Source organism: Melanerpes formicivorus, unplaced genomic scaffold, assembly GCF_026170545.1.
Source record: "Melanerpes formicivorus ecotype bairdi unplaced genomic scaffold, bMelFor1.0.p_v2 SCAF_1, whole genome shotgun sequence".
NCBI classification, from domain to species: domain Eukaryota; kingdom Metazoa; phylum Chordata; class Aves; order Piciformes; family Picidae; genus Melanerpes; species Melanerpes formicivorus.
The window spans coordinates 61580931-61725109 of NW_027142353.1; the positions used below are offsets into that span (position 1 = coordinate 61580931).

General features: G+C 42.5%; 1 protein-coding gene across 2 annotated transcripts; it reads left to right on the forward strand.

Moving 5' to 3' along the window:
* Nucleotides 1–5890: 5890 nt before the first annotated feature.
* Nucleotides 5891–109113, forward strand: TRPC6 (transient receptor potential cation channel subfamily C member 6). Of its 2 annotated transcripts, XM_068145204.1 has the most exons (12): nt 5891–6068; nt 63075–63849; nt 74649–74834; nt 75901–76065; nt 83017–83230; nt 86614–86841; nt 89030–89294; nt 94397–94592; nt 96189–96392; nt 102014–102097; nt 103914–103989; nt 105845–109113. In XM_068145204.1, exons 1-12 carry the CDS (start codon nt 5926–5928, stop codon nt 105994–105996), a joined length of 2688 nt encoding a protein of 895 aa, XP_068001305.1. In that variant the 5' UTR covers nt 5891–5925; the 3' UTR covers nt 105997–109113. The 2 variants fall into 2 exon arrangements, with proteins under 2 accessions (XP_068001305.1, XP_068001313.1); XM_068145212.1 differs by lacking the exon at nt 74649–74834.
* Nucleotides 109114–144179: the final 35066 nt, after the last annotated feature.

Consider the following 144179-nt stretch of genomic DNA (forward strand, 5'->3'; position numbering starts at 1 on the left):
TACACTCTTTTCAAAAAGTTAATGCTTTTCTACTTCCTTGGAAACTAGCAAGATATTTCCCACTTAATTCTATCTAGTTTTGACTTCAAATATCCTCCTACTCACAATAAAAAAGGAGTATTTTATAATCTCTGATGGGAATAGGGCTTGATGACTACTAGCGTTCATTGTCTTTGAGCAGCACGCCTCAGACTACAGTGTTGGAAACAGTATGTATCCAAAACCCACAAAATCGTGTGTAATGAAACTGCAGTGGATTTAATGACAATATTTCAGTTGCACTGACTTTCACAGTGTAGATACAGTACAGGTAGGTGTTTTAGATTTTTAAGACTAATTGACGTAAGGAATGATACCACATAAACCAAGGCACATGCAGCACAACATTGTGTGAAAGTGCACAGAGCAGAACTGCATGTTTCTGACAGCAAAAAATGGGATAATGGCTGAGTGGGATCCTCTAGGCCATGTGTGCGTAAGTGATGTGTTCATAAGCAGGAGCAGGGAGGTCATTCTGCCCCTGTACTCAGCACTGGTCACGCCACACCTTGAGTACTGTGTCCAGTTCTGGGCTCCTCAGTTTAAGAAATATGTTGAGTTGCTGGAACATGTCCAGAGAAGGGCAACGAGGCTGGTGAGGGGTCTGGAGCACAAGTCCTATGAGGAGAGGCTGAGGGAGCTGGGGTTGCTTAGCCTGGAGAAGAGGAGACTCAGGGGAGACCTTATTGCTCTCTACAACTACCTGAAGGGAGGCTGTAGCCAGGTGGTTGTTGGTCTCTTCTCCCAGGCAACCAGCACCAGAACAAAAAGACACAGTCTCAAGCTGTGCCAGGGGAAGCTTAGGCTTGAGGTGAGGAGAAAATTCTTCACAGAAAGAGCTATTTGCCATTGGAATGTGCTGCCCAGGGAGGTGGTGGAGTCACTGTCCCTGGAGGTGTTAAAAAAGGGACTGGACGTGGCACTTGAAGCCATGGTTTAGTAGTCATGAGGTGTTGGGTGACAGGTTGGACTTGATGATCTCTGAGGTCTTTTCCAACCTTATTGATTCTATGAGTCTATGATAAGTGGTAGTGGCAAGAACTGCAATATGGTGGCAGTCCAGCAATAATAATGCTCCTAGAAATCTCTGTCTCCCACAAACTACAGTTGTGAATATGAACATTCAAGTAGGAAAACTTCTTTAAATTTATTCCTTTTCTCTCCCCTCCCTGCCCCTGCACATCACTGTCTGCTTAGCCAAAACTTTCTGGACAGCTTTTGAAAACTTTTCTACTGTTCTGCTGTGATCCAGACCCGGTGCTCTGATCTGGGTGCCAATATTCATTAGCCATCTGAGCCCATCTCCTCACTGAGCTGTGCTTTACAGGAAAATGACGCAGCTTTACATTCTGACAGTGTTTAAAATTTCCACTTCCAGCATTCTGTAGGAAGAAAGAGTACAGGTATGAGATCCACATGTGAAGGAGTTCCAGCCAGCACTGCTGGCTGGATCATGGCCAGAGAAGACTGTACTACAGAAGATTTTTAGACACAGAGAAGGTTTCCTACAACACGATTCTGCCCACATTGACATTTAGACAAAGGCAGAGACTAATTATGATTAGAAATAGTTGAGAATGGTTATTTCTTTTCCCTCTTTTTCTATCAAAACAGTACTGAGGAGCAAGGGTTCATTTTGCTGGCTTTATGTTTAAAAAATACAGTCTTGAGTCTTGTACTACGCAGTAGGAAGAAATTCCAGCAGTCAGATTGCACATCTTTCACACCTCCAAGAAACCAGTGTTCCCTGGCTCTTCAACATATATCTTTTCCTTCCAAGTGACGCTGAAACTCACAGCACTGACGCTGCTTAGCCAGGGCACAATTACACTGACTTGCTCTTTTCCTGTTTTAAATAAGTGTACCTTGGACACTATTCCTAGTGCAGAACAGAGAGCTAGGAAACTATGACTGTGGAGTGTGCTGGAATACCTTTGTTAGTGGAGTCTAACCAGCTCACATAACAAGACTTTGGTTAGACACAAGCAATTCAACATCATTCTATGAAACCTTGAAAGTTTCTAAGCTGCAAGTACAGGTTGATGTTGCCACTTCCTTTTGTTCTTAAGTGGGTTTAGAGTGAGCAATACAATTGCATATTTTGGTCTATAGAGACAACCTTTATATAAGTTACTCAGCGATGCTGAATCATGGCACTGTCCTATTCTGCATGGCTCAGCTTTCCCATTCAGCTTTCATCGCCATGGTACCCAAGTGACTTCTATGAGTGCATTAAGCAGTGTGCCTGTCACTCCTCAGGTGAGTTCACTCCATCTCTCATCCTTTTTCCTGTATAGGGAATTGGAGCTTTCAGTTTCTGTTTTTCATCTTTCTGAGTAAAATATCTCAGTCACTATACTTTATTGAGTAAATGGTGATAGAACAGTTTGTAACTGTGTAATAAAACCAATTAAGCCAGCTCTGAACTAATGCTTCCATTTCACACTAAATCAATTCTTTTTGTCTGAGAAGACAGATGTGTTTTCAGATTATGCAACCAAAAAAAGTTGCACATAAGGGAAATATTAAGCAGGGAAATACTGCAATTTCGTATCATCAGTCAGGGTTAGGGACCTTCTATTTAGAAATAACAAAAATTTAGTGTGTGTACAAGTCAAATAAAGACTCAGGAAAAATATAGCACTTTTGTCTAGTTCTGTATTCACTCTGATTTAAACTACATATTTGGATGGGAAAGACTGCAGTGAATAACCTTTTCTAGAATATCATTTTTATTGTAATTCAATTTACAATGTAAATGTCTAATGAAACACTGCATAAATACCAATAATGGGCAATGACTTAAAACCCAGCATATGCTGTTTATCTTTGCAGCAGAAACACTGTCAATATCAATGCCAGAATAATACATACCTTTCATTTTGGCATGAGAAAGACCTGCAAGAAGTTGAATGAATAGTTAAAGTAATAGAAAATCTTTCTGACAGGAGTCTCTTTTCTTGTCTCTCACTGATGTAAAGGCCCACTCCTTGCTTCTTCATCCCAACATCTTGCCATGCAAAGCAATTTCTGTAGCCTCACTAGCTTTCAAGCAGCGTTACAGTTTGAAGAGGGAACTTTAGACTAGTCTCTGACTGCAAAGACTGAAAATAAATCACCATTGGATGTAAAAGGAAAATAATGATAAGGTCTATATAATTTATTGGATTGCTAATGGGAATAAGGCATAAACCTTACTTTCTTTTCTTCTTTTGCTTGCAGTTTTCCTCTCTCTCTTGTGGCCTTGCCAGGGTATCTCTGTTTTAACTACTGTGTGAGGTAACAGGAAGGAGGGAGGGAGGAGATGAAAGGGTCCCCTGGATCCATCCAGGGGGGTCTGAGGAGTTTCTGTGTTGTTTATAAATTGTAAAAATGTATATATATAGTACATATATTGTATATTTTGTACATACATTGTATATTTTGTACATATTCATTGCATTTGATATTTCTAGGTTTTAGTTTGCTTGTAAATACAGCTTCAAATTGCTTCCACCCCAAACTGAGCTAGTCTGGCAATTGTATTTGGGGGGTAATTCCCTCAAATTAGTTGGGGTTAATTTCAACCCACCACAGGTAGTTACAGAATAGATCATCATCTGTAGACTGTTACTCAAAGAAGGAAATTTGTGCAAACTCACTCCTTCTACATCCTGAACTGACATAGATGTGTCCAAAGGACTGTAAGTGCAAGAAAACACATCATCTTTAGCCAGGGTTTCCACCACCTTGTGGCTCTTGCAACATTCACTGTCTTCAGGAGACGTGTGTTCATCTAATACTGGGCAGAAGGCAGAAGCATGGCCCACTCCATGGTGCTGCATGTTTTTGCTCTGTAACCAGCCAGCAGAGACTAGAGAGTTGCTATAGTACGTTGAAAGAGACTTTTTACAATGTGTAAGTCAAGTTGTAAACATACAGAATTTCATCTCAGGGTCTTTTGTTATGAACAATGAACATTGTTTTGTTTCTGTGACTTGATTTGCTCAATGTTTGTGAAAAATCACGCAGTTGTATAACTTAAGAAGTCTTACCAGTCTTTGAGGAAGTGAAACAAAACTGCACCCTACTGAGGTGGTTTCCTAAGGGTAATTCATACTTGACAAGCATGTAGGAATGGAAAAGCATAGGCAGTTGGTGTATCACCAAACTGAATACCAAAAAGCCCAATAGGGAATGGAATGGAATGGAATGGAATGGAAGGGAATGGAATAGAATAGAATAGAATAGAATAGAATAGAATAGAATAGAATAGAATAGAATAGAATAGAATAGAATAGAATAGAATAGAATAGAATAGAATAGAATTAACCAGGTTGGAAAAGACCTTTGAGATCATCGAGTCCAACCTGTCATCCAACACTATCTAATCAACTAAACCATAACTAAAAGGTTTTTGGTTTGTTCTGTTTTGTTTCACTGTTCCTAAGTTAAGTTACGTACTTCTTTGAGATGACCAAGACTGGAGGAGTTTACATTGCTGATATGTATCTCAGCTGTCAAATACTCAGAAGGAGCTATTTGTGGTTAACTTTCAGAAAGCAGTGACTAAAAATACTGAGGTAGGCTTCCCTGTTGATGTTGGCTGATATTTTCATGGTAGATGAGTTCTACAGCATGCACAAATGACAACATCATATTGTTTTATTTCACTTTTCATTAGTACCACTGTTGCAATATGATCTGAAAGAAAGTGCTGCAACTTATGAGTGTGGTTACAGGATTTGTGCAAGAGTTGAGCTAGATGAGAAAGTAAGAGTGCCTGAGGTGATATCAAAGTCCAGTAATGAGGGAGAGGTACTGCTTGGGTGCACTCATTTTTAACTGCTCATTTACAACTTCCAGTTATTAATAGTCCATTATGAAATAGTACATCTGTAAGGGAAATAATGTGAAAGGTCATATGTGATATCTTAAATTTTTTTTCTAGAAGTTTGTAATTATTTTTGTTTATTTAAGCTATCACAGTACACATAAGTAAAATATCATTAAACACAGAAGCAGAACTGAGAAATACAAGTGCACTGAATTTTGCCAAAGTATTATTACCACAACACTGTCTTTTTTCTTTCTTTTTCTGCAAAAGGTGATATTTTGCCCCTGTTCTTATTTGAAATTATCAGGTGAGAAAAACAAGTTCTGTCGTGAAACAGGCGAGCTGCGTTTGCAAAAGCACAGCACACGCTGCATTTCCAAGCGAAAACAAAGTAGGAGTTGCTGCTCTTGTTTCCCGAAGCGCGAGTTAACTACTGGCAGTCATGTCGGACTCCCAGGGGACAGTGATTTGGTTCAGGCCACCGCAGGCTATGTTGGACGTGAGCAATGTCCCTGCCGAGGTCGTCTTTAGCGCGTCATCCCTCTTTTTGGGGCTATTCTGAAGCACAGGGTCGCACACCTGTACCCGAGGGGCTGCACTGTGGCAGCGCAGGTGAGACGGTGCGGCCGCGCGAGGGCTCGAGGCGGCCAGCTCCGCTGTGGAACAGCGATCCGGACTCGGCGCCACGAGCGGGGCCAGGAGCGGCTCGGAGCCGGAGGGGGCGGCACGGAGGGGGCACCACGGCCCCGCTGCCCTCCCACCTCCCGCCCTCTCCCGCCGGCCAGGGCAGCAGCGCCAGCTGACGCGCCGCAAACTTTATTGCCCCCGTTCCGAGGACTACACTTGTCTCCGGCGCCGCGTACGGCGGCTCCGAGGGCGGTGGCACCGGTTGATACAGGAGCTCCTCGGCGGGGCGTGGAGCGAGCCGGGTCTCCGCGCTGCCCTCCCTCCGCCGGCAGACGCGGCGCTGTGAAGACAGCTGCAGTGCCCCGCACCGGACCGTTCTGCGCTGCCTCCTTGACGCCCTGAGGGAGCCGTTGCGCGTTCGGGCGCCTGAGCCGCGGGACAGCATGAGCCAGACACAGCCCTACACCCCGCGGAAGAGCAACTCCCCTGCGGCTGGTGCGCGGCGGAACAACAGCCAGGACTACCTGCTGCTCGACGCGGAGCCTTGCGAGGAGAGTGCCCTGCCGCCCTACGCCTTCTACCCCGTGTGAGTCCCGTGGGCTGTGCCCGGGGGTCCCTCCATCCCTGCGCGGGCGCGGAGCGGGCCGAGGTGCGGGGATTTGAGTAAACTCCCCTGGGAGTGAGGAGGAGAGGCGGCGGCTGGACAGGTGTTGGCAGGCTGCTGGTGGGGACTCGGGCATCGTTCCTCGTCTTCCCCCGGGGTAACTGTGCGTGCGAAATGCAGGGAAACAGCGGTGGCACCCCCGCGCCCAGCCGGCAGCAAGGCGCTGACCGGGATACCTGCCCCGCCGCAAGGGAGGCAAAGGAGATACTCAGCTTGCTGTGGAGAGTGGTGCGAGAGATGTCGGTAATACTTAAAACTAACGGTATCTGATGGGTTTAATATAGATAAACCCATTTTAACTCCTGCAGTCGTTTGCTCCCAGAAAGAGTGTCCATTGCAGGCGTGTTCAGAAGCCCGTAATTGTTTCATTACTGCATTTTGCCAAGAACATGAATCCTCCTGTAATTGCATTCTCTAAGTTTTGCTGAATAGCTATCATTTAAAATAAGGTGTAAGAATATATACAATAAAAATTAAACGAACCATAAATTACGAAGGTTCTAGGAACCACAAGTTTTAACATCCAGGTCAGTTACCACTCTGTGCTGGCAGTGTCCCTCTGTTTGTGTTGTCAGCATGACTTCTGTAATTACCATTTGTTAATGCTTCTGAGAAGAAGCTACCCCACAGAGTGGGAAAATGCGTATTAAGCAACGCAAGATGAATCCTAAAATCTCCGGTGATTACCAGAGGATGTGTACTTCTTTTTAGGTACAAACTGTACTTTGCTGCTTACCTGGTGAATTCCAGTTATTAACCTCTCAGTTTTTGCTTTCCTATGTATGAGTGACTTAGCAGCCACTTGCCAGTCATCTAGATATATAAGAAATAAATAGCAGTAAAGAAACTGGTAACAGGCACAGTGTTTGATTATTTAGAAACTCAGTTCAGAGCAACCATAGTTTTCAGAATTCACTGCTATATTGCTATTCCTGAGTGTCTTAATAGACACTATGCCTATGTTGCTGTAGATGCATACATTATTGTACATTGGCCTTAAACTCCATCTCAGAAGTTATGAATATATCTGGCTAACGAATGCTTTCCGAAGAAAAACCTCACAACGGTTAGTTCAGAGAGTGGTTCTGACTAGTGGACTTCAGCTGTGAACTAATATGGAAATTCTGAAGTTCCTTTTCTGTGCACTGCTTCAGATTGGTTATGCAGCTACACCAAGATACGTTTTGCATAGTGATTATAAGCATCTCTTCAAGCAAAATCTGCGAGGCCTGTGGAGTGCTGGTATTTTCAGTTCGGCAGTATAAACCTGTGCTAGCGGCTCTTAGTCCTGCACACAAATGTGAAGCTCACCTCATCATCTCACAGTGGCAACTAAGGAAAGCCTGCATCCTAGTTAAGTTCTTTGCAGAACTATGGTAGCAGGAATTTATCACCCATTACATCAAGGCCTTAGATGGCTGATTCTTGTTACAGGTAGGTCCAGGACTCTGAAGTCCTTTCCTGACCAGAGGTATTTCTGTGTCATTTCTGTCCGTCTTTGAGAGAGTAGACAGAAGGCACCTGATAAGCATGGTGGGTATAAATTTGAGGAAATTTCTCAGAGTTATATAATTGCTACTGAAAAGAGTGCTTTAGTAGGCAGTGCTTGGGTGTTAGATGCACGTTAACTGTGGGGAAGCTGTCATTTGGTGCTTCCCTGGATGTGGAATGGAGCTACGTTACAGGCACCTGTAGACAGTACCTGCACACAAACGCTGCAAAGGCCTCCTTGTTTGGCAGAGGTGAATGCAATGACTATAGGCTCCTCGAGGTTATAGTGGTTACTAAGCATAGGTTTTGAATTTCCCTGCCTAAATTCCACCTACACCAGAATTAGGTATGTTTTGTAGATCTGTCTTTTCAGCCAAAAGCCTTTGGTTTTACTAGTGTCCTTCAAATCACCAAGAATGTTATCAATTGGCCCATATTTAGGACATGTTGTTTGTAATCTTTGTCAACTACATGCAGTAAAAATACTGCAAATTCTTAGATGACAAATATTTCCTGATTTTTATACTAAGAGAATATTACATGAATCTTACAATGTATCTGTAGAGGCAGATGAATTATGCAAAATCAGTATTTCATACTTGGACTCAGTGTGTGTGCTGAACCTGTCCATACACTGACATGATAAAAATAAACAACATAAACACTGTGAGTATTTGTTCTCTAAGAACTTCTCCAGAGATGTGACAGCTCGGGAAGCTGGTCATGTTGCCAGGTGCTATATTTTCCTGTGAAAGTCCTTGGATGGATATTTGATGCCTGTTGGATTATGTGTCTAAACTATGGGGTTTGTGGGTTTGTCCATTTAATTAGAACTACATAGTTCCTTGAGTGGAAATGTTTTGTCTGCACTTAAATGCAAGCACAACAAAATAACCCTGCAGGTTACATCAGCTGACAGTCTCAAGCTGTGCCAGGGGAGGTTTAGGATGGATGTTAGGAAGAAGTTATTCATATAAAGAATGATTTGCCATTGGAATGGGCTGTCCAGGGAGGTAGTGGAGTCTCCATCACTGGAATTGTTTAGGAAGAGACTTGATGGGGTGCTTGGTGCCACGGTTTAGTTGATTAGATGGTGTTGGGTGATAGGTTGGACCTGATGATCTTGAAGGTCTCTTCCAACCTGGTTAATTCTATTCTATTCTATCTTATCTATTCTATTCTATTCTATTCTATTCTATTCTATTCTATTCTATTCTATTCTATTCTATTCTGTTCTGTTCTGTTCTGTTCTGTTCTGTTCTGTTCTGTTCTGTTCCAAAGCTACTTACATTTCACTTAGGGCATTTCTTGGTACATCCGATTGCTAAGGGTATTCTTTTCAATGTAAATGGGAAATTATAGATGTCATTTGCACGTGCAGAAATGCCTGAGAAACTTCTTGTGTGATTGTGATTAATGCAGAACAACAGTGCAGAGTACAGCTAATGTCCAAAACACCCCTGAAGTGTACCTCCTTTCAAACATTACTGAGTGGCTAACATGCTTACTAGTGTAATAGTGTGACTTGCTTGAAAAGCAGTCATAATACCAAGGGTTAGTTTTCCTCTAGTGGTCATTTAGTGCTAGTGTTGATGTTACTATGTATTTGTAGAGCATGTTTTTCTTGTGTTGTTTTGTCTAAGTGGTGTAGTGGCTGGATCCTAAAATAACCACTTAAAAACAACAAAAGCCCTAATCCGTCAAACTACTGCTTCAGTTCAGTGGTGTTACTTCTGAACTTTGTTACATAGTCCCTTTATAACAGCAAATATTTGTCTGTTGAATAAAAGACATTGAGTTTGGTTTTTTTTCCCTCCCAAGATGATTTTTTCAGGTGATTCATTGTCAAAAAGAGTAATTACATGAGAAATCAGAGTTGTCAGTGGTCAACCCAGCTGGTTCAATGTATGGATGAGTTCAGCAGTGCTTATTGAGTTACTCTGTTACATTTAGGGTGAAACAGTACAGCGTGCTTAAATAATAAATCACATGTAAATTGGGAAAATATGTGAAATATTGACCTGTCAGTGTTAAGTGACTCTGTGAGTAACAAGATCTCTGACAGACTTTCTCAAATGTTCGAGGTATTCTTTGAATTTCAGTACTTGTGCTTAGCAAGGTGTGTCATACCAACACGCTGTGAAATCAGTACCTTTCTTTCTGAAGGACAGCTTTTTGTTAACTACGTCTGAGGTAGCTGCTACCTCTGTTGCAAATGAGCCTTCTGCTTGAGCTTATTGGCCATGCTAAGTAGAGTCACCCAGTTTTTCAACAGTAAGTGGAGAGAAGGCTCTTACCGTTATTTGTGGTGTGGTGCAAAATGAAATTCTAGTGGGATTTTGAGATGAAAAGTCTTGGGTTTCATTTGAATTCTGGAGCCTTGCTAGGAAAAACACAATTCAGGCTACAATTCAGGAGCCTTGCTAGGAAGAACACAATTCAGGCCACAATTCAGGAGCTTTGGTAGGAAAAACACAATTCAGGCTACAATTCAGGAGCCTTGCTAGGAAAAACACAATTCAGGCTACAATTCAGGAGCCTTGCTAGGAAAAACACAATTCAGGCTAGAATTCAGGAGCCTTGCTAGGAAAAACACAATTCAGGCTACAATTCAGGAGCTTTGCTAGGAAAAACACAATTCAGGCTACAATTCAGGAGCCTTGCTAGGAAAAACACAATTCAGGCTACAATTCAGAATGCCTTGCTAGGAACAACACAATTCAGGCTACAATTCAGGAGCCTTGCTAGGAAAAACACAATTCAGGCTACAATTCAGGAGCTTTGCTAGGAAAAACACAATTCAGGCTACAATTCAGGAGCCTTGCTAGGAAAACCACAATTCAGTCTACAATTCAGGAGCCTTGCTAGGAAAACCACAATTCAGGCTACAATTCAGGAGCCTTGCTAGGAACAACACAATTCAGGCTACAATTCAGGAACCTTGCTAGGAAAAATACAATTCAGGCTACAGTTCAGGAGCCTTGCTGGGAAAAACACAATTCAGGCTACAATTCAGGAGCCTTGCTGGGAAAAACACAATTCAGGCTACAATTCAGGAGCCTTGCTAGGAAAAACACAATTCAGGCTACAATTCAGGAGCCTTGCTAGGAAAAACACAATTCAGGCTAGAATTCAGGAGCCTTGCTAGAAAAAACACAATTCAGGCTAGAATTCAGGAGCCTTGCTGGGAAAAACACAATTCAGGCAACAATTCAGGAGCCTTGCTAGGAAAAACACAATTCAGGCTATCTGCAGCATTCATAATTAAACAGTTTCCAAAAGATGAGGCTACTGTCAAAGAATTTAATGATTGCATGTGAGAAATAATATGCATGTAAACACTTTCTTCTATCTAGTCAGTTTTTCACCTCTAATATATAAAAAGAAACCATTGTGACATGGATGTTTGTAGGTTACTTCCTGAAATACAAAAAAAATATGGATTTAAACTTTTATTTATATTTTGCCTCATGCACAAGTGTTTTATTGGCAAGGAGCCTGTGTTGTTTTTAGTTTGAAACAGAATGGAAAGTGCATTTTCAGGTCTGAGTCCAAACCTGAGTGCTGACGTGCAGAGGGATTAGAGAGTGATTGTACTTTTATGTAAACTTCCCTGCTGCAGCAATGTTATTGAAGAACAGATTGTCAGCCTACTGAACTAGTGAGAATACACTAATGCAGTCAGACATCTGATTATACTGTTTATTTATACTTTGAAATGTTTTGCCCAGTGAAAAATAGATATGTTTTCTTATACACTTGGGGAAAGATAATTGTGTATTAGAATGTCACTTGTAAAGTAAATGAGGCACACACAATTATCAGCTGAAAACAGAGCGGGAAGGAGTCTGATGTGCACAAGTGTCTTGAGGTGTAGATCATTCTTCAGCATTTGTGGTTTTCAGATCAAGTGTTTCTTGGCACTATCAAGCTCAGTGCATCCTTAAAAACCCTTTCTTAGTTAAATAACATATTTAATAATTTCTTTCCTGCGTGCAGCATATCAGTTTCTTCCATATTTTATCTCCAACCTCAACTATCTTGCTTGAAATGACCTGTAAAATTATCTTCCACACTCTTCATTAGACATAATCTCTTCAGGGAGTACTGTGCAATGTGGCAGCTGTGTTTCAGATTGCTAGTCTCTTTGCTGAGACGCTGCATCCTCTGAAAATACATTGCATTAGTTTTGCTGATAGCAAAACAGTAGAAGTGTTAGTATGGGGGGGATGCTGTTTCCTTTTACAGCCTTGCAGAGGAAGGACTATCCTATGCATCAAGACTAATGGATCTGCGTCCTACTGGGCAGAGAGGGGTAAAAAAAGGCTGGATCTTTCATATGCTAAGTGACTGAATTTAATCCTCAAAGTATTGGGTAAAAGAACATCACCATTATTGCAAAGTCCCAGGAAAATCCATCATTTAGTTCCCTCTGCATTTCTTCTAAGTATCTAGAAGGGAATGCTTCACTTCAAATTAACAATACACTTAATGTTAAGTTCTGGTGGGTTTTTCCCCTAAATATGTGTGGGTTTTGTTAATTGTTGGTGTTCTGTTTGTTTCTTTAAAATATTTTATTTTAAAGCCAAAGGAAATAGATATATTTTGATATTTCAGCCTGACAGGTTAGTTAAAAAAAAGAAGAAGAAAAATCAGTCTTGTGGTCTGGTATTTCCTGCCTCACCAGGAATAAGGGAAAAAGAAACCCTAACCATGATTTCTTAAGTCATTCAATAAAGGTTTCTTTTTAAAAGAGTGGTAAAGCAGACCAAAAAACCTTAGTTCACCTTGGAAAACTGAGGTCTGTTGTTAAATGTTGGTCTGTCAGGAGGGCCAATGGCATCCTGGCCTGCATCAAGAACAGTGTGGCCAACAGGAGCAGGGAGGTCATTCTGCCCCTGTGCACTGTACTGGTTAGGCCACACCTCGAGTACTGTGTCCAGTTCTGGGCCCCTCAGTTTAGGAAGGAGGTTGACTTGCTGGAGCATATCCAGAGAAGGGCAACGAAGTTGGTGAGGGGTTTGGAACACAAGCCCTATGAGGAGAGACTGAGGGAGCTGGGGTTGCTTATCATGGAGAGGAGGAGACTCAGGGGTGACCTTACTACTCTCTACAACTACCTGAAGGGAGGTTGGAGACAGGCAGAGGTTGGTCTCTTCTCCCAAGCAACCAGCACCAGAACAAGAGGACACAGTCTCAGGCTGCACCAGGGGAGGTTTAGGCTGGATGTTAGGAGGAAGTTTTACACAGGGAGAGTGACTGCCTATTGGAATGGGCTGCCTGAGGAGGTGGTGGAATCACCATCACTGGAGGTGTTCAGGAGGAGACTTGCTAGGGTGCTTGGTTGCATGGTTTGGTTGATTAGGTGGTGTTGGATGACAGGTTGGACACGATGATCTTGAAGGTCTCTTCCAACCGGGTCTGGTCTGGTCTGGTCTGGTCTGGTCTGGTCTGGTCTGGTCTATTCTATTCTATTCTATTCTATTCTATTCTATTCTATTCTATTCTATTCTATTCTATTCTATTCTATTCTATTCTATTCTATTCCCAGTGCAGCTCAGTCCAGGTGCTGGTTTAGATGGTCTTCGTCATGTTCCATATCAGCACATTGCTGGAGCAGGCTCAGTAATCTGTAGGTAGAGGGGGTTTTACCTGTTTTTTTTTTTTTTCTTTTGGTGCTCTGAAGCTGTTTGAAAAAAACAACCCAGTGAGTTTATGCAGAAACTGGTACACAGCCTGAAAAATGCTTCTCAAAGTTGAATCCAACCACATATGTTCATTTTTGAGGAAGGCCTGTGGGATTTGTTGAGTTTGCTTGGTAGGCACTTTCCCTGTGTATGCTCACAGAATTAACAGTGAACTTCCATTGGTCAGCTGCATTACCTGAACAGTTTCCTGTGCTAGGAGTTCCTCATTGATTATTTTTTTGTTTGACTCATTGCAGTGCATCTGTAGGTTTATTTATACCCGTTCTTAAGCAAAGGATTTATGCGTGGATCACTCTTACGCAGTTACCAAACGATTAAAAATCACCTCCCTGTGGGACCTCATATCCTAAGCCTGGAAGCCCTCTGTATAAATATAAGTTACTTGTTAAATTTGCATGAAGAAGGTGGAGTAGTGATTAAGAAATGTGTGGGATATATATATGGCATACTGTAAATGTTAGTAGTAAGTGTGTTCTTTGTCAAACACTCTCCCAGCAGCATTTGCCTCCACAGAAACTGAAGATTATAATTGGCTGCTTGAAGAGTTCCTGCCAATTACCTGTATGCCCAAGTAAATGTGACTTGGCATGGTGGGTCTATGTCATCCTGCTGTGTTCAGACCTTCCAGCTCTGCAAATATGAGCAAAAGAGAATTTTGGCAGTTAAACTATTTAATAAAGTTCTTCATAACTTGGTTTAATACCTCAAACTGTGATGCAGTGCAAGGCAATCTGCTCTGGTTAGGCTGCACCTTGAGGACTGTGTCCAGTTCTGGGCCCCTCAGTTTAAGAAGGACATCAAAACACTTGAGCATGTCCAGAGAAGGGCAACAAGGCTGGGGAGAGGCCTTGAACACAAGCCCTATGAGGAGAGGCTGAGGGAGCTGGGATTGTTTAGTCTGGAGAAGAGGAGGCTCAGGGGTGACCTCATTGCCCTCTACAACTACCTGAAGGGTGGTAGTAGCCAGGAAGGGGTTGGTCTCTTCTCCCAGACACCCAGCACCAGAACAAGAGGACACAGTCTCAAGCTGCGCCAGGGGAGGTTTAGACTCGAGGTGAGGAGGAAGTTCTTCACCGAGCGAGTCATTCGTCATTGGAACGGGTTGCCCAGGGAGGTGGTTGAGTCATCGACCCTGGAGGCGTTCAAGGGGAGATTGGACGAGGCACTGGGTGCCATGGTCTAGTCATGGGGTCTGTGTTGATAGGTTGGACTAGATGATCCTCGAGGTCCTTTCCAACCTAAGTGATACTGTGATACACTGTGATACTGTGAATTGCATAAAAGGAGCCTTGCATCCGTGTTTGTGCCCATGCCTGGGAGTGCAGACACTCACCCACAGAGCCTACACAACATGAGGCTTAAAGGATTGATGTCGATAAGCAGTATTTAAATGTGAGTTTTGATAATTAAACGTGGACAAAAAAGGTTAGTGATAATTAAATTACATGCCATTTTCTCTGGAATGGTTTAACATTTTAATCTGACGGGAGAATGGTTGTTATTTGTTTAGCAGTGACAACACAAAGACACGATTAAGTATGCTATTTTTAGTGAAACAGAAGATGCGAACAGAAGATGATGTGAAGATGATGAATTGAAGTCTGAATTTATGTTTTATATCCATTGCTACACATCTACACTTTTGGTGATGAATGGAGTGGTAGTTCATGTCAAGTAGATGGTTTTGATTAAAGCAGAAATTCTAAAACAGAAGTATGGATGGGCAAAATAAGAACTAAGAAGTGAGAGAGGGATGTTTTCTTTTATTATAAAATATCCTTTATTATATTATTTGCCTTTCCTATTATTGTTTATATTTTGTTTGCTTTATTATATTTATGTAGAAGCCTGAATAGTAGAGTGAAATGCTAGGGAAGCTAACAACTACCAGCTTGTGTGAAAAATAGCCTATGTAACAATAATAAGTTGCTCAAGGATGAGAAAGGAGGAGAGTTTACTGCAGAAGATGTGAAAGTGAATACACAAGAAACGGTTGTAAGAACTGGCAAAGCAACCCCAAGAACTCTGCATGTAGCCCGCCGTTGGGAAAGGTACTGATTGTAACAACAGAGCTAAAATAGTTACAACCACAAAGACTCTGCATGCAGCCCACCAGCAGGTGCTGAAAAGAAGATTACACAGAATCACACAGAATCACCACGGTTGGAAGAGACCTCAAAGATCACCAAGTCCAACCTGTCACCACAGACCTCGTGACTAAACCATGGCACCAAGTGCCATGTCCAATCCCCTCTTGAACAATTGCAAGACCACCAGAAGGACAAACTAATTTAAATAAACCCACTTTTTATATGCATATGTATTAGTTACAGAATATTTAAAGAGGAACTAGATTGTGCTTGGTATGCGTGTTGGTGGAGCGCAGACTCCCCGCACACCCAGCGCTGTTTGCTTGTCTCTTATTGCCTTAAACACAAGCCCTATGAGGAGAGACTGAGTGAGCTGGGGTTGCTTAGCCTGGAGAAGAGGAGACTCGGGGGTGACCTTATTGCTCTCTACAACTAACTTAAGGGAGGTTGTAGACAGGCAGAGATTGGTGTCTTCTCCCAGGCAACCAGCACCACAACAAGAGGACACAGTCTCAGGCTGCACCAGGGGAAGTTTAGGCTGGAGGTTAGGAGAAAGTTCTTCACTGGGAGAGTGATTGCCCATTGGAATGGGCTGCCTGAGGAGGTGGTGGAGTCACCATCACTGAAGGTGTTCAGGAGGAGACTTGATAGGGTGCTTGGTTGCATGGGTTAGTTGATTAGGTGGTGTTGGATGATGGGTTGGACACAATGATCTTGAAGGTCTCTTCCAACCTGGTTTATTATATTCTAAATTCTGTTCTAAAATTGCTCTGTTCAAACTAAAATAGTATTTAATTGACTTTAATTGACTTGGTCATTAATAAAACTTTTTCATACTGTTAGTATAGTTGGCAGCACAATTCTCTTCCTCCTCTAAACCTAATATTTGTTTGTCAATATTTAAAATGAAAAGCAAACAAAACAAAAGCAAACAACAAAAAGGAAACAAGAACACCCCCCACCCCAAGTGTTGATGCTAGGAATTAATTGTGTGATTTGGTACAGGAATCTCAAGTAAGTGGAATAACAGAGGAACTGCACGTCAAGAACTGTCATTTCAGATGTCATTTTAAAGTGATGTGGGAAGTGTGGATAGCTTGTTTTCTGCAAGAGTTGCATGTCATTTCCTTATGTTTTAAAGAAAGTTCCTGATTTGAACAAAGTGGTGGTATTGTGGATGCTGATTTGTTGGGTGAAAATTTATTGTGGACAGGCGACTTTCTTTTACTGCAGATAGTAGTGATGAAATAAAAATGAAAGATGGCAATAATAATAACTGTCATCATGAATCTCCAAGAAGTAGATGTGATGCCTGCCTCTTCACTCAAACAGTTATGCCCCTGGTCACAGTATCACAGTATTGCTAAGGTTGGAAGAGACCTCAAGGATCATCGAGTTCAACCTGTCACCACAGACCTCATGACTAGACCACGGCACCAAGTGCCACGTCCAATCTCCACTTGAACACCTCCAGGGATGGTGACTCCACCACCTCCCTGGGCAGCACATTCCAATGACTAACGACTCTCTCAGTGAAGAACTTTCTCCTCACCTCCAGCCTAAACTTCCCCTGGCACAGCTTGAGACTGTGTTCTCTCAGCTTGAGACTGTGTTCTCTCAGCTTGAGACTGTGTCCTCTAGTCGTGTTGCTGTTAATGTTCTCCCTTATATATCATTAATTAACACCAAAACCAACCTTCCCTGCAGCAAGGTCAGAAGAACGTGTCTGGAGTTCTTTTCTTGTCCTTAGAAATTGATTAAATGCTGGCTTTGATGCCAGTATTTACCCTAATGAAGAGATTAAAGAACTGAGGATTTAAAATATTGAATACCTGTGAGGCCTTCCCATGCAGGTAGAAAGAAGGATTGTGAACTGAAAGATCACAATTGATGCAAATTGGATTAAAGAATATCCCAGGAAAGAGAATACAGACCCCAAGGTCTGGTGCTGCAGCACTAGCAATTTTACAGTACAGTCAGATTGAAGAATTTCTGTGAAACTTTTCCTGCTGTCTTACCAAATCTTGAATGAAGCAGTTCCCTCTCAAAAATGGCACCTTGTATTCTTTTGAGGTAGGTCCTGGTCTGTAAGTGGGAGTTTTGCTGGATAGCCTGGGTGCTTAGCAGGTTCGTATTACAACTAGATTCAGTTGTAAATGATCAGCAGCAGCTCCTCCTGACTGCCTGCACAAATAGCCATTCCAGCAGGCTTATGCTTGCCTCGATTGCAGTATGCCAGTAGTTGTGCAGGTTGTATCTCTTAGCTGCATGGTAAATCTCATGTATTTCTAATCAGTTACTGGTTAATTGCTGCTAATAAGGGCAAACTACTGTGGAGCCAGTTGAACTGTTGCTTTGAAAAGAGAGTAGCCTGATTTCCCTGTGATGTGTAGGGACCCTTTGTGTGCAAGCAGGTGGTGTCTAACTCCGAGCTGGACAGTAACCAGCATGAGATTGAGGAGGTGTTGAAAAGACTTGGCAGCCACAGCCATCCTTTCTCCTTCTGAAGTATTCCTTTTATGCAGCCTGATCAGCTTAACTAGCAAATAGATTTGTGACCAGATGATTGGCAAGGCGAACTGTACCACTAGTCTGTTGGTTCCCATCTCTGTCAGCACCGCTGTTAGTTCAAATGAATGCTTGGTTATGCTGATTTTCCTCCTGGATATATGGATTTCTCCTGTCATGCACTTTGACAGAATTTAGGAATGATGACTGATTGCTTAAAAGCTTTTCAAAGGTGAAGATTCCCTTATCTTTGAGGATTGATTTGTTTTCTTTCTCTTCTGTAAGATTTTTTGCTTGCAGTGGATGTTTTAGCTGTTCTAGACATGATTTACGTCTCCCCTCCTTTTGTTTTTTTAGAACAGTTAGGCAGGTCAGAGTGCTAAACTTGGTTAGTCCTACTCTGTGTACACATCTTGGGCCTGCCAAGTGGTAATAATCCAATACTTGGTTCTTTTTGTGAGGCTCTTGAACTGCATTGCAAACAGACGTGTTTCACACAATCCAGCTGTCAGCCTTCCAGCTGCTGGGTGCTTGGCAGCAGACACTAGTCCTTACAGCTCCAGTGTTTTAAGTCATGAATTGTGTCAATTAACCACCTCTATGGCACCTGACACATTGCAGGAGGATCTAGTACCACCAGTGTAAATCCAGGGATTGCTTTTAACTGAGGTGCATCTTCTGGGAGGATGCTTGGGAAACTGGCATTTAGAATAGAATAGAATAGAATAGAATAGAATAGAATAGAATAGAATAGAATAGAATAGAATAGAATAGAATAGAATAGAATAGAATAGACCAGGTTGGAAGAGACCTTCAAGATCATCGCATTCAACCTATCATCCAGCACTACCTAGTCAACTAATCCATGCAACCAAGCACCCTGTCAAGTCTCCTCCTGAACACCTCCAGCGATGGTGACTCCACCACCTCCCTGGGCAGCCCATTCCAAAGGCCAATCACTCTCTCTGTGTAAAACTTCCTCCTGACCTCCAGCCTGAACCTCCCCTGGTGCAGCAGGAGACTGTGTCCTCGTGTTCTGGTGCTGGCTACCTGGGAGAAGAGACCAACCTCTGCCTGTCTACAACCTCCCTTCAGGTAGTTGTAGAGAGCAATAAGGTCACCCCTGAGTCTCCTCTTCTCCAGGCTAAGCAGCCCCAGCTTCCTCAGACTCTCCTCATAGAGCTTGTGTTCCAGGCCTCTCACCAACTTTGTTGCCCTTCTCTGGACACGCTCCAGCAAGTCAACATCCTTCCTAAACTGAGGGGCCCAGAACTGGACACAGTACTCGAGGTGTGGCCTAACCAGTGCAGTGTACAGGGGCAGAATGACCTCCCTGCTCCTGCTGGCCACACTGTTCTTGATGCAGGCTTGGGAAGCTTGGAAGGTCTGTGCCATTCACACTTACACTGTGAATATTATAATTAGCATTTCTCTACTAATTATGGTATGGAAAAGAGCCCTTCCTTCCTTGTGAGCCCATGCATCTGCCAGGTCACACATAGCACACTTACGAGTGCGAGCTTGTGATGGGGGCAGTGTCTGATATGTCTGATCACTTAGTGGTGGGCTTCTGTATCTGTCCCACATGAAACAGTTGAGCTGAAGACAGATGTGTGTTGACTCACAGATTCCACCATGCAGGGAGCTTAGTGCAATGAAAGATCCAAATATGAGTTAAAAGAGTGGACTGTGGGGGGATTTATCTGAGCATTTGTAGTATGTGTCAATGTTTGTGGTCACGTTCTGTGAGTTTCTACACATGTTTATGGCTCATGTGTGATCAGAGCCATTGTATTGATTGATTAATTCATTTTTAATCCTTTCAGAAAACACAGCCTCTTTGAGAATTGTTCCCAACTGACTGTTTTTCATGACTGAAGACTATAAACCATTTTTTTTCCTTCTGTTTTGCAATGCAATGATTAATTTTCTACATTAGAGTAGCTCTGCTCTGCTCACCTTTGTTTTTATGGAGCATTTCCTTACGCTAATTTAAGATTACTTTGAAATTTCTAAGTGTTTAAAAAAAATTATTACTGAAATACCACATGCACTAGAAAGTTCTGGTTTGTTGTCTGCACTTCTTAACTTCATTTCATTTCTACATGAAGATTGTGGTGTGTGTGTCGTGTGTCGTCCCCCCCCCCCCCCCCCCCCCCCCCCCTTTGCAGGATTTATTAATTTATAGCTAATTCCAGTAAAATTATTCCAAATTATTCTGAGCCATTGTTGTTGCCATTGGAGTGGGCTGCCCAGGGAGGTGGTGGAGTCACCATCCCTGGAGGTGTTCAAGAGAGGGTTGGATGTGGCACTTGAAACCATGATTTAGTAGTCATGAGGTCTTGGGTGACAGGTTGGACTTGATGATCTTGGAGGTCTTTTCCAACTTTATTGATTCTATGAAATATGTTAAGTACAGAAGGGTTTTGAAATGGTAATTTAAAGGTTATAGAGCTTTATTTTGAGCATATGTGAGAGAGGAGTCTCTTTAGAAGTTAATATAGATGAGTATAATACTAGTAGCCATTATTCAAAGGGAAATCCTGTGCTCTGAGAATCATAGAATAGAATAGAATAGAATAGAATAGAATAGAATAGACCAGACCAGGTTGGAAGAGACCTTCAAGATCATCACATCCAACCCATCAACCAATCCAGCCTACCTAAACAACTAAACCATGGCACCAAGCACCCCATCAAGTCTCCTCCTGAGCACCTCCAATGATGGTGACTCCACCACCTCCCCGGGCAGCCCATTCCAATGGGCAATCACTCTCTCTGTATAGAACTTCTTCCTAACATCCAACATAAACCTCCCGTGGCGCAGCCTGAGACTGTGAACGACAGAATGGTAGGGGCTGGAAGGGATCTCTAAAAATTATTGAGTCCAACTCCCCTGCAGAGCAGGATCACATAAAGCAGCTCACATAGGAACGTGTCCAGCCAGGTCTTTAAAGTCTCCAGAGACAGAGACTCCACCACCTCTCTGGGCAGCCTGTTTCCAGTGCTCTGCCAACGTCAAATTGAAGAAGTTCCTTCTTGTGTTTAGGTGAAACTTCCTATGTTCAATTATACACCCATTACCTTTTCCTGTCACTGGGTACCGCTGAGAAGAGTGTGGCCCCATCTTCCTGATGATCACTCCTTAGATATTTGTAAGTATTAATTAGATTCCCCACTCAGCCTCCCCTTCTCCAAGCTAAACAGACCCAACTCTCTCAACCTTCCTCATATGATCCGGTCCCATAATCATCTTTGTGGCCCTGTGCTGGACTCTCTCCAGTACTGATACATGGGGTTGTTCTTCCCTAGATGTAGGACTTCACACTTGTTCTTAATGAATTTCATTACATTTCTTCCTGTCCAGCTCTCTATCCGGTCTGGGTCACACTGGATGGCAGCACGGAAGTGAAGCACAAATCTGTATGCTCATAGATCTGTCTGCACCATTTTCACTGTCTTGATTTTGCTTTCCTCGCTCCTATAGGAGCATATGGCCCAGAATTCAGACTCTGTATATGCTCAAGATGCTCCGCTGTGCCAGGGAGGTGAAATTGACTGTGTTGTGGTGAGATACTTGAGGACATTGCAGTAGAACTTGTAAAATTTCCGTTCAGACATTAAAGTTCTGCTCTAAATTATCTTGACAGCTCAGAAGCAAAAAGTAGGCTGGTGGATGGTAGCAATGACTCTTCTCTATTGTAGCTCATCTTTGCCTCTGCCTTTAAAAACATGTTTCATATTAATTTCTCAAGACATTTTGAAGACTGCTGCTCTCTCAACTTTCTCAAATACGTCTTAGAATCCTATTTCTTCCCTTACAATATATGAATCTGTTTTTCTCTCCCTTTAGAAATGTAGAAATCTGAACGAAAAATTGCAGCAACTATTGATAAAAATTGAAGTGCAGTAGTGCTGACAAAAGTTAGTTAATATAACATCATTGTCAGGTGGTGAGGATGGGATGAAATTTTCCAAGGACTCTAGATACTTTGTGTGACCTCTTGTTGGCTTTCTCACTGCAGGGTCTTAAAAACTTAATTCAAATCTCTGGGAAGTTTGGGCTGCAGTCTGTGTTACTACGTGAGTCCCACAGACAACAGTGAGGCTGAGTCTTGCTGGCCAGGAAATGCCAGGGATTTACAGCAACATGACAGATACTGTGGAGGAAGAATACCTGTATCTTGAAGTAACATCTAAGCAACAATTAAAACAAGCAAAAATTGGAGTGGGAATGGAGCATAAGTTTCTGCAGATAAGGTCTATTCTATTTAACACATTTTCTACAGCACTGCTAACAAAAAGAACCTTGGCAATAGCAGTATCTCCAGAAGGTCTGCAGAATGAACGCTGCAGACAAAGTGGAAGTTGTTAATGGGCTTTGCTTCTCTTCAGAGAGGAATTTTAGAGGATTAAGTTGAAAAGATGTTTAATCATTTAACATCTGATGTGAGCACATTGGTAGGTAAACAGCAACTGATGTGATAGCAAAATTTCAGCACTGCTATGTATGATAAAATAATAATGATCTTACCTAACAAGTTGATATATAAAATATACACTGGGATTTCTTACCCCACAGCTACTTCCAGCCTAAAATCAGCAACAGTGTTTAATACATAACTGGAGGGAAAACTTAAAGGCATCTAGGCAGGGATTCACAGCATGGTGACGTGAATGCACCTAGTCTTGCCGAGATGTCTGAGGAGCTTTGACAGTATTACATTTCTGCATTATGCATTTTTACATCAAATCTGGAAAACAGAAATTTCTGTAGTTATCAATAAGAGCATTGATAACACCTTAGAAGGAAACATTTATGAATTGATCAGCTTCAGTTTGTGCAAATTTATGACATACTATGACTACTATGACTACTACCGCATCCCCTGCCCAGAATAAACCACTCAACTTTCTGAGCATGCAAAGTGAATTGAAGAAAAGCAAAGGTAGCAAGAAACTGACCAATTGATGGTGATGGCATAACTTTTATATTTCACTGTATAAATCATAGAATCATAGAATCAATAAGGTTGGAAAAGACCTCTGAGATCAAGTCCAACCTGTTTAAGACCTCATGACTACTAAACCATGGCATCTAGTGCCACATCCAATCCCCTCTTGAACACCTCCAGGGGTGGTGACTCCACCACCTCCCTGGGCAGCCCTTCCAATGACGAATGACTCTCTCAGTGAAGAACTTTCTCCTCACCTTGAGCCTAAACTTCCCCTGGTGCAGTTTGAGACTGTGTCCTTTTGTTCTGGTGCTGGTTGCTTGGGAGAAGAGACCAACCCTCTCCTGGCTACAGCCCCTTTCATGTAGTTGTAGAGAGCAATAAGGTCTTCCCTGAGCCTCCTCTTCTCCAAGCTAAGCAATCCCAGCTCCCTCAGCCTCTCCTCATAGGTTATGACTCAATGCCTCTCACCAGCCCCTAGTACTCTCTCCTGTGCACCTTTGTAATGAAGGAATGCTTGCCCATTAATGTGAAACCCAGCGTTGAGGAGTTTCATTCCCAATTTCAGTGAATAGGATCAGGTTAGTAACCCCTGAACTCAGGACTGAGCTATGAGGTGGGAGAAATCAAGAAAGCTTCTGTTGTGGCTAGAGAATGTAAGAGGCAGTAAATCAGTAAATACCAAATTATGATTCCTAAATGCTTTAGGAGAAAAAGGGCAAGCTGCTGAAAAGGGTGTATCTGGAAAGTTAGAGATGTACAAATTGAGAATTACTCTGTCACTTGTCTCCCATCATAAGTCAACATCTCAAAAATTCAAGTCAGCTGAAGCTGCTGTGTGTTTTCATGCCCTGGAGCTGGACAGCGCAGAATAGGGCAGAGGTACCATGAAACTATTTTCATGATGCTTTCCATATGCAGCACCTAGATATGTTGACTAAAGCAACTCTATATCCCAGACATTATTTCTGCATGAGAGCTGACTTTCCATTTCTCACCGTTCTATACTTACTGATGCTCCAGAGAGCACATAGTATAACACTTACAGGAGGATCACGGGAATGAAACCTCTCCTAAGTAAACAAAAATGATAAGTGTAACTCTGCAAGTGCTTGGTTTTTCTTCCCCTCCCTCCCCTCTCTTGTTTTAGGATGTCACTTTGTAGACTTGGCATAAAAGAACAGTTTCATTTTTCCAGTAGAGAATATGTATGAGCACTGTGTTCCCATTTTCCTGAGTCCTATGCAATAAAATGGAAAGCTGAGTAAGTTTATAATTTCTGTTCACAAGCACTGTTGCTGTATTTGTAACTGTTTTCATGGTCAAAACCCCTGCAATTTCAATTTTGCTTTTTCAAGTAGGTCTTGACAGCTTTCCTGGTTCAGAAATGCTCACCATTTACTTTTGATCCACAGGGTTTCAATTATGTCTAAAACAAGAATGTATAACTTTGGCTTGTTGAAGGCACCCTAAATAATGTGGGAGTCAATTAGATATTAACTGCTTTTGTCTCCACACCCCCTACTCCCCAGGCTGACTGTACAGAGGCCAGTTTCAGCTCTCTACTGAACCTTCCTTCCCAAAGTGCATATGCGGCGTGATTCCCTTGGCAGGCAGCAGTGTTTGGAGTGTATCTGTCTGTTTGTGTTTTGCCCATGGTGTTCTCTGGGGAGAACAGCCCAGGCATGGCAGTTGTGACCAGAACTACAATTGTAATCTCACTTCATTAGGAAAATTGATCTCTGGAGCTGATGCAAAGTGGTACATTCCAGAAGAGTTACAAAGCAAGCATGCAAATGCTTTCTTCTCCTTCTCTTTGTGAAGATTTGGATCCAAATAACACAGTCTCCCCTTCTTCTCTTCATTTCAGTGTATTTGGTTAAAATAGGGTAGGTGAAGATGGACAAGCAAGAAAAATTTCTGTTGAAAGTTTTTGCTTTTCAGAACCTGTATTTGCCACTGGATAAATGAAAAGGTCAATTTGATTCTTTTCCCTCTTGTTTAATTTTATTTCTCCAACAGAAGAGTTTCCTTCCATTCCAAAGAACTGAAGTTGGATGGAGTTAAGAATTGAGTGGAACTGAGTTAATGGATAGTAACTCTGCTAGCATATATATATGTGATTTGCACTAAAATGTGCCTTATAGTGTTGATCTGCTTTGAGTCACTGAATTCTCTGGAGAATAATGTTATGTGATGTAACATTATGTTATATGTTAGCATGATGTTTAGATATGACTGAAAGTTATAATTAAATGATAGCTCTGCTCTAGAGTATGTTGCAAAACCAATGTAATTGGATTCAATATCTTTATTGATGATCTGGACAAGGGGATTGAGTCCACCATTAGTAAGTTTGCAGACAATACCAAGTTGGGAGCAGATGTTGATCTGTTAGAGGGTAGAAGGGCTCTCCAGAGGAACCTGACAGGCTGGACAGATGGGCAGACTCCAACATGATGGCATTCAACAAGTCCAAGCCGGGTGCTGCACTTTGGTCACAACAACCCCATGCAGTGCTACAGGCTGGGGTCAGAGTGGTTGGAGAGCAGCCAGGCAGAAAGGGACCTGAGGGTACTGGTTGACGGCAGCTGACCATGAGCCAGCAATGTGCCCAGGTGGCCAAGAAGGCCAATGGCATCCTGACCTGCATCAGAAATTGGGTGGCCAGCAGGAGCAGGGAAGTCATTGTGCCCCTGTACTCAGCACTGCTTAGGCCACACCTTGAGTCCTGTGTCCAGTTCTGGGCCCCTCAGTTTAAGAAATGTGTTGAGTTGCTGGAACGTGTCCAGAGAAGGGCAATGAGGCTGTCTGTTCCTTGGGTTTCTTTTTGAAGATAAAGGTCTTGAGGTTTTCTTAGTGTCCTTTGAAACTTTATGTTTCCACTGTGAAAGTGAAGCTCTTCATTTCCATTTAGGTGTAGTAACAGTTTTGTCAAGTGGTTGTATAAGTCTCTCCATTGTTATTACCTAACTGGACAGCTACAACAAATACACTAGCTCAGGGATTTCTTCTGTTCTCTGGGATCAAAGGAAACCTGGTGCTCCAGGGATGCCAGGGCTTTTTACTCTCTTTTGCGTGGTGGTGGTGAACAGAAAGTTCAATTGTGGAGTAAATGTTAAAGGTCTCATTTTATGTCTCTGATCTATCAAATCAGGTCTCTTTTTCTACATTGTGCTGTGTATTGTGTATTTTCACATTGTGCTGTGAGCCATTATTACAACTCAGGTCTGAGAAAGGCAAATGATCTTTTCTTGATGGAAATGCATGTGGGACTTGCCACCAATTCTGTCTTCACTAAAAGTGTCCCCAAGGTCAGGATTTAAAGTACTTTATTTGTGCTTCAGAGGGAACAATAAACATCATAATTGTTTCTCTATTTTGATAAAGTAATTGCCTTTCAGTAACAGTAATTGCAGTTATTAGAAGTAAACCAGAGTAATTACTTTTTTTTACATTGTTTTCCCTTTTTTTGTAAGCAGACATTGAAGTACAAAGCACTTCTGTAGTGACTCTTCTTTATCCTGAGATTGCATTGCATTGATTTTTTAGTGATATTTTTGTTGTTGTGTGCAGAATGGCTGTTTCTTTACCCTAATAGTGTTGGGTGATAGGTTGGACTCAATGACCTCGAAGGTTTCTTCCAACCTGGTCTGGTCTGGTCTATTCTATTCTATTCTATTCTATTCTATTCTATTCTATTCTATTCTATTCTATTCTATTCTATGATGGGATGCAGCTTGATTCAAGCAAAGTGTCACTTTATTACGTTTTACAGCAAAGTTGTATAGTCTATCAGAAGGCACTTGTCACATCTTAACAGGTCATTTTCTACTGGTATACATGTAATTAAGGCATACAATAGGTCACAATAACAAAACAATATTTTAACACATCCAATCAGATTCTGCCAAGCTTCTCTCCTTCAGTTACAAGGTGTTTGCATTACTCTCAGAGTCAAAGACAAAACATAGCTCTCTGTAACTCGAGCAAAGGCAAATCTTCCCTATAGTCCTCCAAAGCTATCTGAAAACAACCTCTTTTACGTCTTCCTATAGTCTTCTAGAGCTATACAAAAACCTCTTCCAATACTATTCTATTCTAATTTGCAGTGGATAGTGGGTAGCATCTACAGAATGACTCTGCTCCCTTCTTGTTTTCATGTTTTCTTCTTGTTTTAGGCTGGATGTTAGGAAGAAGTTCTATACAGAGAGCGTGATTGCCCATTGGAATGGGCTGCCCGGGGAGGTGGTGGAGTCACCATCGTTGGAGGTGCTCAGGAGGAGACTTGATGGGGTGCTTGGTGCCATGGTTTAGTTGTTTAGGTGGTGTTGGATTGGTTGATGGGTTGGACGCGATGATCTTGAAGGTCTCTTCCAACCTGGTCTGGTCTATTCTATTCTATTCTATTCTATTCTATTCTATTCTATTCTATTCTGTTCTAGGAATTCAGTTTCATGCTTTTTAACTGTTTCATTTTATTCTGGGTAACACCACTCAGCTGTTCTTTGTTGAATACTGCATTTAATTTTTTTAAAGCAGTTTTAAGGTAAATTGTATCATATAGAATTATTTGTGTGTGATTTGTTTTTATTTTCCCCCGTTTAATTAACAATACATCAGATTTATCTACTGAAAATTACTTAGATGCAGGAAGTCTATAGACACATTTCATTGTTTTCTCACAAGCAGAGGAGTGTGTGTGTGGTGGAAAATCTCCTGTGGAAAACTTTATTTTGTCCAAGAGAAAAAATAATTGGTTAAATTACTGTTTTCTCTGACCTGTTAGAAATTAGAGTTGCTTGTTAGTGACAACATTTCATCATTGGTTGAGTTACAAAAGCAGATTTTCTAGAAAATGTCAGTTTTGTAGAAATCCTTCATTATAGTCACATCTGCAGTAGCTGATGGACACGTTTCATTGCATTAGAGTGAAATGAATGAACTGATGGATAAGTGTATTAAGGTCCTTATTCAAATGTGACGGCTAGACTAATCATACTAATTACCTTTATGGAACAAGGTTTTGATGCTGCATATCTGTTTTATGGGTAACACAATTTAAGTTAATTGCTGTCTGTAGTACAGTTATAACTTCCTCTGCTGTTTTTGTGAAGCACAGACTACTTACTGTCTGTTCTTAGGTGCTGAGCAGAATGTGTACACGCTGCTTCTGCAGGAGGGAGTTTGCTGTTGCCAAATGCTAGTCACTGCTCTAATTCCAGTAGCTTTCCTCTTGCTGTTTTCTTTTCAGATGTTTAAAAGATCTACAGTGCTTTCTCCATACTCTAAGTAGTCTTGAGGTTGTTGGTTGTCACGTTCCTAATGAGTTCTTTACATGGCTTTCATTTCATATCAGTCCCTTTTAATCCACAATTCTATCCACTCATAACTTACCACTTGAGGTATTTTGTATTCAGCATAAAGGGTCCCTGATGTTAAAATCTGGATTTTTCTCCCATCCTTATTTACTGGCAATTTTCTTCAGTTCAGAGCCCTCACCCATGACAGGTCAAGACTGGTGGGAAATATACAAAGGAGGCTATCCAGAAAGTTATTACATTAGAAGAAGAATAATCTGAATAACACTTTAGCATGAAGAACTCTGAATTTAGGGACTATATTTAGAAATTGATGCTATTTAATGACATCCTAGCACTGTAGTTCTCTGAAAAAAAAATCAGGCAGAATTATTATCAATGTTAGTGATGAGTGGGGTAGTTTTATTTCAGCTACAGCTGATGTTAATAGATTTTTCAAGAAATAAATAGACACTGAATAGCTCTCCTGAGGGTGAAAGAATTGTTCTGGTTTTGGTTACAAGCTAGACATGGACAAATGGCTGCGCCGGGGGAGGTTTAGGTTGGATGTCAGGAAGAAGTTCTATACAGAGAGAGTGATTGCCCATTGGAATGGGCTGCCTGGGGAGGTGGTGGAGTCACCATTATTGGAGGTGTTCAGGAGGAGACTTGATGGGGTGCTTGGTGCCATGGTTTAGTTGTTTAGGTGGGTTGGATTGGTTGATGGGTTGGATGCGATGATCTTGAAGGTCTCTTCCAACCTGGTTTATTCTATATTATTCTATATATAAATATGATTAAAGCACAGTTTATTCCCCTGCTATCATTTTAGTTCAGTGCTGACTGGAAGGCATGCTCATCTGCCAACGAGCCCGTTCCAGGCTCACTGGTTTGTGTTGTATACTACAGATTTTATGGCTAGACCATGCAGGTGTATTTCCTCTCATTCAATTAACCATTTTTAAATATTTCTTTTCACTCTCCTCTATCTTTGCTTCCATTGCACGTGGAAATATTGGGGTGATGTTAGTTGCCACATTGTTTCCTGCATAGAATTCCTAGTTTGCAACTGGATAGAGTTTTGTTGCCGATCTGCTGTGGAGGATAAGAATTCTTCTGCTAAGGGTCTTAGTTTTTGTGTGCATCTTTCTTAAAAGATGGCTGGCAGTCTTGGTTTAGAACAAGCAATAAATCATGTGAATAACTAGCTGCACCAGGGGAAGTTTAGGCTCGAGGTGAGGAGAAAGTTCTTCACAGAGAGACTTGTTTGCCGTTGGAATGTGCTGCCCAGGGAAGTGGCGGAGTCACTATCCCTGGAGGTGTTCAAGAGGGGATTGGATGTGGCACTTGGTGCCATGGTTTAGTAGTCATGAGGTGTTGGGTGGCAGGTTGGACTTGATGATCTTGGAAGTCTTTTCCAACCTTATTGATTCTATGATTATAATAAAGGCTTACAAAAATGAAGTGAATGTATAATATTTGGGCATGTTACCTTTTAGCAGCATTTTTCTGACCAAGTAGCAGAGGAACCTGCTAGCTGAAAATCTGTCTTGTTAAGGCATTTTATGTTTACTTTTATCACCCTTTTTCAAACCCTCTCTAGCTTTTATCTTGGAGAGGATTATTGTTTCTGTGACCTTTTTGCTGATACTGTGCCCTGTTTCCTGGAACTACAACTCTGTATAATGAGCTGTGATTCTGTAATGGTGAAAATTGTCTCTGACTCATGCCAGAAGTAATTCTTACCACTAGGAGAACAAGGAGAAGGGGGAAAAAAGGCAACCTTGTGAGTTTGGTATGAATTCTGTGCCAGTGTTTCACCCTGTGCTTGAATCTCTTCATGCAGTTCCTGGATTGCTGTATTACAATTGAATTTAATTACATCCATCATCTGGGTGAGCTCATTAAACTCTACTGTGTTACATGCTTGTTTTCCCTCCTTTTATAAACATACCATAGAATTATACATGTTCCCTTTCCCCACTCCCATCCCCACCCCCTTTTGAAAATTGATGGCATTACATGGAATTAAAGGAAGTTACCCCTTGTTATTAAATGATCAAGGCAGTGAGAGCTCAGCAGAGCTCTTGGCAACATCAGCACAAGCTCTGTTATCCTGTCAACATACTGTTGCGTTCCTTCTCATGTATGGAAGAGTTCTGTGAGTACACAATGGCTGGACCTTACATGGGTATGAAGTGTATGAAGGCAGTAAACAGTTTCTTCTCCCTCCCCATCAACATGACACCCCCCAGGGGGCATTGTGGTTTCTGAGCCAAGGAAATGTAGAGCCCTACTGCCAGGATGCACTTTATCAGGGTTACTGGAAGATGCAGAGAAGGACAAGGAGAAGACAGGGCCAGGTCTCTGTCCTGCAGGTATGTAAAAGGGGTAGCCAAGCTAGCCAGCCTTGTGTGGTGCAGAGTTATTTGGACCTTCACAGTATCACAGTATCACAGTATAACTAAGGTTGGAAGAGACCTCAAGGATCATCAAGTCCAACCTATCAATACAGACCCCATGACTAGACCATGGCACCAAGTGCCACGTCCAATCCCCTCTTGAACACCTCCAGGGACGGTGACTCCACCACCTCCCTGGGCAGCACATTCCAATGACGAATGACTCTCTTGGTGAAGAACTTTCTCCTCACCTCGAGTCTAAACCTCCCCTGGCGCAGCTTGAGACTGTGTCCCCTTGTTCTGGTGCTGGTTGCCTGGGAGAAGAGACCAAGCCCTTCCTGGCTACAACCACCCTTCAGGTAGCTGTAGAGGGCAATGAGGTCACCCCTGAGCCTCCTCTTCTCCAGGCTAAGCAACCTCAGCTCCCTCAGCCTCTCCTCATAGGGCTTGTGTTCAAGGCCTCTCCCCAGCCTTGTTGCCCTTCTCTGGACATGTTCAAGTGTCTTGATATCCTTCTTAAACTGAGGGGCCCAGAACTGGACACAGGACTCAAGATGTGGCCTAACCAATGCAGAGTCCAGGGGCACAATGACTTCCCTGCTCCTGCTGGCCACACGAACAGTTTTACCTGGGTTAGTTTTTTAAATCCTACCCACCATATGCCAATTCTGTCTTTAAATACCAACTGACATCATTTAAAGGCTTGGATAGTTTGAGCATGAATTTGGGGAGAATCAGTGTGTCCTAGTAGCACATTTTAAATACAAGTCTACAGAAGGTCTGAAGCAGAAAGTCTTCTCAGTGCCCAAGCACCCCCTTGTAGTTACAATAATATGGCTAAGTGCTGTGCTTTAGCATTTGGCAAGTGATTGCAAACATAAGCAAAGCAGTTGAGTTGGAGTATGACATTTTCAAACAAGGCCCTACAGAGCTAAAGGCAAATATTTACTGCTTGAGCTTAAATCTGTTGTCTGGAAAAAAAAAAGAAGACTCTTGGGCTTATATATTGACAACTTACAAAGTTGGAAAAGGAAAAGCTAGAGTCCAAGCAAGCATTGTCATAGATGAGTCTTGTTCGAAATCAATTTTACTTCTATTTACTTCTCTTCTATTTACTTCTCTGTTTCAGCCTATACTGCCTAATATTTTCATACTTTGTTGCAGTTGCATGGTTTTATGGCTTATTACATTGAGTCAAAAAACAAGAGTTTCCTGTAGTATTTATTGTTAGTGGTTCATGGAATCATAGAATAGTTTTGTTTGGAAAAGACCTTTAAGATCATTGAGTCCAACCACAAGTTATTCAATTAATTTGATAATAATGACTTGGAAATTTTGCAAAGCATAAAAAATTAAGTTATGATGTTTAACATTACTGAACAATGTTCAGTATGGTATGTTAGAAGGATAGGTAGCCAAAGAAGCATTATATGTGTATTGGACTACTTGTTTCTGTTTGTGGAGTTTATAAGACTTGAAAATACTTGTCAGTTTTGTAGACTTAAAAGGGGATAAAACCATGAGTTAATTTGCATAATTAGAGGTAGATAGACTAGACTAGACTAGACTAGACTAGAATTAACCAGGTTGGAAAAGACTTTCAAGATCATCGAGTCCAACCTATCACCAAACACTCGCTAATCAACTAAACCATGGCACCAACCGCCCTTTATTAGAATAAACCTTTATTAGAATAAACCAAACCAGGTTGGAAGAGACCTTCAAGATCATCGTGTCCAACCCATCAACCAATCCAACCCACCCAAGCAGCTAACCCATGGCACCAAGCACCCCATCAAGTCTCCTCCTGAACACCTTCAATGACGGCGACTCCACCACCTCCCCGGGCAGCCCATTCCATAGCGCAATCACTCTTTCTGTACAGAACTTCTTCCTAACATCCAACCTGAACCTCCCCTGGTGCAGCCTGAGACTGTGTCCTCTTGTTCTGGTACTGGGTGCCTGGGAGAAGAGACCATCATCCGCCTGTCTACAACCTCCCTTCAGGTAGTTGTAGAGAGCAATAAGGTCACCCCTGAGTCTCCTCTTCTCCAGGCTGAGCAACCCCTACTCCCTCAGTCTTTCCTCATAGGGCTTGTGTTCCAAACCCCTCACCAACTTTGTTGCTCTTCTCTGGACTCGTTCCAGCAACTCAACATCCTTCCTAAACTGAGGGGCCCAGAACTGGACACAGTACTCAAGGTGTGGCCTAACCAGTGCAGTGTACAGGGGCACAATGACCTCCCTGCTCCTGCTGGCCACACTGTTCCTGATGCAGGCCAGGATGCCATTGGTCCTCTTGGCTGCCTGGGCACACTGCAGACTCATGTTCAGCCTGCCATCGACCAGTACCCCCAGGTCCCTCTCTGCCTGGCTGCTCTCCAGCCACTCTGACCCCAGCCTGTAGCACTGCATGGGGTTGCTGTGGCCAATGTGCAGAACCTGGCATTTGGATGTGTTAAATCTCATGCCGTTGGATTCTGCCCATCTGTCCAGCCTGTCGAGGTCCCTCTGCAGAGCCTCTCTACCCTCCAGCAGATCAACTCCTGCCCCCAGCTTGGTGTCGTCAGCAAATTTACTGATGATGGACTCAATGCCCTCATCCAGATCATCAATAAAGATGTTTAAAGAGCACAGGGCCCAGCACTGATCCTTGGGGCACACCACTAGTGACTGGCTGCCAGCTGGATGTGGCACCATTCACCACCACTCTCTGGGTTCGGCCATCCAGCCAGTTCCTAACCCATCGCAGTGTGCTCCCATCCAAGCCATGGGCTGAGAGCTTGGCCAGCAGTTTGCTATGGGGGACGGTGTCAAAGGCCTTGCTGAGGTCCAGGTAGACTACATCAACAGGCCTCCCCCCATCCACCAGGCGGGTCACCTGATCATAGAAGGAGATCAGGTTGGTCAGGCAGGACCTGCCCTTCCTAAATCCATCCAGTCTGTTCCTAAACACCTCCTGTGATTTGGCACAGACAAGCAGTAGGACTTTATCTGCTAAGTTTTGTCAACTGTAAGGTATTAGAATTAATTTGATGCTTTGTTTTTGCTACCTGTGAATTTAAACATGTCAGCACTGAGCAGTGGCACTAACTGAGAGTCAGTGGATAAAATCACCATGTTTCATGCCTAGCTGAAGAACAAGAACTTGAAAATGGGGACTGCTGACTACAGGAAAAAAATGACCACCCAGTTGATTTAGATGAGCAAATGAGAGTACTTTAACACTAAACCCCAAACCTAAATATATCTGAGGAAGCATTTAAGAACATAGAGTGTATCTTGGCTCTAACCAAGTTGTTGAAGTATTTACTGCCAGAACTTCAGCCAATCTTAGAAATGACAGACAGTGAGGATGAGAACAACAATCCTCTAGATTTATAGCTTTCCTGAAGTAGCCCTGAAATGCCTGGTTTATGTTGTAGAAAAGGGCCAGCACAATTTAGTAATCTAGCATCTCTTCAGTATATCCACTGTAGGTGAATGTGCTTTGGCTAGGTATTGCTCTACTTATGCAAGACTTTCTTTTCTAGTTATAAAACATGCAATATGTTTTCTGCACTTCTCCAGATATTTGACAGTTGTCTTCTTCTTGTATAGGCTGAAAGTCTGTGTGAATTTCCTTTTACCTGGATGACTTGAATTCTTACTAATTAAAGTGCCTTTTGTATGTGTGTGTTGTGAGGGTTGCTGTGGTTTGATCCAGGAACCTTAATTTGGGGTTGTTTAGTCTGGATGGTGAGGGGAGACCTGTACTGATAAGATGAGAGGCAATGGCTTCAAACTAGACAAGAGTAGATTTGGGTTGGATGTTAGGAAATAGTTCTTTACCGTGAGGGTAGTGGAACACTGGAACAAGTTGCCCAGGGAGGTGGTTGGGGCCCCATCCCTGGAGATACTCAAAGTGAGGCTCAAGAGGGCTCTGGGCAGCCTAATCTAGTTGAGGATGCCCCTGCTGACTGCAGAGTGGGTTGGAATAGATGACCTTTGTAGGTCCTTTCCAATCCAGACCATTCTATGATTCTTACCACTCTCTACGACAACCTGAAAGGAAGTTGTAGTGAGGTGGGGGTTGGCCTCTTTTCCCAAGTAATAAGCAATAGGACAGGAGTAAAGAATCTCAGATTGTTCCAAGTAAAGCTTGGTTTGGACATTAGGAAAATTTTCTTCACCAAAAGGGTTGTTGAGCAGATGGTTCTAATGCTTAGGGGGTTGAGTCACCACCCCTGAGGTATTTAAAAGACATTTGGATTTGGTGCTTAGGACGTGGTTAGTAGCAGATTTGGCGGTGCTAGTGTGGCAGTGAGATTCAACGATCTTACAGGTTTTTTCCAACCCAAATGAGTTTATGATTCTAAACCAGGCATTTATTATATCATAATAAACACTGCCAGATATACTTCACTCTCTTCTATCTTTGCTCATACTGAAGTTATTTGACAACTGTCGTAGATCTGTCAAGTTTCACACACCAAGTGTCACATTCACACATGCCTCGGTCCCACCCAAGGACTACTTCCAGGGCAGGTACTGGCCAGTGAGGTCACTGACCTCAGAAGTCTGTGGGTTCTCTGCTTCTTCCAAAGTCCCTGAAACAACAGTTATATTTCTGATGCTTTTCAAGAAACCCATTTAGAAATACTGTGCCTAACATTTTAACTGAGAAACAAACTTTTTGCCCAAGTACTACCCAGGCATACGCTGGGTCTGGGCCTTTCCAACATAAGTAAAAGGATCCAAATCATCCTTGTGAATGAGTAGGACCTGTTTTAGAATCACAAACTCATTTGGGTTGGAAAAGACCTTTGAAGACTCCCATGATTGATTTTATAACAATTTAGCTCTGATTGAGATGTTCCAAAACAATTCTTAGTGGGACACACATTCAGACTGAAAGTAGCAGAGTTATAGAGACTTAAATGGTAATACAGTGATAATTACCAGAGCTAAATTGTTACCAAGTCAATCATGGGAGTCTTCAAAGATCTGTTCTTTGATCTGAACTTTCACCATTACTGGACATAATTTTTGGCATCGCTTCCCTTCAGAACACCAGCTTGCAGCATGTTGTATGTAGCATACTTGATCATTGATATAATTAGACCAATGGAGTTACCCTAAGGTCCCTCTGTAACCAGAAGAGAGAAATAGTATCTTTAGTTTACATCAACCTGAATCTAAACTCTTAAGACGTTTAAAATATTGCAAAACCTAAGGGTCACTGGCTCTGTCAGTTACAGTGCAAGCATGTGGTCTAGCTCCTGTGCCTCTTGCCAAGGCATACTTAGTGTTTATATATTATTGAGATGATTGTATTGAAATGTAGAGCATAGTATATCTCAGTGGTTGTTTAACACTCAAATGCACACAGTAGTTGTGTTTAAATTGATCTTCCAGACGATTTGAGTGAAATATCTGAACTTCTGTGAATTTATTCCCACCTCACAATAGAAAAGCTGTGCAACACATTTTTGTAGAGGTATGGAAATGTCTAAGCATCATGCAGAACACCCAGCTAGGGAGCCCAGTAAAATTACTTCTTTTGTCTTGAAACAATCTGGAACACCTTAAGTATGTTCAACAAGTGAAAGAAGAAGGCTCAGCTCTGCCACTTTACTCCATTGTGACAGTTAAAATGAGATATAGAGGAATGTCTCTCTCAAACTAAACCATTCATAGCCTTGTTTTAGTTTCTTTTTTTCTTTTCTCTTTATCTTTGCACTTAGAGAGTGAATCTTTGCTGAGAAATGTCATCTTTTCTCTAAGCAAGCATAACTGCTTTGGGATTCTTAGTTACATCCACTGTAACTCTCCTTTGTGGTGGAGTAGTGGACTGAGACTTGTCTGGGTTCCTTGCTTCGTGTGAATGTGTTTTTGGAAGAATAGAATAGAATAGAATAGAATAGAATAGAACAGAATAGAATAGAACAGACCAGGTTGGAAGAGACCTTCAAGATCATCGTGTCCAACCCATCAACCAATTCAACCCACTTAAACAACTAAACCATGGCACCAACCACCCCATCAAGTCTCCTCCTGAACACTTCCAATGATGGTGACTCCACCACCTCCCCAGGCAGCCCATTCCAATGGCCAATCACTCTCTCTATATAGAACTTCTTCCTAACATCCAACCTAAACCTCCTCTGGTGCAGCCTGAGACTGTGTCCCCTTGTTCTGGTACTGGCTGCCTGGGAGAAGAGACCAACATCCACCTGTCTACAACCTCCCTTCAGGTAGTTGTAGAGAGCAATAAGGTCACCCCTGAGTCTCCTCCTCTCCAGGCTAAGCAACCCCAGCTCCCTCAGCCTCTCCTCATAGGGTTTGTGTTCCAAGCCCCTCACCAACTTTGTTGCCCTTCTCTGGACTCGTTCCAGCAAGTCAACATCCTTCCTAAACTGAGGGGCCCAGAGCTGGACACAGGACTCGAGGTGCAGCCTAACCAGTGCTGTTTGAATTTAGTTTTTTCCCCCTCATACTTTATATATTCTCTTTCAGTGTTTGTATTCTTTCTTAGCAAGCTGTCACTTCTGTTTCCAGTACTTTGCCCTCATGTATCCAGAAAGGCCAGTGATTTGGTTATCTCTTGATAAGAGAAGATGTGTATTTGTCCCCATGATATTTGCTTAATATTAAATTATCTCCTAATTCTTGTGAACCCCTTTTCCTTTTAGAAGTTTTTCCAAAGTCTTATTTGTTGTTCCTTGAAATATGTCCTGCTGAAATCCACTATTTTTTCCCCCATTATACTCTATTCATGTATTATAACCATTTCCTTTTCCATTTATTGACAAGGTTCTCATTTTCCCAACTCAGGCAACTTCGTCTGAAATACATCAAATTAATTTCCTGTTGCTCTTCAGCTGTATTGTAAACAAAAAAAAAGGGTAGATGGCTGAAATTAATTTGTGAAATATGATCAAAATATAATAAAAAAGAAGCTATGTTTCAGTCAGGAGAAATATAAGACTCTTAAAATGTAATTTCATGTTGGAAGAGTTGATTCCAAACATGCTATCAAAAGAATAAAGAAAATACTACCATCATTTTTTTTCTCTCCAAGGCTAAAAGAACTTTCATTTTCTAAAGGCAATCTTTCCTTTGCCATTTCAGTTTTTAATAGAGCCTATCAAATGGGGGTGGTATTTCATGCCTGGTGTATGGTAGATGTGCTCACCTTGTCTTAAGAGCAGTACAAAAAACCGGTAGGAAAAGATTTTGAAGGAAAGAATAATTAGACAAAGTAAAATACATTGCATGCTGGTACAAGACTAATTGTATAAGAATAGGAAGGACAATAGAGGTAATTTACCAGAACTCAATAAAGCAGTTGATATAATGTTGTATAGGAAGCTATTTGTTGAATTGGAAAAGATTGTTGTGAATTGGAATAGATTGAAGGAATTGATTTTGTGGAAGGTGAAACCCTTGTGTTCTGGTTTCAAAATGTTTAACTTGTGCAGTTTTTCTCGATAGAACTCCTCGCTCTGTCCAAGACAATAGCTAATAGTCGAAATGAAAACTTCTGGAAAAAGAAATGATCTGAAAACTTTTCTGTGTAGTGGAAATTGAGACTGAGAATGAACAGTCTGGTTCCTTCAAACTTTTTCTCAAGAGCTCTTTTTTTGGCTTCTAATAATTTATTACTGTGTTTGCCAGTGATAGAATAGTATAGAACAGAATTAACCAGGTTGGAAAAAACCTTTGAGATCATCAAGTCCAACCTATCACCCAACATGCTTGTGTTCCCAGTGTCCCCATCCAATCATTTGCAAAAGAAGCTCCTGTTTCCCCATTTCTTACATTTTTGCACTTTCAAAATGTGTGTGTGTATGTATATATATATTTTTTTTTCCCCCAGGTGGAAAGGGAGGCTGCCTTTTTAATGGGAAATGGAACAGCTTCTGAAAGCACTCCTGGGTACTGGGTGCAGTCATCTATACTTATCCACAGAGTCACCTATGAGGAGAGGCTGAGGGAGCTGGGATTGTTTAGCCTGGAGAAGAGGAGGCTCAGGGGTGACCTCATTGCCCTCTATAACTACCTGAGGGGTGGTTGTGGCCGGGAAGGGGTTGGTCTCTTCTCCCAGGCAACCAGCACCACAACAAGGGGACACAGTCTCAAGCTGCACCAGGGGAGGTTTAGACTCGAGGTGAGGAGGAAGTTCTTCACCAAGCAAGTCATTCGTCATTGGAATGGGTTGCCCAGGGAGGTGGTGGAGTCACCATCCCTGGAGGCGTTCAAGAGGAGATTGGATGTGGCACTTGGTGCCATGGTCTAGTCATGGGGTCTGTGTTGATAGGTTGGACTCGATGATCCTCGAGGTCCTTTTCAACCTAAGTTATACTGTGATACTGTGATACTGTAACAGTGTGGGGCTGCAAGGGGCCTTTGTAGGTTGCTTAGACCAAATCTCTGCTCGTGGAAGGTGCAATTAGTTCATGGTTTTCATGTCATCGTTGAGCCAAGTTTGAACAGTTTCGGTTTCCAGCGATGGAGATTCCACAAATTCTTTGTCCAGTCTGTGCACAAGGGAAGAACTTTATACCAGTCTCTGTGTTGCAGCTTCTTGTCCTTTCGCTGCGCACTTCTGAGATTAGGTGGGTTGGATTGGTTGATAGGTTGGACGCGATGATCTTGAAGGTCTCTTCCTACTTGGTTAATTCTATTCTATTCTATTCTATTCTATTCTACTCTACTGTACTGTACTGTACTCTACTCTACTCTACTCTACTCTACTCTACTCTGTTCTGTTCTGTTTTGTTCTGTTCCGTACTGTTCTGTTCTATTCTATCATCCAACACCATCTAATCAACTAAACCATGCAACCAAGCACTCTATCAAGTCTCCTCCTAAACACCTCCAGTGATGGTGACTCCATCACCTCCCTGGGCAGCACATTCCAATGGGCAATCACTCTCTCTGTGAAGAATTTCTTCCTAACATCCAGTCTGAACCTCCCCTGGCGCAGCTTGAGACTGTGTACTCTTGCTCTGGTGCTGGTCGACTGAGAGAAGAGACCAGCCCCTGTCTGTCTACAACCTCCCTTCACGTAGTTGTAGAGGGCAGAAAGGTCTCCCCTGAGCTTCCTCTTCTCCAGGCTAATCAACCGCAGCTCCCTCAGCCTCTCTTCATAGGGCTTGTGTTCCAAACCCCTCACCAACTTTGTTGCCCTTCTGTGGACACATTCCAGCAAGTCAACATCTTTCCTAAACTGAGGGCCCCAGAACTGGGCACAGTACTCAAGGTGTGGCCAAACAATCCTGACATGGCCATTAGCATGAAACTGCTGTCCTTTTTGGGTGACTTTTGCTCACTTTCTTCCATTTTCTAGAAAAAAATAGCATATGGTTAACAATTGTAGTCTTGGAAATATCATTGTTGTCGAATTTTCTTTTCTTTTTCCAGCTGTTTTAACTTTCCATCCTTCAAACTCCCTCCTGTTTACGGAATCTACAAGCCTCACATATATATTAGTGCAGATTCCTCCCTTCTTTTATTGAGTTACAATGTGTTATAGTTGCAAAACAAAACCATTTCCATGAATACATTGCAAACAGCAATGAAAAAAATTATGACTTTATTTGGTTTTAATAGGTGTAAAACTGAATTTATGAAAAGGGAATTAAGGAACACTGGAGAAAAAAGCTGCTGCTGCTTCCTGTAGAAAGTACTTTTTTCATTTCAGGAACTCTATACATTTGTAATAGCTGTGTGATCTCAGGGGTTTTTGTCTCCCTTTTCTTTCAAGCCCATCAATAAATGACTGCACAGCATTACTTTTTCTTGTTTCCTTGCTTATCCTTGGAAATATATGGGGAGGGGTGGAAATAATCTTGTCATTCAGCAAGCCATGTTTCCTGGGATATGCAAGGTTTATTATTTGTTTTGGAAACACAGGAGCTTAGGGTTATTATTAGGGTTGGTTTTGGGTATCTGCCCTCTCCACATTTTTCTTTTAGGACCCAATGTGCCTTTTTCAACTTTTTGGGAGTACTTGGGAGTTTCACAAAACACCTGCAAATGGAATCAGTAGGTATCAGGAATTGAAGTGAATTCTATATTTTCATCTATCTCATCAACCAGTTGATCACAGAGGTACTGTGTATTCTTATGTGTCTGCATGGCACCTCACACAAAGCGTTTCTGCTCAGTGGCTGAAGTCCTTAGGCTGTGTCTTTATTAATAAATGAATAAGTCCCAGGGAATGTTCCTGGGCAGCAGACGTCAGCTGTATGTATGGCTAAACTATTAGTGTGGTCCCTGGTGTGTTTTTGGGCTAAGCCATCTACCACTGCCAAATATTCCCATGCACTCCTCATAGTTAACCCAGGCTATAGAAAATTCCCATGAGGAAGTCTGAATTCTGCCCCACTGGTCTGGTAACTAACAGAGTTTAATAGAAGATCAAGGACTGTTCAGTGCCACTTCTCTTCAGTGGCCCCTGAACACTTCACTGTTTAGCACAGTTACAGCATTGGAGCTTTTCCCAATTCCCAGATGTGTGTACCTCTGATACTCTAACTCTCTGTCAGAACAAGGAGCAAGAACTCATATTATTATTATTATTATTATTATTATTATTATTATTATTATTATTATTATTATTATTATTATTATTATTATTAATTATTATTTTCCACCCACACATTTCCCTCTCATTTTTTGAAGTGTTCCAAAAAGACAACATTTGTCTTTAGGTTAGAAGGCAACTATAGCATGCTCCAGATAGGTGCTCAGTCTGGTCAAGGACATGACCAGGACAGTAGAACACACAGCATAAAGCACCTGCCATTATCTTTCCTTATAGCCTTACATAATGTTGTTCCATTCTGAGCATAAAACAATTACTTCAGTTCTTTTCTTCCTGCATTAAAAGAAGGGAGTCTGTATATTCTTGGGAAGTTACTTGTATTGCAGGCATTTGAAGCTTATTATTCCCTTCAGGACTCAGTGTGCCAGAGGCAGCTAATTAACCTTTCCCGTGATCCAACAACTCACTGCACCTGGCATATGAGGTCAAGAAGCATGAAAGAACAAAACAGTATGGCATGCTGAAAGCAAGAGAGATGAATGTTTTTCATCCTCTCTATCTGGGATCCCACCTGTAAACATTTATATCTTAATTATAGGGTTGAAGCCAAGTGCACACCTCCACCAAAAATCTGTGATGCAAAATCTTTCTAATTTACATAGATTGGCTTATGTTTCACATACTGCACCAAACCAAATTACTTCTGTCTTTGAGTTCTAGTTTTAATCATTACCAAGTCATACTGTGGAACTCCAGCCTCATTAAAGTGAGCAGCAAAACTTCTGCTGTCTTGAATAGAAGAGTTTTGTCCCTGTTGGGGTTTTGTGGGAGGTGTGTGCTTTGGTTGGTTGGTTAGCTTGTTTGAAGCTGGTTGGTTGTTTTATTATTATTATTATTATTATTATTAGTATTATTATTAGTATTATTAAATTGGTTGCTTAGTTGCATGGTTTAGTTCTTGGTTGCATGGTTTAGTTGGTTGGGTGGTCTTGGATGGTAGGTTGGACACGATGATCTTGAAGGTCTCTTCCAACCTGGTCTATTCAATTCAATTCTATTCAATTCTATTCAATTATATTCTATTATTCTATTCTATTCTATTCTATTCTATTCTATTCTATTCTATTCTATTCTATTCTATTTATTTTTAATGTTGATATTCTAATACAGTGTGGAAACTAAAGTAAGATGGCTGCTGATTTTAATAATGATTCATCTCTCCCAAACAGATAGTATTAGTTCCTTTCATCGCAGAACTTTTCAGACACTTTTTGCCCCTTAAAGGTCCAGACCAGTTCCCACAGCAGTCAGTAACACTTGGATCAGATTCAAAAAGATGTTTGGCTCATGCTGACATGGTACAAATGCAACTGCCTGGGGAATTTTCACAGTATTATTTGATCTTTTCAAGAGCTTAGGTTGAATACCAGAAAACCATGTTTTTAAGAGGGCATTAGTTCATATGTAAACCTTTTGGGATCTGTGCTTTAAATCTAATTTTCTCTATAACTTCAAGCATAATTCTCTGTATTCTGCTTTATAGATAGAGGGGCACAGCTTAAAAACTACTATGCTTGAGGTTCCAGAGGCAGTATTGTTATAGTCAGAATGATTGAAGGATGTTGGCAAGATAAGGTTTGAGGACAGAGATTATACCATTTTTTTTTTGACTAATTAATGTAGACCTGAGTCAGAACAAGAAGAAGTCTCAGATCACTTTAGTGAAGTGTGTGTAGATGTCTACATCTCAGCTAGGCATGCTTAGCTAATTCTATAATCAGTGGAGATAAATAGGCACTTGTTATGATTTGAGGCTGGATGCCTTTAAGAAGCATAGAGAAGTCTTCCACAAGGACTAGACAGTCCAAAAGATGCACACTGGAAAGTGTAATCTTTTGTGATTTCATTCCCAGAATGCCTGCATCTCCCCTTTATAAGGGAACATCACAAGCTGTCCAGCCCCTTCTTCTCCCTCTCTCTGCCCCTGTCCCAGCCTGGGCTCCCTTATCTTTGCTATGTAGGGGAATGGGGCCCAGAGTGCTCTGGCTGCAGCCTGGAGCTGGAGAGCTGAATTTCAGCTGCATCACTTGGGTTTGGTATGGTGGGGGTTAGAGAGGCACTGGGGGGGAGGGGGGCCTTTGAGGCCTGGATTTTGGACTGGTTTGGAGGGAGGTAGACTGTGAAGCTTTGGCCTTAGGAGGTTTTTTTTTTCAGGAGGAGACTTGACAGGGTGCTTGGTTGCATGGGTTAGTTGATTAGGTGGTGTTGGATGATAGGTTGGACGCGATGATCTTGAAGGTCTCTTCCAACCTGGTCTGGTCTATTCTATTCTATTCTATTCTATTTTTGGACAACTGTAGCTGAGGTGGTCTAGGAAGCTTTGTGTATTTTATATGCTTTTGTACTGTGGTATGTAGTTATGAATAGTACTTGCATTTAAACTTCTAATTCTTTCTTATGTGGTGTGGAGCGTTGTCTTTACTCCTTTGGGAAGGGGTGAAGAGCATCTGCCTTGCTCCTTAAAATGAAGACAGCACTTCCAATAAGCGATTCAATTCATAGGTTTACTTGGGGTGATGAATCCTGCTGTAGAAAGGCTTATTTCTGTCCATCGCCAGTGTTGGAGGTTTGGGGCACCAAACAGAGTTGCAGATGTCTGCATTGTGTACATCTATATTTAGTCAAATTAATTGCGTCTGATTGTGTCGCACATAATGGACATGATTAGACATTATCTCGTTTTCCAAGGCAGTTCTAGTGTCAACATGAGTATACTTCATTAAAAGCCACCAGATTATTTCCTACTGTGCTGAAATCACTAATGTTTACATTTTTTAGAGGAAAACGACACCATACTGACATACAGTATGCTGCTTACTAGTGGCATTCTTGTGCAGCTTAAGTCAGAAAAATCAATTGTGGTACCATAGGCTGTGCACAACAGGAGGGAGCATGCTTAATGAAGGAGCTCCTTCCAGATCTCGTTAGTGCTAGAAATGTGCATGAATCCATTCCGAGTCCTTTAAGGAAGTGTTGAAAACGCCTGGGACGTCCTGCTCAGGTCTGTTCAAATCTCCTGCGTAACAGTATGAGGACCAAAGGATAATTTGGTCCTTCTTGGCAGAGTTGCTGGCATCCAAACAGTCCTTCAAAAATGTCATTGGAATGGGCTGCCTAGGGAGGTTGTGGAGTTACCATCCCTGCAGGTATTCAAGAGGAGATTGGACGTGGCACTTGGTGCCATGGTCTAATCATGAGATCTGTGGTGACAGGTTAGACTCGATGATCTTTGAAGTCTCTTCCAACCTTAGTGATACTGTGATACTATTTTGCAGCCATTTGAAGGAACACAATTAAAGATTCATTTGCTAAATTCTGTTGAGAACACTTAACAGTTAAAATTGAAAGAAGACATGGTAAGGAACTTGTTGTTCATTGAGGTGTAATTGAAAAATAAAGTACTGATTCAGAAGTAAAACTTACAAAGTATTAGACTTAATCATATCAAGCTCTGCAAAATCTGTGACTTGAATTTGACATATTTAGATATTTCTCCCAAGTTATTGCCCATTGTCTATACTTCAGCTTTGGGAACAATTACAGTGCTGTTTCCCCAGTACTCACACCAGTTTTCACATCCTGATTCCTTCACACCCTGTTAACACACAAATGCCTATGCATCCCTCCCTTGCTCATTTTCCCAATCTAAAAGTGAAAAGGTTCAAATATGTCTGGTAGTTTTAGCAAGGAGTCTGTAAGCCCCTGTAAACAAAAGCTTGACAAGGTATTTGTAAGCTTAAACAGAGAGATACTTGTGGATTACCTGTGGCAGTTGTTTCACACATGAATGTACCTACAGAACCAGTTTTTACTCTCTGAAGTCTGACAATGCTAAGGACACCTGCCAGATAATAGAAGTATGTAATTAAAGGAGTTTTCAGATCCATTAAGAGTATTTTGTCTCCTCTGCTCTGATTGTGCCTGTGGCATTGCAGAGCCTGGGCAAGTGGCCATTGCAGGAGGTCTCGGCGAGGAATCTGTACCAGCAGGAGTGGTCATGAGTAGTGCGAGCAGTTTGAATTTTGTCCCTTTATGAGCTAGTCACAGAATGAGCTGCTTGCTTGAGAAATTGAGACAGTAAAACGTTATCATGAGAACCCAGTGACAGCTGTGCTAGTTGATGACTGCTTTTGATTGCCAGTTTGTCATCGTTGAAAAAATGTTGTTGTGACAGATGGTGCTCGAGATTCTTCTAAGTTCTTCTGAGGCTTCGTGGGGTGTCTGTGGAGCAGCCAACAAAGCAAGATACAGAGGCTTTAGGTGTGACATCAGTAAAGAATCATAAGAGCAAATATTTCTCATGGAATGATTGAAATTTATTTAGTGCTGCATACTATTTTCAGGTAACTTCTGTACCATCACTGAATTTAGGGCGCATGAAATGGGTGTGAGTTTTTAATTTGGCCTGTTGTCAAAAGGGGTTTTAGCATACACGGTCACAACCAGATGTGGATACATAATGCAAAGAGCTGTGTCTGCCCATCACAAAAGCAACTGCAGAAGCTCAGGAAATAGAACAGGAAAAAAGTGATGTTTCACAAAGCAGAGGGTGTTTGTTAGTTCCTTACCAAGACAGCATTTAGGACATAGATCTTTAATCCCGGCAAACCAGGCCATTTGGGAACATAATTTAGCTTCTGACAGCGTTCAGCAAACCACCCTAGACAGAGCAATGCCTGCTGCCACATGGATGCAAAGCAACTGCATTTTACTCCACACTTATTTTGTGATATTTATTATTCATTCTTTAACAGTTTTACTTTTGCAAAGGCTAAAGAAAAACATGCTGTTCCTCAGGGGTCTGGTGACGCAATGATGTTGTTTCCAGTAAGTGGGACCAGACAAGAATTGATTGGTGCATCTCAGAGCTGCTAACACTAAGTATAAGATAGGAACACAGAGCTTAAAAGGAAAAATAAGGCACAAACCTGGCAGCTGGCAACTAGCTTGTGGCCTTGAGGTTTGGGATTAAAATGTGTCCTTTTGATACTGAGCAAAGCACTTAAGGCTTTTGAAAACTTTGTGCAGATAGGTTCAGGTCTTGTTCCATGCCTGCAGTCACTGAAACCTTTAATTTCATCACTAATGAATTTAAGCACAAAAAAAGAAGTTCCCCTAGAAAATAAGAGGCTTCATCCATTAAACTCCTTTGAGCCTATCCCCAATATGTTAATATCAAGGAGATTTTTTTTTGGCTTTGTTATCTATGGGATTTGGATGTGAGGGAAGCAGAAGCAGCTTAAATTGTTACTTTGGGGAAGAAACAGAATCATCTAACAGGTATAAATCCATGATGGTTGTGGATGTCCAAGTCAGTTCCAAGTTCTGGGTAGTAACATCTAGCTTGCAAGTTTTCATTATTGTTGTACAAGTGATAATAGGGGTAAGAAGCCTTTCCTGGGTGCAAGATAACCATCCCTGGAGGTGTTCAAGAGGAGATTGGACGTGGCACTTGGTGCCATGGTCTAGTCATGAGGTCTGTGGTGACAGGTTGGACTCGATGATCCTCAAGGTCTCTTCCAACCTTAGCGATACTGTGATACTGTGATAATATGAATTTTGGCAATCTGAGAACAGCTGTGAGTAGAACTGGTGCTAAAGAGAAGCTGAAAGTTATACCAGGAACTGTATATTCATTCATTTTCCTGCAGTCTGTTTATCCCCAAGGATTCTTACATAACAACCTTGTGCAGCATGGCTGTTGGAGTTGCATTTTAAAGATCTGTGGTAATAGAGCTGTAAATCTTTAACTATTCTGGAGAAGCACATTTAGACCACCTCACTAGTCTCTCTACTTCCAGGCATGGAGAGTACCAAAGATGATTTTATTTTCCTTTTGAACTCTGTAATGTTTGGTAGTCTAGTGTGAGGTTTCCCTGCTCTCAGAATAGAATAGAATAGAATAGAATAGAATAGAATAGAATAGAATAGAATAGAATAGAATAGAATAGAATCCAACACCATCTAATCAATTAAACCATGGTGCCAAGGACCCCATCAAGTCTCCTCCTAAACACCTCCAATGATGGTGACTCCACCACCTCCCTGGGCAGCCCATTCCAATGGGCAACCACTCTCTCTATGAAGAATTTCTTCCTAACATCCAGCCTAAACTTCCTATGGCGCAGTTTGAGACTGTGTCCTCTTGTTCTGGTGCTGGTTGCCTGGGAGAAGAGACCAACCCCTGCCTGTCTACAACCTCCCTTCAGGTAGTTGTAGACAGCAGTAAGGTCTCCCCTGAGCCTCCTCTTCTCCAATAAGCAGATATTTCAGATTTGGACAGGGTACATTCACTGGCATTGAAATCCAAATGTTTTGTAAGGGCACAAAAATTCCTCGAGTAAAACAAGGAACATGGAGTTTCAACAGAGCAGAGCAGCATGTTTTTCTTTCTACTTTTTATTTGTTTTCCCCTTTCTTTGTGGAAAACTACTGATTTAATGGTGCAAAAGCAGAAGGGAGACATGCAGCCGGAAAGGACCTGACGGTGTATTTACCTGAAGTGTGTATGTTCCAAATTCAGGCCACCTCCGACAGCCATAGATTGTAGTTTTCCAGAGAAACAACCAAGATCATATGCTGCTTCAGGAAACTGAGTTTATACTCTTGAGTAATTTCCTGACCTGAGGTCCTGGTTGTTAACTTTTCCTTGAATTTTCTCATGCTCTTCCCTATTTAAAGACCGTTTTTCTTCTTTGGATCAACTGCCTGCCATCTTGTCATTTTTCAAGTGCCTTAAATAATCCAGGTGCCATTATGAGAAGCATGTTTATGAGTCAAATTTCTTACATTTTTTTCCTTCTTGTCAGCACTGCTTCCTGATACAGCTGTGGAATGATAACACAACCCTTCTAGGTCATTCAACCCATTTTTTTTTATGGGCCAGTCCAGCAAGTTCTACTCAGAAGACTCTCTCAGAGTTCATTCAAGTTTTTTCCTCCATGAAAAAAAATCTCCAGCATAGACTGATCCTGTTGATGTTGTTTCAGTGATGGAGTTTGATATTTCATATTTTTTATTTTGATCCTATAGTTCCAATTGTGACTCATTTAAAAATATTTTCCCTTTCTCTGCCTTATTTTAATGCTTGCTTATCTCTTGGTTTTGAGTGAAATGAGTCCAAAACTTGAAAGATTGTGCCTCAGAGGCAGCAGAAGCGAATGGAAATATGTGGTCTCTGCCTTGGGTTTGTTTTTCTCTGTAATCAATTGACATTAAGTTTTGCATCCTTTCAGCAAGTTTGTTATTGTTATTATAAAGCTGTCATGATTGCTCTAGCAATTACAGTAAGCAGTCATTTCCATGGAGGTAGAGTATACAAGGAAAGTTAGGCAAAGGAACTGTGAAGAGTTAGATGATGATAAATGGACTGCTATGTTTGATGACGCAAAGGGAATGTAATGTAGTAAACTTATTATCTCCCTGCTATAGCAATGAAAATACTTTGCTTTTCTTGGGAAAGATGGGGAGACACATCATATAAGCATACTTTTGCTGTTACTGACCTGTCTGAAGACTGGAACAAGCTAAAAAGACATACAACAAATTCATTTAACATCTCTGACCTGTTTTTTGCAAGGTTTTTAAGACTCAGTGTTACAGACCAATGTAGAAACAGATACAGAGAGAACAAGAATAAAGAGTACAACTTGTATATGAAGACTTGAGAACAAGGTCCCTGCATTCTGGGGCACTGTGCTGTTCTCCATAAAAAAATACATTAATCAGGAGAAAGGTAGACTTGAATGCATTTTTCTCATGAACATTGAATAGTCCTCTCTGTCTGTTATTTCCACTATTTGTAGTTTAGTTTATCTCTTCTATTCAGTCTTGAAGTTCTTTTTAATTATTCACAATTCTTTAACTGTTTGTGTAAATTTTCCCATAATGGATAATCAAAACCTGTTCCCTTCTTCATGATTCATAGATTCATAGAATCAATAAGGTTGGAAAAGACCTCAAAAATCATCAAGTCCAACCTGTCACCCAAGACCTCATGACTACTAAACCATGACACCAAGTGCCACGTCCAATGCCCTCTTGAACACCTCCAGGGATGGTGACTCCATCACCTCCCCAAGCAGCCCATTCCAATGGGTAACAACTCTCTCTGTGAAGAGCTTTCTCCTCACCTCAAGCCTAAACCTTTCTTGGCACAGCTTGAGACTGTGTCCTCTTGTTCTGTTGCTGGTTGCCTGGCGGGGAGAGACCATGCCCCTGCTGGCTACAACCTCCCTTCAGGTAGTTGTAGAGAGCAATAAGGTCTCCCCTGAGCCTCCTCTTCTCTAGGCTAAACAATCCCAGCTCCATTAGCATCTCCTCATAGGGTTTGTGCTCGAGGCCTCTCACCATCCTATTCTTCTCTGACACTCTCATAATGCCTATCCTTTTCCCCTACCAATCTTTTCCATTATTGTCTTAGATTTTGATAAACAGAAAACACAATATCCAGAAGTATTCAGACCTCAAAAACAAGGAGCTGAGTTAATCCACCTTATTTTTAACTTCTGTGTCAGGCATTGAACAGCTTTAAGGGGCTACAAAAGGTGCTTCAGTAAGAAACTAAGTTGTTCTGAAACTAAATGTAGTATTAGATGAATCTGTTCAGTGTTTTGGATAGCTGAACTAGTTTCTGTACAGTGAACTTGGCCCAAATGCTTCATTATTACTTATTTATAGGTAAAATTTAAGGTGTTTTTAGGGGGAAAAAAAAAGCTAATTCTTTACTTACAAGAGTTCTTTATTTAGGTCACATTAAAAAAAGAAAAAAAAGGAGGGGAAATTTTTATACAATGTGCATGAAATATGGATAAGGAAATGTAGTTCCAGCTGTGTTTCCAAAGATACCATTCAAGATACAATGAGATTCTTAGCCAGTTAGAGAGAGAGTAACAGTTACGCCAAAAATCACAGAATGTTAGGGCTTGGAAGGGACCTTCTTCTGTTACCTTCTGGTAACAGAATCATAAAATCCACCTCCCTGGACAGCACATTCAAACAGCTAACAACTCTCTCTGTGAAGAACTTTCTCCTCACCTCGAGCCTAAACTTCCCCTGGCACAGCTTGAGACTGTTTCCTCTTGTTCTGGTGCTGGTCAACTGGGAGAAGCCAGCCCTTCTGGCTACAACCACCCTTCAGGTAGTTGCAGAGAGCAATGTGGTCTCCCCTGAGCCTCCTCTTCTCCAGGCTAAACAATCCCAGCTCCCTCAGCCTCTCCTCACAGGGCTGTGCTCAAGGCCTCTCCCCAGCCTTGTTACCCTTCTCTGGACACGTTCAAGAGTCTCAATGTCCTTCTTAAACTGAGGGGCCCAGAACTGGACACAGTACTCAAGGTGTGGCCTAACTAGTGCAGAGTACAGGGCACAATGACTTCCCTGCTCCTGCTGGCCACACTATTCTTGATGCATGCCAGGATGCCACTGGCCCTCTTGGCCACCTAGGCACACTGCTGGCTCATGTTCAGCCAGCTGTCAATCAGTACCCCCAGGTCCCTTTCTGTTTGGTTGCTCTCAACTTTTGTGAAGTCCTCTTTAAGTACCATAAAAATTTTGCATTAGAGAAATGATATTCCTTGGACATAGCATATTTATGTTTTCTAAAATCACTTGACAAGATGCCTTGCTGGAGGTTATGAGCTGTGGCAGAATGGTGTTGAGTGAAAGATGAAATAGGATATTGGCCAGTTCCCAGGAACCAAGGAACAGCCATAGATGGATCTTTTCATAATAGAAAGGAGCTAAGAATAAAGTAATCCAGCAGCCCATTCCTGTCAGAATGGGAACACTGTTAAACTGCTGAGCTTCTGGTAACAGAATCATAGAATCCACTGGGTAGTAAGGGCCCCTTGAACATCATCCAGTGCAACCCCCCTGCAATAAGCAGGGATACCACCAACTAGATCAGGTTGCTCAGAGTCCTAGGATCCCTGTCCAATCTGACCTTGAGTGTGTCCAAGCATGGGGCATCTGCCACCTTTCTGGGCAACCTGTTCCAGTGTACCACCTTCATAGTAAATGTCCTATATACCCTTCTCTAGTTTAAAGGCATTGCCCATCGTCCTATTGCTACATGCCCTTGTAAACAACAGAGGGGAGAAAACTGTGTCCTGCATCTTGAATGAATCATACTGTGTGCTCTCTGAAGGTCAGTGTACTCTCCATACTTAGAATAGAACAAACCAGGTTGGAAGAGACCTTCAAGATCATTGTGTCCAACCCATCATCCAACACCACCTAATCAACTAAACCATGCAACCAAGCACCCTACCAAGTCTCCTCCTAAACACCTCCAATGATGGTGACTCCACCACCTCCCCAGGAGTGGCTCACAGAGCTGAACATACAGGAGAGTGCCACCATCCAATTTCAAAGAATCAGCAATGGACCTCTCTGGTGAAAATGTAATCTGGCTGTGATTTTTCAATTTTAGGGTTAAAACCTCTGTAGTTATTTCTTAAAACTAAGAAGTGAGAGATTTTGAGCCCTGATTACCTGAGTAGTTATCTGTGTAATTCCATGCAGACTTTGTGCAACTGTTCCCTGACATGTATTCCATGAAGAATTTCAAAAATAGAGTCATGGAATCACAAAATGTAAGGAGTTGGAAGGGACTTTCAAAGATCATCAAGTCCAACTGCCCTACCAAAGCAGGATCACCCATGGCATGCTGCACAGGGACACATCCAGGCAGGTTTTGAAAGTCTCCAGAGGAGATTCTGTGACCTCTTTGGGCAGCCCGTTTCAGTGCTCCAATCACCCTCACCATAAAGAAGTGTTTCCTCGTGTTGAGGTGGAACCTCCTGTGTTCTAGCCTGTACCTGTTCCTTGTCACAGAATCACAGAACCAACCAGGTTGGAAGAGACCTCCAACATCATCAAGTCCAACTGATCACCCAACTCTAGCTATCAACTAAACCATGGCACTAAGTGCCTCATCCAGTCTTTTCTTAAACACCTCCAGGGATGCCAACCTCACCAGCTCCCTGGGCAGCCCATTCCAATGGCAATCACTCTTTCTGTGGAGAACTTATTTCTAAGATCAAGCCTAAACTTCCCCCTACACAGCTTGAGACTGTGTCCTCTTGTTCTGCTGCTGGTTGCCTGGGAGAAGAGACCAACCCACACCTGGCTACAACCTCCCTTCAGGTAGTTGTGGAGAGCAATAAGGTCTCCCCTGAGCTTCCTCTTCTCCAGGCTAAACAACCCCAGCTCCCTCAGTGTCTCCTCATAGGGCTTGTGCTCCAAATCCTTCCCCAGCTTAGTTGCCCTTCTCTGGACACATTCCAGCAACTCAACATCTTTCCTAAACTGATGCACATGGAAGCACCATGACCTAATATACTAACCAATTAGCAAAACTGCTGTACCATGTACATGAAGACTGTATAGGAATTAAGATGTTTGGTGGAATAGAAACCAATCTTAATCCTTTTGAAGCTTAAAAGAAAAAAGAAACTATTTGTGCCTCCATCTCTATAAGACCAACATTTCATGTCACCAGATTTGATTTGGAGAGATGAAACACAAACTTGTTTGTAACCTGTAGATTGAGACATATGTTCTCTTTAGGAATCTTAGAGTTTCCAACAGGAAAGTGCCAAGATCAAGCTGCTTGTGTATAACAGAAGTTTACTGTGTTTGTATCTGGTTTTAGCATCAGTACAAGTAGCCATGCTCTATTTCAAGTGCTTTTATTTATAACCAGCGGGATGCAGCACTAAAGTACATACTGCATGGTATCATTAGACTCCAGAGATCTATATGAGAAGTGGATTTTGCTTTATTTGAACTTCTTATCACTTTGTGCCTAAGGAACTCTGAGAAAATAACAAGGGCTGTCTTGTTGACGTCTGCTACTTCATGACTAATGTAATAATCTTCTGTTTATAGAAGCATGTTTGTCAGAGACATCCAGCTGTGTTTGTGTTACAGCTATTATATTGATTGTGATTGCTCTAACTGGACATAGCTCTAACTTCATTTTTAAAAGGAAGGGGAGCTATGGAAATTTCAGTGGTGGATCTAGCATGAGCTAGATAAAGCTTTTCAGTGCACTCATGTGTAGATAAACAAACAGATTCTAAATTGTTATCTCAGGTAAAGTCAGACCTTAGACTTTTCAAATTGCTGACTGCTGAGCTTATTAACAAAGACTCCTCAGTGATAATTAATGAAAGGAAAAGCTTGCTTAAGGCAGCCAGTCACCTAGCAATCGTTATCTACAGTAGTCATTGTGATAGCAGAAGTTACCAATATTCATCTTATAATCAGATGAGTAATGAAAGCTGATAAGTCACCAAAGATAGTGAGCACAGCAGACTGTTCACATAGTGCATATACTGTACAGTGTTAATAGCTTTGTAAAAGATGTGGTTTGAACTGGACAGCAGGCACTTGAATTTCCAGAAAGGGAGGTGTGGTGGGTTTGGAAAGGGTAAGGCCAAGAAGCCTCTTCCCTCCCCCCCGGCGTAGTCGGCAGGATAAGGTAAAAGGGAAAAAAAAATTGAAGGGAAAGAAAAAAAAACTCACAAGCTGAATTAGCAAAGCAGTGGAGCTATATTTACAAAGCAATGTAGGGAATGCAGGGGAATATTTACAAATTTACAATATCTACAATATATACAAAGATATACAACAGAGCAACACAGAAATGAGAGTGACCCCCCTCGGCAGAGGGGTCCCCCACCTCCGCTCTCCCCTCTCTCCCCCCCCTTTCCCCAGAATGGGATAGAAAGAGAAAGAAAAGAGAGGAAAAAAAAGTTAGAAGCAGTTTGTGTTAATTGGAAGGGAGTTAATACAGGCCTTATCAAGTTTGTCAGTTTGAAGGCCGGAGCCTTGGCAGAAAGCCCAGCACACAAAGGTGCTGCACGAAGAGGCGGAAGCAAGACTGACAGAAAAGTCGTGGAAATGTCCAGTTCACTCCCAGTTCCGAAGGTGCTTCCTCCCACTCTCCCAATGAAATTAGTTTAGACTATTCCTTCCGTTTACCAACTTCCGTCCACCATATTCCCTTTCTTAAGGGGGCAACGTCAACCGGCCACAGGAGGTAACAGAAGGAACCTCAAAATGAGCCATCAGCTGCAGTGACAAAGTTAGACACTGCCTGGTAACTGAGCAGCGAACAAGGCACCAAACATTGCAGAACATGCAAGCCCAGTTCCAAAGGCATATAGATACCTCTGGTACTGCAGAATGATTTACTTCATCTCAAAATGGCTACACATAAGACTCTAGGAATAGACTCTAGGGATTTAGTATATTCCTTGGAATATGTTGGAAGTGGGATATGTCTATAAGCACGTGGCCCTGAAGGCTGTGAGATACTTTCTGTGTTCCATATAAAATTCACAAATTAGCAAAGTGGCCACATGTTAAATTTAAGCTAAAATCATACTTCATGTTTTGTTTCTTTCTACCTTTCCTTTTTTTTTCCCTCCCCAATCGTGTAGGAAAACCACTAGCATTAATTTGAATTATTAAGACTTCCTGGTCTTTGTTTTACTGTTGCTGAAACCAGTAAACTTTGGATGGTCTGTGTCCAGAGGGGTAGAGAATTTAACAAAGCAAAAACACCAGTATGGGGGATACTGGTGTTGTCGAGTGCCAAGCCTGGTAAGGAGTTCCCTCTGGTGGGCACACACTGGTATTCTTTGCCACTTGCTGCAAGAAAGTGTCTAGAAAAATACATATATAATACATATATTGTTATATTGGTACTGCATGTATGTGATAAGGAAGAGCAGAAGACTAGAACATCCAAATAACCCTCTTCCCTTTGAAATATTTTCTCACTGTCATGTTTTAGGAACTTCAGAGCTAGTGGTTGCCAGCCCATTGCAGAACTGGATAGAGACAAATTATACTCTTCCTTTTACACCACTGCTTTGAGCTCTATTTTCCTTCCATCTTTTCTAGATTAAACAAAAACTACTTGTACTTTACTTTATGCCTTCCAGATGGCTGATCAGCTTTACAGTCATTCTCTACACTAACTGCATTTGTTCTGTATTGGTTTTGAAGTGCACCACAAGTCTATGTAGCACCAATATTATTTAATACCTTCCCATTCCAAACTAACCTAGGCTATTCCCATCATTTACCATGTGCTTGCTTAGGTACAAAACCTTTTACATCTTGTTTTCAAATTAGCATCTAGTGGACCCCCCCCCAGGGGTCAGGACTGGGGCCAGTGCTATTCAACATATTCATCAAAGACCTGGATGAGGGCACAGAGTGCACTGTCGGCAAGTTTGCTGATGACACCAAACTGGGTGGAGTGGCTGACACACCAGGAGGTTGTGCTGCCATTCAGTGAGACTTAGACAGGCTGGAGAGTTGGGCAGGGAGAAATTTAATGAATTTCAACAAGAGCTAGTGTAGAGTCTTGCACCTGGCAAAGAATAACCCCATGTACCTGTATAGATTGGGGACTGACCTGCTGGAGAGCAGTGAAGGGGAAAAGGACCTGGGGGTCCTGGTGGTTGACCATGAGTCATCAATGTGCTCTTGTGGCCAAGAACGCCAATGCCATTCTGGGGTGTATTGGAAGGGCTGTGATTAGTAGGTCAGCAGAAGTTCTCCTCTTCCTCTACTCAGCCCTGGTGAGGCCACATCTGGAATATTGTGTCCAGTTCAAGGACAGGGAACTGCTTGAGAGGGTCCAGCACAGAGTCACAGAAATTATTGAGAGAGTGAAACATCTGGGGGACCATGGGGCTCTTAAACTTGGAGGAGATTGAAGGGTGACCTCATTAATGTTTATAAATATGCAAAGGATGAGTGCCAAGAGGATGCACTCAGGCTTTTCTCAGTGATGCCCAATGACAGAACAAGGGGCAGTGGGTGGAAATTGAGGCACAGGAAGTTTCATGGAAACATAAGGATATATTTTTTCCCTGTGAGTGTGACAGAACACTTGAACAGTCTGCCCAGGGGGGTTGTGTCTTCTCCTTCTCTGGAGATACTCAAAACCTGCCTGGATGCATTCCTGTGTGATCTGATACAGGTGATCCTGCTCTGGCTTGGGGTTGGACTAGGTGATCTCTCGAGGTCCCTTCCGGCCCCTAACATTCTGTGAGTCTGTGATTTCAGATCATTTCTTGCCAGGCCCAATTAAAGTCCTATTCCTTCTTTCCTCCTGTGTTCAATTCCCACGCAAAAAATGGAGTTTGTGTTCCATCATCCACCAAATTTAATGAATATATTAAATAGTAGTGGATCTGCATCTGATTTTCCTGGGCAGTTTGACTTTACAAATTGGGACTAATAACTGCAGTTTTCCAACCACGTGTGCTTTCTCTTCACAACTTCTTTCAGCCTGTTTCTCTAGTTCGCTTCCTGGATCTCGTAGTTAATTGCTAACTGACAGTTTACCAATGGCACATCAGAAAGACATTTTCATAGTTTCATAGTTTCATAGTTTCATTCAGGGTTGGAAGGGACCACAAGGATCATCTAGTTCCAACCCCCCTGCCATGGGCAGGGACACCCCACACTACATCAGGCTGGCCAGAGCCTCAGCCAGCCTGCTCTTAAACACCTCCAGGGACGGGGCCTCGACCACCTCCCTGGACAACACATTCCAGGGTTTCACCACTCTCATGGTGAAGAACCTCCTCCTCACATCCAGCCTGAATCTCCCCACCTCCAGCTTCATTCCATTCCCCCTAGTCCTATCACTACCTGATATCCTGAGAAGTCCTTCCCCAGCCTTCCTGTAGGCCCCCTTCAGATACTGGAAGGCCACAATTAGGTCACCTGGGAGCCTTCTCTTCTGCAGACTGAACAGCCCCAACTCCTTCAGTCTGTCCTCATAGGAGAGGTGCTCCAGCCCTCTGATCATCCTTGTGGCCCTTCTCTGGACACGTTCCAGCACCTCCACATCCCTCTTGTAATAGGGGCTCCAGAACTGGACACAGTACTCCAGGTGGGGCCTCACCGGAGCTGAGTAGAGGGGGAGGATCACCTCCCTCGACCTGCTGGCCACACTTCTCCTGATGCAGCCCAGGATCTGATTGGCTTTGCAGGCTGCAAGTGCACATTGAGAGCTCATGTTGAGCTTTTTGTCCACCAGCACCCCCAAGTCTCTCTCCTCAGGGCTACTTTCCAGCCAGTCACTGCCCAGCCTGGATTTGTGCCTGGGATTGCCTCGACCCAGATGCAGGACCCTGCACTTGCTCTTATTGAACTTCATGAGGTTGGCTTGTGCCCAACTCTCCAACCTGTCAAGGTCCCTCTGGATGGCCTCCCTTCCCTCCAGCGTGTCTGCTGCACCACACAGCTTGGTGTCATCAGCAAACTTGCTGAGGGTGCACTCAATGCCACTGCCCATGTCACTGACAAAGACGTTGAATAAGACAGGTCCCAGGAATGATCCCTGAGGGACTTTTAAAATCATTGATTTAAAATCATTGATTTTAAAATCATTGATTTGGTTTGCATTGGATTTTGAAAGTTTTCTATTTATCAAAGTTCTGTGGCCTTTTGAGTCTTCTGGACGCTCATCTGCAGAGATGATTCAGAGGTGATCACTTAATGGTTTCAATGTGTTTTTAGCGAGTTACTTGAGTTTCAACACTGGTAAATAGTATTGTCATGTTCATTGATTGGCCAGTTTTCAAAGCTCTTGAATTGCAAGAGATTGAGGAGCTTGTGATTGAGGCAGTGTGGCAATAAAATTCCATTTTTTCTATTTACTTTTCTCTAAGATTATTTATCTCTGTGACTTGAATATTTTCCCTTTGGATATTAGCAGCAGTCTTAGCTCCCTTGTCTCAGCTCCCCTTTTTTTTCTCTCTGTGCTTCCAGCCTGTAGATTTGCTGTCAGTGTACATGTATTTCCTCTTCATGAGAACTACAGGCATTATATCTGGGTTTGCATTTTGTGCAGAAGTAAGAAGTTTCAGTGTGGTGTCTCTAACTAAAGTATGGTTGTGAAGACAGAGCATAATTAGATTTAGTGAGTTTATATGTTGCTGGAGCATGTCCAGAGAAGGGCAACAAAGTTGGTGAGGGGCTTGGAACACAAGCCCTATGAGGAGAGGCTGAGGGAGCTGGGGTTGCTTAGCCTGGAGAAGAGGAGACTCAGGGGTGACCTTCTTGCTCTCTACAACTACCTGTAGGGGGGTTGTAGACAGGCAGAGGTTGGTCTCTTCTCCCAGGTAGCCAGCACCACAACAAGAGGACACAGTCTCAGGCTGCGCCAGGGGAAGTTCAGGCTGGAGGTCAAGAGGAAGTTTTACACAGTGAGAGTGATTGGCCATTGGAATGTGCTGCCCAGGGAGGTGGTGGAGTCACCATCACTGGAGGTGTTCAGGAGGAGACTTGACAGGGTGCTTGGTTGCATGGGTTAGTTGATTAGGTGGTGTTGGATGATAGGTTGGACGTGATGATCTTGAAGGTCTCTTCCAACCTGGTCTCGTCTGGTCTCGTCTGGTCTGGTCTGGTCTATTCTATTCTATTCTATTCTATTCTATTCTATTCTATTCTATTCTATTCTGTATTTCCTAAGAAGTTGTGTAGTCTTCTTTCAGTGGTAATACATTCTGAAAGGTTAGCCAAACCTGAGGTTTAAATGAGTTAGAGTATCCTTACACAGCAAGTTAAGAGTATAATAAACCCTTTTACCTGAATAAAATGAAAAGAGGAGGAGGCTTACTCAGCCACTGTGCCAGCTCCAGCAGCTATTGCAAAGCTTATTCCTTTAGATGATAATGCTGTGGGTGCTTACAATTGTATCCCATGCCCAAACTTTCTGAGTTCCAGAGCTGCTCTTAACACATCTTCAAAGGTAGTTGTGGGTTGAAATCGAATCTCTCAGCAATGTTCTTTTGGTTTGCAAATCAGGGGTTCACTGTCTGACACCTTATTAAGGAAAGTCAGGAAAGTCAGAAAAAGCAGAAGATAGAAGACTTATCTTTGGCTGACCAAGTAATCCATAATGCCTAAATGATTTTTTTTGATGTAAATGCACCAGAGAGATAACCAGGGATGTACATTTTGACACAGAATATTTACTAATCACTTTGCTGCAAACTCTGACACATGGGATTACTGCTTAGTTTCAGAAGGTTGACTCGAGTGGATTTTTAACTGAATGGACATAGCAGCAAATGAGATGACTTTGATTTAGCTCAGCAAAATGAAGGTAGAGAGGGAATATGGTTGCTGTGTGTTCCTGTGTTGCAGGTGTCCATTGTTAGGGGAAAGTTTACTTCATTTGAAATGCAGGTTTGGTTCCTGAACAAAACCAAATAGATATAAATTGGCCTTTATTAAATTTAAGCTGAAAATTAGATTAACGTTTCTGACTGCTTGAACAATCAAATTCTGGACTAGTCTTTCAGTGGGATTAACAAGAGAAAATAGAATTCCAGCAAGACAGCAATTTCCTTTAAAATAGAGTCTGATTTTTTAATGGTAATTGTTTGAGATGGTATCTGAAGTAGTAAGGAGCTTAACTCCATCATTCTTCTGTTTATTTTCCTACTAAATTATGTAAATCAAAGGAGGCCTTAATCTCACCTATCAGATAGGATTGTTTTGGGTTTTTTTAAAGAAAAAACTAAGTGTTCCAAATGTCTTAAAATAAATATCAAAGGTAGGCAGGAGAATTGTTTCTCCTTTATGTACAGAGTAGATAAAAATATACAAGAATCCTAATGTTCCTAAGGTAGAAGTGGGACAAGCTGAATACCACCCTGTATAATTCACAAAATCAGCCTCATTATATTGAGTGGAGAATGGAATGGAATGGAATGGAATGGAATGGAATGGAATGGAATGGAATGGAATAGAATAGAATAGAATAGAATAGAATAGAATAGAATAGAATAGAATAGAATAGAATAGACCAGACCAGACCAGGTTGGAAGTGACCTTCAAGATCATTGTGTCCAACCCACCTAAACAACTAAACCATGGCACCAAGCACCCCATCAAGTTTCCTCCTAGACATCTCCAATGATGGTGACTCCACCACCTCCTTGGGCAGCCCATTCCAATGGGCAATCACTTTCTCTGTATAGAACTTCTTCCTAACATCCAGCCTAGACCTCCTCTGGTGCAGCCTGAGATTGTGTCCTCTTGTTCTGGTACTGGCTGCCTGGGAGAAGAGACCAACCTCCACCTGTCTGCAACCTCCCTTCAGGTAGTTATAGAGAGCAATAAGGTCACCCCTGAGTCTCCTCTTCTCCAGGCTAAGCAGCCCCAGCTCCCTCAGCCTCTCCTCATAGGGTTTGTGTTAGAAGCCCCTCACCAACTTTGTTGCCCTTCTCTGGACACGCTCCAGCAAGTCAACATCCTTCCTAAACTGAGGGGCCCAGAGCTGGACACAGTACTCAAGTTGTGGCCTAACCAGCTCTGCATCAGAAATATGCTACAGTCCAGCAAACACTGAAAAAAAAATCTTCAATTTCATGCTGTAATAACTTCTACTCCAGAAGATGAACTACTGTCTAGGGAATGTATGCCCTTAGTCTCCCATTTAAGCAATGATTTTCTTCTAAATGCAGGCAAGGAAAGAGGAAATACTACTGGCCAAACAAGCTAGTTCTAATTCTTTTTCACTAGCAAAGATTTCTCTTTATTTGGATAAATTTTGCTGAATGTGTTGCTGGAATAGGAATATAATCAGTTTCTATTATTTGATAAATGAAAGTTTTTTTAATGCATTGCAGTTTTGGGCTGGTTAACTAAAGCTGGTAACATCTCAGGACAAAATAATGGCTGTGATCCTGTTGAAGGGTTTGTTTCCCTGTATAGACGGTGTTGGATAGTGTTGGATGATAGGTTGGACTCAATGATCTCAAAGGTCTTTTCCAACCTAGTCTGGTCTAGTCTAGTCTAGTCTAGTCTAGTCTTTTTTAGTCTATTCTAGTCTATTCTATTCTAGTCTAGTCTAGTCTATTTTATCCTATCCTATCCTATCCTATCCTATCCTATCCTATCCTATCCTATCCTATCCTATCCTATCCTATCCTATCCTATCCTATCCTATCATATCCTGGAATGTGCTGCCCGGGGAGGTGGTGGAGTTACTATCATTGGAGGTGTTTAGAAGGAGACTTGATAGGGTGCTTGATTGCATAGTTTAGTTGATTAGGTGATGTTGGATGATGGGTTGGACACGATGACCTTGGAGGTCTATTCCAACCTGGTCTGCTCTATTCTATTCTATTCTATTCTATTCTATTCTATTCTATTCTATTCTATTCTATTCTACTCTACTCTACTCTACTCTACTCTACTCTACTCTACTCTACTCTACTCTACTCTACTCTACTCTATTCTACACTATTCATCAAATCCTAGGAAAATTCTTTTATACTGGAATTGTTTTGCAGGGTACATAAAGATGCTTATTTTAAATCAATGATATTGTTACTGTCACTTTGTTTAAATAAGATCTGCATCTAGAATGAATGCATCTGGGTTTGTTTTGGGTATTTTTAAGGAGTTAAAAAAATTATTATGTTTTTTTGTGGGCTGAATTTATTTTCTGTTCAAATAATTTCAGTATAAATTATTCCAATGACGTTTGCCAGTAAACGATTGCTTCACAGATCATGAAGAAAGGGGATCTCAAGACAAAGACTTTATCATCATGCTGCTCAGTAGGATGGTTTCTGCATTTCAGGTTATTGTGCTGCTGCAGTTGGATGCTTAGGTTATTCAAAAATTGAGAAGACAATGAGGGGGGGGGGGACTGCAAAAGTTGGAAAATCTGTTTCCTATTAGTAAAAATCCTCCCAGTCACTATGCACTTTAAAAGGTGGCATCTACCAGCTCTCTCTAGCCTTGGTGTAGCCTTGTTTCAGGACTGTGTATTTGGTTGGCCCAGGTCAGTCTTCCTTAAATGTAAATCAAGCTTCACTGTGCTGGGTGCCTTTGAGGTCTGAGGACAGATCTCACTGGTGAATACTGAGGCAAAGCAAGCGTTGAGTACCTCAGACTCACTGGAATCCTTGGTCACAGGGTCCACCAGTCTGTATTACAGTGTGACTCCATGGATTTCCTTAGTCTTCTTTTTGCTTCTAGTATACTTTCAGAAGATGTTCTTTGCCGGTCTTCATATTCTTTGCTACTTTTAACTTGGGCAATTTGAAGCATTTCCAGCACTGCAGAGGACTGCATCTCTGGAACAGAAAAGGCAAGAGGCACAGAAAGAAATTTATACTTGAAGCTAAATGTAAACAATGTAGAAGGAAAAAAAAATCTTGTAATGTTACCTTTTGAGAAGACATTTTGAGTGAAAAAATACTGATTTTGTTTCTTTCTTTGTAATTTAAATATTTAAATTCAGATTCATTAGTAAGCATTTAATGAACAGAATATTACTCATGGTTACAATTTTGTGGGAAATACTGAAAATAGTGATGTATTTGAGCATATGAATGTAATGAATCACAGAATCACCAAGGTTGGAAGAGACCTCAAAATCATCAAGTCCAACCTGTCACCACAGACCTCATGACTACTAAACCATGGCACCAAGTGCCACGTCCAATCCCCTCTTGAGCACCTCCAGGGATGGTGACTCCACCACCTCCCTGGGCAGCACATTCCAATGGCCAATTACTCTTTCTGTGAAGAACTTTCTCCTCGCCTTGAGCCTAAACCTACCCTGATGCAGCTTGAGACTGTGTCCTCTTGTGGTGCTGGTTGTCTGGGAGAAGAGACCAACCTCTGCCTGGCTACAACCTCCCTTCAGGTAGTTGTAGAGAGCAATAAGGTCTCCCCTGAACCTCCTCTTCCCCAGGCTAAGCAACCCCAGCTCCAAATATACAGCATATAAACGATAGACATATTTGTGTTAATTATTATTTGAACTGAATCTGTCCTTGCCTAAACCAGAACTAATAACCTCTCTCTCTCCACACAGCCGAGGCAATGAGAACAGACTAGCGCTACGACGCCAGACCATTCTCCGGGAGAAGGGGAGGAGGCAGGCCAGTCGGGGGCCAGCCTATATGTTTAATGACCACTCAACAAGCCTTTCTCTCGAGGAGGAGCGCTTTCTGGATGCAGCAGAGTATGGAAATATTCCAGTGATCCGCAAAATGCTGGAAGAATGTCCCTCACTCAATGTGAACTGTGTGGACTATATGGGGCAGAACGCCTTGCAGCTGGCAGTTGCCAACGAGCACCTGGAGATCACAGAACTTCTGCTGAAGAAGGAGAACCTGTCTCGGGTTGGGGATGCCTTGCTTTTGGCTATTAGCAAAGGCTATGTTCGGATAGTGGAAGCCATCCTGAACCATCCAGCATTTGCTGAAGGCAAGAGGCTTGCACTGAGTCCTAGCCAGTCGGAGCTCCAGCACGATGACTTCTATGCATACGATGAAGATGGCACACGATTTTCCCATGATGTTACGCCCATCATTCTGGCTGCTCATTGCCATGAGTATGAGATTGTCCACACCCTCCTGAGAAAAGGAGCTCGGATTGATAGGCCACATGACTATTTCTGCAAGTGCAGTGAATGCAATCAGAAACAAAAGCATGACTCTTTCAGCCATTCTAGATCCAGAATCAATGCCTACAAAGGTCTGGCCAGTCCTGCTTATCTATCTTTGTCCAGTGAAGACCCTGTAATGACTGCCTTAGAGCTCAGCAATGAGCTGGCCGTGCTTGCCAATATTGAAAAAGAATTTAAGGTGAGTAGAGGGATACTGATTCTGGCAGACACAAACTCAGTCAAAGGGCTTTTTCACATTCCTTGAGCAGTAAGAGATGAATATCATCTTCATAAATCAGCAGGATAGCATGGGAAAATATGTAACTGTTTAATTAATAAAAGATTTCAATCTATGGGAGTGTCTTATTGCTCTGAGCAGATGTAATTCACACTGCTGATGTGGAACGTGCCAGTGAACTTATTTTTCACTTCCTATCAGGCAGGACAGCAAAGGAGGCCCTTCAAACCCGTGGGTGAAGCTGGCTTAGGACAAAGGAAAGAGGGGAATAAAGTGGTACCTTGGCAATTTTAATTTTTAATCTATCACAAGTACATGATTTTGAAATGAAATAGTTGAGAGCTAGAGATTTGAGGCACCTTAGATCCTTGAAGAATGAGTGTTCTTTGGGAGATTGCTGTTATGTAGATACAATGGTTCTTCACAGCCTACAAAAATATGTGTCACAGTTTATTTGTGTTAAGAGAGTAACAGGGATGTAAACATTTTTGCTCTCAGTAAATTTCAAGTCAGACACTGTGCAAACATTGGCAGTGTTAGTTATGACTTAGATTACCTAAAATCCCTTGGACTGGGTTTATCTAATGGGACTGTCGAAAGCAGATGTCAGTATATGAGACTACTGTGACAGAGCAAGATACATAGACTTCCCTAGTAGGAAATCAACCCCCCCCCAAAGCAGTAATTTTCACCACTGTAGTGGGAAGAGTCTGAAATTGCCATTATCAATATTTAATATTAATCTTCTTAGTGGTGGCACAGTTCTCAAGCCTGTGGGCACACCCCTGCTCGGTGAACCTGAACTGAGATGCTGCCATTCAGAGTTAATTACCCCTGAGTTGTAGGTGTATCTTTGTGGCACCAGTCTGTTGTAGGAACCTGAACTATTTCTTGGAGAGGCAAAAGAAGGAGGAGGAATGTGCAAGGGGATCTTAGAAACAGCAGCTAACCAGCTGGGATAGGAGTAGAGGAGAATTTTTGTTTTATATCAATAAGATGAAGTGCTGGGAGGAGCATTTCAGCTTAATGCAGAGGATGAATGTCTTCCTCATGAAGTTCCTGGCAGAAATGTTTAGGACTTCAGTGTACAGAGATTTCATCCACTGCTTTCTTGTACAGTTCAGAGAAGAGTATTTAAACCACATACTCTGCTTCTTTCTCTTTAGCAGCTGCTGAATATGTGAACAAAAGGACTTGATTAACTTAAAGGGAGGTAAATTTAGAACAGAAAAGACAAACATTTTTCGTGCACCATAAATGCAGCCTGTTGCGTTCACAGCTATGTTGAGATAAATAGCATGTCTGATTTGTAGGGACTGTAAAGCTCTGTTTACCACAGTTGGAGTGACACAAGATAAGATTATTATAAAGATAAATAACATCATCAGCTGGAACAGTCAGCAAGAAGTGTCCTTCAAATGTATGCTGCAGTACACAACCTCTGAGATGAACTGGGAGTACAATATTTGTCCCTGGTGCCACAAGGACAGAGAATGTAGCGCACCAGAAAGAGTGGGCTAGTTCAGAGGGAAAGCTTCTTCAGCCTGCCCTGCAGTACTATGAAATCGTCCTCCTTGGTGTGAACTGGCTCATGCCCAAGTGACTTTTGGTTGTTAAGTTCCCCTTTTGTCTCACTTGCCTTCTCTAAAACTAGAGCTTCACTTTTAGTGTAATGTTGTATTAAGGATTGCAACAGAGGTTTTGAGGTATTGATGAGGTCCCTCATCAAAAACAGGAGGCTAGGCAAGAGCTCAGTATTGCAGGATGTTAGTCAGCCAAACTCTGCTGGGGATATCCATACTCTTTAGAGTGAGGGAGAACAGGAACAACGAGGGGCAGGCCCACAGGGCAACACAGCAATTTAAGTCTCCTTGAATTCAAGGTTTCACCAGGAGCAGGTGGCTAGTGACATAAGGTCTTTGGAGAATGGTTTGTTGGAGACTAAAAACATGTGGGGGTTCTGGACAAATATTAAAATCCATGGAGTACGTTTGTACCTATGTCAACACGAGGTAACATTTACACTATTGATAACTGATTACATTTACAATATCTGGACAGGCTGGGGGCTTGACTGAGAATACCCAAGCTAGGTTCAGAGCCAGCAGTACAAAGGTTATGTGTACCAGTGGCAGGAAATGGACACTTGTTTTCACTGAGTCGGGGCTTGTTTGTGCTCCTGCAAGCTCATACTCCTGCTTGCAGCAGTTTGTCTAGAAAAGTTACCTTTTATTTCAAGAGTCTCCTACAATTACCTTGATAATGTAGTCCCTGCATAAAAATGCTGCTGTTACATGTAAGTGTAATCAGAACAAAATTACATGTTAAGTGCAGAGATTAGCTGGACATGGCAAATCTTTAGCTCAACCTGTGGTTTGCCCGAGCCATTTAAAGTAATTCAAACTTTACCTGAATGAAATTTCAATTTGATGGTAATACACTGCTCTAAAAAGCACCTTTTTTCATTTTTTAAAAGTTTTTTTATTGCTGGTGGGGTGTTGTTGAATAGGATACTCCTAGCGGGTGCCTCCAGCAACCAGTGGCACAGATACTTCCCAGATCTTCAGCAAGAGGCAATGGGAAGGGTTAATGTTTAGCTGTAATGCTCATTGTTTCACAACTAACTTACAAATGACTTCTCTCTCCTGTCTTACACTGTCAGTTAATGTTGGAGAGAGCACTGATCATGAAACTGTGACTTGTGGGAAACAGGAAATGCCGTGGTCAGTACAAACCACTGTTCTCTGGAATTAACTCTTATTTGCTTCAAACCTCCCTAGCAGTGTCACGTAGTGTTACATGCCTGTTATGTTTTACTGCCAGTATTGTTTTCACAAGTGTTTTGAAGGATCATTCTTTATTAGCAGTAAAACCTGAAAAAAAGTAGCATGTGGCTTCTGAAGGGAGACTAACTGAGCAGATGTGTCAGTCACAGTACAGGAATGTTTCGGTACCAAGCAAATGGCTAATTCAGGCTTCCTGAGCGATTCTGAGATCGTCAGGCTTTCTGAACACACTTTTTTTGTGACAGGGCTAAGTGTGCAGCTTTACCTTGTTTGATATTATATAACATATTTAGTTTGGGGGAATTATGCTCATATTTTCTGCCATCTAAATTGTTTGTCCACCCCAGAGCATATCTCTGCTATGTCCATAAGGACAAAGTTGGCATCTGACAAATGCTGTCCTGCAGAGGTGTGGCCTGGAGTTTTGAGAGGGACAGCTGTGGCCCAGTACTGTTCAAAATGGGTAAGACTTGCATTGAGTGCAAAGTCCACTGAAGCAGTAATGGCAACAGGCTGTTTTATTGTTTAGTGGGATGGAGTGGAAAGTGTATTTTTAAATCAAACATAGATATGTTACTGTTTGCTGTAAATTAATATCCCTAATAAGGTCATCTGAGTTTGCTTTTCCAATGAGAAGCAAAAAATCAATTTCTCATCTTAAGGTCTAGCTTTCCTTTGCTTTTCATTTATACAACTCCCATTACAGAAATCAGATCCCAGTCTTCACCAAGGGTGTTGTCAGTACCCTTAGAGTAAAGGTAACATCACCTTGTGGAGAAGAACTGAGGAAGTGAAGGAGTAAGACCCCTCTTTATCAGGGGGATAATGTCTTTACCTACTAAGATACCTAAATCTAACATTTAACGCATCCAAGTGCCGGGTTCTGCACATTGGCCACAACAACCCCATGCAGTGCTACAGGCTGGGGTCAGAGTGGCTGGAGAGCAGCCAGGCAGAGAGGGACCTGGGGGTGCTGGTTGATGGTAGGATGAACATGAGCCTGCAGTGTGCCCAGGCAGCCAAGAGGGCCAATGGCATCCTGGCCTGCATTAAGAACAGTGTGGCCAGCAGGAGCAGGGAGGTCATTCTGCCCCTGTACACTGCACTGGTTAGGCCACACCTCGAGTACTGTGTCCAGTTCTGGGCCCCTCAGTTTAGGAAGGATGTTGACTTGCTGGAGCGAGTCCAGAGAAGGGCAACGAAGTTAGTGAGGGGCTTGGAACACAAGCCCTATGAGGAGAGACTGAGGGAGCTGGGGCTGCTTAGCCTGGAGAGGAGGAGACTCAGGGGTGACCTTATTGCTCTCTACAACTACCTGAAGGGAGGTTGTAAACAGGCAGAGGTTGGTCTCTTCTCCCAGGCAGCCAGCACCAGAACAAGAGGACACAGTCTCAGGCTGCGCCAGGGGAAGTTCAGGCTGGAGGTCAGGAGGAAGTTTTACACGGAGAGAGTGATTGCCCATTGGAATGGGCTGCCTGGGGAAGTGGTGGAGTCGCCGTCACTGGAGGTGTTCAGGAGGAGACTTGACAGGGTGCTTGGTTACATGGGTTAGTTGATTGGGTGGTGTTGGGTGATAGGTTGGACGCGATGATCTTGAAGGTCTCTTCCAACCTGGTTTATTCTATTCTATTCTATTCTATTTATGTTCCATTTAATTCACAAGGCTCTTGGCAATCCAGAATTGTCATATAGAAGTACCAATGTTTCTGGCCTTGTCTTTTATGGTCCATTAAGATAGGCCAGGATGTGGTCTGGAGAGCTGCTCCATCTCATCTGTGGGGTTCATTCTCAGCCTGCATCCTGAGAGCATTTTCATCCTGGGCTCAGTCTGAAGGAGAGCAGGAGCCTGTGACTGGTCACAGGAGCCTGCATGAAGAAGGTCCCTTTCTTCTGGGAGAAGTGGCTGTGGTGATGCTTTTTTGTCTGTGCTCTCCTGCTTACATGGTCAGAGGTAAGGCAAATCACAGTCAGATGAGGTTTACAGTGACCATGTTCCCTTACCCAGGACCTCAAGGCAATATGTGGCTGCTCCTACCACAAAGGGGAGGTGACCCCTCCTAGCAGCAGCCACTCTCGCACTCATGCCTCCTGTCATTCCTCTGCCACCAGCACCTTGTTTCTGTGATTCCTGATTCCCCACAGTGCTCAGCCCAAATCATCACCATCCCTGTGCAGAGTGGGAGTAGCCAGTGCTTCCCCCTCATCCTTGGCATAGCAAAGTGGTTTTCTCCCTCCAAGGGGAAATTACCAAGGAGCCCTGCACCAACATCATCACTTGTGTAAAATAAAGCTCACACATACTTTATTGCAGAACTAAGGGCTGATTCTTTGTAGAATTTCCAACTGTAATTTAATTGCTAACTTCCTTCCTAAGTCTCCCAGGACTACTTTCCAAATTCATTAAGTTTGCAATTTGTGTTAAAGGAGAACCCTTGGAATTACCCACGTGCCTTTGGCCATTTTTCAGAAATCAATAAAGACAAATTGTCAATTTCCCCTGGCTCATGTTAATGGCAAGAGACATGTGAGACTCTGGGGGAGTGGGAGCTTTCTGTGCATGCGTGACAGAGAGACACTGAGACAGCAAGAAGAGCAGATGAATTATTTGTGCTGTCACTACACATTTAACTGGACCAAGGAGACAAGGGGCAGGAGACAACCCATGTGGTATTCTCTGCAAGTTACCACACTTGAATTCTTAGAAACAAACAGGCCTACAGGGAAGATGGGGAGGCACACTTTATCAGGGAGCATAGAGATAGGGTGAGAGGTAACACTTTCAAACTGAAAGAGGGTAGACTAGATGTAAAGAAGAAACCCTTTACTGCAAGAGTGGTGAGACTGGAACAGGTTGCCTAGAGAAGTTGTGAATGCCCCCTCCCTAGAAGTGTTCAAGGTCAGGTTGAGCAGCCTGGTCTAGTGGAAGGTGCCCCTGCTTATGGCAGGGGGTTTGGGAAGAGATGATCTTTAAGATCTCTTCCCATCCAAACCATTCTGTGATTCAGAGTTGCCAGGCAAGAGTTGCATGCCCATGCTTCCTGTAGCAATTTAAGGCACTATCATCCCATCTGTCCTCCATAACCTTCTGTCATGGTTTTAGTATTCAGTATTCAGTATTCCTAAGGCTGGAAGGGACCTCAAAGATCATCGAGTCCAACCTGTAACCACAGACCTCATGACCAGAGTAGGGAGGACACTACTGCCCACTGCAGGTTTGAACTCACGACCTTCCCATTAAGGGTCTGATGTGCTACCAACTGAGCCACATTTTAGAGAGGACAGAAGCTCTTTTACCCCTCCCCAAAGGAATAAAAGAAAAACACTCCACACAGGATTGGAAGGAATGGAAATTTAAATGGAGACACTATTCACAACTATATGCAACAGTACAAAACCATACAAAATACACAAATCCATATTCAGCCTCATCCCAGTTCTCCATCCTGGGCTTACTAAAACCTCACTAGGCCAACATCATCCAAAAACCTCCCTCCCCATCCAGACCTCAATCCTCCCCACACCCCTCCACACAGTAAAAATTAGCCAAGCCACTCAAGGCCAAAAGCCTCAATGCCCCCAAAATACTAAGAAGGAGACAGCAGTCCATTGCTGGGAGCAGGAGAGAAGGAAAAGGGAGAACACTTCTTTCCAGGGTCTACTTCCTGGGCTATCTAGTCTTTTTGGAGGACTGAGGAGGACTGGAGGACTGACTGACTTTAGGCTCGAGGTGAGGAGAAAGTTCTTCACAGAAAGTTATTTGCCATTGGAATGTGCTGCCCAGGGAGGTGGTGGAGTCACCGTCCCTGGAGGTGTTCAAAAAGGGATTGGACGTGGCACTTGAAGCAGTGGTTTAGTCAGTCTTGAGGTGTTGGGTGATAGGTTGGACTTGATGATCTCTGAGGTCTTTTCCAACCTTATTGATTCTATGATTCTGACTGTACTCTCTGGTTAAGACATCCAGCCTTAAACCCACAACACCTTCCCCTGTTCTTCATAAGGGACTATGTCTCAAGACAAAGTGAGCTAGAGCAGGGATTTGCACTGCTTTCGGCTGACCGTTGTGTTACAAACTGCCCTATGCTGTGGCTGGGGTGGAGGTGGTGATGCTGGGCACCATCTGGTTCCACAAAGTTCATTTGCTGTAACCTGACCACGGAGGACATTTCAGCTGAGCTAGCACCACTGATCACATCTGTGGCAGTGTGTCGCTGGAAGGGAAGCTATTTTATTGCATTTGCAAATGAGAAAATAAGCTGATGGAGATTATGGATAAATGTATTGGATGCTGATCTGTACTGTGATACCTGGAGCAAACCTAACTTTACAAGGGCTATTTCTGCAAAGTGTGACTGGGAACATATGGCTATTTTTCAAAGTGCCCATTGAGTATTCATTTTGGTAATTAGGATTACACTCAGAGAAAGAGAATATTCTTCATTAAAGTAATTTGCCATAAGTGATTCTTGTTTCAAGACTTCCCAAAGGTGCTGGACTACACCATGGAGTAAGTGACTCCTCACATACTGTTCTGAAAATCCATGCCATGTCTTAGTGACCAGAGCTGGAAAGTAGTGATGAGAAGTGTGAATGTGCATGTATATATGTATCTCCTACCAAAAATATGCATGTCCCAATATGCTACAAATACACTACAGTTTATGTAGTGGTCATTTATGGAGGGCAAATTATTTTGTTCCTAGATCTATTGAAAAACATTCCTTTTTTTCACTTCATGTTCAAGGGTCAGGGATCAGCTTGGAAGAGAGCACAGTACCTAAGTGTACAAAGGTGCTTAGGTTCATAGAATCATAGAATGTGAGGGGTTGGAAGGGACCTCCAGAGCTCATTGAGTCCAATACCCCTGCAAAGCAGGACTACTTAGGACAGGTGACACAGGAGCGCATCCAGGTGGCTTTTGAAGATCTCTGGGGAAGGAGACTCCACAAGATCTCTGGGCAGCCTGTTCCAGTGGTCCATCACCCTCACAGTAAAACATTTTTTTTCTCATGATAAGATGGAATTTCTTGTGATTGAGTTTATGTCCATTGCTCCTCATCCTGTCACTGGTTGTCACTGAAAAGAGACTGGCTCCATCCTCCTGACAGCCACCCTTCAGATGTTTGTAGACATTGGTAAGGTCCCCTCTCAGACTTTTCTTCTCCAGACTAAACAGCCCCAGATCTCTCAGTCTTTCCTCATAAGAGAGATGCTCCAGTCCCTTTCCCTCACAGCTATCCTTTGAACTCTCTCCAGTCATTTTCTGTCCCTCATGAACTGGAGAGCCCAGAAGTGGACACAATATTCCTGATATGGTCTAACTAGGGCAGATTAGAGGGAGAGGAGAACCTCCCTCAGTCTGCTGGGGTCACTCTTCTTTATGCACCTGAGTATACTATTGGTCATCTTGGCCAGCAGGGCACATTGCTGTCCCATGGCTAATTAACCATGAACCAGTAGTACCAGGTCCTTCTCTGCAGCTGGTCATCCCCTGACCTGTGCTGGTGCATGGTGTTATTCCTCTCCAGGTACACGACTCTACACTTGCTGTTGTTTGATTTCATTAGGTTCATCTTTGCCCAGCTGTCTAGTCTGTCCAGGTCTCGCTGAATGGGGAATGAAGTTGACTATGTTTTCCTTTACCCATGAATCTCAAATGGCTAATTTTCTTTCCTTTTGAAAAGGACATTTATGCATTAAAATGATTGAGTACTGAATCATAGAATAGCTCCTGCAACAAAAATGAAAGCCAAACAGAAGGTAATATATTACCCTCAAAAAATTTCTTTCTGCAGTGCCAAGTACATCAAGATTTTGCTTAATCTCTCTTGTTATTTTGCAGAACAGAGGGAAAATAAAGACTACAATAATAAAATATACAGCATGTCATGAAATGGTTAGTTTTAGTTTTAACTTCTGTTGTCATTGCAGGGAAATTGAAATTCTTTTCTCTTTTATGACAGATCTGAGGTATCTTGCTTGCATTAATTAAAAAAAATAAATCACAAACACTTTTGCACAGACATATGATAGTGTCTGTAACTATTTGTCTGTGACTGTTTGCATCCCTCTAAGTGAAGTGAAATGTAAAACTTGGATGCAATCCTTTCATATATCCAGGTAATAAACTGGTATTGCGGTGTTGTGGGTAATAAAGCACAAACATGCACCAAGTACACCCTTGGCAAATAAATTAGGGTAATCTGTGTGCTCAAAGTAATGGTTTCTCTTCCAGGGTGTGCTTTGGATTGCAATTATTATGAAGGAGGTAATTAAATAAACAAAGAGTAGGAGAAGGGGGGAAGCTGTGAGGAGCAGGCCAGAGGGGGCAATGTGTTGTAGCGTTCATAGCAAATTACTTTGAACGTGAACCAGAGAATACATGAGCAGTCCTGTATGGCATGGTGTGGTTGAAGTTCTTTTCACTCTTTCATTTGGGAAAAATTCTACAGCAATTTCATCTTTGTAAGACATGAAAATTATCAGAAGCCATTGACACATGTACCAGTAAGTCTAGGTCAGGGTTAGTATATCTGTACTCATTTTAGAACGTTAAATATTCACTGGTATATCTGTGTAGATCCATGTCTAGCTAAATCCATCTTTTATGACCCAAACAGCTGCAAGTAAAGAGTGGTTAAGGAGTGCAATGATAAAAATATCCTTTTCTGGTTTGACTTAGGCATTTGGGGAAATAGAATAGAATAGAATAGAGTAGAGTAGAATAGAATAGAATAGAATAGAATAGAATAGAATAGAATAGAATAGAATAGAATAGAATAGACCAGGTTGGAAGAGACCTTCAAGATCATCACATCCAACCTATCATCCAACAAATAGTGACTGAGAAGAGTATTTGGTAATTAAAGCAATAACCTACTGAACCTGCAGTTGATGAGCAACGTTTTGGCTTTTGTGGCAAAGTCTGTCGTGAGCTACAGACTGTTGTGTTGGAGACGTGGCATCACCTTGCTGTCTGTAGCACTGGTGTTTGCAACCTCAAAGAGATTTTGGGAAATGGGAAAGATAAGATTTACAAGAATAAGTCAAGGCCTAAAATAATTCAGTATATTTATGTAATTCTTGAGAAGGTTGGGAAGTTGTTTAGCTGTGTTCTCTGTAGGATGCTCATCCAACTGAGATCACTTTCTACATCTGAACTGGTTGTTTAGACTTTTGTGACAGTCAGTGAATAGAAAAATTTCTCCTGTGCTGTTCATCTCAACTTGAGATAGCCATTGAAATGTGTCATGCAATATATCTGGGAGTGTTTGGATTTTTGTGGTTTGGTTTGGTTTTTACTTTCCATGGGTTCTAAAGCACCTCTAGAGAAGTAACTCTGGTGTACAAATTGATGATACAGGTAGCCAAGGTGAGATAAATCCTAATCTTTGAACATTCAGGAGAACAAAGTGCTGTTAATAGAATAGAATAGAATAGAATAGAATAGAATAGAATAGAATAGAATAGAATAGAGTAGAATAGAATAGAATAGAGTAGAATAGAATAGAATAGAGTAGAACAGAACAGAACAGGATAGGATAGGATAGGATAGGATAGGATAGGATAGGATAGGATAGGATAGAATAGAATAGGAATAGAGTAGAGTAGAGTAGAGTAGAGTAGAGTAGAATAGAATAGGATAGGACAGGATAGGATAGGATAGGATAAGATAGGATAGGACAGAATAGGAATAGAGTAGAGTAGAGTAGCGTAGCGTAGCATGGCGTAGCGTAGAGTAGAGTAGGGTAGAGTAGAATAGAGTAGAATAGACTAGACCAGACCAGGTTGGAAAAGACCTTCAAGATCATCAAGTCCAACCTATCACCTAACCTACCAGAAAAAAAGAATAATAATCAAACAAAACCCAAAGAGATACAAACCATTGATGCTCACATATGTAGCTGGGATGTAGAACTATTTATCTTGTATTAAGTCTCAACAGCAAGTTGTGGTCTTTCTTCTTTTCTCTTTTAGAACGACTATAAGAAATTGTCTATGCAATGCAAGGACTTTGTAGTTGGACTCCTTGATTTGTGCAGAAATACAGAAGAAGTGGAAGCTATTTTGAATGGTGATGTAGAGATGAACCATAGTAATGGAGAACATGGTCGCCCCAGCCTTAGCCGCTTAAAACTCGCTATCAAGTACGAAGTTAAAAAAGTAAGCAATTACACTGATCAAACAGAGGTCTCAGGATAGTGATATTAAACTGTGCTACCGTTAAATGTTTATATTTTGATACCCTATGACACTTCAATGAACATTTGGGCCCTTCTGCACAGTGTGCTTTATAAACAAAAGAAACATTGCCCCAGATAACTTGCAGAATAGAATAGAATAGAATAGAATAGAATAGAATAGAATAGAGTAGAATAGAATAGAATTAATAAGCTTGGAAAAGACATGTGAGATCATCAAGTCCAAAATATCATCCAACACTATCTAATCAACTAAACCATGGTGCCAAGCGCCTCATTCAGATAAACACCTCCAGTGATGGTGACTCCACCACTTCCCTGGGCAGCACATTCCAATGGCAAATCACTCTTTCTGGGAAGAAATTCTTCCTAAACCTCCCCTGGTGCAGCTTGAGACTGTGTCCTCTTTTTCTGGTGCTGGTTGTCTGGGGGAACAGACCAACTCCCACCTGGCTACAACCTCCCTTCTGGTAGTTGTAGAAAGCAATAAGGTCTCTCCTGAGCCTCCTCTTCTCCAGGCTAAGCAACCCCAGCTCTCTCCCCTCCATCACTGGAGGTGTTTAGGAGGAGACTTGGTGGGGTGCTTGGTGCCATGGTTTAGTTGATTAGATAGTGTTGGATGATAGGTTGGACTCGATCTCAAAGTTCTTTTCCAACCTGGTTAATTCTATGCTATGCTATGCTATGCTATGCTATGCTATGCTATGCTATGCTATGCTATGCTATTCCATTCCATTCCATTCCATTCCATTCCATTCCATTCCATTCCATAAGCTGAGTAGTTGCTGTTCCAGCAGTGTTAATATGCTTCATATAACTGTTATAGATTCATAGCATTATTTTGTTTGGAAGAGGCCTCTAAGATCATCAAGTCCAACCATTGACCCAACACTGCCAGATAACCACTAAACCATGTCTCTCAGTACCACATCTACAGGTCTTTCAAAGACCTCATGTGTTTCATATAGCTGTTACTTTAATAAAATGATGTTATTTTAATAAAATGCTGTTCCTTTTCTTTGTTACAGTTTGTAGCACACCCAAACTGCCAGCAACAACTTCTCTCTATCTGGTATGAGAACTTGTCAGGTTTACGGCAGCAGACGATGGCCGTGAAGTTTCTGGTTGTCCTTGCTGTTGCTGTGGGACTGCCTTTCCTTTCAATGGCTTACTGGATTGCTCCTTGCAGTAAGGTCAGTCTGTGAAATCTTGACTTCTTAATTTCTGTGTCATCTTTCTGGCAAAGATGAAGCATGACTATAAATTACTGACGTGCAGTAAAAAAATACTACAGAAATGTTTCAAAGATGACTCAGAATTGACTGGCTGCAAGATTGCATGTTCTGACAATTGTAATTAAGACAGGTAAATGTACTGTGTTAAATGCAATGCATATTAAATTACAATGGTTGAACAAGAGTTGCCTTGTAGAAATTGTACTTTATCAACAGTCAGTCAAACTATTCTTAGTTTACTTGTTACCTTAATAGACAGATGCAGAGTATCCTTGTTCCCCATGGATTTAGAAACAGACTGAGTTCAAGGGTTGATTCCAGTTACCCCAAAAGCAGTTTTATTCTTGATGACTAAACACTAATAGATAAAAGTTGCTGAAACCTCAATGCCAGAAATTTGAACAATCATCATCAGTTTTCTAGAAATCAAAATCAACTGTGTTTGCTTATCAAGACAGTGCTCACACTCATGATATTTCATGAGATTTTTTAAAGCAGTCATGCAGCAGTCTCTGACCTTTCTGAACTGTGTGCTGAATCTCTGTTTTAGTTGGTCATAATCCATTGATAGAAAATTTCCTTTGAGCATATGCTAGAGAGCAGTCCTGTGGAGAAGGACCTGGGAGTCCTGGTGGACAACAAGTTATCCACAGGTCAGCAATGTGCCCTTGTGGCCAAGAGGGCCAATGGTATCCTGGGGTGCGTTGAGGACTGTGTCCAGCAGATCAAAGGAAGTTCTCCTCCCCCTCTACTCTGCCCCAGTGAGATCTCACCTGGAATATTACATCCAGCTTTGGGCTCCCAGATCAAGAGGGACAGGGATCTACTTGAGAGAATCCAATGGCAGGCTGCAAGGATGATTAAGGGATTGGAGCATGTGCCCTATGAGGGGAGACTGAGAGCCCTGGGGCTTTTTAGTCTTTAGACTAAAAAGTCTTTAGTCTTTAGAGAAGAGAAGACCAAGAGGGGATTTAATAAATGTTTATAAATATCTGAGGGCTGGGTGTCAAGACAAAGGGGACAGGCACTGCTCAGTTGCACCCTGTTATAAGACAAGGGCAGCGGAGGAACTTCACTGTGAGGGTCACAGAGCACTGGAGCAGGCTCACCAGAGAGGTTGTGGAGTCTCCTTCTCTGGAGACTTTCAAGACCCATTTGGATACATTCCTGTGCGACCTGTGCTAGATTCTGTGGCATGGGGGATGTATTCAATGATCCCCAGAGGTCCCTTCCAACCCCTAACATCCTGTGATCCTGTGATTTTTCAACAGGTTACAGTATAACAGCCATGATTTTGGTAGGTTGTATCCTGTATACATACAATGATTCCAGGGGAAGAGGAAGGTTGAAAGAGTGGACTGAGATGTTTGTGGGGTTTTATTTTTGTTCTCTGACAGGAGACAGGTGGGCCTTTTTTTGTTTTGCCATATTTTTTTCATTTCTTTCTGCCTAGGCAATAAAAATCAGTTATATCATTTCCACTTTTCTGTTTAGTGAATAGGATTTTATGAATACTTTTTGTCTTAAAACACGCCTTGAGATTCAACATACATCAGTAATTGGTTTTCAACTATAGCAGTGACTTGTCTATTTGTCATTTTGCTTTTTCAATGATTTATTTGCTCTTGAAGTAATTTGGAGCAATTGCACATTCTGAAAAGGTTATTTCAGAATACTTTTTTACAGTCAGGTTTCAAGGGACACCGTCCTTTAAGGTCTCAACTTCCTCTGTCAGTATTTGTCTCCTTGTGTGATTTATATGTTGAAAGCAAATGTAAAACCTATTCCACCTTTTCTGCCAGCTGCCATTTCTTATTTTGTGCTTCACTCATGTCTCAGAAGTTGATTCTTCTGTTTTGTGAAGACAAAATGTTCACTATTTAATTTCAGGATAGGATGGCTCCAATACAGACCATGATCTGTATCAACAGAGTCCATCTGCTGTACACATTGTTGGAATTTTATAAATCTCTTCGCCTTCTACCAAGATGAAGTACCTATTCTTTTTCCAGGCTTGACACTATAGGTCAGTGACAGAAGAGAAAGGAAATACAGGTTTTGTTGTGGAGTTATTCTCAGTTTGTGGTAGAGTTACTCGAACACGTCTTTACATTCTCATGCCATATAGCTATGAGAAAGGCAAATACATCTTTATGCCATTTGCAACATCTCAATCCATCACCTATGTTGCTGACCAGTTTCCTCTTTAGGAAACAGTTGTTTTGAGCTTGGACTACAGGCCATGAGTTGAGAGTTTCAGATCTGGAAAAAAATTTGTAGAAATACCTGAACAAAGTTCTTTAGATTTGACAGGATTTCCCTAGTGTCAGATGCTGAAAGGAATTAACATTGCCTGTTATTTGAGTTTCAGCCACCAATCCACATGCAGACACTTAAGAGTTTTGTCAACCCTTTGCTTTGTATCAGAGTAACTACTGATACAGAATCCTATGTTATTGCATGGCATTTTGAAAGAGTAGAAAAGAAACCAAAATTAGTTTTATCAAATAATATCTAATGTTTGTCTTTTCCAACCTGGTCTATTCTATTCTATTCTATTCTATTCTATTCTATTCTATGCTATTCTATTCTATTCTATTCTATTCTATTCTATTCTATTCTATTCTATTCTATTCTATTCTATTCTATTCTATTCTATTCTATTCTATTCTATTCTATTCTACCATTGAAATTGAGGCTTGTTTTGCTGTTCCTAGACACTTGGGGCTGGCATTTCTAAAGAGGTGACTTGATAAGTCATGTTCTGAGGTTATGTAACTTCATCTTTTGAATTGTGACAGTGGAAAGTAAAGCAAAGAATATGTCCAGTGTATGAAGAGCTATGAAATTATTCTTCCTAAACAAGTACACACATTATCTCTTTATGTTATTATTATCAGGCCTTCTTTGATAGAAGTGCTAACTGGAATTCTATTTTTATCATTTCTTTGTCAAAGTTGTACTCCAGAATAGGATAGGATAGGATAGGATAGGATAGGATAGGATAGGATAGGATAGGATAGGATAGGATAGGATAGGATAGGATAGGATGGGATGGGATGGGATGGGATGGGATGGGATGGGATGGGATGGGATGGGATGGGATAGGATAGGATAGGATAGGATAGGAAGAATGGAATAGAATAGAATAGAATAGAATAGAATAGAATAGAATAGAATAGAATAGAATAGAATAGACCAGGTTGGAAGAGACCTGGTTGTTTCTGCAGATTCACAAGGGGGGGAATAATGTGAATCTCAGAATCCAGCCCCCAGTGATTTCAGGTGAACTTACAGACAGTTGAATACATGTTGAAATATCCACAGTATAACTGTTGCATAGCTTGTCCTAACCCAAACCAATCTATAAAACACTCTTCAAAAGTTTATAACAAACTCTGCTTAGAAGGAGATTTAGAGAAGATCATGCCCCTCCATCTGTGCAATGAGGGGGAATTTTGTATCAACACGCCCAATGGAAGTGTATTAAAGAGGAACTTTCACTTGTAGAAAAGTCTAAACATGGAAGATTATGGCCTTGACTTTACACATTGTTCTTTCTTTCCATGATTCTTTCTTTCCTTGATCCTTTTCTAACCTGTATCTTCTCCATAAAGACATTTGGAATTTTAGAAGAGGAGTTTCAAGATTTGATTGGATCACTCTTATATGGCAGTCAGAGTGGCTGGAGAGTGGCCAGGTAGAGAGGGACCTGGGGGTGCTGGTCGATGGTAGGATGAACATGAGCCTGCTACTGCAAACCTTGAGTATCTTAAGCGTGCCTTGCATCATCATTCTCTAATACCTGCAGTCCTCCATGATCTATAAGGTTTATTCCCTAATAGTTGGGTATGATTTGCTCTCATGTAGAACAGTGGGAGAAACCACTGGGCAAAGCTTTGTTGATTTGAGCATTTCCTTACTGTATATCCTTCTGTTCAGAATTTCTTAAGCCCTCCTATATCTTTTAGAACATAGAAATACAGAAATAGAAATATGTTTAAATGAACATAAAGGAGAATGTCTAGGAAATTCTACTCACTCTGCCTCATAATTCAAGGTTAAGAAATATTCTGGGGGGAAAAAAAAAATGAAGGCAATACTTCTTCACAGTAGGTCTAGTTTAGGTGTTGAAGCTGCTGCAGAAACAAATTGCTGAGCACAAAAAAATTAACAAGATTTAAAGAAACAATTAAGTAGACAGTACAACTATTTCTTATATTAATAATTCAATAAAAAAGATCCAGAAACTCTTCCTTATCAAGGTTAGGTCAATTTTGTCTTATTAGAAACCAGGAAAACTATGTAGAATGCAAATTATATGTTACCTGCTACAGATGTTCAGAAACCTCTAGCATCAGCCACAGCAGACAAAATACTTGACCTTGAGTTATGAAAACTCAAACCTTTCAGTTATGAAAAGACCTTTGTTGCTTCTGTGAAACTTTTTTGTACTAGTGTTCATAGCACATTGGCCACAGCAGCCCCATGCAGTGCTACAGGCTGGGGTCAGAGTGGCTGGAGAGCGGCCAGGTAGAAAGGGACCTGGGGGTACTGGTCGATGGCAGGCTGAAGTGTGCCCAGGCAGCCAAGAGGGCCAATGGCATCCTGGCCTGCATCAGGAACAGTGTGGCTAGCAGGAGCAGGGAGGTCATTCTGCCCCTGGACACTGCACTGCTTAGGCTGCACCTCAAGTCCTGTGTCCAGTTCTGGGCCCCTCAGTTTAGGAAGGAGGTTGACTTGCTGGAACGAGTCCAGAGAAGGGCAATGAAGTTGGTGAGGGGTTTGGAACACAAGCCCTATGAGGAGAGGCTGAGGGAGCTGGGGTTGCTTAGCCTGGAGAAGAGGAGGCTCTGGGGTGACCTTATTGCTCTCTACAACTACCTGAAGTGAAGTTGTAGCCAGATGGGGGTTGGTCTCTTCTCCCAGGCAGCCAGTACCAGAACAAGAGAACACAGTCTCAGGCTGCACCAGGGGAGGTTTAGGTTGGATGTTAGGAAGAAGTTCTATACAGAGAGAGTGATTGCCCATTGGAATGGGCTGCCCAGGGAGGTGGTGGACTAGCCATCAGTGGAGGTGTTCAGGAGGAGACTTGCTGGGGTGCTTGGTGCCATGGGTTAGTTGTTTAGGTGGGTTGGATTGGTTGATGGGTTGGACGCGATGATCTTGAAGGTCTCTTCCAACCTGTTTTTTTTATTATTATTATTATTATTATTATTATTATTATTATTATTATTATTATTATCCTCATCATAATTATCATCATCATCATCATCATTATCATTATCATTATTCCAGAGTGTTTGTTATCAGTTCAACCATAGTCAGTCCCGCTTCCAAAGAGATTTTATGACATATATGTAGAAAACACTTTTCTGTCTCTTTTGAAGGGGTGGGTGGAGGGATGCTAGTTCAGTCTTCTAAATTTTGTGGTTTTTGGACAAGGGATATATTAACATTACCTCCTTCAGTATTTTTTCTTCTTTTCTGGCTATGTCTTTCTGGCATCTGTCACCTAACCCATCTTCGTTTGTGAACACAAGAATGATGCATTTAAAAGGCCACTGTCAAGGTACTTTACTATTTTTCCATCTCTGCTTATTGTATGTTATTTATGACTGTTCCTTCCTAGCTTGAAATAAAATCTTTCCCCATGACTATCACCTGTTCTTCGTGTAGTTCCAGCAAAGTAATTGGTTGTTGAAGTTAATCTCATGAGGCTGACAGCATGTTTTATTTAATAAAGGGCAAATTAATTTTGTTGAGTAAGAAACAGTGAATGGCATGGGTTTGCAAAATAATATAAAGGAGAGAGAAAATCAAATTTTGTGCCTGCTGACCTTGACAGTGTTCCTTTAAAAGTATCTTCTTTTTACATTTGTCTAGTTTTCTTAATGTTATTTGTATTTGAGACCTCACCATCGCATCCTGGGCTGCATCCTCTTATTCTTTGTTTCTGTAAAAGCAGACTGTAAGCTCAGCAAAGTTCTGACTTTGCTATTGAAACAAGTGTAGCAAAAATACAAATGCAAGTAACTTCTTTTTCTACTGTCCCTTCCCTTTTTCAGACCATAGATTGTTCTATGTTTCAGCTGAGATCTGTGACACTCACTTGCAGTTCATTCCAAGGAATTTTTGTCAGATACAGATACTATTGTAATACTACTAATAAAGAAACTATTTCTCTGCAGGCACTCTCAAAACCAAATCAAATAATTGCTTAAAGTTCAGTCTTGTGTGAGTTTGCATGGGACTTTAAGTCTTGCACTAAGCTGTTTTGAAGTTGTTCTTAGTCATGACCATGCCCATGGTGGGGAGTTCAGAGTAGATGATCTCGAAGACCCCTTCCAACCTAAGCCATTCTGTGAAAAGGTTGAAGACATTTCTATTATATGAGTTGGGAAGGAAATTCAGACAATGCAGAACTATAAACACAACATTTTGAGGCCTTGTCACATTTTATTTCAAAAGACAAGAAGTTGGGAAACCTGTACAATAACTGTGCTAAAATGAGTTTCATGTCGGTCAGGAAACAGAATTCTTTAGTCATATTTCAGTCCTGGTGATAATCTAAGTGTCAAAATCTTATTTTCATTGTCTCATAAAATTATTAGCATGTAAAAAAAACCCAGCAACTATAATATTTTTTCTTTTGATTATCTATTATAGACAAAGATGCCAGAAAAATACAGAGTGATTTCAGAACACATAAAAACACATATATGGTGAAATGGATAGATAATCCCTCTGAAAAGAGCAAAACATTTGAAGGTGACTGTCAGCATGGTGTTATAGGATACAGCTTTTTTTCCCCAGTATTTGTTCCTATGTATTTTTGAAATATCCATTTCTTGTGTACTACTGTTCTTTTAAAGCCTTTAATCTTGTGTCTCATAACCTTTGTTGCAGCTGGGGAGGATAATGCGTGGACCGTTCATGAAATTTGTAGCCCATGCAGCCTCTTTCACCATTTTTCTCGGCCTGCTTGTCCTGAATGCAGCTGACAGGTTTGATGGCACCAAACTCCGACCTAATGAAACAACAGGCAATGTAAAGCAGCTGTTTAGGATGAAAACATCCTGTTTCTCATGGATGGAGCTGCTCATTATTTCTTGGGTAATAGGTAATGATAAATTTTCAGTTAAATTTGTCTTGTGATTTCAGCGAAGCTCGACCCAATTTAATACTCTGCAGAGAAGGGCAGCGAAGCTGGTGAGGGGTTTGGAGCACAAGCCCTATGAGGAGAGGCTGAGGGAGCTGGGTTGCTTAACCTGGAGAAGAGGAGGCTCAGAGGAGACTCTTATTGCTCTCTACAACTACCTGAAGGGAGGTTGTAGCCAGGTGGGGGTTGGTCTCTTCTCTGAGGCAACCAGTACCAGAACAAGAGGACACAGTCTCAAGCTGTACCAGGGAAGGTTTAGGCTGGATGTTAGGAAGAAATTCTTCATGGAGAGAGTGATTGGCCATTGGAATGGGCTGCCTAGGGAGGTGGTGGAGTCACCATCACTGGTGATGTTTAGGAAGAGACTGGATGGGGTGCTTGGTACCATGGTTTAGTTGATTAGATAGTGTTGAATGATAGGTTGGACTTGATCTCTGAGGATTTTTCCAACCTGGTTAATTCTATTCTATTCTATTCTATTCTATTCTATTCTATTCTATTCTATTCTATTCTATTCATGTTATGTGCAAAAATTGCAACAAAATTTATTTATTCATCTGGCTGCATTCCCACACTGGCCTCATCTCTTGCTGCATGTCAGCAGGATTCACATGTGCCTAGGTAGTCAAAAACATTCACATGAAGAACTTGGGTGAAATCTATATTATCTGAATATGAACAAATTCAGTTTTATGAATATCAAAAGAAAGTGTCCACAGTTTTCTGGGTTATTTTTTTTAATCAGGCTGTGTCAGCTCCCAAGGGTAAAGATTTTCTTATCATGGGCCAAGGGTTTTTTTCTCGTTAGGTCCTCTTATTTTACAAGTTAATAGTGTATAGCTGAATGTATTATTGGCAAAATGAAAGAAGAACATGCAGCAGTAGATTTTTCTATAATGACAGGGGGATGAAATGAATAGTATGAGTAATACTCTAAGCTGAGCCATTCAATTCAGTGATGCAGTACTATTCAGCACCAGAACTTGTGCACAGACTCTCAAGAATATTTTGGCTGTCTAATTCTTATTTACAAGTCTAATACCATTTATTCCAATGGGGCTTATATGCCAAAATATTTCAAGGATATGGGTTCTGGTTGTTTGTTAAATCAGTAGTACAGGAGAGTTAAATTCTAGCTAAGTATAATCTGTTTCCATTCAACAGCTTATGCATTTAAAGTAGTTTGCCTTTATGAGCTCCCTGTGGTTGAAATTGGAGCCATTTGTACACCAACTAATTCTTAGAGATTTAAAAGACATTCACAGTATTTATTTCATTATGAAGCACTTCATTAATTAATATAATAGTTTAATAGAATTGTTTCTTATAGGAATAATATAGAATAGAATAGAATAGAATAGAATAGAATAGAATAGAATAGAATAGAATAGAATAGAATAGAATAGAATAGACCAGGCTGGAAGAGACCATCACATCCAACCCATCATCCAACCCATCTAATCAACTAAACCATGGCACCAAGCACCCCATCAAGTCTCCTCCTAAACACCTCCAATGATGGTAACTCCACCACTTCCCTGGGCAGCCCATTCCAATGTCCAATCAATAAACCTCTCCTGGTGCACCTTGAGGCTGTGTCCTCTTGTTTTAGTGCTGGTTGCCTGGGAGAAGAGACCAACCCCCATGTGGCTACAACCTCCCTTCAGGTAGTTGTAGAGAGCAATAAGCTCTCCTCTGAGCCTCCTCTTCTCCAGGCTAAGCAACATGCATTCTAAGTGTGTATGGCACTTAGAATGCAAAATGTTCTGTACGTATTAATGTTTTCATCAGATAATCATAGAATCATAGAATCAATAAGGTTGGAAAAGACCTCAAAGATCATCAAGTCCAATAATGAAGGAATAAATAATAATTTCCCAATTTGAAGTTCTAGTTTCCTAGTTTATTCTATTTTTATTTCTTTCAGTGTCATGCATAAGACAGTTTTTAAAAAACTATTGAGTGCATCCAGAGGTGGCATTGAATTCAATTACTGTAATTACCATTATCATTATCTTCATTTGAAAATTATGAAAAGTGCCTTTAGACAATTTGATAAGTGTAATCAATAGTGACATCATTCCAGTTCATACTTTTTGACCTCTTTAGAGAATCTTGGAAATGTAGTTCATGATTAAATAAGTACTGTCTTGAATGGGAATGGAATTTGGTCAATAAAAATTATGCCACAAACATACTGTACTCCTATATTTTGTTATTTAAGGGAAATAATTAGGAATAAACCAGATACCTTTGCCCTGGTGAAGAAGCATTAGGTCTGGTTCTTACTGTCACACTTATTTGTCATATATATTGGTGGACAAGAAGCTCAACATGAGCTCTCAGTGTGCACTTGCAGCCCGCAAAGCCAATCAGGTCCTGGGCTGCATCAAGAGAAGTGTGGCCAGCAGGTCAAGGGAGGTGATTCTCCCCCTCTGCTCAGCTCTGGTGAGACCCCACCTGGAGTACTGCCTCCAGTTCTGGAGCCCCTATTACAAGAGGGATATGGAGGTGCTGGAACGTGTCCAGAGAAGGGCCACAAGGATGATCAGAGGGCTGGAGCACCTCTCCTATGAGGACAGACTGAGGGAGTTGGGGCTGTTCAGTCTGCAGAAGAGAAGGTGACCTAATTGTGGCCTTCCAGTATCTGAAGGGGGCCTACAAGAAGGCTGGGGAGGGACTTGTCAGGATCTCAGGTAGTGATAGGACTAGGGGGAATGGAATGAAGCTGAAGGTGGGGAGATTCAGGCTGGATGTGAGGAGGAAGTTCTTCCCCATGAGAGTGGTGAAGCCCTGGAATGTGTTGTCCAGGGAGGTGGTTGGGTCGCCGTCCCTGGAGGTGTTTAAAAGCAGGCTGGACGAGGCTCTGGCCAGCCTGATCTAGTGTGGGGTGTCCCTGCCCATGGCAGGGGGGTTGGAACTAGATGATCCTTGTGGTCCCTTCCAACCCTGACTGATACTATGATATTTCCAATTTCAGTAAAAGAGGCTGTACCCAGGGTGAGTTCTGCTATTAGTTCTACCACTGCTAAATGATCATGCCAGATCGTGTGTCTGTAACAGATGGTGATACTCATATCCTATTCTTCTCTTTGAAAGCTTCTCTAGTTGCACAGGAATAAGCAGCTTGAAAGATAGGTATTATTAATTCACATGAGGAAAAAAAGTACTGGAATGCATATGAATTGGCAGGTCCAAGGGATTTAGGTTTTGTTTGAACTCTCATGGTCTAAAATTGTTTGAGTTTAATTGCAACCAAAAGCCTATCCTATACAAAATAAAATGTCAAATAAGGCAAACATGAAGGTAAAAGAACACTGCTTTCTCTGTTCTGACTTTTACAGGTATGATATGGTCTGAATGTAAAGAAATCTGGTCTCAAGGTCCAAAGGAATACCTTTTTGAGTTATGGAATATGCTTGATTTTGGTATGTTAGCAATTTTTGCAGCCTCATTCATAGCAAGGTTTATGGCGTTTTGGCATGCATCAAGAGCCCAGAACTTCGTTGATGCAAATATGAAAGATCTGACAAGTCCAACACTGGAACCCAACATAAAATACTACACCTTGGGTGAGTTGATTGCATAGGGTTATGATCTATTTCTTAGGCCAAGGTAACTTCATTTTCTGTTAATAAGTACCCAACACTTTAGTTCCACAAGGTACTGATCAAGAATATGCATCCCTTCTTTCACTTTCTCAACCCTACTGTTAGATCACAGTTCATTTGGCTGTGCTCATACATCTCTTTGGGGACTGTTTTAGATGCCAAGTACTGAAGTGATCTAAGAACAAAATAACCCCACTGTCACCCCACCCCTTTTCAAGATTATTTTAATCCAAGTCATTGTATCTCTTCAATTGCACAAAGATATTCTGCAAACGCTTGTTGCTTTAACAACATGACCAGTGTATCTTAAACATATTTGCTCAGAGGCTCTATTATGTTATTTTAATATATCTTAATCCACCCTCTCTACCAATATGAGATAAAAATGTTCAACTTGCTTGTCATGTATGAGAAGCAACTAAAAGCTATTTTAAACAAATGAGGAGAAAGTTAGGCTCTGTTTATTTGTCCGCTCACAACACCGCCTCATCTCTCTTCCCTTTATTACATATTTTTCTCTAAGATACTGAGTTACATCAGTTTCTACCTCTCTTCCATTCCTCAAATACTGTTTCTGATAAGGCTGCATTTTCTTCATTGTAGAAAAAGCAGAGCAAGAAGTACACGCATTCTAAAATCTATGATATTGTAGCCTTACAAATTCTACTGAAAAGTGACAAATTTCTTCTAAGTGTAAAAGCAGCTAGCTAAATATTAATTCAATTTTCAATAACATCCTCTTGCAGAAATTACAAACAGGGGCTGTTTATGTTCATAGTTTCTGGGTATAACAAGCACAAGTCTCATAACTCATTTATTCCGTATCATACCTTATCATCTAGCAAGGCAGTTTCTGTTGACATCAGTCATCAGCTGAGATTTTTGTTATGCAGTTAAGCAGAGTTGAGTGATTTTTTTTAATGTGTGCATGTACACTGAACTCTGCTTGGATAGCATCTATGCTGGATGAGGCCTCTGTCCAGCCTGATCTAGTGTGGGGTGTCCCTGCCCATGGCAGGGGGGTTGGAACTAGATGATCCTTGTGGTCCCTTCCAACCCTGAATGAAACTATGAAACTATGAAACTATGATAGTGCTAACATGGAGAAACATTAATAGTGGATATTTAATGACACAGGTTTTATCGTAGGCTAGCAAATGCAACTTGATGGGCACCAGGTTGAACACAGGCCATGAGGGCACATTGCTGGCTCACGGTGAACTCGTCTACCAGCACTCCCATTTTCTGCCTTTACAGCACAGTAAACACAGACAGCATTCTCCTGGGTTGTAGGTAACCCATTCCAGGTTAACCTCTTCTCTTTACCTGAAGCACAATAGTCAGCTGAATTTAAGCTTCCCACACCACCAGAGAATGTCTTAATCTTCATCAAAGAAGTTTTCTGAAGGATACAGCTTTGGGGTTCTTCTTCTGATGCTTTTCTGTAAATACTTCTTTAAGTACAGTTTTTGAACCTGAATATCCTCCTCTGCAGCTGAATATGTCCCCTGTCAAACACCAGTGTTATATTCACTCATTAATCAAAAGGATGTTCAAATAATTCACGCATGTGGTTTGGCTTCAACAGAAGGGGTTGATAAGTATTATGAAAGAAAAGGAGATGGAAATGGATATTTGGTGTGTGCCAGGAAAAAACCCACTATCATTTCACTATGAAGAAAAAGGTGGAGTAATTAAGAAAAAAGCAGAGACATGTCATTGTTCACAGGCTTTTGGAGTTGGGGATGGCATTTAATGGTTCCAGATCCCCACATCAAAACAGTTAACTTTGTGTAGCTCAAACAAATCGCATTTCTAATTGAATATATTCAATTGTCATCACCTGACACTGCAATCTGAATTTTACTTACATTCTCTAAGAGGCTGGGATTCAGCTTCTAAACAGTTACTTCCATGATCTTACACTTCACCTTTATAATCAATGGAGATCTGATCAGCACAGTCAATGAAGCTGTGAAACAGTCTTAACACTGCGTGTCTCAATTCAACTGGTTAAGCGTGTGACTAAAGCTGTTTGAGTTGCCTTGCGTTTCTTCCCTCACCTCCAGCTGCTGTTTCAGGAAGACATCTCATTGACCTGTACAGATATCTCAAAATACTGACAGAAATTCTCATCTTTTGTTTCTAGCCCGAATAAACTGGGATCCATCTGATCCTCAGATTATATCTGAAGGCCTGTATGCAATCGCAGTAGTACTAAGCTTCTCCAGAATAGCTTACATCCTACCAGCTAACGAAAGCTTTGGACCACTTCAGATATCACTTGGCAGGACTGTGAAAGACATCTTCAAGTTCATGGTGATATTTATCATGGTGTTTGTGGCTTTCATGATAGGCATGTTTAACCTCTATTCCTACTATCTGGGTGCAAAACAAAACGAAGCATTCACAACGTAAGTACCGCTAATTAAACTTCAACAACTGAGGCTACTTGTATGGATTGCTTACACTGTGTGTGTATTGTTAACTACTTTGTTTTATAAGGTTTGCATCTCATAAGAATTTCTTTGGTTTAGATTAAGTAGTAATTTTAGGTCTTTCTCTGGTGCTTAAAGGATATATCAAAAGATAAGCTCTTGATGCCAGCAATGCTGGAAAGGTGAGATGTAGTTGTCCTTTACATGAGAGAGCAACAGGAATATCTGTACCCCTTCCTAGGGAGAGAAGAAGGGCCAGAAAGAGTTTACAAGTCATGATTAGAGGGCATACCATCATGGATGATGATGATGATGATGATGATGATGATGATGATGATGATAATAATAATAATAATAATAATAATAATAGTAATAATAATAATAATAATAACCAACAACAACAACCAGGTTGGAAGAGACCTTCAAGATCATGTTGCAGTGGATGTCCACTTTAGAATGCCTCATCAGGAAGACAAAGTAGATAAGGCCTTTTCCAGACAACTGCAGAAAACTCAACACTTGCATGCCCTGGTCCTCATGAGGATTTTTAACCAACTCGGTATCTGCTGGAGGGACAATACAGCAGAGCACAAGTAATCCAGGAGGTTTCTGGAAGACATTAACAATAACTTCTTGACACAGGTGATTATGAAGCTGATAGGAGATGAGCATTGTGAAACCTAACTTTTATGAACAAGGAAGAGCTGGTTGGGTGTGTGAAGGTTAGGAGCAGCCTTGGCTTCCCATTTCCTGGGAAGAGAGAACAGGCAAATAGCCAGACCACAGCTTCAGACTTCAGGAGAACAGACCACTTGGGGTGGTTTGGGGATTTCAGGACACAGTGTGTGTCAGAGCTCAGGCCTCCATGACATAATCACACCATGCTGCCTGTGAGGGTGGTTGGCACTGGTGCTTCGGAGTGCAGTGTAGTGGCCCCCTGCAGCACATGGGTGCAAGGCTAGTTCCATCAAGTGCCACTGCCATCTGTAATTGAAACAGGCTAGTCACTACAGTGTGATATGCATTATAAAACATCTGTAATTTCATTCTAACAATTCTCTGTATTCTTACTAGTCAAAGAACACCCAGACAAACTAATCCCTCTTTTAAGCTCTGTCTCTCTGTAGTATCCAATGGCAATAAGCTGTTCCACCTTGAGAGAAGGAAATATATTTCCTGGTTTTTATTATTTCATTTTTATTCTTTAAACTCTGTTTCCTTAGCTGTTCCTTTTTCCTTCTCCCACCATAAGAACAGAAGTACTGAATTTGCTCTGTCAGGAGTTATTTAGTGTATATTTGTCATGCCTCTCATTTCTACCTGTGATTTTAAGATTCTCTCTTGAGTGGAGACTTGTTCCTTTCCATGCTCTGCAACCCTTGCCACTTAATTTCTGGCTGTCATGATATTCAGGCTATAATTGTTATGAAGTATACTCAGCCAGAAAGCAAAGTTGGCCAAGAGGGAAAAATGTCTTACTAGTTTTTTAGTATTATTCATTCACACAATAAAGTGCACAAACCTACAATTCAAAGAGGGAACACTGATGAAGTATTATGAACAGAGAAGTAAAATCACAACTAAAAAATCACAAATTTCTTTTAACTTTTTTTTCCCCTCAACAACACACTGAAACCCAAAATGTGTTTTGCAATACTACTGCATTTTTGGATATGGGGAGCTGAGACCCCTTCACCAAAGCCAGGGAAAATGTGTCTTCAAAAAGGTGGAGATAGACTAGTTTGGACTTCTCTGTGTGTGTGTGTGTGTATATATATCTTCATATGTTTGCTGGTTAGGAGCAGATGTTGGTCAGTTAGAGGGTAGAAAGGCTCTGCAGAGGGCCCTCGACTGACTGGACAGATGGGCAGAGTCCAATGGGATGGCATTTAACAAGTCCAAGTGCCGAGTGCTGCACTTTGGCCACGGCAATCCCATGCAGAGCTACAGGCTGGGGTCAGAGTGGCTGGAGAGCTCCCAAACAGAGAGGGACCGGGGGGTACTGATCGACAGCTGGCTGAACATGAGCCAGCAGTGTGCCCAGGTGGCCAAGAGGGCCAATGGCATCCTGGCCTGCATTAGGAATAGTGTGGCCAGCAGGAGCAGGGAAGTCATAGTGCCCCTGTACTCTGCATTGGTTAGGCCACACTTTGAGTACTGTGTCCAGTTCCGGGCCCCTCAGTTTAAGAAGGAGATCGAGACACTTGAACGTGTCCAGAGAAGGGCAACAAGGCTGGGGAGAGGCCTTGAACACAAGCTCTATGAGGAGAGGCTGAGGGAGCTGGGGTTGTTTAGCCTGGAGAAGAGGAGGCTGAGGGGTGACCTCATTGCCCTCTACAACTACCTGAAAGGTGGTTGTAGCCAGGAAGGGGTTGGCCTCTTCTCCCAGGCAACCGGCACCAGAACAAGAGGACACAGTCTCAAGTTGTGCCATGGGAGGTTTAGGCTGGAGGTGAGGCGAAAGTTCTTCACCAAGCGAGTTGTTCGTCATTGGAATGTGCTGCCCGGGGAGGTGGTGGAGTCACCATCCCTGGAGGAGTTCAACAGGGGATTGGATGTGGCACTTGGTGCCATGGTCTAGTCATAAGGTCTGTGTTGACAGGTTGGACTCAATGATCCTCGAGGTCTCTTCCAACCTTAGTTATACTGTGTTACTGTGATTTAAATGAACTCATCTAGGGGGAAAAAATGGTGTCTCCACATCATCCACATCCCTTCAGGTAGTTGCAGCGAGCCTGTCTTGGGAAGGTGTGGTGGTGGGTTTGTTCTTTTTCTTTTTTTTTTTTTCTTTTATTTTCTCTACCAGATTATGTATAAGACACATATAAGAAAGATGAGTGTGCAGTTTACTTTGCTCTACTGCAGACCACACCTGTAAGAGTGTGTCCAGTTTTGGGCTTCCTAGTTCAAGACTAGTTCTTCCTAGTTCCAGACTAGAACTTCCTAGTTCAAGAGCCATGAGGATGATTAGGGGACTTCAGCATCTCCCCTGTGAATAGAGACTGAGAAACCTGGGGCTGTTTAGTCTTGAGAAGACTGACAATACTAAGGCAAGGAACAATGCATACAAACTTGAACATAGAAGGTTTCACCTCATCAGAAGGAGACACTGCTTTGCAGTGAGGGTGATGGAGCCCTGAAGCAGGCTGCCCAGGAAGGTTGTGGAGTCTCCTTCTCTGGAGACGTTCAAAACCTGTCTGGATGCATTCCTGTGTGGCCTGCCCTAGGTGATCCTGCTTTGGCAGGGGGGTTGGGCTTGATGATCTCTGGAGGTCACTTGCAACCTCTAATGTTCTATGATTTTATGATTCTATGATCATGGTTTATTACCTTTACCCTGAATTTGTGGAATAGTGCAAACTCAGCTGGAGAGTTATGGTCTGTGAAACTCATTCAGCTGAAGACAGATGGGCAGAGTCCAACGGCATGAGATTGAACACATCCAAGTTCTGCACATTGGCCACAACAACCCCATGCAGTGCTACAGGCTGGGGTCAGAGTGGCTGGAGAGCAGCCAGGCAGAGAGGGACCTGGGGGTGTTGGTTGATGGTAAGATGAACATGAGCCTGCAGTGTTCCCAGGTGGCCAGGAGGGCCAATGGCATCCTGGCCTGCATTAAGAACAGTGTGGCCAGCAGGAGCAGGGAGGTCATTCTGCCCCTGTACACTGCACTGGTTAGGCCACACCTCGAGTCCTGTGTCCAGTTCTGGGCCCCTCAGTTTAGGAAGGATGTTGACTTGCTGGAACGAGTCCAGAGAAGGGCAACGAAGTTAGTGAGGGGCTTGGAACACAAGCCCTATGAGGAGAGGCTGAGGGAGCTGGGGCTGCTTAGCCTGGAGAGGAGGAGACTCAGGGGTGACCTCATTACTCTCTACAACTACCTGAAGGGGGGTTGTAAATAGGCAGAGGTTGGTCTCTTCTCCCAGGCAGCCAGCACCAGAACAAGAGGACACAGTCTCAGGCTGCACCAGGGGAAGTTCAGGCTGGAGGTCAGGAGGAAGTTTTACACAGAGAGAGTGATTGCCCATTGGAATGGACTGCCCAGGGAGGTGGTGGAGTCGCCGTCACTGGAGGTGTTCAGGAGGAGACTTGACAGGGTGCTTGGTTACATGGGTTAGTTGATTAGGTGGTGTTGGGTGATAGGTTGGACACGATGATCTTGAAGGTCTCTTCCAACCTGGTCTATTCTATTCTATTCTATTCTATTCTATTCTACTCTATTCTATTCTATTCTATTCTAAAAATGCTGCTTTGCAGTCAGGTGTTCTGTCTTCTTCACAGGCTCAGAATGTTGGTCATATTAATGGTCAAGTGAAATAATATTAAGTGAACTAATGGTGCAATTATAATAAAGTATTTGCAGGTTAATTGATTTTTGATTATTTATTCAGAATACTAGCAAGCTTGTTGCATGTAGAATAAAGTAGTTAATAAGTGAATCATGAATCATTTCTTTTGAGGATGTATCTACAATTCCTAGGCTGAGTCAGATTGTTCTGTTGTCAGTCTTAAATATTAGGAATCCTATTATGAAACATCTTGAACCTATGACATTAAATAATGTAGAGGAGACTCAGGGGTGACCTTATTGCTCTCTACAACTACCTTAAGGGAGGTTGTAGACAGGCAGAGGTTGGTCTCTTCTCCCAGGCAGCCAGTACCAGAACAAGAGGACACAGTCTCAGGCTGCACCAGGGGATGTTAGGCTGGATGTCAGGAAGAAGTTCTATACAGAGAGAGTGATTGCCCATTGGAATGGGCTGCCCGGGGAGGTGGTGGAGTCACCATCATTGGAGGTGTTCAGGAGGAGCCTTGATGGGGTGCTTGGTGCCATGGTTTAGTTGTTTAGGTGGGTTGGATTGGTTGATGGGTTGGACATGATGATCTTGAAGGTCTCTTCCAACCTGGTTTATTCTATTATTATTCTATTCTATTATTATTAATATCACTGTGGTACAGGTCTACATTATGATAATGGCAAAGTCTGTACATTGGATAAAAATGTTAACTGGCAATGTATGCAGTAAGGATATACAGCTTCCCAGTAACACATGTATATGTTCAATTTCTCCTTTTAGTGTTGAAGAAAGTTTCAAGACACTGTTCTGGGCTATCTTTGGACTGTCAGAAGTTAAATCTGTTGTCATCAATTATAAACACAAATTTATTGAAAATATTGGTTATGTCCTTTATGGAGTCTATAATGTTACCATGGTCATTGTCTTACTGAACATGCTCATTGCAATGATCAACAGTTCATTCCAGGAAATCGAGGTAAAATCTCCGTTTCTTATGAAATATCACTGCATTTACTGTTAGAGCTAATTGTTTAATCTCCTGGAAAATGTTCTTGTTGACATCCTACTTAAGAAAAAAATCCTGCATAGGCTTTTGGAATATATTAGGAGAAACTATTAATTCTGCTGTACAGTTTCATTATAAAATACCTGGAAATTACCCAGCTGCATGAGGGACCTTGACAGGCTGGAGAGATGGGCAGAGTCCAACATGATGGCATTCAACAAGTCCAAGTGCCGGGTGCTGCACTTTGGCCACAACAACCCCATGCAGTGCTACTGGCTGGGGTTGGAGTGGCTGGAGAGCTGCCAATCAGAAAGGCATGTGGGAGTTCTGATTGACAGCTGGCTGAACACGAGCCAGCAGTGTGCCCATGTGGCCAAGAAGGCCAATGGTTAGGTGTGGCCTAACCAGTGCAGTGTACAGGGGCAGAATGACCTCCCTGCTCCTGCTGGCCTCACTGTTCCTGATGCAGGCCAGGAAAAGCACAAACCACAAACAGCACAAACCATGGTGATGACAGACAGCATGCCTGATTGTATATTCCAGCAAGTGGAAGGATTTAGGTTGCCTAATCTTACGTAACGTCATGTTTCAATTAAGAGAAAAAAATGTTGATTTAAGATTCTGATACTATGTCTTCTTCACAAAAATAAAATAAAATAGCTAAAATAGAGTAATTGCTACAGAAGAATCTAATAAGAAATCACAACTCATAATTTCATGGAGAGTTGTACGTATTTACTGCATTAACACAGGAGTTTTCCTTTTTATTTACTGAGCATGACAGTGTTCCAAGCAAGTGGCCACTTGATCAAGCCCTAATGGATGAATTTGAGTGTTGCTATGAAACTTTAACTTGGGCATGGTATTCTGTGCTTTTCAGTTAGAGCTTTTATTCTTATCAATGTATTTACAAGGAGGTCTGGTTTTGTGATCCTGTATTGCAGACTACTAGCACTCACTGTGGACTAACCATGTTTAAATCAAATCCACTTTTTTTCTTCTGTAATGGCATGATGTTAAATGGATTAACAAGAAGAGTTCCATTCACTGAAATATGGGTCTCAGAGATTATAAGCAAGTTGTGTTTGGGATTAACTTGGTCTCTTCTCCCAAGCAGCCAGTACCAGAACAAGAGGACACAGTCTCAGGCTGCACCAGGGGAGGTTTAGGCTGGATGTTAGGAAGAAGTTCTATACAGAGAGAGTGATTGCCCATTGGAATGGGCTGCCTGGGGAGGTGGTGGAGTCACCATCATTGGAGATATTCAGGAGGAGACTTGATGGGGTGCTTGGTGCCATGGTTTAGTTGATTAGGTGGGTTGGATTGGTTGATGGGTTGGACATGATGATCTTGAAGGTCTCTTCCAACCTGGTCTGGTCTATTCTATTCTACTCTACTCTACTCTACTCTACTCTACTCTACTCTACTCTACTCTACTCTACTCTACTCTACTCTACTCTATCTTCAGCCAACTACATTCACAGCACACAAAAAGTTTAGCTAGAGCAGCTTCAGTATTCATGGTGGCATTAACAGTGTATTAACAACCATATTTCTGTTTTGCAGGATGATGCTGATGTTGAATGGAAATTTGCAAGGGCTAAACTTTGGTTTTCTTACTTTGAAGAAGGAAGAACCCTCCCAGTACCCTTCAACTTAGTGCCAAGCCCAAAGTCTTTGCTGTATCTCCTACTCAAAATCAAAAGATGTATTTTTAAACCATTTCTGTGCCAAAAGAAAAGCTTTCAGGAAGATGCAGAGATGAACAAGGTAATTTTACGTGCATACTGACTACTAATTTTAAAGATAAGACCAATTTTCACTTTATTTTTGTTGCTGACCTGTTTTTCTCATGAGCTCCCAACATAGTCAGTACTGAAGGTGGTCACTATGTACAGGCTGAAACTCTTTGGTTTTGTAATGCAAACGTTTGTCTACATCTGAAACCAGTTAAGTAAAAAAAACACCATTGTAAATTTACATTTCTTACTATTTCTTGTCACAGAATTCAAGCCAGAAGGGACTTCAGGAGGTCTGTGGTCCAACATCCTGCTCACAATAGGGTCAACTCTGAGGTCAGGCCAGATTGCTTAGGGCTTCATCCAGTCAAATCTTTAAAACCTCAAAGGATGGAGACTTCACAACCTCTCTGGGCAGCATGTGACACCACCTGACTGTGATTCTGGGGGCAAAAAATGTCACTTCTACATCTTGTTTGAATTTGAGTATTTCCTCTAATCCTCCTGCCCTGCAGTGCTGTAAAGAGCCCAACTCCACTTCTTCAATGGCCTTCTGGCATGTGGTGGAGGCTGCTGTTAGGTATGCCTGATGCCATCTCTGCTTCAGCCTGAACAAGGCTATATTACCCTAGTGTCTCTTCACAGGGCAGGTCCTCCAGCCCTAGACATCTTGGTGATCTTCAACAAAGTTTGCTGCAGGTTTTTAACATCTCCCTCACTGTTATCCCAGTGCCCCAGGCCCTTTTCTTCAGAGCTGCTCCTCAGCCAGTCAGTCTCCAGTCTGTGTTGTTGAGTTATTCCTTCCCATTTGTCCTTAGTGAAATTCATAGGGTTCCTGTCAGCTCTGTCCCCCTGGATGGCATCCCTGCCCTCACATGTATCAACTGTCCCCCCTCAAATTTGGTTTTCCCTGCAAACTTGACAGGGGTCAAGTTTGACAAGACTCTGACGTCTAGTCTTTGATAAAGATGTTTAAAAGGGCAAGCTCCAGGACAAGACCCCAGTACTACCTTATAAACAAAACAATCCAGTCATGATTTTATCCATCTAATTGTCCAACCATCCAGACAGTAGCATCTTAATATTAATATAAGAATATTTTAGGACACAAATACAAAACCCTTGCTAAAGCCAAGGTAGATGACATCATCAGCTCTCCCCTAATTTTACCTCAGAATACAGAATTAACCAGGTTGGAAAAGACCTTTGAGATCATTGAGTCCAACCTATCACCAACACCGTCTAATCAACTAAACCATGGCACTAAGTGCCCCATCCAGTCTCTTCTTAAGAACTTCCAGTGATGGTGACTCCACCATCTCCCTGGGCAGCTCATTCCAATGCAAATCACTCTTTCTGGGAAGAATTTCTTCCCAACATCCAGCTTAAACCTCCCCTGGTACAGCTTGAGACTGTGTCCTCTTGTTCTGTTGCTGGTTCTGTACTTGTTCTATTACTGGGAGAAAATCTTCCCTATAGCCTTCCAAAGCAATCTGAAAACAACCTCTTCCCACACAAGTCCATGCAGTTTACTGGTGTTCCAAACCATCAGCTGCCACTGAAACCTGATTTAAGATGCTACTAAAGAGCTACCCAAAACAGCTACAGTCATTATATTACTATTCTGACTGCTTTGAATTTTAAGTAAAACTAGAGAATGATGAAATGAGAAGCAAATTCAAGAGAGGTGTTTTCTAAGAGCAATGATCTGTGTGTGCTGTGTTTCTTCTCTCTCACAACACTCCTTTTGCTCTGGTTTATATTATTGTTATATTTAAATTACTCTTTTTCCCCCACACTCCAGCTAATGGTGTGCATATTGTCAATAGATATTAATCAAAAAATATATGAAATCTGGTATGCTAGTTCAGTCATGAGTAGAGTAGAATAGAATAGAATAGAATAGAATAGAATAGAATAGAATAGAATAGACCAGACCAGGTTGGAAGAGGCCTTCAAGATCATCGAGTCCAACCTATCATCCAACACTATCTAATCAACTAAACCATGGCACCAAGCACCCCATCAAGTCTCCTCCTGAACACCTCCAATGATGGTGACTCCACCACCTCCCTGGGCAGCACATTCCAATGGGCAATCACTCTTTCTGTGAAGAATTTCCTCCTAACATCCAGCCTGAACTTCCCCTGGCACAGCTTGAGACTGTGTCCTCTTGTTCTGGTGTTGGTTGCCTGGGAGAAGAGACTAAGCCCCACCTGGCTCAGGTCTGCCCTGAGCCTCCTCTTCTCCAGGCTAAGCAACCCCAGCTCCCTCAGCCTCTCCTCACAGGGCTTGTGCTCCAAACCCCTCCCCAGCTTTGTTACCCTTAGTGACAGGCTGTATTCAGGAGTAACTTTTGTCAGGGGAGGGGAAAAAAAAGACAACATAGGAGAGAATGTAAAAGTTTTGTGTAAAAAACCTAGATGATAATGAAATCTTGGCAATCTCTGCCACCAAGTGGTCATTCAGCAACATGCAACAGATGCTCTGTCCTGTGATTTCTGCACGTAAGATAATGCTTTGTTCTTTTGATTTCCCTGTCAACTTGCAAGGTGCTCTACATCTAATTAAAAGTACATTATTCTGTTCAAAAATGCAGCGTGTCAAAGGTCAGATAAAAATGTTACAGAGTGTCTGGTTTGCAGTGTCCACCTAGCTCATTTCACCACATACTTCCAATTTTGCTAGTTCAAGTAAAAATTAAGTTGTATTTGCTTTAGACTAACTTTTGAAGTGAACCAATTGAGCACAAATTTAAAACTGGTGGCCAGCTGTGGTGGGCTGGAGTTCCCCTCCCCAACATTAACTTTGCCAGACAGACTCAGTTAGAAGCAAATGAAGCTGTATTTACAAGCAAAATCTATAGTCTATGGTGGAATGCCATGAATATGTACAAAATATACAGGATTTACAATATTGTGGTGGTTTGGCCCTGGCCTGGAGGCCAGATGCCCACCAAAGCTGCTCTATCACTCCCCATCTTAAGTGAACAGGGGAAGAAGGGAAAAAAAAATATAACAGAAGGCAGGAATAGGATAGGAGCAATTTTAATAACAGTAATAAGCAAACAGCAATAGACCACACAGAAGCAAAAAGCAGAGAGAGAGATGTTAGTCTCTACTTCCCATCAGCAGGATGATGGTTGGTCTAAGGATGCAGGGCTCCCTAAGCGTGGTGGTTACCTGGGAGGATAGACACCATGGATGAATCCCCACACTTCATTCTTTCACTTCATTCTTATACCTGAGCTGACCTCATATGGTATGGAATACCTCTTTGGCCAGTCTGAGTCAGCTGGCTCAGCCATGTCCTCTCCCAAGATTTTGCCCACCCCTCAATATACTCTTGGGGCAGAGAAATGTTGAAAGGACACAGCCAGGATACTGGATTCAGCTGTAGCCAAAACACTGCTGTGTTATCAACTACTGCTGCAAAAAAACACAGCACTAGAAAGATGCTGCGATGAGAATTAACTGCAGCTCAGGCCAACCCAATACAAATATTTAAAGATATTTACAACTAATAAACAGCACAAGGATCCCCCTGGCCAAGGACCAGGGGAAACTACTAGCTTCTCCCTCCTGTTCTCCCCCCCACCTGTACAAAAGGGACAAGAGAAAGGAGCAGAGGAGTTAGACTTAGCCAAGGCCAGCCAAAGCATGCAGATTGTCTCTCCTGAGCGAAGCAAAACCAGCCAGAGATCAGAAGAGAAGAGAAAAGGGCAGAATTGTTATGGTACAGCTCCTCTTATTCTAGATATTTACCCAATGAATTTGTTTAGAATACGCTTTTGTTTTCCTTTTCACACCCAAGAGTGATTTATTTGTATTTTTCTACTTTTCTGCTCAAGATCTGTAACTAAATTTTGAAGGCATAGCCTAAAACCACCACACCAGCATAAGAGATTATAGCTGAAATAAAGAATACATTAAAAATAAATAAATAATGTATTTGTAGATTGTATGTAAGCTGGTAAGTAACAGGACCATGAATCATATCACAGCTGCAGAAAAAGTCAGAGCTCTAGAAGGGCTGGGAAACCAGCTGAAGCCCAAGCTCAAACCCTAGAGCAGCTTTGGCCAAGCTGACTTCATAGAATCATAGAATCAGTCAGGTTGGAAAAGACCTCAGAGATCATCAAGTCCAACCTATCACCCAACACCTCATGAGTAACTAAACCATGGCACCAAGTGCCACATCCAGTCCCCTTTTGAACACCTCCAGGGACAGTGACTCCACCACCTCCCTGGGCAGCACATTCCAATGGCCAATCACTTTTTCTGTGAAGAACTTTCTCCTCACCTCAAGCTTAAACTTCCCCTGGCACAGCTTGAGGACTGTGTCCTCTTGTTCTGGTGCTGGTTACCTGGAAGAAGAGACCATCCCCCACCTGGCTACAACCTCCCTTCAGGTAGTTGTAGACAGCAATAAGGTCTCCCCTGAGCCTCCTCTTCTCCAGACTAAGCAACCCCAGCTCCCTCAGCCTCTCCTCATAGGGCTTGTACTCCAAACCTCTCACCAGTCTCGTTGCCCTTCTCTGGACATATTGAAGAGTCTTCATATAGGCCACACCTTCAGTACTGTGTGTAGTTCTGTGTCCCTCAATTTAAGAAGGACATTGAGACCCTTGAATGTGACTCTATGATTCTATGAATATCCTTCCTAAACTGAGGGGCCCAGAACTGGACACAGGACTCAAGGTGTGGCCTAACCAGTGCTGAGTACAGGGGCACAATGACCTCCCTGCTCCTGCTGGCCACACTGTTCCTGATACAGGCCACAATGCCATTGGCCTTCTTGGCCACCTGGGCACATTGCTGGCTCATGTTCAGCCTACTCCAGTATGATCCATCTAAAGTTCAGCTAGTTTGTTCAGAGGCTTCTCCTTTCCTTCTTATAATACTGCAGGGCATCCTCATTGAGCTTGAGTCTCAGTTCACCATTTTATGATGCTCTACACCTTCTCAAAATGTAAATCAGTAATGAAGCTTGCCAAATGCCTCCATGGTGTTTCACTGGGGTGTGATGGCCCTTCCTTTCAGCACATGTAGTATGTCATGTACTGTGATTCAGAAATATCAACTGATGATTCTTTGGTCCCTGGCATAAGCTGCATAACCAATTTCATTCATCCATGAGTGAATGTGAGAGAAGCAAACTCCTTGTGTATTTTGTGGTAGCAGAGGCTACATTAGTTACAGGCAAGTGCTATGAAAGGAAGTAAAGGGTTCTTGCTGCCTCCTCTTGTTCTTTCTTGATGTCTCCCACATGCTGCTCTGACTCTCCTTCATCCATTGCCTACAAAGCTGTGCTGCATCAGTGCTAGCTCCCTCCTAATGTGGATTCCCCTTCTGTGAACCTAAGGAGCAAGAAAAAGTGGTGGCTGCCCTGCTCTAGTCTCTTGGGCATGTTAGGAGCAGATGAGAAACAAAGGGAGGAAACTTCCTAGTTCTGTTTCCTACATCACAGACTGAAAGGCTTTGTTTCAAATCACCAAACTTCTGCTCAGGTACAAGGACTTTGCCAAAGTAATTTAATGCTCCCCAAACTGAGCTTAACAGTTAATATTCTGGCACATGATACAAACAGAAGGTAATTTAACCATATTGTTCTTCTATTTATTTTATACTGTAAATAATGTTTCCATTTCAGCTTGGTCAAAGGAAGCAATCAAGTATAAGAAGCTCAGATGAAATCCACTTAAACAGTTTAAACAATCCTCCAAGGCAATACCAGGTAAAACCAGTTTGTTTTAAAACAAAACAAAGAATTAGGAGATCTGGTGGACTGACAGTGTGTGATGACAGTTCTGAATTTATGTTAGAGATCATGAACTGGGAACAAAGCCACAGACCTTTTGTATATCAAAAGTAAATGCAATGATTTAGGTATTTGCAATGCAATCTGAGGGTGTTTTTTCTCTCCTCATTGCATCTTAAATGTTGCCCTTACAGTACAGTCTTTTAAAGTGCTTGAAACAATGTTTTCATTTAATTGCACAGTGCAAATGAAGTAAACCAAAAAGAAAACCCCAAATCTTCCTGTTCCACCTGCTGAACCAGATCAGGTTACTGTGCCACACCTCCATAAACTAATATCTGAAGCACTGAAAGTGTCTTTCAGTCTTTATGCTGTCAATACAGGCAGTTTATTCTTTGCCACCTAAACAACTTCAATGAGCCTCTGTGCAGTTCAGTATAAAGAGATCCAGTATGATCCATCTAAAGCTCAGCTAGTTTGTTCAGAGGTTTCTCCTTTCCTTCCTGTAATGCTACAGAGCAGGTGGAAAAGAAGAGGCAATAGCTACCTGGGGGGAAAAAGCAAGATCTTCTGAATGCAAAAGGGTACAGAACACAAGTATTTCTTTTGTTATTCATAAGGCAAAATAAGTGTTTCCCCTTGGGCAGGCTAACTCCACTCTTAGCATGCAAGTGTAATATAGATATATCACATATGATATAAGATTAAAATAAACTGATGGCTAAAGGGCTTAAGACTGCTAATCAGGGTCATTATCAGCTATGGTAGCAATAAAGGCAAGATCGTTTCACCTGCATGGAGGTCAAAGATGTAACTGTATTAATCATACAATCAATAAGGTTGGAAAATACCTCAGAGATCATGAAGTCCAACCTATCACCCAACACCTCATGACTACTAAACCATGGCACCAAGTGCCACATCCAATCCCCTCTTGAACATCTCCAGGGATGGTGACTCCACCACCTCCCTGGGCAGCACATTCCAATGGCGAACAACTTTTTCTGTGAAGAACTTTCTCCTCACCTCAAGCCTAAACCTCCCCTGGTGCAGCTTGAGACTGTGTCCTCTTGTTCTGGTGCTGGTTGTCTGGGAGAAGAGATCAACCCCCTCCTGGCTACAACCTCCCTTCAGGTAGTTGTAGACAGCAATGAGGTCTCCCCTGAGCCTCCTCTTCTCCAGGCTAAACAATCCCAGCTCCCTCAGCCTCTCCTCGTAGGGCTTGTGCTCAAGGCCTCTCCCCAGCTTTGTTGCCCTTCTCTGGACATGTTCAAGTGTCTCAATGTCCTTCTTAAATTGAGGGGCCCAGAACTGGACACAGGACTCAAGGTGTGGCCTAACCAAAGCTGAGTACAGAAGCACAATGACTTCCCTGCTCCTGCTGGCCACACTGTTCCTGATACAAGCCAGGATGCCATTGGCCTTCTTGGCCACCTGGGCACACTGCTGGCTCATGTTCAGCCAGCTGTCAACCAGTTTCCCCAGATCCCTTTCTGCCTGGCTGCTCTCCAACCACTCTTTCTCACAAAGTTCAGTGTTAGGCTGATCTTTGTGCATGATAACACTCATAAGATGTGTTTACTTTTCTAACTTTCATGTGGGTGTATGCACAGAGTAATACAGTTTGAATATCCACTGCAGATGAAAGCAGAGATTTTTACATTCCATTCCTTTAACCTGGTAGGCCCTATGCTAAAATGTCTGAATGCAACAGAAGGTAACAGAGCTCATATTTTGAAATGCCTAGCTCAGCCCAGCTAAGACTCTTCTTACCTTTCTTTCCTCTCTGCAGAAAATAATGAAGCGCCTCATTAAAAGATATGTACTGAAAGCTCAGATAGATAAAGAGAGTGATGAAGTCAATGAAGGTGAGTGTGTTGATGAATTGTGTGTTTGTCACTAATCAGAGAATCAAAATAAACTAATGGAAGTGGTGACATATGCCACCTGAGAACTGTGTTTCTGTAATACTTAATTCACTTGACAAGTTCAAAAGTGCAAGATGTTAAAAGCAACATGAATTTCAGTTAAAGAAGAAATGTGGCTTTCTGCCACTGCTCTCCCATCTGAAAATACCACTGATCTGATAACTGCTTGTCAAAAGTGTGGCTGCTTCTAGCAGTGCTCAGGTATCTCCTATGGTGAGGCCACATTTAATGCAGCAGCTGCTTTAGGGTCCTCCTGGATCTGTTTTAGGGTACTCCTGGATGAATTTTCCATTGAGTGGATATGTGTTCTTATTTGAGATGCATATATGGAGAGACACATGCTTCAAACTGTGGGGTTTGTTTGGCTTTTAGGATTTTTTGATGTATTTTTTGTAGCTGCAAGCAGCTAATGAATGCACTTCATAGAAATGCTCTGATGATGGCAAGACAATGCAGCAGGAAAAGGAGAGGACTGTTCTCTTATCATAGGATCACACAATCAATAAGGTTGGAAAAGACCTCAAAGATCATCAAGTCCAACCTGTCACCCAACACCTTGTGACTACTAAACCATGGCTTCAAGTGCCACGTCCAATCCCCTTCTGAACACCTTCAAGGATGGTGACTCCACCACATCCCTGGGCAGCCCATTCCAATAGATAACAACTCTCTCTGTGAAGAACTTTCTCCTCACCTCGAGCCTCCTCACCTCTTGTGGACAGTGAGAGGCCTTATTGCTGGCCAGGAAAACTCAGAGAATCATAGAATCAATCAGGCTGGAAAAGACCTCAGAGATCATCAAGTCCGACCTATTACCTAATACCTAACACCTCATGACTAACTAAACCATGGCTTCAAGTGCCACTCTGCATGACCTGCAGAAATGGACCTGGGAACATTGGCCAGCAGCCTGTTGAATATAAGTTGTCTATGCAGCCAAGTAGCCAAGAAGGCAAACAGAATCCTCCTTCTATCAAATTGCATGACAAGCAGGACTAGGGAAGTGATTGCCTCCTTCTATGGCACTGGTGAGGCTGCATCTTGAACAGTGTCCATTTTGGGGGCTCTCACTGCTAGAAAGACATTGAGGTGCTGGAGTGTGTCCAAAGAGGAACAATAGTGTCTAGAGAAAAAGTCTTATGAATGGCTGAGGGTACTGGCATTGTTTAGCCTGAAGAGAAGGAGGCTAGTGGGAGACCTTATTGCTCTCCACAACTACCTGAAAAGAGATTGTAGCAAAGTGGGTGTCAATCTCTTATCAAGGTAACAAGTGATAGGATGAGAGGGAACAGCCTCAGGTTGTGACAGGGAAGGTTTAGATTGGATATTAGGAAAAATTTCTTCACTGAAAGGGTTATCAGGCATTGGAACAGGCTGCCCAGGGAACTGCTTGAGTCACCATCCCTGGAGGCATTAAAAGCTGTGTAGTTGTGGTGCTTAGTGACATGATTTATTGGTGAACTTGCCAGCGTTAGGTTAACAGTTGGACTTAATGATCTTAGAGGCCTTTTCCAACCTAAACAATTCTATGATTTCTCTTGCAGCAGAGCAGCAGCAGCCATAGAACAAATCATTTGAGTTTTGTGAACTCTTGTGATCTCTCATGCTTTCGCCTTTAGATTCGTTCAGTTCCTGAACTGTATGTTCATATTCTTATCCCTAAGGCTCTCTTCACTAGTGGGTGAACATCTGCTTCAACAAAGAAACCCCAAGAAAACCCAAGATAACTGTGAGATACTTGTTTTTTTTTTCCCCTTCATTTCTTAATTGTGTGATCTCATGGTGTCTGTTCCAGGTGAGCTGAAGGAAATTAAACAGGACATCTCAAGTCTCCGGTATGAACTCCTTGAGGAAAAGTCTCAAAATTCTGAAGATCTTGCAGAACTTATCAGGAAACTTGGGGAAAAGCTGTCACTTGACACTAAGGAAGAGGAAAGCAAGAGATAACCTAAACATTAAGAAATGCCACAGATTGTTAACCACCCACTTAAAGCCATATTTCTGTTTTTCTTATGTCTATCTCACATTTCTACAGCAGATTCAGAAAGCAAATCATTCTAGTTCTTTACTGAAAAAAGCCCCACAGTGGCAGATCCTCTGGGCCTACAGACAGTAGGGAGGAGACACCACCTGAGTAAAAATACTTAACTGATTTTTTACCTCCTGAAGAAGAGTTCATCTGAGATCATTTCAATATTCAGTTTACCTCTTTTAGAATTCCAGTGGACTCCTGATGAGGCCATCCATCAAAGATTAAAGCTAGACATCTAAAAGTTTCCTCTATGAACTGATTGCTTTTGAAGATTTCCTTTTGTAGACTGTGTTGCATATATTTTAGTGAAGCAAAAGAGGAAAATCCTAGGCTTTTACATGTTTATATCAAAAGCTATTCAACTTTACAAGCCCTCCCAACTAGCAAAAAAAAAAAAGAAAGGCAAGCAGCAAGTGAACTGCCTCTCTTAAAAATGTGCAGGATATCAATGTGTTTGAATGTTTCCTTGAAGAGGTAGGCATCAGAATACATGGAGCACTGTGTTACAGTCTTCTCTACGTAGTATCATAGTATCAGTCAGGGTTGGAAGGGATCACAAGGATCATCTAGTTCCAACCCCCCTGCCATAGGCAGGGACACCCCACACTAGATCAGCCTGCCCAGAGCCTCATCCAGCCTGCTCTTAAACACCTCCAGGGGCAGGGCCTCAACCAGCTCCCTGGACAACCCATTCCAGTGCTTGAGCCTGTTACCACTGAACTATCCTGAAAGATACCTAGGTTCCAACAGGAGTTAGTGAGTTCATTAAGGAGGAAATACTTTTCACCAGGTTTATTGGAATGCTGTTGCTGAGGCATTGAAGAAAACATATTTGATCCCTGAATTCCTAATCTGTTCCAGAGTTCCCAACTTCTCCAGCTTTTATGTCTTGAACTAAACTCCCAAACTGCAAGGGTAGAGATCTGAGTGTAAGCCAGTAACATGTTTTTTGTTGTGGAAGATATTACAACATCAGGTGCAAGATCTCTGTCTGCATTCTTGGAGCATCATACATTGGGTACCATGTTTTTTTCACATGCTGTTTAAAGCATTCAGTGCTGTTTAAAGCATTAAAGTTTGTTCAGATCTATCCCTTAGCAAACAAAACCTTGTTCCAAAAGTTCATGAATTCTCACCTTCTGTGGACTTGTATCCCATGTCCCTTTTTTGCACTGGAGAAAGCTTGGCTCTTGTGCTGCACTCCCTAGGACTACTCCAATGAAAAATCTTCAACCCATGTTATCAGCAGAAGTCTCCAGTGTTTCCACCTTGCCCAACACAGTAATGCTTCTATGTCTTCTTGTTTTAAACTGGACAAGAAGTGTCCATGTTTGGCTGATAGTTGTGTTACTGGCCATGTAATGTATCCATGCAGGACAGTCAGAGGGTTTCTGTCTTTTCAGATAGATGCAGGCTAAATTCCATCCAACTTTTTCCTCCGTTACTACAGTAACTTGGGTTTCTGCCTTCTGACAGTTGCCAGTTCTGGGGACTGTTAAAATCACAGAATCACAGAATCACAGGATTAACCAGGTTGGAAAAGACCTTCAAGATCATCAAGTCCAACCTATCACCCAACACCATCTAATCAAATAAACCATGGCACCAAGTGCCTCATCAGTCTCTTTTTAAACACTTTTAGGGATAGTGACTCCACCACCTCCCTGGGCAGCACATTCCAATAGCCAATACCTCTTTCTGGGAAGAATTTCTTCCTAACATCCAGCCTGAACTCCAAAATTGGTTTTAAATCATAGAATTGTTGGGGTTGGAGGGCACCTCAAGGATCATCCAGTTCCAACCACCTTGACATGGGCAGGGACACCTCACACTAGATCAGGTTGCTCAGAGCCACATCCAGACTGGTCTTAAAAACTTCCAGGGATGAGGCTTCCACCACCTTCCTGGGCAATCTGTTTCAGTGTCTCACCACCCTCATGGGGAAGAACTTCTTCCTAACATCCAATCTGAATCTACCAATCTGTATTACGCTGGGGATTTCTGCTCCTCTTCAAGCTTGGTTGAAATTGTGAAAGGGCTGTGAAAAATTTCCAGGAACTTCAAACTGTGTAGCACACCTGTAAAAGCCATGTATGTTTAGGGAGCAAGGCTGAAAATAGCTTGGCAGTAATTGCTTTTAAATGAGCTTTGTGAACCTTACTTACTGTGGAATGTATCAGAATGTTTCTGCCTGTCTCTTTGAGGCTGGAGGTTATTTTTTTAGTGGGTTTAGATTACTTTCCAGCTGAATTTACTAATAGTCCTTCTGAAAAAAAACACACAAACCCAATGATTAGTGAAATCAATTTTTGATAAGTATATTAGAATGAGTTTTGAAATCATATGAAAACAGGTGGAGGCAAGGGGCTGTGTGCTGCCTGGAGGTCAGCCTGCCCTGAGAGGTGTTTGTTGTGGTTTGGGGGAACTGTTCAGCCTTTTGCCTGGCCCATTAGGTTAGTCACAAATGGAGCGTGTGAGACAGACCATATCATGTGGGCTTCAGCCATGATGAACTCAGGGTTTAGAAACTTTTAAGGCTTCTTCCTTCTCTAGGAGGAGAGGGCAAGTGAGGCAGTAGAGCAGTTTTTATTACAAACCACAATGTGCAGGCCCAACAACCCATGAGTTGCACGCTAGACAATTTCATAACTCGCCTTTGATCATGGAGGTGCACCTTGTCACCTGTATTATGTCCTGTGGTAGTCAACAGGGCATACTGCAGACTCCAAGACCACCAAGCTGGCTGGCATTTGGCAGAAGGATTCTGGTGTCTGTGTCAGCCATTGTGTGGAAAACAGAGGTAGCTGAGGTGACCTCATGCTGGAGGGCAGACTGATGTAGCTTCACTGCCTTTCAACCCATGGATGATTGTGCTGGGTTGAGGCAGCCCCCTTCCCCACCCCTGGCAACAATAAACACTCAGACAAATGGATTGCAAAAGTGATAGAAAGTTTAAATAGAAAGCAGTGAACCTTTACAGAAAAGCAAAAGCAGAGTGACAAAGAAAAATCCCAAAGCAGACCCAGAGAGACCCCATCCCCACCTGAGGGTACATCCGAGACCCCCAGGGCTCCTTCTTCCCCCTCCCACTGCTAGGCTAGTCTCAGCTGGCCAGATCTGAGACTGCCCATCCCCCCGTGGCCTTGGGCCTAGCCAGGCCCAAAGCCAGGAGACATCTCCCCAGTTACCGGCTGACGGAGGAGGAAGAAAAGAGAACGTGCTAGACTCCGCACTGCATCTTATAGTGGTGCAAAGGATTGTGGTATGAAATACTACATAATTTCCTGTGTCCACCCCTCTGGGCTGGACTTCTGGACACAGGAAGTAAACATTGCAGGGGGGCACCCAGCTCAAACTGTAACAATGATTCCTGGCCATCTCCCTTAGCTATGACTGGCCATTGATTTTCACTTCCTACTTGAGTACTTTGGACCTGGTTTTCTGATGCAATGAGCACTTACTAGGGATCCATTGAATGCCTGCATTAAAGGCTGTACCACTCAAAGCAGATCTTGCACCTTAGACAGTCTTTTTGGGAAATCTGTTGTTCTGAACTTGAGGCAACCAGGCAGTCAAAGGTCACTTTCAGTAATCAAAATGCTTTCTTTTTGGTCACTGCAATGTACAGCTTGTATCTGCAACCTAGTGCTAGGTGATGGTGAAGCCTATGATCTTGGTAACCCTGCTGTAAGGAAATAAACACAGTGTGTGACCCAGGCACTTTTAAAGTGAAGATTTTTTTACTTAGAGAGGTAAAATGGACACTGTGAATTTGTTTATGCCCATATTCTGACCTCCCTTAAAACTGTAGGGATCGTCATGTATATACTGTATTTCATGAAGAAAACACAGATGGGTTTTTTTAAGTCAATGAAGATAATTTTATATGTAGCTCTTACTCATGGAACAATTTGTTAAATATATTTGAAGAGGTCTATTGCCAAATGTAGTGTGACAAGCAATGTAGTATTTAAAATGAGCACAATACCAAATATATTATTCTGATAAAAAAATTAAATGTATCAGACTCAAAATACCTTTGTGGTGCATTGTGTGAACACGTTGGTCCTTCACTGGCAACCTTTGGCTGTTATTCCTTGGAAGAGAGCTGCAAGACAAATATGGTAAACTATTTTTATGGAATAGAATAGAATAGAATAGAATAGAATAGAATAGAATAGAATAGACCAGGTTGGAAGTGACCTTCAAGATAGAACAGAATAGAACAGAATAAACCAGGTTGGAAGAGACCTTCAAGATCATCGTGTCCAACCTATCATCCAACACCACCTAATCAACTAAACCATGGCACCAAGCACCCTATCAAGTCTCCTCCTGAACACCTCCAGTGATGGTGACTCCACCACCTCCCTGGGCAGCCCATTCCAATGGGCAATCACTCTCCCTGTGTAGAACTTAGTCCTAACCTCCAGCCTAAACCTCCCCTGGTGCAGCTTGAGACTGTATCCTCTTGTTCTAGTGCTGGTTGCCTGGGAGAAGAGACCAACCTCTGCCTGTCTACAACCACCCTTAAGGTAGTTGTAGAGAGCAATAAGGTCACCCCTGAGTCTCCTCTTCTCCAGGCTAAGCAACCCCAGCTCCCTCAGCCTCTCCTCATAAGGCTTGTGTTCCAAACCCCTCACCAAGTTTGTCACCCATCTCTGGACACGTTCCAGCAAGTCAACGTCCTTCCTAAACTGAGGGTCGCAGAACTGGACACAGTACTTGAGGTGTGGCCTAACCATGATCTTAGAAAGGAATAAATATGAATTAATTTATACGTTGGTCCAACCCATCAACCAATCCAACCCACCTAAACAACTAAACCATGGCACCAAGCACCCCATCAAGTCTCCTCCTGAACACCTCCAATGACGGCGACTCCACCACCTCCCCAGGCAGCCCATTCCAATGGGCAATCACTCTCTCTGCATAGAACTTCTTCCTAACATCCAACCTAAACTTCCCCTGGTACAGCCTGAGACTGTGTCCTCTTGTTCTGGTGCTGGTCGACTGAGAGAAGAGACCAGCCCCTGTCTGTCTACAACCTCCCTTCAGGTAGTTGTAGAGAGCAATAAGGTCACCCCTGCGTCTCCTCCTCTCCAGGCTAAGCAACCCCAGCTCCCTCAGCCTCTCCTCATAGGGCTTCTGTTCCAAACCCCTCACCAACTTCATTGCCCTTCTCTGGACTCGTTCCAGCAAGTCAACCTCCTTCCTAAACTGAGGGGCCCAGAACTGGACACAGGACTTGAGGTGCAGCCTAAGCAGTGCAGTGTACAGGGGCAGAATGACCTCCCTGCTCCTGCTGGCCACACTGTTCCTGATGCAGGCCAGGATGCCATTGGCCCTCTTGGCTGCCTGGGCACACTTCAGCCTACCATCGACCAGTACCCCCAGGTCCCTCTCTACCTGGCTGCTCTCCAGCCACTCTGACCCCAGCCTGTAGCACTGCATGGGGCTGCTGTGGCCAATGTGCTATGAACACTAGTACAAAAAAGTTTCACAGAAGCAACAAAGGTCTTTTCATAACTGAAAGGTTTGAGTTTTCATAACTCAAGGTCAAGTATTTTGTCTGCTGTGGCTGATGCTAGAGGTTTCTGAACATCTGTAGCAGGTAACATATAATTTGCATTCTACATAGTTTTCCTGGTTTCTAATAAGACAAAATTGACCTAACCTTGATAAGGAAGAGTTTCTGAATCTTTTTCGTTGAATTATTAATCTAAGAAATAGTTGTACTGTCTACTTAATTGTTTCTTTAAATCTTGTTAATTTTTTTGTGCTCAGCAATTTGTTTCTGCAGCAGCTTCAACACCTAAACTAGACCTACTGTGAAGAAGTATTGCCTTCATTTTTTTTTTCCCCCCAGAATATTTCTTAACCTTGAATTATGAGGCAGAGTGAGTAGAATTTCGTAGACATTCTCCTTTATGTTCATTTAAACATATTTCTATTTCTGTATTTCTATGTTCTAAAAGATATAGGAGGGCTTAAGAAATTCTGAACAGAAGGATATACAGTAAGGAAATGCTCAAATCAACAAAGCTTTGCCCAGTGGTTTCTCCCACTGTTCTACATGAGAGCAAATCATACCCAACTATTAGGGAATGAACCTTATAGATCATGGAGGACTGCAGGTATTAGAGAATGATGATGCAAGGCACGCTTAAGATACTCAAGGTTTGCAGTAGCAGGTCCTGAGTAAGAGCTGGCATTTTGCGTATAGATAAAGATATACCAGGATAAAATATGCTGTGTTTCACCCTATACTATGGCCCTGCTACATCAAGCTTTTGAATCCTGGTGGGTTTAGAACTGAGATATACAGGTCCATCTGCTTTTAGATGTCAGCCATGAAGACTTGTGCATCAGAGCTCCTCTAGGCTTTGAGTAGATAGGGATGGTCAAAGGCATGACTTTGCTTAATCTTAAACTAGACAAATATTCCATGTGAGTACAGAATTAACCAGATTGGAAAAGACTTTTAAGATCATCAAGTCCAACCTATCATCCAACACCATCTCATCAACTAAACCATGGCACCAAGTGCCTCATCCAGTCTCTTTTTAAACACTTCCAGTGCTGGTGACTCCACCACCTCCCTGGGCAGCCCATTCCAGTGATGAACATTTCTCTCCAGTTACTCTAAAGAAGCCACTGTAGCTGTTAGCAGTGAATATAATGAAGTGTGAGAAGTCCCAGCTTGGCAGAAATGAGACTGTAATACACTGAATCATTACAAATGCTCATCTGCTTGGAAGTGCTTGAACGGATGAGTCAGTTCATTTAAAGGGATAGGATAGGATAGGATAGGGTAGGGTAGAGTAGAGTAGAGTGGAGTAGAGTGGAGTAGAATAGAATAGAATAGAATAGAATAGAATAGAATAGAATAGAATAGAATAGAATAGAATAGAATAGAATAGAATAGAATAGAATAGACCAGGTTGGAAAAGACCTTTGAGATCATCGAGTCCAACCTATCATCCAATACTATCTAATCAACTAAACTATGCAGCCCATCCTCAAGGGATGACAGCTGAGGATGGTTACTTTACTCTAAGCAACACTACATTTTTTTCTTCCTTTTGTAACTAGGTAGGCACAAAGGCAACGAGGCAGGTGAGAGGCCTTGAGCACAAGCCATATGACGAGAGGCTGAGGGAGCTGGGATTGTTTAGCCTGGAGAAGAGGAGCCTCAGGGGAGATCTTATTGCTCTCTACAACTACCTGAAGGGAGTTTGTAGCCAGGAGGGGGTTGGTCTCTTCTCCCAGGCTACCAGCACGAGAATGAGAGGACACAGTCTCAAGCTGCACCCGGGGAGGTTTAGGCTCAAGGTGAGGAGAAAGTTCTTCACAGAGAGAGTTGTTAACCATTGGAATGTGCTGCCCAGGGAGGTGGTGGAGTCACAGTCCCTGGAGGTCTTCAAGAGGGTACTGGACATGGCACTTGGTGCCATGGTCTAGTAGGCATGAGGTGTTGGGTGACAGGTTGGACATGATGATCTTTGAGGTCTCTTCCAACCTTATTGATTCTATGATTCTATTCTATGGTTCTAAATGAAAATGCCATTGGCTGCATCCACCCCAGATGTTAGAAAAACTAACTTACTGTGCACATGGCAACCCAAATCTTGTCGATAAGCCAGGAGCTTTATGATAAAGAGAATTTCATACCCCATGTTTTAATACATTGTGGTGATCATATCTTTTCAATATTATGTCTTTAAAGTTTACAATATACTGTTTGGTCTTGGCAGTACTTCAGCTATAGCAGCTGTATCATGTAATTTACTAAGTACATGCTCTCACGACTCCAGTGTCCCAAAACACAGTTCAGTCCAATGAAATCTTGCATCTGCCTCTTAGGGGTTTCCCTCAAGCTTGAAATTTGTGGCTGAACATTGCAATTAATACAGTGTAGAGCTCATAATGTGCAACTGCACTCATTTGCAGGGCACTAGCAATCATCTTTATGTTGAAAATTTCTCCCTCTTCTTGTAAATATTTAACGCTTCCTTAAATTCATTAGAAAATGCCTTGTGTGAAATTTCTAAGCACTTCTGTTCCTGCTTAAATTTTAATTTGGCTTGTGGAAAGTAGAGCTCATGAATTCAAAAGTTTGTGTTTGGAGTCCGGGAGTCCATACACCAGGAGTCCATAGCGAAAGCAAAGTTAGATGAGGCTCAGGGGTGTACCTTAAATTCCATGCACTCAGACAGCCAAGGAATCCCACAGGATACATTGCCCTTCACTGGTGTATATGACCTGGTGTAGCTCAAAATGTTTCATTTGTTCTCTTGTTTGCACTGCTGGAATCCCCCAAGTCTTTAGAATTAACTGATTTAGAATAAACCAAACCAGGTTGGAAGAGACCTTCAAGATCATCGTGTCCAACCCATCAACCAATCCAACCCACCCAAACAGCTAACCCATGGCACCAAGCACCCCATCAAGTCTCCTCCTGAACACCTCCAATGACAGCGACTCCACCACCTCCACAGGCAGCCCATTCCTATGGGCAATCACTCTCTCTGTATAGAACTTCTTCCTAACATCCAACCTAAACCTCCCCTGGCACAGCCTGAGACTGTGTCCTCTTGTTCTGGTACTGGCTGCCTGGGAGAAGAGACCAACATCTGCCTGTCTACAACCTCCCTTCAGGTAGTTGTAGAGAGTGATAAGGTCACCCCTGAGCCTCCTCTTCTCCAGGCTGAGCAACCCCAGCTCCCTCAGTTTCTCCTCATAGGGCTTCTGTTCCAAACCCCTCACCAACTTTTTTGCCCTTCTCTGGACTCGTTCCAGCAGGTCAACCTTCTTCCTAAACTGAGAGGCCCAGAACTGGACACAGTACCCGAGGTGCAGCCTAAGCAGTGCAGTGTACAGGGGCAGAATGACCTCCCTGCTCCTGCTGGCCACACTGTTCCTGATGCAGACCAGGATGCCATTGGCCCTCTTGGCTGCCTGGGCACACTGCAGGCTCATGTTCAGCCTACCATCAACCAGTACCCCCAGGTCCCTCTCTGCCTGGCTGCTCTCCAGCCACTCTGACCCCAGCCTGTAGCACTGCATGGGGTTGTTGTGGCCAATGTGCAGAACCTGGCACTTGGATGTGTTAAATCTCATGCCCTTGGACTCTGCCCATCTGTCCAGCCTGTCAAGGTCCCTCTGCAGAGCCTCTCTACCCTCCAGCAGATCAACTCCTGCCCCCAGCTTGGTGTCGTCACCAAATTTACTGATGATGGACTCAATGCCCTCATCCAGATCATCAATAAAGATGTTAAAGAGCACAGGGCCCAGCACTGATCCTTGGGGCACACCACTAGTGACTGGCCACCAGCTGGATGTGGCACCATTCACCACCAATGTGGCACCATTCTTCTGTTACTCTTTCTGTTCTTGTCACTCCCCTTAATGTGACAGTGGAGTAGAGACCACAGGGCACAATCTTTCAACGCTTCCTACATCCAAACAACTCTGTTTTAGTAGCACTTGGTTTTCAATATTCTGTGATACACCTCCTTGACATTTACTCTTTGCTCCTTTAATTGATGGACCTCTAATCAAAGTAATTGAAAAAGATAAGATCTTAGGGTATGCAAAGTGCAGTTCAGCAGATAAACAGTCAATGTTAACAACAATATTTTGATACACTTTTATGTATGAACACTTTTATACCATTTTGCTATTTCATTGTGCTTTATAAACAATAAGGAGTATATTTTGGTAGGTTTGCACAGTCTGTCCAAAAGGGTGTGAATAAAATGACAATCAGTCCAAAAACCTCTTGATGTAGGCAAAACCTACTCACTCAGCTAATGAATGGCTTTCTACAAATAAATTCATTTTCCCACAACCTTTGTCAAACCACTTCAGCTCACTACTCATTATCTTCTTCATTTGTACCAGGGATAGGATAGGATAGGATAGGATAGGATAGGATAGGATAGGATAGGATAGGATAGGATAGGATAGGATAGGATAGGATAGGATAGGATAGGATAGAACAGAATAGAATAGAATAGAATAGAGTTAACCAGGTTGGAAAAGACCTTCAAGATCATCGAGTCCAACCTATCATCCCACATCATCTAATCTACTAAACCATGGCACCAAGTGCCCCATCCAGTCTCTTCCTAAACCCCTCCAGTGATGGTGACTCCACCACTCCCCAGCCAGCCCATTCCAATGGCAAATCACTCTTTCTATGAAGAACTTCTTCCAAACACCCAGCCTAAACCTCCCCATGCACAGCTTGAGACTGTGTCCTCTTGTTCTGGTGCTGGTTGCCTGGGAGAAGAGACCAACCCCCACCTGGCTACAACCACCTTTCAGGTAGCTGTAGACAGAATAAGGTCTCCTCTGAGCCTCCTCTTCTCCAGCCCAAGCAACCCCAGCTTCCTCAGCCTCTCCTCACAGGGCTTGTGTTCCAAACCCCTCAGCAGCTTTGTTGCCCTTCTCTGGACATGTTCGAGCAAGTTAACCTCTTTCCTAAACTGGGGCCCAGAACTGGACACAGGACTCAAGGTGTGGCCTAACCAGTGCTGAGGAGAGGAGCAGAGGGGGAAGAGAGGAGAGGGGGAAGAGAGGATAGGAGAGGAGATGTTTGGAGAGGAGAGGTTGGGAGAGGAGAGGTTGGGAGAGGAGAGGAGAAGTTCGGAGAGGTTCAGAGAGGTTCGGTTTAGAGAGGAGAGAGGAGAGGAGAGGGGAGGGGTGAAGGGAGGGGAGGGGGAAAGGGAGGGGAGTGGGGCAGGGAGGGGAGAAAAAAAGATAAAAGAATACAAATAAGAAAATAAAAGAAAGAAAATGTCATATGAATAGTGCTAGTGCTTCTGTGGGGTCTCTCAAACAAGGTAACTGGCTGACCAGGCTGTACGAAATGACAAGCATAGACATCACTTCCAAGATATGTTAAAAATAATCTGTGTTGAACAGTTTATATTAATTTACAGTATCTTTTGGTGTATGGTTTCTTAAAACACAAAGCAAAGTGCACCAATATTGGAGCTACCTAATTAAAAAGCAAAGCCATTATTTGAGGTTCAGGCTAACCGAAGTACAAAGTAACCCAAAACGCTGACTCTGCATCCGTGTGGCAAAGCTTTAAGAGTGAAACTGAGAAAAAGTTGAGTGAATTCAGACTTGAAATTTTAGAGGCTCATGCAAGAGTTCGATCCACCACACTGGGGCAGTAATTCCCTGGTTTTGCTTAAGAAGCAGGTGATGGAGTGATTGTGCACTCTGCTTCCAAACTGCCGCCTCCTCTCACTGAGCAGCAGTGGGGTAACACGCTCACACCGACACACACACTGTATTTGATACCAGTCCATGTATGTGAGTACAAATGTACATACATACATACCTACCAATATACACTTATGCAAATAGAATAGAATAGAATAGAATAGAATAGAATAGAATAGAATAGAATAGAATAGAATAGAATAGAATAGAATAGAATAGAATAGAATAGAATAGGTTGGAAGAGACCCTCAAGATCATCGTGTCCAACCTATCATCCAACACCACCTAATCAACTAAACCATGTGACCAAGCACCCTGTCAAGTCTCCTCCTGAACACCTCCAGTGATGGCGACTCCACCACCTCCTTGGGCAGCCCATTCCAATGGGCAATCACTCTCTCTATGTAGAACTTCCTCCTAACCTCCAGCCTAAACTTCCCCTGGCACAGCCTGAGACTGTGTCCTCTTGTTGTGGTGCTGGTTGCCTGGGAGAAGAGACCAACCTCTGCCTGTTTACAACCTCCCTTAAGGTAGTTGTAGAGAGCAATAAGGTCACCCCTGAGTCTCCTCTTCTCCAGGCTAATCTAGTATACATAGGCACACACACATACCAAACTCTGATTTGATTTTCCCAGTCCCATGGGCATCCCCAGACAAGGTTTCCTAAAAAGTAGGCTGTCAAGAGAAGCTGTGATTGCACTGGAATGACCCAAAGGCTACAGCAAATGCTGTGGATAATATTTCAGACTTACAATTATACATTTCAATTCCATCAGAGAATAAGGGGCACAAACTACCAGAGGGTAAATCTGGGTTCAATATTAGGAAATTATTATTAGGAATGGGCTGCCAGGGGAGGTGGTGGAGTCACCATCACTGGAGGTGTTTAGGAGGAGACTTGATGGGGTGCTTGGTGCCATGGTTTAGTTGATTAGATGGTGTTGGGTGATAGGTTGGACTCGATGATCTCAAAGGTCTCTCCCAACCTGGTCTGGTCTATTCTATTCTATTCTATTCTATTCTATTCTATTCTATTCTATTCTATTCTATTCTATTCTATTCTATTCTATTCTAAATGTAGCCTGGTACAGGCTACTCATGTGAGCAGGCACACCTCCAAATTGATCAGGCTGCCCTGGGCCACATCAAGTCTGATCTTGAATGTCTTCCAGGACAGGGCCTTGGCCACATCTCTGGGTAACCCATTCCAGTATTTTACCAGTCTCATTGTTAAGAACTTCTTCCTTATGTATAGCTTAAATCTACCCTGCTCCAGCTTAAAACCACTGCCCCTTGTCCTATCACTGCAAGCCCTTCTGAACAGCCCAGCCTCTCTGTAGGTCCCCCTCAGGTATTGATATGCATGTATAAGGTCTCCCAGGAGCCTTCTCTTCTCCAGGCTGAATAGCCCCAATTCTTTCAGCCTGTATTCACAGAAGAGATGCTCCAGCCCCTGATCATCTTTGTGGCCCTTCTCTGGACCTACTCTAGCCAAACTCTCTTGTGTTGAGGGCCCCAGAGAAGGACACAGTATTCCAGGTGAGGTCTCACCAGAGCAGAGATCTCTCGAGCTTCCTTCAAAATTAAGTTATTCTCTGATTATTATGGATAACTTTATATGCATTTGCAAGCCTCAGTGATGGACAGTGTTGGCTCTGTTTATCCAAAGCAACTATTTCTGATCCTGGAGCAACTATTTCTGATCCTGGACCAGCCAGGCTTGTAAAAGCCTCCGGTTTTTAGGCCAATATTTGAAAGGATGTGAGAAATCCTCTGAGACTGCAAAATTTTACTTTTCCCTTGGTGGCTTTGGGAAACTGATTCATTTTTATACATGTCTTCTAGATCTGTGATTAATGACTTCCCTCTCATCTAAACACAGCAGTTGTCCAGTATTTGTTCATTTTATTTTCCCAGCCAAGGAAAACAACCAACAAACAAGCAGCCAAGCAAAAGCCCCAGGCAGACACACCAATACAGGCAAACAAATAAGGGCTCATCTCTGCTTGGGAAAGCTGGAAACCTGAGAATGTTACATTTTTATGCCGCATAAAATATGATGATTATTTAATTATTTATTATTATTTAATGCACCAGAGTTAAGAAACTGCCTAGAAAGTTGTCTTAGCAATTCTTTACAGAGATCACAGTATCACAGTATTGCTAAGGTTGGAAGAGACCTCGAGGATCATCGAGTCCAACCTGTCACCACAGACCTCATGACTAGACCACAGCACCAAGTGCCACGTCCAATATGTATCAACTCCTTATAGCATCATCAAACTAAAGCTTCATAAAAGAAATCACACCTCAAGAATAACTCAATAGAAATTATTTAAATCCCTGAACATGCAAACTTCTAAAGTACATCTGCTGTCACTCCTAAGCTGAAATGGGTTGTGCTCAATCTGTTTCACCTATCTTCACATTATCCTGTTTCTAGAAACATGACTCCAAGTGGAAACCTTGGTCAACAATGTTTGCTGTCAATTTTGGAATAGCTGGGTGGAGGTGGGAGACAGACAGAGATTGTATAGGGTGGGAAAAGCTGAGAGAGAGAGGCAGAGAACCTGCCCTGAAACCTTACAGCAAAAGGTCAACAGAGTTGGGGGTTTTGCATTTTAATTGCCATGGATCAACTATAATAGGTTATAGGTAAATATGACATATATTTTGATTCCCTCTTTCCTTTGTTCCTGAAGTTGTAATACATTTATTCAGGCTCTTTAAAAAGAAGATGACATACTGTGATCTCTGTTTTCATTTCTTCTTTCATTTCTTCACCATGAGAGTGGTGAAACCCTGGAATGGGTTGTCCAGGGATGTGGTCGAGGCCCCGTCCTTGGAGGTGTTTAAGACCAGGCTGGATGAGGCTCTGGCCAGCCTGATCTAGTGTGGGGTGTCCCTGCCCATGGCAGGGGGGTTGGAACTAGATGATCCTTGTGGTCCCTTGCAACCCTGAATGATACTATGATACTATGGTTTGTTGTTTCTGCACTAATATAGACATATTCTGATTCAAACAGCCAGCCAGTGCTGTAGCGTTGCCACAGGACTTGTGCTGTGTTTTCCTCACTTTAAAAGGATGGAATCAGGGTTTTCTGACAGATGCCCCTGAGTAAATGGCCTCTTTGGGCATGTATAAGCTTCCAAATAGAGCACGGGTCTTCCAGCAGCCCTGGAGTTCAAACACAGCTCATGGAAAGGTTAGCAGCCCCAGTCTCTCCCCCATGCAGGCAGCAAATCTATGCTTCCAGGGCTGGAACTCCTTCCAGCTCTACATATACATCACAGCTGGTGCTCCTCACTCCATTTCTCAGCTTCTCTGGCTTCACAGTGATTGTGCTTGCAGAGACACATGACAATATAACCCTCAGCTCATTTTTCTGGCCTTTCCATGTTAGCTCTGTTTACAGGCCACCAAATGGCTCTCATTTCAGCCTAAAGGCTGTCTTGATTTTACCCATTGAAGAAAGCCCAACATTTCAGCCATCTGTCCCACCACCTTGAAGCATCACAGAAAGCAATAGTGGTGGCACACCTTGAACAGGTTGCATGATTTTGGCCTGGATGTATTTTCTGGGGTAACACTACAATAATGGCCAATAAAACCCGGCAGCATTGTCAGGCTGTATTTTTATATGTCTCACCATGCAATCCCACACTTGCTAACTGACTGCCCATTGCCTCATTTATAAATATGAAATCCCATTTTAATGTTCACTGTCCTTGTGACTGATGTTTACCAGTCTGATGTCTAGTTTCTTCTCTTGAGGTTGGCAGAACTCCAATCCTTGCAGGGTCATAAAGGCTGAATTACAGTCAGTCTCTGGGTCTTATTCTGCAGGAAAGGGATTAGGTGACATGACCTTGTGCCTGTTTGCTTCCTTCCCTAACTACAGAGAACAGGGTCTGTGAAATTATATGGGATCTAAGGGATGAAAAGAACAGAGTAAATACATTTCCCAGTTCCTGGCTGGGAAGTGTTCTAGTTCTTGCTAATTTTTTTGGGAAGGACAGCTAGGCAATAATGTCTGAAATATCTGCACAGCTGCTTTCCAAGCCCTATGGGATGGGGATTGTGTGGAACAAACCTGTGATAAAGAACATGTCCTCCCACACACAAAAAAAAAGGTCAAATCCGTTTGCCCAAGTGAGTTTTGGCAAAAAAAATTACTTCTTTAATCTACATCAAGTAGATCAAAGCACAAATATCTCATTGTTTTATGTTCTGCACATTGGTGCTCACTAAGAAAACACTAAATCATTCCCCACCCCTCCCCCAGCTATAGATAGCAAGGATGTAGCCTCTCTTAACCCAAGGACTGAACTTTGCAGAGTAGGGTTATCAGTTTGACTGGGTGATCCTGAGGGTCTTTTCCAAGCTGAATGTTTCTGTGATTCTGTGATAGATAGCTGATTTGTGTGTGTTTGGTGGCAGTGCTTCGTGGTGAGCAAAACAAGGGACATTAGAAGGTTTCCAGTGTTGGAGGAGGAAAAGTATCCTACTTTGAAAAGAAATAGTAAGTTCTATTTACTTGGAGTTTAGCCCTAGGTATGGTGCTGTCACCTGCCTCTTCTGTCATTGCTGCTTATATGGCTGCCTGGTTTCTAGCATCAAAACCAGCACCTTTTGGAACAGGAGTACATCAGGAAGGGGCCTATGTGTCCTTACCTCCAAAAAGCATCCCCAAGTAGATAAAGCTGTGCCTGTGGGAATCCAGCAACCCTGCCTGCTCCAGAGCTCCAGTTGCTCCTGCATGGGCTACTCCCAAGCAGTCTAGAAGTCCCCATTAAAATTTATTCCTCTGGGTCTCTTTATTGCATAAGTAAAGGGAAAAAATAATAATTATATTTTCATTCAAAATAGTGTTACTTTTATTCACATTATCACTCACTACAGTTTTACATAAAATTCCTGGAGTTGACCTCAGAAAGCACCAAAATGAGAAGCAAAGGATTGGATTGACCACTTGTCAGTGCCCTAAAAACACTGGGGTTTTTTCTCCCTGAAAATGAACAAGGTAGGCTGAAATGGGTGAGTGAAGGTTTCTCATATCCCTTCTTCCTTAAAAGAAAACTCCTTCTTCCCCCCTCTCCCTCTCCTCTTGACCAGCACCATTTCCTGTTGCTTCTGTATAGGAAAGGTCAGAAACTTCCCCTTCATATACTAAGTTTGGGGAAAATCCATTTGTTTTCCAAACCTCCTTCTTAATAGAACATGTCCAGAGAAGGGCAACAAATCTGGTGTGGCTTTTGGAGCACAAGCCCTGTGAGGAGAGGCTGAGGGAACTGGGGTTGCTTAGCCTGGAGAGGAGGAGGCTTAGGGGAGACCTTATTGCTGTCTACAACTACCTGAAGGGAGGTTGCAGCCAGGTGAGGGTTGGTCTCTTCTCCCAGGCAACCACCCACAGAACAAGAGGACACAGTCTCAAGCTGTGCATGGGGAGGTTTAGGGTGGATGTCAGGAAGAAGTTCTTCACAGAAAGAGTGATTGGCCATTGGAATGTGCTGCCCAGGGAGGTGGTGGAGTCACCATCACTGGAGGTGTTTGAGAAGAGACTGGATGAGGCAGTTGGTGCCATGGTTTAGTTGATTAGATGGTGTTGAGTGATAGGTTGGACTCGATGATCTCAAAGGTCTTTTCCAACCTGGTCTAGTCTATTCTATTCTATTCTATTCTATTCTATTCTATTCTATTCTATTCTATTCATACCAAAGTAGCAGAACTTTCACTTTATGGTTAATCCAGGTGCAGGAGAAGGCAGCATTTTCCATTTTTAGGATGGATTAAATGAACTATAAATTCAGCCTTCTGTGAGTAAAGGCTTTGGCAAATTATATCTGTCTTCTAGACTTAAATGTCACCAAGACATTTGGCTTGCAGGATTCTGGCACTCCTAGACCTGGTCTGTCACTGCTGTACAGACTTCAGCCACAGCCATGTGCTATTAATACAACTCAACCCCCCCAGAATTCTAACATGTTTTTTTTTCAACTTACCACTATATGTGACAAGTGAAGGGTCAAATTCCAGCAGCAAAATAAATCTCTAGTCTCTTCCTAGTAGGAAATGATTTTAAATTGAGGCTCACAGGATATAAAATGATTGAAGCTGTCAGAAAAATGGTCATGAGCTTTTCAAAAGTAGCCACAGCTTCTGTATTTTGAGTACTAAATAGGTAACAGATTCAGCTCACTCTAAAAGAGCTACTAGACATATTACAACTGAAAAATCAAGTGGGAGCAGCTTTCTGCTGCTCTGAAGCTCAGATCCTGTAATTTCTTTAAATCTCTTTAAAAATATTTCTCAATCAGCTCCCAGTGACATCCACAGCACCACTCTGACATGCTCAAATAAATTCTGTAAGAGATCCTCAATGTTACCAGTGTTTAGGGCAAAAACATGCATGGAGTGAACTCTTCCCAGGATAGGATAGGATAGGATAGGATAGGATAGGATAGGATAGGATAGGATAGGATAGGATAGGATAGGATAGGGTAGGGTAGGGTAGGATAGGGTAGAGTAGAGAGAGGAGAGGTTCAGAGAGGTTCAGAGAGGAGAGGAGAGGTTCAGAGAGGAGAGGAGAGGTTCAGAGAGGAGAGGTTCAGAGAGGAGAGGAGAGGTTCAGAGAGGAGAGGAGAGGAGAGGTTCAGAGAGGAGAGGAGAGGTTCAGAGAGGAGAGGTTCAGAGAGGAGAGGTTCAGAGAGGAGAGGAGAGGGTCAGAGAGGAGAGGAGAGGAGAGGTTCAGAGAGGAGAGGAGAGGAGAGGTTCAGAGAGGAGAGGAGAGGTTCAGAGAGGAGAGGTTCAGAGAGGAGAGGAGAGGTTCAGAGAGGAGAGGAGAGGTTCAGAGAGGAGAGGAGAGGAGAGGTTCGGAGAGGAGAGGAGAGGTTCGGAGAGGAGAGGTTCGGAGAGGAGAGGTTCGGAGAGGAGAGGTTCGGAGAGGAGAGGAGAGGTTCGGAGAGGAGAGGTTCGGAGAGGAGAGGAGAGGTTCGGAGAGGAGAGGTTCGGAGAGGAGAGGAGAGGAGAGGAGAGGTTCGGAGAGGAGAGGTTCGGAGAGGAGAGGAGAGGAGAGGAGAGGAGAGGAGAGGAGAGGAGAGGAGAGGAGAGGAGAGGAGAGGAGAGGAGAGGAGAATTAACCAGGTTGGGAAAAAAAATGGTGCTTGGTGCCATGGTTTAGTTGATTAGATGGTGTTGGTTGATGGGTTGGACTTGATGATCTCGAAGGTATTTTCCAACCTGGTTAATTCTATTCTATTCTATTCTATTCTATTCTATTCTATTCTATTCTATTCTATTCTATTCTATTCACAGTATCACACAGTATCACAGTATAACTAAGGTTGGAAAGGACCTTGAGGATCATCGAGTCCAACCTATCAACACAGACCCCATGACTAGATCATGATTCTATTCTATTCTATTCTATTCTATTCTATTCTATTCTATTCTATTCTATTCTACTCTATTCTTAGATTTTTCTTTCTCCTTTTTTGTGATCTGAAGTTTTCTTGCTCTATTTTGAGGCCACACCATCCCAGCACAGAGAGTTAGAACAGATTTTTTCCCTCTTTGGCACATCATCTGGTGAATTTGAGGACTACTGTCACTTCAGTCATTTCTTTCAGACTAAACAGCAATTCTTTCCATTCTTTTCCTTAAGAATCTTGAGTCCTAGACTCTTTGCATTGTTATTTTCTTCTGGAATCTTTCATGCCTAACGTGGCTGTCATGCTGAGGCCCTGCCAACACGAAAGAGAACTGCAGCATGACTTTCACTTATAAGGTCACAATCAACTTATGCTGGTCTTTTCGCTTGAGACCATGTCAGAGGTGACTTTCATTTCATTCCTGATGCACCATAGCCCTCTAGATGTGCTTTATCTGGCAGAGTTCCTACCTAGACTGTGGCTTTCCAGCATGAATCTGCAGATTAATGTAGTTTTCTGCTCACATTTTAATTGAATTATATCTATTTGGGGTTTTCCCCTATCCTTTTTTTCCAATTTGTCCACATGATTTAGCCTTCCTTGCAGTGGTTTGGCAGTCTCTGCCAGATCTGGAAAAGGGCTGTCTTGAGCTGAATGCTCTGCTTTTCTGCACAGTTGATATTTGAGAACCTTCCTGAGTCTGGGCAAAGCTATTCCTTGATGTAACACCATTGACTTAGCTGAGGCCTGCTGTTCCTCATGTTGTCAGGCTCAGAGCTTGCTGCATATAAATCAGGTTTTGTGAGAGGTCTTATGACACTGCTGTTCAGCTTAATCAAGGAACTCCTCTCCTCCCTTACAAGGCCGGAGTGAGCCACTGCTGCTCTTACTGCCTCAAGGAGCATCTGCTGCTGGCCATGTTTCAGTTCCAGCATCTGAAATGAACAAGCTGTTGGTGCAAAGCTAAAGGGACAGCAGGAGCCTGCACACATTTATATAGCAATTTTGCATGGTGTTGAATGCTGGCACCTGCTGCTTGAGGTTTTCACAGCTTCCACCTGGCTTTAAAGGGAATACTTCCTTGCCTTTTCTGCTGTATTGGAAATGCAAACCAGTTACTGGAAAAATCAACTAAAGCCCCAGGCTGGGTTGTGAACCTCTTATCTTCTTGATGTGGATTTATTTACACATGGAGTAGCTCCACTGAATTAAGGGGTTTTGTGGGGGACTCATTTCACCTTGGTTAGAGCAAGGTTTGACTCTGGTTAATAAACAAAAATTAGAGGTACCTTCTTCATTCTCCCCACCTGCTTCAATTATAATTATTTCAGGGATCACTTGTAAGAGCAACACATGGAAAAACCAAATAGACCAGATTTTATTTTCTGCAGGTTCTATTGCAGCATCTGTTTCTTCTTCCCACACTGCCTGACTTTGAGGCATTGTTAAGCATTACACAGTTAACTCTCAGTGTTCCACAAGAAGCCTCCTGTTAGCTGCATTGTTGCAGGTCACCACCAGTTTTGAACTCTTTCAAAGCTAATCTTTACAAGCCAGCTTGAATTCACATTTCTAGCAGCACACTGCGAATTGAGGGGCAAACTTATAACATGCATCAGCCCTTCTCAACTGAGCCTTTCCCATTTGTTTGATCTCTCTCCATCCACTTCCCTGAAAGAATTTTCTCAACTACAGGTTTCTTTTTCAGCTCACCAGAAAAGTCTTAAGGGGCTTAGATACTAAAGCAGGATTAAGTATCAATGCTTAAATTCCAAACTGTTGTAAATCCTCGCTGCTGCCTGAGCTCACCAGGTGCCTAAAGAATAGAATAGCCTAGCCTAGCCTAGCCTAGCCTAGCCTAGTGTAGCCTAGCCTAGAATAGAATAGAATAGAATAGAATAGAATAGAATAGAATAGAATAGAATAGAATAGAATAGAATAGAATTAACCAGGTTGGAAAAGACCTTTGAGGTCATCGAGTCCAACCTATCATCTAACACTGTCTAATCAACTAAACCATGGCACCAACTGCCTCATTCAGTCTCTTCTTAAACACCTCCAGTGATGGTGACTCCACCACCTCCCTGGGCAGCACATTCCAATGGCCAATCACTCTTTCTGTGAAGAACTTCTTTCTAATATCCAGCTTAAACCTCCCCTGGCACAGCTTGAGACTGTGTCCTCTTGTTCTGGTGCTGGTTGCCTGGGAGAAGAGACCTGTCTACAACCTCCCTTCAGGTAGTTGTAGACAGCAATAAGGTCACCCCTGAGCCTCCTCTTCTTGAGGCTAAAAGTCACCAGATCAGCCATTTGCTTTTCTTTCAGCTGCTGAGATCACCTGTGAAATGCATACATGACAGTAGCAGCAATGCAGCATTTCATGCAGCTTCTAGTGCAGCCTCATCTAGTGCAGCAGCATTTGCTGCCCAGGCAAAGAGGGTAAAGGCTGTCTTCAGTCCACAACTTTAGTGGTGAAGTGCAGATAACTTTCTGTGGGTTTGCCTTTGTCTGTCAGTGATTGGGAAGTCAGGCATGCAGAAATAATGTCACAGCTGTAAGAACTGCCACTGTGCCTCCGGGGCAGCCCTGGTGACCACAAGGAGAGCTGGAGATTTCTTTAGTGCTGATGTTGCCATTCATTCTCTTTCTCATTTCTCTTCATACATTCTCTTTCTCAATCTTCCTGCAGTTTCTGGGAGAGATAATTCTCTTGCACAGCAAGAAGATAAAAAATTGCAATGCTCTCTCTTTCACCATCAGAACATAGAATACAAGATAGCATGCTGATGAAGTAATGATGACAAGGAGACAGTGATAGCAATGTCAGCATAACATTTTCCTCGCTAGAAGTTGTGTGAGCTGTGCACATATTTATCTTGTTGTGTGTAGTATCCTCCCATGTCATCTGTGATTCTTGCTTTCCAGCAGGGCAACAGCTCTGTTTTTCAGGACAGGGGCTGCTTACTGGCCATCTCCCAGCACGACGAACTCTCTGCAGTGAGCTGTAGAGCCTGTTGTGTGTGTTACTCCCCTGTGGAGCTCTCTCTGAGCTGCTTTGTTCCTTCAAATACATTTTGTAATCTTCTGCACTATGGCCTTGGGGCTATATTTAGAGCCATTATTCCATCATATTCTACACTATTTGACTGTGCCCTCCATTCAACTCGAATTGAAGGGAACTAGCACAAGATACTTGTCCCTACCAATATTTTTCAATCACATCATCCTTCTCTGTGCCCTGAATTGAGGCCAGCAACCTTATTAAGTTGTTACAGTTCTAGCATGGTTAGCTTTTTACAAGTCCAGATTATTTACTGGTTGAAATAGACTATACAAGTATTGCTACAGAAAATAAAAAGGTAATTTGAGGTAGGAGGTCACTCCAGAGGAGTTCAGTATAGCACAATGATATATTTGCTGAGGAAAAATCTTAGCAGTAAATCTGGGCTCTATTCCTCTGCACCCCATCTTTGAGGATCCTGGTTTGGCAGCAGACTGTGATCTATGTGAGAATGTTTGTCTTTCTCTGAGCATCATGCACCATTGTCTTGATCATATAATCATCTATAATCATTCTGATGATGTAAGGAAGTGTTTTCCCCACACTCCCTCATATTTTTTGTGGGGTAAACACCCCCAAAACAGTTTTTGTAGCTCACTGTGTTACCTGGTTGTGCAGATATGCTGAGAGTTATGATGAGGGAGACTGAGGGAGCTGGGGTTTCTTAGCCTGAAGAAGAGGACACTCAGAGGAGACCTTATTGATCTCTACAACTACCTGAAGGGAGCAGGTAGTTGTAGACAGGTGGGGGCTGGTCTGTTCTCCCAGGCAACCAGCACCAGAACAAGAGCACACAGTCTCAAGCTGCACCAGGGGAGGTTTAGGCTGGATGTTAGGAAGAAGTTCTTCCCAGAAAGAGTGATTGGCTGTTGGAATGTGCTGCCCAAGGAGGTGGTGGAGTCACCATCACTAGAGGTGTTTAGGAAGAAACTGGATGGGGTGCTTGGTGCCATGGTTTAGTTGATTAGGTGGTGTTGGATGATAGGCTCGACTTGATGATCTCAAGGGTATTTTCCAACCTGCTCTCTTCTCTTCTCTTTTCTCTTCTCTTCTCTTTTCTCTTCTCTTCTCTTCTCTTCTCTTCTCTTCTCTTCTCTTCTCTTCTCTTCTCTTCTCTTCTCTTCTCTTCTCTTCTCTTCTCTTCTCTTCTCTTCTCTTCTCTTCTCTTCTCTTCTCTTCTCTTCTCTTCTCTTCTCTTCTCTTCTCTTCTCTTCTCTTCTCTTCTCTTCTCTTCTCTTCTCTTCTCTTCTCTTCTCTTCTCTTCTCTTCTCTTCTCTTCTCTTCTCTTCTCTTCTCTTCTCTTCCCTTCCCTTCCCTTCCCTTCCCTTCCCTTCCCTTCCCTTCCCTTCCCTTCCCTTCCCTTCCCTTCCCTTCCCTTCCCTTCCCTTCCCTTCCCTTCCCTTCCCTTCCCTTCCCTTCCCTTCCCTTCCCTTCCCTTCCCTTCCCTTCCCTTCCCTTCCCTTCCCTTCTCTTCCCTTCCCTTCCCATTCACCTTTTTCCTGCTGTAACACATAGCAGTGTCTCAGAAGTCATTTGGGGCTTAGATATATTTTTTTTTGGTGATAGGAACTGGCTACATTATCAGTGTGGAGGTAGTATTACTAAAGTCCAGATAAACATGGAGCATGTTAAAGAAGGAAATCTAGGTATCTGTCTTGAGATTCATTAGTTCATGTCAATTTATGCTGAGAAAGATAATCATAATTATAAGGGAAACTGTATTCTCCTTTTCATGATCTCTACTGATACAGATAATTAGGTAAATGTGCTCAGGGGGAAGGCAAGTCACATTACTAAGATTCAGAGTTTTCTCAGATTAAGTTCCATGACCATCTAATTCTCCCAACACTGACTGATCTGGACACGAAGATCACCTGGGTTCAGTGTTCCAGAATAGAATGGAATGGAATGGAATGGAATGGAATGGAATGGAATGGAATGGAATGGAATGGAATGGAATGGAATGGAATGGAATGGAATAGAATGGAATGGAATGGAATGGAATAGACCGGGTTGGAAAAGGCCTCTGAGATCATCCACCCTATTACCCAACACCATCTAATCAACCAAACCGTGGCACCAAGTGACTCATCCAGTCTCTTTTTAAGCACTTCAGTGATGGTGACTCCATCACTTCCCTGAGCAGCACATTCCAATGGCCAATCACTCTTTCTATGAAGAACTTCTTCCTAAAATCCAGCCTAAACCTCCCCTGGTGCAGCTTGAGACTGTGTCCTCTTGTTCTGGTGCTGGTTGCCTGGGAGAAGAGACCAACCCCCACCTGTCTACAACCTTCCTTCAGGTAGTTGTAGACTGCAGTAAGGTCTCCCCTGAGCCTCCTCTTCTCAGTGTTGCATCTGTTAAGTACCTTAATCTGTCTTTCATTCCCCACAGACATAATGAAGTTCCTATTTCAAAGCCATGGAGTGTTCTGAAGAAAAATACATTCTTCAGCGCTTATGAACAACTTAGTTCTTGTAATAATGATGATAGAAGTGGACAGATAGGCAGATACCCCAATCTACCCCAAGAGCACAGAGCACTGCATACATATGCACTGAGTTTGTCCGATCTGGAGTTAATTCACCCCCCAACTATAACCTGATGGACGGGCAAGATGTTGGGAGGGGACACATATGGGCCAGCTGAACCCAACTGACCAAAGGAGTATTCCATGCTGTATGATGTCAGCTCAGATATAAAAAGTAAGAGAAAGAAGGAAGTGTGGGGACATTCATTCATGGCATCTGTCCTCAGGACCAACTACTATGCGCATTGAAACCTTGCTTCCGAGAGAGCGGCTGGACATTGCCTGCTGATGGGCGGTAGAGAATAACATCTTTGTTTACTATTGGTTCCAATCACAACCTTTGCTTTTGCTTTTTATCCTGTTAAATTGCTTCTATCTTGACTCACTGACCATTGGTTATATTTTCCCTCTGCCCAGTCCATCTTTGAAGAGGGAGTGATAAAGCAGCTGTGGTTGGCATCTGGTGCCCAGCCAGGGACAAACCAGCACAAGATACTAAAAAGCACTTTGATTCATTTGAGGGCAAAAGAGTTTGAAACCATACTTACTGAAAATTCTAGCACACCTTCCTAACAAAGCTATTGTGCTTCCTAACAGAGCTATTGTGAAGAATCCAGTTTCATATCTGACTAGGTTAGCTTGACATGGTTTCTGGAAATCAGAGGAAAATATATACAGGTCAGCTGCAATGAAAGAGACTTAGAAAGCTCTTTGAAGAAAGTTAGACTGGCAAAAATATCAGCAGAATACTTGAAATCTCAAAAGTGGACTGCAAGGCATTGTATTTGTCATGACTACAAAATTTAGTTAGGAATTTGAAAGGCTCAAAATAAGGCTAAGTTAAAAATAATAGAATAGAATTAACCAGGTTGGAAGAGACCTTTGAGATCATCGAGTCCAACCTATCATTCAACACTATCTAATCAAATAAATCATGGCCCCAAGCACCCCATCCAGTCTCTACCTAAACACCTCCAGTGATGGTGACTCCACCACCTCCCTGGGCAGCACATTCCAATGGCAAATCACTCTTCCTGTGAAGAACTTCTTCCTAACATCCAGCCTAAAACTCCCCTGGTGCAGCTTGAGACAGTGTCCTCCTGAAGGGAGGTTGTAGCCAGGTTGGGGTTGGTATCTTCTCCCAGGCAATCAACACCAGAACAAGAGGACACAGTCTCAAGCTGTGCCAGGGGAAGTTTAGGCTCAAGGTGAGAAGAAAGTTCTTCAGAGAAAGAGTGATTTGCTATTGGAATGTGCTGCCCAGGGAAGTGGTGGAGTCACTGTCCCTGGAGGTGTTCAAGAGGAGAGTGGATGTGGCACTTGAAGCCATAGTTTAGTTAGTCGTGAGGTGCTGGGTGATAGGTTGGACTTGATGATCTTTGAGGTCTTTTCCAACCTTATTGATGATTCTATGATTCTAAGTGTTCTTACAAATAATACTTCATCTGGAAGGGAAATAAAAAAAGGAGAACATCTCTAACAAACTGAAATTCACTGTAAATTTTATTATCAGAGCAGCCTGACTCTGTCACTGTGTGCAGCTTGGCCATTTCCTACCCTGCTGAAACTGTAAGAGCCACCCTTGTGTACACAGCTGAGAGTGTACACAGGCCAGCATTTCTTTGAGCAATACTTGATGAAATATAGTCTTCTGCCCTTCAGGAACTGCTGGAATTATTTTGATTAATGCCTGTTTCACATGAGGTATCTTCTGTGAACACTGCTTCAGTGGCATAATCCATTCCCTATGGCAATGTACTTGGATATGAAGTTGAACGCTTCAAACAGTTCATTGACTTTAAGTTATAGCTACGGCGTATGCCAGGGATACAGATGAACAAATGGAAAGTTTCACAGCTTATTCAATTGAGGAGGTTACATTTTTGCAGGGCCCCTCAGATTTGACTCACCCCATCAATGTCACATGGCTCACTAGGCAGACACAATGACATGGTCTTGATGGCCAATCAGTCATGTAAACAACGCCACATTACTTGTTTCACTGAGGGCAAGTCATTTCACACACCTGGAGAAAGCATCTTGTTAGGTTTGGTTCCTTGAACAGAAATTCTTAAGGGCTCTTCTATTTCATGTTCAGCATTTCCTGGGTTTTGGAGAACAATTTTGTAGGAGGACTCTAAACTAGTTGATGGTCTCAGGCTGACAGAGTCGAGTGTTTTAAAAGAGGATGCTGAGGGTCACGGTACAGATACAGACTTTAGGTGTGAGAAAATCTGTTTTGTAAAGGCTCCTATGGGCATGAAACCTGAAGGGTGGTCGTAGCCAGAAGGGGGTTGGTCTCTTTTCTCTGGCAACCAGCACCAGAAGGACAAGGGACAACCTACTGCAGAAGAACAAGGGAGAGTGTAAATAAAGACAATTTAGGTACCTCCTATGGAGAGGAGGAGACTCACAGTATCACAGTATTGCCAAGGTTGAAAGAGACCTCGAGGATCATCGAGTCCAACCTGTCACCACAGACCCATGACTAGACCATGGCACCAAGTGCCACATCCAATCTCCTCTTGAACACCTCCAGGGATGTTGACTCCACCACTTCCCCAGGCAGCACATTCCAATGGTGAATGACTCTCCCAGTGAAGAACTTTCTCCTCACCTCAAGCCTAAACTTCCCCTGGTGCGGCTTGAGACAGTGTCCCCTTGTTCTGGTGCTGTTTGCCTGGGAGACTCAGGGGAGACCTTATTGCTCTCTACAATTACTTGAAGGGAAGTTGTACACAGGCAGAGGTTGGTCTCTTCTCCCAGTCAGCCAGTACCAGAATAAGAGGACACAATCTCAGGCTGCACCAGGGGAGGCTTAGGTTGGATGTTAGGAAGAACTTCTATACAGAGAGAGTGATTGCCCATTGGAATGAGGTGCCTGGGGAGGTGGTGGAGTCACCATCATTGGAGGTGTTCAGGAGGAGACTTGATGGGGTGCTTGGTGCCATGATTTAGTTGTTTAGGTGGGTTGGATTGGTTGATGGGTTGGACGCGATGGTCTTGAAGGTCTCTTCCAACCTGGTTTGGTTTATTCTATTATTCTATTCTATCTTTTGTCAAAGCATCTTTTGGAGTCCATAAATCTTACCAGCCTATGGGTGGATCTGCTGGGGATGGAGAATATAAACATTTTTAAAGGTGAAGGTGGCAATGAAATACTGCCTTGCAAACTTACAATTTATTAGGCTTTTTTGTTGTTTGGTTTTTTTTTGTTTTCACTTGACTACCATAAATTATTGCTGAGAAATAACCTGTGAAACCATTGCCAAGTGAAAAAAATGGGTGCCCTATGGATGTTTCGGAAAGCTCATCCTGTGGCTGACAGTGATGCACAGGGGCACAGTCAGGCAGCAAAACCAGAATGAGAGGAGCAGCTGCATTTTAATGCCAGTGACATTTAATGAGCCACAAATCTACTTTGAATTCCACATTCTTCTTATGTCTCATGTGATGTAACTTAGTGATTTCAAGTTGATGATTTTCAAGAGGACACAGTCTCAAGCTGTGCCAGGGGAAGTTTAGGCTCGAGGTGAGGAGAAAGTTCTTCACAGAGAGTTGGAATGGGCTGCCCAGGGAGGTGGTGGAGTCACTGTGCCTGAAGGTGTTCAAGTGGGGATTGGATGTGGCACTTGGTGCCATAGTTTAGTAGTCATGAGGTGTTGAGTGACAAGTTGGACTTGATGATCTATGAGGTCTCTTCCAACCTTATTGAGTCTATGATTCTATGAAACAGGGCACAGGTGAGTGAGAAGGAGGTACAGGAGAACCCAGCATTTGAGACAACCTGCATTAAATGAGAACGGTACCTTACTTCAGATTCATCATAACAGGCTGTGGTAGTTTTAGGGTATGCCTGTAACATTTTTCACAGATCTTGAACATAAAGTGGTAAAATTGCTGTCTACAACTACCTGAAAGGAGGTTGTAGCCAGGTGGGGGGTTGGTCTCTTCTCCCAGGCAACCACCCACAGAAAAAGAGGACACAGTCTCAAGCTGCGCCAGGGGAGGTTTAGGCTGGATGTTAGGAAGAAATTCTTCACAGAAAGAGCTATTTGCCATTGGAATGTGCTGCCCATTGAGGTGGTGGAGTCACCAGCCCTGGAAGTGTTTAAAAAGAGACTGGTTGAGGCACTTGGTGCCATGGGTTAGTTGATTAGATGGTGTTGGGTTGGACTTGATGATCTGGAAGGTCTTTTCCAACCTGATTAATTCTGTATTTCGTAAATAAATCACTATTGGGTGTAAAAAGGAAAATAAGGACCATTTTAATGCTGGGGGCTTATCATAGATTCCCCCTTCTCTCTCTGCTGGAGCCAGAGGGTGAGGGAGCACACTGTGGAGTGGGGAAATACCACAGCTTTAAGCTGCTGCTCAGCTCACTTTGACAAACCTGGGGATGAGAGGAACCATTTGGGTCTGTTGTTGGTCAGGGAGGTGCCTGTGGTGCCACAATTTGGCTTACATCTAGTGGCTCAGTTGGTAGTGCATAAGACCCTTAATGGGAAGGTCGTGAGTTCAAGCCTGCAGTGGGCAGTAGTGTCCTCCCTACTCTAGTCATGAGGTCTGTGGTGACAGGTTGGACTCGATGATCTTTGAGATCTCTTCCAGCCTGAGTGATACTGATACTGAACATGGCTCCTGACAAATATGATCATAGCTCATGCTGCAGTAGAGGGGTTGGTAAGTGAGGCTGACTCTGGTGAGCAGGAGACTGGAGTGAGGCTGATCTTGCACAAAGCAAAATATGGGAAAGCCTCCTTTCACTTGGTTTTGTTCCTATTCCTTCAGCACTGATCCAGCACTAGCTGTAATCTGTCTCTAACCATCTCTCTTTATCACTTTGTTCCACATCTGCTGTGCAGAAATTATGATGTGGGTAGGCTCTACTCATAACAAATACCATGTCCCTTGTGCTTCCATAAAATTGTTCTCTTTAAGCTTAGAATCATCAATTACAGATCAAAATGGTCTTTAAATTCCCTTTTATTAGGCAATAAAATTAAAAATTTATTAGGAAACTGCATTCACAGATTTATTCAAGAGACTGAAGTTCACAGTGTGTTTCACAAGGAAAATATGGAATACAGTGACCTGAAAAGCTTTGTGTTGGTAGCCAGTAGATCCTCATGGCAAAACATCAGAGTGGGTGTTGGTTTTTTCCCTCCGTATTGTTGACAGTTCATTACATATTGCAGTTCCTTTCCCAAGCAACTCAGAAAGACAAAAAGAGTCTCAGTTTTTAAGTGGCATCCAATTTCTATTTCTCTTAGAATAGTTTCTATTAATCCTCTTTCATCTTTCATTTTTTTCTCCCCCCAAGTTGTACTCAAGTCATGCTTATGTGCATAGCGTTTGTTCTGAGGTTAGGGAAAGTGCTGAGCAGTGATCTGTGGATAGCTGCACAAATCTTCAAAGCCACTGCCCTCCCTTGCCACAAATTGGTCACAACAACCCCATGCAGCACTACAGGCTGGGGTCAGAGTGGCTGGAGAAGAGCCAGACAGAAAGGGACCTGGGGATACTGATAGACAGCTGGCTGAACATGAGACAGCAGTGTGCCCAGCTGGCCAAGAAGACCAATGGCATCCTGGCCTGTATCAGAAATAGTGTGGCCAGCAGGAGCAGGGAAGTCATTCTGCCCCTGTACTCAGCACTGGTTAAGCCACACCTTGAGTCCTGTGTCCAGTTCTGGGCCCATCAATTTCAGAAGGATATTGAGACACTTGAACGTCTCCAGCAAAGGGCAACGAGCCTGGGGAGAGGTCTGGAGCACAAGCCCTATGAGGAGAGGCTGAGGGAGCTGGGGTTGTTTAGCCTGGAGAAGAGGAGGCTCAGGAGAGACCTTGCACTCTACAACTACCTGAAGGGAGGTTGTATCCAAGTGGGAGTTGGTCTCTTCTCCCAGGCAACCAGTACCAGAACAAGAGGACACAGTCTCAAGCTGTGCCGGGGAAGTTTAAGCTCGTGGTGAGGAGGAAGTTCTTCACAGAGAGAGTTGTTAACCATTGGAATGTGCTGCCAAGGGAGGTGGTGGAGTCACCGTCCCCGGAGGTGTTCAAGAGGGGATTGGACGTGGCACTTGGTGCCATGGTTTAGTAGTCATGAGGTGTTGGGTGACAGGTTGGACTTGATGATTTTTGAGGTCTCTTTCAACCTTATCGATTCTATGATTCTATGAAATTCCCAACCCAAAGTAAGTCGCAGTGGGGAAGGCAACAATGTGCTGCTGAATGTACCCACCCATTAGCTAAGCCATAATGCTTCAGGTATAACCAAAGCCAACTGTCACCCCCCTTGCCATCCAATAAGGAATGAAGTTTGCTGAGTCTTGTTGCTATTCTTTTGATGGATATTTTGATAAGAAGGTTTCTTACACTCTGCATCTCTTGTGCAGCTGTGCTGTCTACACCACACTTTAACCCTGAAGAATTAATCTGCTGCTTTGCAGAGGATGTGCAGGAAGTAAAGCTGGCAAAGAGTAAATGTCAAATGAATTCATCCTACCTAGTTACTGAAACAAGGTCAGAAGGATAAGAAAGCAATTAATTTATATGGTCACAGAAAACTGAGCTGCCACTACAATTCATTAGTTTAATGTGTTATTTATAATTATACAACTCTAAGCACCTGTGCTATAAAAGTAGATATGGTTGTAAATGCAAAGTCAAGTCACCCAATGAGTCAAGAACCTTGATGCATTGCAAGAGTGTAATGCCTGCATTTTGACAGAAGTCTTTGCACAGGGAGGTAAGACACATTTCTAGTCTCTTTCCCCACTGCCTTTCCAGCCACATGATCTATGAAAATCATATCTTTTTAAAAACTGTCTTTTAATTTGAGCTCTGCTATCCTTTAAATGTGCATTACTTACATGCTGCTACTACATTTTAATTGCCTGAGTCATTCCACAAGTATACTGCATTGTGAATTCATTCCATAGGGATTGCTAGCTGATTCCTGGGGGGAACTGGAGTTTCTCTCTGGATGCAAGACATGGCAATACCACATAGACCTTCTGCACGATCTTTCAAGCCTTCCTCCTGTGCCACACTTACCAATCTGTGAGTCCATCACAATCCTTTTGTTGTCACACCATGACAAGCCCTCTGGGCTCAGTAAAGCCTTGTCTTTTGCAGTGACACAACTCAGGCTGTATTTGGAGCGGTCTTGCTATATGAGATATTGAACACAGCCTGAACACAGGCTCGAGGTGAGGAGAAAATTCTTCACTGGGAGAATCATTAGCCATTGGAATGAGCTGCCCAGGGAGGTCATGAAGTCACCATCCTTGGAGGTGTTCAAGAGGTGATTGGACGTGGCACTTGGTGCCATGGTTTAGTCATGAGGTCTGTGGACAGGTTGGACTTGATGAGCTTTGAGGTCTCTTCCATCCAACCTTGGTGATTCTGTGATTCTGTGATTCTGTGACTTGGAGTTACTCTCTTTCCTCATGTTTGTGCTTCTACATTTGCTGGCTTCTGAACTCAAAAAAATCCAGGAATCGAAGCACTTCCCAAGAGAGCTCAGCTTTAGGCATTCAAGAGGGAGCCCTCTATTTGAAAAAGGATGAAAAAAATAATTGGACATAGGTACCAAGCTATACACATCAACAACAGCAGCATCTGTTGATACTTTCAAATGTAGAAAGCAGAAACCACACAGGCCATAGAGAATCATATTGTTGTACCAGAAATCTGCTCAGCAGCTGTCACAACCATGACACACTGGGAGGGGTTAGCTGGAAGTCTCTAGATAACGGGGCAGGTAGCTCTATTATGTCACCTTGCAAGAAGATGCATTTCAGTGTGAGAGGTGAGCTAAAGCATCCAAAAACTAAGCACACAGGTTCTATCTCCAAATCTTAAAATAGATGGGTATGGAAAGCAGAAATCTGGGGGAAGGCTATATACAGTGTTAGTTAAACTATCACTAGATGAGACTGCAGTCAAACTGAGAGGTCACAGAGCAGGGCTTCATGTTAAAGTCTGACTCATCCCAAAGCACACATTTCATAGCCAACCCCCATAATGTAAATTTATGTACTTGGCAGTTGTTATAATTTTCTAATTTACTCAGGAGCCTGCAAGAGGCAAAGTAGGGTGTCTATGTTTAGCTCACATCTGGGGCTGGACTATAGCAGTTGCTTTACTACCTGATGACCCCTTCCCAGCAGAGAAGGAGAGCTGGGAAAAAGAGACTCACAGGTTGAAATCAAAACAGATTTAATGACATAGACAAACTGCTACCAGTGTCAATGCAAAGTATACAAAGTTATATTCGGCCCAGGAAAAGTGCACTAGCCACAACATCCAGGAAGGCAGTCCTCAAGAGAAGGAAAAGGAAGAGGAGCACAGTGGAATGGAATGGAATGGAATGGAATGGAATGGAATGGAATGGAATGCAATGCAATGCAATGCAATGCAATGCAATGCAATGGAGTGGAGTGGAATAGAGTGGAATGGAATGGAATGGAATAGAATAGAATAGAATAGAATAGAATAGAATAGAATAGAATAGAATAGAATAGAATAGAATAGAATAGAATAGAATAGAATAGAATAGAATAGAATAGAATAGAATAGGAGTTGAATTGAATTAACCAGGTTGGAAAAGACCTTTGAGATCATCAAGTCCAACCTATCACCCAACACCATCTAATCAACTAAACCATGGCACCAATTGCCTCATTCAGACTCTTCTTAAACACCTCCAGTGATGGTGACTCCACCACCTCCCTGGGCAGCCCATTCCAATGGCCAATCACTCTTTCTATGAAGAACTTCTTCCTGACATCCAGCCTAAACCTCCCCTGGAGGTCTCCTCTGATGAACAAGGCACAGCTTATTTATTGTTTAGATACCCCAGATTAGTAGCACCCTAAGAATTCATATTGTTGGCCAGTAGCACACAGTTCTTCATGCTAGTGGCTGCAATTCTACTCTGTGTAAGTCTTTACAAGAGCATATCTTTGCAAAACTTACTGACTTACAATGACATGGGTCAGAGTAGAAGATGAAGTACTCCCTCATGGATATAAACTGCATGTAGTAAAACATTTGTTATGTGTTGTGCTGAACAAGTACCAGATTTGAGTAAGAAGGTTAAGAAATGGCTTGCAGCATATTTTGAAGGGGCAGCATGACATTTATAGTTAATGGAAGACAGAATAAATATTTTTTAAATTCAATGTACATTACAAGAAAATATAAAAATAAATGAGGGTGTACTGACCTCACCACATGTTGCTATTTTCATTGAATAAGCTACCTTGAAAAGGAATGGGAATATTTATGAAGCCAGTAGGTTGGAAGAGAACTCAAAGATCTTCAAGTCCAACCTGTCACCACAGACCTCGTGACTAAACCATGGCACCAAGTGCCACGTCCAATCCCCTCTTGAACACCTCCAGGGATGGTGACTCCACCACCTCCCTGGGCAGCACATTCCAATGGCTAACAACTCTCTCTGTGAAGAACTTTCTCCTCACCGCGAGCCTAAACTACCCCTGCTGCAGCTTGAGACTGTGTCCTCTTGTTCTGGTGCTGGTTGCCTGGGAGAAGAGACCAACCCCCTCCTGGCTACATTCTGTGGTTCTGTAACACTCATAGACCAAAGACAGTTTGAAATAAGTAAGTACAGCTAATTAATAACTACTGCTCATCCTCAAAGTGCAGCATGCACCAGGGGAGGTTTAGGCTGGAGATTAGGAGGAAGTTTTACAGAGAATGATTGCCCATTGGAATGGGCTGCCTGAGGAGGAGTTGGAGTCACCATCACTGTAGGTGTTCAGGAGGAGGCTTGATGGGGTGCTTGGTGCCATGGTTTAGTTGGTTAGGTGGGTTGGATTGGTTGATAGGTTGGACGCGACGATCATGAAGGTCTCTTCCAACCTGGTCTGGTGTATTGTATTGTATTGTATTGTATTGTATTGTATTGTATTGTATTGTATTGTATTGTATTCTATTCTATTCTATTCTATTCTATTCTATTCTATTCTATTCTATTCTATTCTATTCTATCTGTCATCATTCCCTAGTTCCAGAAAACCATGTTTAGGTATCACCTACTTCTAACACATTAACACTCACCCTGAAAGTATTTGGTGTCCTGTCCAAACATTAGACAACAGTCCTTGCTTTCCCATCAAATTTGTTATAACATATAACAGAAAGAGCTAGAAATAATAAGGCAGCTGGGAAATTTTATGAGTCTTTTATTACTCAGAAGGATGTGATTATTTTAAAGCATGTCCTTTCAGAACAGGCAAAACGTTTCTGTATGGCCAAAATAAGCATTGCATTTCTAGAGTTTTGTGTTAACATTAAAAAAAACACACCAAAAAACCTACAACAACAAAAAAGTCTTGGAGCCATCTAAATATTGAATCAACTGAGTCAATCTGGCAGGAATAGCACATTACATAGCAAATGCTGAATATCTGTGAAGTAGTGTAATATTCAGAACAAGAGGACAGAGTCTCAAGCTGCACCAGGGGAAGTTTAGGCTCTTGGTGAGGAGAAAGTTCTTCACTGAGAGAGTTGTTTGTCACTGGAGTGGGCTGCCCAGGGAGGTGGTGAAGTCACCAGCCTTGGAGGTGTTCAAGAGGGGATTGGATGTGGCACTTGGTGCCATGGTTTAGTCGTGAGGCCTGTGGTGACAGGTTGGACTCGATGATCTTTGAGGTCTCTTCCAACCTTGGTGATTCGGTGATTCTGTGATTAGCATGAAGAGAGGATGGTGCTGTAACTGAATCCACTGTCAGAAATGAGGCTGAAAGTGCCCCCTGAGAGTTTATCTGTATTGGATGTACTCTCTATCAGAAAAAAGAGAAAAGGTCTGTAGCAAGTCTGTACCTCTGTCATGACCCTATCCAGTCACAGCAAAGCCTATGGATGGCACCTAGCTAATGGATTAACTCTTTATTCATTCTTTTCTCTCGAGAGAACCGTTTATCTCACCATTCATAAGGTGTCTGCTATAAGAACATCCAATGAGCAAACTTTTAGAGTAAACTGAATTACCTCCAAGTTGCACCAACTGTTTGAATCTATCTCTGTTATCTACTTAGAGCTTAGACACCTGATTTATCTATAGCCACTTATTTGCATGTACCCACATTTTGGTATTTTGATAGCACAATGAATCCCACCCAAGAGGTTCTGTCCAAGCAGGACCAGGGTCTTCTTATAACCTTGAAAGGCACCAAAAGAGGTTTGTCTAGAATGGGTGATACAGAAGTTGTCTAAAGCTGTTTAGTTTCTGAAGGATAGAATAGGATGCACAGGGTCTGAGTCAGGCAGGGCAGGGGAGATGTTGTACACAAGCTGATGTGTATGTTAAACTGCCAGCCTCCAAAAATTCAAAGCAAAAAAAGCAGTTGCCACTATCCAGCAGCTGTTTGCCATGGATTCAATCTGGGATAAGACTATTCATCAGAAGGAAGAGAAACTAAATTGTACCTTACATCAGCAGTTTGGGTCAGCCTGTATGCAGAGCTGATAGTGTTAGGATTGTGAGCTGCTCAACTCCTTTAATAACACCACTAACAAATAAACCTCCTGCTTAGCAATCACAAACAAACCTGCCACTTAGGGACATGGTTCAGTGTTGACCCTTCAGTGATGGCTTGAAGGTTGGACTGAATGATCTTGAAGGTCTCTTCCAACCAGATACATTCTGTGATTCTGTAGAGGGAAGTGACCACCAACATTCAAGGCAAATTTCTGCAGCAGGCACATACAAACTGAGAGAAGACTTCCCCCTGGAACTGCTCTTGCTGCTTTTCCTCTGAGATAGTATTGGCCACTGTCAGAGACAAGATATGAGGCTGGAAGTATCTTTGACCCAGTACAATTGTTCTATTCTCATGACATCTTACCACTGCAAACAGAAATGGGCAGGTACACACTAACAGTCCCATCCCTCCCACCAAAGAAATCAAAAAGCCCCTACACCATCTGTTGCTGGAACAGTTTCTGCTGTTTCTACAGCACTGAAGCCAACATTTGCAGCTGCACTATAACTCTCAGTAAACTTGTGGCCATTCCATCACCCATGTCATGTTCTCTTTAGTTTCACATCTTACAAGCAGAATTTGGAGAAGCCCAGACACAATAATTCAAGCACTATCTCCAAGCCTAGAAGAATAGACCACATGTTAAGTTGAACTTAATTTCATTCACTTCCTGTGTTTATTTATTTATTTGTATTGGTACTTGTTAATAATAAACCATAATAATAACTGTTAACAATACCTCCTTTTTGCTAGAACTGTTATGAGGCCTTCATGTCCAGAAAAGGGCAACGAGGCTGGTGAGAGGTCTGGAGCACAAGCCCTATGAGGAGAGGCTGAGGGAGCTGGGGTTGTTTAGCCTGGAGAAGAGGAGGCTCAGGGGAGACCTTATTGCTCTCTACAACTAACTGAAAGGAGGTTGTAGCCAGGTGGGGGTTGGTCTCCTCTCCCAGGCAACCAGCACCAGAACAAGAGGACACAGTCTCAAGATGCATCAGGGGAAGTTTAGGCTTGAGGTGAGGAGAAAGTTCTTCACAGAAAGAGTGACTGGCCATTGGAATGTGCTGCCCAGGGAGGTAGTGGAGTCACCATCCCTGGAGGTGTTCAAAAAGGGACTGGATGTGGCACTTGGTGCCATGGTTTAGTTAGTCATGAGGTCTTGGGTGATAGGTTGGACTTGATGATCTCTGCGGTCTTTTCCAGCCTTATTGATTCTATGATTCACTGCCCACAGTGTCATGTTAGGAAGTCACACACATTCCTTCTTTCCTTTCTTTTCCTCTACCATGTGATGTTAGGAGTTTGCTAATCCTGCAGGCTGCAGGGTAGAGCAGAGATGTGTGAGGCAGCTCAAAGAAACCACCTCATGTATTGGAAACATTCTTGCTACGGCACCTCTGAGTTGTGTACATTTTGACTTCACTTTCTTGTTTTCAATGCAAAGTCTGCCAGAAGAGTCCTCTACAGCCCACAGAACACGTTCAGCTGCTTCCTTAAAGTGTCCAACTGTGTACAACTATTTGAGACATACGTTACACACACCTTGAGGACTCTAGTTTGCAGAATTTGATCATCAGAGCCACAGTTGTGGGGACAGCTCATCACACAATTGCTACAGTCATGAAGGACCTTGTTAAGGTATTGGACTTGAAATTTGTATGGGCTTTAGCTGCTGCTTGAGTTTGGATTAATAGAAAGAAGTAAGAGAGAGTGTTTTCAAAATAGTATAACTGCAGCAATTTAGTTTTACTACAGTTTTCATTCTATAAAAGAAGAGATTCACGAGATCAATCTATAAATAATTTGCTAGTAATTAATCTATCTGTAGTCTGTCCATAAGAGGCAGTGTGTACATACATGGCAATTCTTGTGCTGGTCAGTAAGCTTGATAAAACACAGCTCAATGGACAGAAATTAGCTTCAGTATAAATTAGTTCTACGTAGGGATGTGCCACAGTATTATATATATAATGTCATGATAAACACAAAAATGTAAAATTGGCAGTTCTGAATTGGGTGACTAAGTCAAGCATCTTTGGTTTTAGCTTTTAGATTGTAAAAAATCATGCATGTCTTCAGGGTTTAGTGATCTAAATGTGGGACTTTGAGCACAGACACTCAGAAATGGCAGCCTTTGATCATAGAATCATAGAATCAATAAGGATGGAAAAGACTTCAGAGATCATCAAGTCCAACCTGTCACCCAACACCTCATGACTACTAAACTATGGCACCAAGTGCCACGTCCAATCTCCTCTTGAACACCTCCAGGGATGGTGACTCCACCATCTCCCTGGGCAGCACATTCCAATGGTTAATG

What these genes read in the sequence shown, in the direction of transcription:
- TRPC6 (XM_068145204.1), top strand. Translation starts at nt 5,926, where the DNA reads ATGAGCCAGACACAGCCCTACACCCCGCGGAAGAGCAACTCCCCTGCG. An exon ending in GGATTGCTCCTTGCAGTAAG is followed by an intron (nt 76,066 to 83,016) that starts GTCAGTCTGTGA and finishes CCTTTGTTGCAG; the next exon opens with CTGGGGAGGATAATGCGTGG. An exon ending in CATAAAATACTACACCTTGG is followed by an intron (nt 86,842 to 89,029) that starts GTGAGTTGATTG and finishes TTTTGTTTCTAG; the next exon opens with CCCGAATAAACTGGGATCCA.